Below are 144,179 nucleotides of genomic sequence, written 5' to 3'. Positions count from 1 at the left end.
ATCCCCGCCTCCACTCACTCACACCAGCTCGTTGACGATCACACGTTGACCTGATTGGTACGTGATTTCAAACTGCGTTTTTGAGACTGTCTTTGGTTCACTGCAGTTTTAAGGAGAAAATACTCATACTATTTGTATGCAAATTTTTGGATATCACATTAAGAAACTCTGGATGGAAATGCCGAGATGCGCATAAATTCAAAAATGTGCATAAAAAACGTATGCGCTCACTTGAGACGGATATTTTTTCTTTTTTATCCAGTAAGAAAACGTGCATAAAGTATGATGGAATCACATATACCTAATAAATTCCTCGATACGCATCAAAAATGTGACTTTGGACAATGTGACGGCATAACTGGACCAACCAGCAGACAGATCTAGTTGCATAGCATCTGAAATGTTGTTTTAGTCATTCTCTGAAATGGCTTAGGCAATTATTCCAAATAACTTTGACAACAGACTCAACGCTATGCGATATTCCAATTTTGCGCACAAGTTAAATTCACAACTTTGGATGGAAGCATCGCTAATGAAAACTGGAGTAATGATTCTGAAAAATTCAGCTTTGATCACAAGAATACATTACATTTTAAAATATATTCAAAAAGAAAAGTTATTTTAAATCGTAATGATATTTCACAGTATCACTGTTTTGATGAATTTTTGTTCAAATAAATGCAGCCTTGGTGAGCATAAGAGACTTCTTTCAAAAACATAATAAAAAAACTTGACTGATCCCATGTTTTGAATGATAGTGTATATGCAATGTACTACATTTAGTGCATTTTCTCATGGTGATGTGTGTTGTAGGTGTATCCTCTGTGGCTGTGTCCCTTCATGCTGCCCAATCAGCCGGGAATGGTGCATCCTAAAGGAAATGAAGATGAACTGTATGTTGATATTGGAGCGTATGGGGAGCCCCAAGTCAAACACTTCGAAGCCAAATCATCTACGCGCCAGCTGGAGAAGTTTGTTAGAGAGGTTCATGGGTCAGTTATCACTTTTCACCTTTCCATTAGTTGGCAAAGACTGGCCTAAATTTCAATAACCATGTTTTGAAATTCTGTAAAATTGTAAGTGATAAAAGTCTTTAAAACATTATTGTACCCGGGTATTTTATAACACAGCACTTCCATTTCTAGATTCCAGATGCTGTATGCTGATGTATACATGGAACGACAGGAATTCTGGGAGATGTTCGATGGAACACTGTATCATAAACTCAGAGAGCAGCTCGACTGTAAAGATGCATTTCCTGAAGTATTTGACAAAATCTGCAAGTCTGCAAGACACTGAATCAAAGCAAACCTGAAAGGTGTGACCAGCAAAACAGCCAAATAAACTGTACAACGCTTTTGCTGAAGAACATGAGCGCATTGGGGCAGATACACTTAAAGGGCAAATACTCTTATTTCTTGAAGGAACACCAGCTAAGTTTCAAATTTCAACTCATATGTCTGTATTTGAGACAAAAAAATAAAGGCCCTTATTATTTAATTTTTTTTTAAGTTTAACATGATAAGATTCACTTAAACAATATATGGTGCTTAACAGATCAGTAATTTATGTACATTCAAATGTGAATAAATATAAATTATAAATGAAACTATTTTAGAAAACCTTGACTAATGATCATATGACAAACATTTATTTTACATTATAAGAGCTACTATTGAAGCTATATAGGACTAGAATATATATATATATATATATATATATATATATATATATATATATATATATATATATAATGTTTTCTAAAATAGTTTCATTTATATGTATAGATAATTTTTTTATATATATATAGACAAGCTCGCAATTGCTACTAGAAAAAAATTCAGAATTGTGAGTGAAAAAAATTCCGCAATAACATCTTTTTTTATTTCATGCTGGAAATGAGCTTCCATAATTACCAATGATTATTAAAACAAATGAAATTTAAGAACAAATTCTTTATTTTCCTACATTGTCAATGTTTCCTACCTCACACTAGATGTCTTAATAATATCTAACATACTGATTTATTTTAGAGGTGTGTTGAAAGGGATATTTTATATACTAAAAACATTAAAACGCTTAATATACGCCTGGCACTGTTTGTGAAAGTGTTTAGCATTTGTTTTCGACCCATAATGTACCACTTTGTAATATAAAAAATATATTTGTGTGTATTATGAAAGTTAGTCAGTTATTCAGTTACATAGGTTAGTATTTTGTCTAAAAACATAAGCCATTTTTTTTTTCAAATCTAAATATCATATGTGTGGCCTTCTGAACTTGTTTTTGCCCTTTTATACTGTTCACACAGTATATATTCTGTATTTGTATTTTCAGTGTGCTGGATGTCACATACTTAGCAGTCTCAAAATATCCATTAAAATGAATAATTTAAACCATACAGACTGTCCTGCTGTTCATGTCATTGAATTTTGCTTTGATCAATATAAATGTTCAGTATCTAATAATGGAGCTTCCGCAGAGTTTTTTTCTGGTGCTGATGGCAGTGCTTAATGTATATGGGCTGGGTTGGAGTGGATTTATGCCTGAGGAATATATATATCATATAAAAACTATCATCCATCTGGCCCAAATGAACATTAACTGCTCCCAGTCTCTCCCTGTAACATGATGCCGGCACTTTATGATAATACCTTGTTGAGCAGTCACCTCCATATCATATTAATTAAATATCTTAGCTTCAAGAGAACATTTTTCTTTTTTTGAGAACATTATAATATCCCTCCAGAACTAAACCATCATACAAATCTTCACTAATATCTATAATCAGTCATTAAAATGCACATAAATGATGGAAAACGCTTAAGGAAACACTTCTCCCATGTCTCCCTCTAGTGACTGAATTATACCTTCAAGCCTTTTCTTTAATGGTCCCATATGCCTATAAAACTGCCAGGTGAAATGTTATGGCACAAGCACATTATTTCACAAAATAAGATTTCTTAGATTTCAAATGTGAGGCAATGGATTCAGTGTTCAAAATGAATCAGCATGTACCCACGATTTCTGATCCTTCGGAAATCATTTTAATATGTTGATTTGATGCTCAACAAACATTTATTATTATGTTGAAAACAATTGTGCTATATATATATATTTTTTTTTTTTTGTATTTTTTTTTTAACTGTGATACATTTTTCTGGATTCTTTGATATATACATTATATACATTATACATATACATTATATTATATATACAATATATACATATTTTCAAAGAACAGCATTTATTTGAAATAAAAATCTTTTGTAACATTTTAAAAGTCTTTACTGTCTATTGAATGCATCCTTAGTGAATAAAAGTATTAATTTCTCTCTCTCTCGCTCTCTCTTTTAATCTGACCACAAATGTTTGAATATTGTTTTCACAAAAAAAATTAAGCAGCAAAAACAATTGTTCTCAACATTGATAATAAGAATAAATGTTTCATAGAATCAAAGAATGATTTCTGAAGGATCATGTGACACTGAAGACTGGAGTAATGATGCTGAAAATTCAGCTTTGCCATCATAAATTACATTTTAAAATATATTAAAATAGAAAACAATTCTTTTAAACTGTAATAATATGTCACAATATTAGTTTTTGCTGTATAAATAAATGCAGCCTTGGTGAGCATAAAAAATATATATGTTTCCAAACTTTTAACAGATAGGCCTACTGTATTCGCTAAGCTTGTTGGAATTCAGTTAAAGGGGTGGTTGAATATGATTTAACTTTTCTAACTTTAGTTAGTGTGTAATGTTGCTGTTTGAGCATAAACAACATCTGCAAAGTTACAACACTCAAAGTTCAAAACAAAGGGAGATATTTGCTTTTAAAGAAATTGCTTTTTAAGGACTACAACAAACGGCTGGTAGGGACTACACAACATTCCTCCTGGGTTAGTGACATCACTAACCCTAAAATTTACATAAACACTATTTAACACTATTTATAGATTATCAAGACAGAATATGCAAATCAGTGACTAGAAGATAACTACACAAAAGCTACATAAATTCATCAACTAACCATTCAGAAATGTTTGTCTACGTGTTGTCAGTTCACCTTGAGTCTCTCAATCTTTCTGACTTCGATTTGAACATAAAAGGCTAAAAGTTTTTCAGATTTCCAGTGCATGTTTGTGTGAGGTAAAAGCACAAGCTCTTGAAGCTCCGCCCCTTGTGCCAGGAGCAGCAGCTCATTTGCATTTAAAGGAACAGACACAAAACGGTGCGTTTTTGCTCACCCTCAAAAAGTGACAACTTTAACATGCTATATAAAAATATCTGTGGGGTATTTTGAGCTAAAACTTCACATACACACTCTGGAGACATCAAATACTTATTTTACATCTTGTGAAAAGGGCATTATACCACCCCTTTAAGATATGTACATTTTTCAAGTCTGGCCCAAGGTTTCTTTTCGATTATATATTCACAAATCCACTCACAAATGTTCATGAAGTCCCTGGTGTTTCTGGTTTTGTTCTCCTTTAGTTGCACATGGTAATTGCCCTGAACAATTGTTAATCAAAGCAGTGGGACAAACAGTAAAGAAAGTGCCCAAGAGAGTTATCCTGCCCTTTGCTCATTCACACTCATTACATACAGACCAATGACATGTTGAGCACTAATGAATCCACCAGTTTGAACATGCCCTGTGAAGTGAAGTGACGGAGGGAGTGAATCCTCTGTTTTTTAGCTATAATTAAGGTCTTTATCAGTTATCTGGTCCTTTGTTGAGGTGAATAAGCCCTAAATTCTCAACTGCTGACATATCAAACGTGTTGTCCACATATTTTTCAAAAAGTAATTTGTTTTACTTATTTAAATAACAATAAGATACGTTTTTAAACGTAGGCTACATTTGTAGCCAAATGTTTGTGTGTGCTTAACCATTTTTTTCAGGACAAATACCCAGAAGTGAGCTAAATATGACTAAACATATATATTTTTTTTTTTTTCTATATATCCCATATAGACAGCTAAATGTGTGTATGTACATGTGCAAAACACCTTTTCCTTAATCAAGAATTACCGTAATCAAAAAGCATCCACATAAAGCACGCCCACCAGTATACAAACCACGCCCAACAATAACAAAAACACACAAACCACGCCCAACCGCATACGCAACACGCATAAACCACGCCCACTGGTCTGACTGCCACAGAGTTACTACAGCTGCAGACCGGTTCCTCCTTCACCCTACATTTATGGTGCTCTACCAACCGGCCAACGACGATTTACATAGTGACTGGTGATCGTCCGGTAAGTAGATCGACATCATGGTGAAAGCATGTAGCTGTAATGATATCCAGCCTGTCATAACCCTACAGGTGTAGCTTTCACATGACGCAACAAAAAATACGTGCTGCGAGAGCTTTTCTGGCTTGTACTGTTACGTCGGTGCCAGTTTAAAATATCAATGGATTTGATCTGTTGGAAATAGTCGCGGTGGGAAGCTTTGGAAGTTGTTTGACACCGTGGCTGTGTCTCAACAGCTAGTGAGTCGCCTACATAGACAGTACTTTCGGGCATTATAGATGTCTTATCCGCGTGACCAACCGACATTGCAGTCTAGGTAGGCAGTTCAGCAGCTTTTGAGACACAACCTACATTCTGGACATGGCATTTGTGAATCGGCCTTTGCACAATAAAAGAGCACAAGTAGTGCAGTGCAGTCACGCAGACGGTTCTTAAAGGGACAGTCCACCCAAAAATTAACATTTGTCAATTATTTACCCTCATGTCCTACTTTGTATGACTGCTGTGGAACACAAAACATGTTAGGCAGATTCAGTCACCCTTCACTTTCTTGGCATATTTTTCCATTCAATAGAAGTGAATGATTACTGGGGTTGTCATTCTGGGTTAGGAGGAACAACATGGTGTGGGTGATAAAGTTTTCATTTTAGGGGTGAACAATCCCTTTAATTTGTTAGTCAGTGTACCTGGTATGATTCATATTAGATGGCAGATCTTATTTTAAGAAGGTTTGTTCCATTATGTTATGCCTTGTTACTCATGTGGGTGAAAGGTGAGCGCCTCCACCTCTTTTGTTTATAATGCAGAATGTGTTTTGTAGTGTGCATCACATTAAGTACATGACTTAAGACTTGTACAAGATTAACTCTTACTTAAACTTGATGTATGAATGATTTTTCTGTCACAGTGACAGTGAGTGAGGGAGGTGAAAGACGATAGTTTGCCCGTGACAATGACTACAGACAGAGAGCCTCCTGTCACTGCTAAACTCCTTCACCTCGTGTTTCTCTCCACCTTCTGGGGAATGCAGATATGGGTCACCTTCATATCGGGTAGGTGTGGTCACTGTTTCCCCCCCACCCCATTTATTAATGATATAAAAGGCCACTTAGGTATACTTGAAGAGAGTACCCTTTTATTGCATTTAAAAAAATGTATTTAATTGTAAATAACATGCAGTCAAGTGTCTGAAAAATTTACATTCAGTTCACACTTAAGTATATTCTTTTAAAGGATATTATTTAATGTGTTATAAGTACTCCTTTTTAAAAAAAAGTATGCTAAATGTACTTCCTTTTTCACAAGGGTAATTTTATACATTTATACAAATGTATTCAAATCTAAACAAGGTTTATAATATGCACAGTCCTTAAGGTTGTCTTGATTTTTACTTTTGTTTTGCTCAGGCTTTGTGATGGACAACCATCTAAACCGACACACGTTTGGCTTCATCCAGAGCAGGCTCTTCCCGTTTTACCTGCATATCGGCTCTGCCTGTGCTTTCTTCAACCTCACCATCTTCGCCATGTACCATCCCAGCAACATGCTGGATGACAAAGAGGCCTTCCAGGTAAAATGTTCCCAGATATGTGAAAAGATGTTCCTGAAATAGTTCATCCAAAAATGACGAATGGCCCTCAAATCTGTACGGTTTCCTTTCCTCTTTGGAACATAAAAAGAAGATATTTAATGTTCAAGCTTCAAAAAGGACACAAGATCACCATAAAAGACTTGAGCATGATATTTATTTATGTCTTCTGAAGTCATGTTAAAATTCTGAGTTGGAGACACAGCACATTATTCATTGATAATCTTAATGAGCTGAGAACCGCTGTAATTGAATCCTTGAGTCAGTGAATTGAACTTTAACTGAATCAGTCAGATTCATTAACACATCATTGGTTTTATGAACTGACTCCGCTGATTTATCGACTAAAATCAGAGTCAAAAGAATGAATTGAATCGAGCATCTCATGAATTCGTGAATGTTAAGATTTAAATTGTGACGGAGCCATAAAAGTCGACTCTCATTCAGTACTTTTATGATGCTTTTGCTTCCTTTTTGAATCTCCGGTTGCATGAAAAAGAGCGGCCAGCACATTCTTCAAAATATGCTCTTTTTTGTTAAATGGAAAATAGGAAGTCATACATGTTTGGAATGACATGAGGATGAATAAAAAATTATTTTAAGGTGAACCTTTATGTAAGATGACAGACTCTCTCTTGATTCTACTAGCTTTCTGGTTTCTCCCCAGATCTTCATTTATTTTGTGTGTGTGACTGTGGCGGCAGTGAACGCCCAGTGGTTTGGCCAGATGACCTCGGAAATCATGGCGGACATGCACCTGATTGAGCAGGCCTGTGGATTGGGTCAGGACATCGGACTCTCGTCCAATCGGGAAGCCTACGCCAAGCTCTGCGAGACGGACCCCAAGTATAAAAAGCTGAGCGGTCGGCTGTGGCTGTACCACCTGCTGTCCTCTCTTTGTAACCTCTGCTGTATCGTGTGTAACGGATACAGCCTATATTACCTGGCAGAAAACCTCACCACCCTCTGATGACCTTCCTGCCTTATAGTGGAGTTATACTCCCACAGTGCAATGCAAAACCTTCGGTTAGTGTCTGTGTGACTCCTGCTGCTCTCAGGTACTGGATTACTTCCTGACAAATCTGCTCATTTTATCTTTGTTGTGCTAGTTTTAGCATAGAATATGTATAGAGAATATTTGTTGTAAATGTTATAGATAATGGCTGTGGATATTTCAATTAAAAAGATGTTACACTGCACGCTTGAGGAATGAGGGAAAAGAAATCGACACGTTTTTTTAATATTCTAGAAGTTGTTATGGTTTTCTGAGCAACCTCACTCTATCACAAAAAATATATATTTTATCAAATTATTTGGTTTCTCTGTTTCAACAGCCAGCCTCACCCTTTTCTCCTGGACTAGGTGTGAATGTATCAACATGTTCGCGCACAATCTTTCAGTGCACTTCTACATTTTAACAAGGATGAATATGCTAATTATGCTCTCATCTTAATGTTGAATTAGAGCTTAAATAAAATGCACCCAGCACCAGTTGTACCACAGTATATATATATATATATATATATATATAAAATATGCACTACTTGTTAAACGTTTGGGGTCAGTAAGTAAAAAAAAAAAAAGAAATTAATACTTTAATTCAGCAAGGAAGCACTTGATCAAAAGTTACAGCAAAGACATAAAAATGCTACAAAAGATTTCGATTTAATAAAAAAATGCTGTTCTTTTGAATTTTTTACTCATTAAAGAATCCTGAAAAAATGTATCACGGTTCCCACAAAAATATTATGCAGCACAACTGGTTTCAACATCAATAATAATAATAAATGTTTCTTGAGTAGCAAATTATAAGCATATTAGAATAATTTTTGAAGGATCATGTGACACTGAAGACTGGAGTATTGATGCTGAAAGTTCAGTTTTGTCATCACATGAATAAATTACATTTTAGAAAACAGCTATTTTAATACTATTTCGCAATATTACTGTTTTTCTGTATTTTTGATCAAAGTAATGCAGTCTTGGTGTCAGTTTGGTTCATGAAGTATGTTCAACGTTGAGGCATTGTTTAATTTATATTTGCTGTTAAGAGACATTTACAGATGTAGATGCTCTCTATCTGAAACCATCAAATTGACCTTTGTCATGACAGGTTCAACAGAAACCAGTTTATCTCCTGTTTGACTGCTTTTGCACTCAGTGCCTTTTGCAGGTGTTAAGCAACAGCAAACCGGACTACCTGGGTGTATCTTGACAGTGTTCTTTAGAGGCATTTTTTTGTGAAACACGTGACGTGACTCACTAATGTCTTAGTCAAAATTGTATGTATTCAGATAATAAGCAGCACCATTATTATAATGGCTACACCTTGCTATGGAATGTACTGTAGATTCTGCGTTCAGTCGCTTTACACTTCTGCTGTCTGTCCACCATATTCGTATCAGTTACTGTACAGTGCCTTGCATACTATAGCGATATCTTCCATTTTTCAGTACTGTATGGCAGTTCCCAGTAAGATGCTGGTGAGGCTTTGAGTTTGTCCCTGTAATTAGGGATGGACTATATTTTATCAATGCAAATGAACCGGCAGCTATAACAGTGAACCTGTTAATGATTATATTTAGTGTGTTTAAATTAAGAAGGCTTAAAATATCATCTAGTATATCATGGTCAATGGAATCAAATACAGAATAACTTTGTGCTTATATTGTGTCATTGAAGTTCCATGGATTTTTAGCTGAAGTTTCGTTATTGTCTGGCTATGTAGATGAAGTAGTAGAATAAGAATATTTTTGCATACCCGCCAACTAAAAGGTAACATTCTCAGAATTTGAAGGTTCTCTCAAAGTTAGGAACAAACATTCTTAAGGGCTCCTTCACAGAACGCGTTTTTAGCTTTGGAAAAGTAGTAGAATGGACCCGGGGGAAAAACGCAAGGTCTCGGGACGCGTTTTTTAAAAGTTGAACTGATTTTAACTTGAGCGCCGCGTTTTTGGAACGCCGTGTGCGTGACGCTGCGAGCGCAACCTTCAGTCTAGCGCGCGTTTACATAGAAAAACAATGGAAAAGTAGCGCATTTATAACGGCCCCTTACACTAACATTAATAACATTATATCAAAGTGTCTTGACTTTAATAATGTTCTCAAAACGTTAGAACAAAAACATTATTTATAGAACATTTTTATCTGTTTAGTTGGACTTTGTTTGTTAGGCTACTACTCGTTTTAGTTTTGTTTGTAAAATGAACAAATGGAATGTACCCTTAATGTTCAACCGAGAAAAAGCATTTTTACAAAACTGGACAATTTGAACGTTCAGAGAACATTCAGAAATAACGTTTTTATAGCTTAATGGGAATGTTAGCATGTTAGCAAAACATTCTTAGAACATATTTTTGGGTCTGTCTGAATGAAAGGTAATTTCATTTTATATTGCATCCCTTTATGTAAAGCTGAAATGAGTCTTTTTGGCATCAAACTGCAAAGTTAAAATGTCAAAACATACTGTTTGTTCCATTTGTAATTTGTGCAGAAATCACATGTCACCTAATGAAGATTAATGTCTGAATCTGTGATGAATATAAAGCTGTTGCAGTTACATTGTGTACTGTATGGAAATGGGGTGAATGTTTTTTGTTTGTTTTTTCAAATAAATTAATACAATTGTTTAGATTCTTATGCGCTTTGTTCTCAATCTCAACAGGCCAAAACTGTAGTTAAATTAATACAAATGTTTAGATTCTTATGCGCTTTGTTCTCAATCTCAACAGGCCAAAACTGTAGTCTAAATGTAAAATGTCAAGGAGAGCCTGTACTTGGAGTTAAATATTTTACTGAACTGAAATATTTTCATGTGACTGAAATATTTATGACCATAAGCAGGGCAGTAATTCAGATGAATACAAAAACACATTAACAGATTAATCAAAAACATAGATGTTGGATTTGATATATAGCCTACCAGGGGCCTATGAAGCTGGTTTAAGTGGCTAACCAGGTATGTTTCAGTTTAGTTTGCACCAGCCCTGGGTTTTAGGCACCATGAAAGTGGTTGGGCTTTTAGCAGTGTTCATAACTTGCGTTCCCCGGTTAACCTGGTCAGGGGCGGGTTATGTTCCAGTTCCAGTTCTGAACTTGGACCAATCAGCTGTGAGCAAAGTGACACATGTCTGATGCGATAAAGTCACTCCACCTGTTTTTACTCCAAATTAAAGGTAATAGCAAAAAAAAAATTAAAGACAAAACTGTCTGGCTTTTAGTAGCTCAATGCTTAGATGAATCACATGTCACAAGTTATTATTTGTAGCTCAAGGCTATTTATTACATTATGACATTATTCACAATCACACAACCCTGCACATCATCATAACTCTCATCACTGCCAATATATAAGCACTCACCTCACCCCAGCTCTTGGTCCGACCTCGTTTGTTGTATGTGGAGTTGATCTCCCCGTCTCCAGCGATCTCCCCCTTTGGACTCCTCTACATGCTCACCTCATCCCTGCAACTTTGTTGTTTAATAAAATCACTATTCACCATCCATCTCTCTCTCCTGTGTCTGCTTAACAATAACACTTCTGAGCTGGTGTCAGGTTATATGGGAATGTGCTATCTGTATGATTACTTATGTTTGCAGCTTAACCCATTTGTGCCCAAATTTTTCTGAATGGTTTCATGCATATAATCCTGTTAATAGTATCATATGTGAACATGTTCTGCATTTATTTTCCCCAGGTTTTTTTTTTCTTTCTTGAAAATCATATTTGAATGTGCGGCAACTATAGTTGCCGGTGGGCAAATATGTTGTATGCACCCCTTCAATGTAAAATATGAATAGGAGGAGAACATTTGGCATTTATCTAAAAATAACTGCTTTCAACAGATCAATCTTTATTCATAAACAAATTTATTATGTATAAAAGTCGAAGAACATTTGATGCAGACCAAAAAAAAAATTGCATCTAGCTTATAATCTCTTGAATATGAAAACACAACAAACAACAAATCCATTTGCCTTAACCATTGTGCGCTGTTCAGGGTCTTTTTGACCCACATTTCTGACTTTCATTCATGGGGATAACATGGATAATTTGACATGGTTAAGTGTTTTTAAAAGATTTTTGCCCATCTTTTGGAAAATGCTGTTCTAAAAGTAACAATTTATCACTTTAACCAGTAGATGGCTGCAGAGCACCACTATTTGCTATTTGACTAACTGAAAGACATCTTTTCACAAGTTTTTCCAGTTGTACTCATATCTACATATAATGAAATCACAATTATAATAATAAAAGTTACTTTTTGTCAAAGTTTAGGCACTTTTTGTACTGAAAAAAGTTTTCTGTTTTTCAGTAATGTTATATTATGATTAGAATCAAATGAATTTGATCAATGGACAAAATTCATCCTCAAAATCAGAAACAACACAGAACACACAGACAGAAATGAAGTGGCACACTTTAAATTTGTAGAATTATATGAAAAACATATGTTTGAAATAAATGATAAACTCTAAAAACTCCAACTTTTCTCTTTGTAACATCCTGATCAGGTTTGATTCTAATCATAATGAAACATTATTGAAAAACTGATTTTTTTTCAGTACAAAAACTGCCAAACTTTGACAAAAAGTAACTTTTATTGTTATAATTGTGATTTCATTATATGTAGATATGAATCTAACTGGAAAAACTTGTGAAAAGATGTCTTTTAGTTTGAAACTTTTAGTACTTTTAGAGCTCTGCAGCCATCTACTGGTTAAAGTGATTTTTTTTTTTTTTTTTTTTTACTTTTAAAACTGCATTTTCCAAGATTTGGCCAAAAATCTTACACTAAACCATGTCAAATTATCCATGTTATCCCCATGAATGAAAGTTAGAAATGTGGGTATTTTATAAGGCAAATTTTTTATATATTTTTTTTCTTTTTGGAGAATTTTTCTTTTCTTTTTTGAACATTTTGTGGAGTAAAAATGTCCAAATGTAGAGTAAAAACATTAATAAACTGAGTAAAATTACATTTGTTTAATATATATATATTGTTACAAAATAACATTTTGTTGCCTGGGGTCTCTCAGACCCCAAACAGCCTGACTGTAAACCGCAAACGAACAGCGCACAAGGGTGTTGTGGAAAAAAGTTGTGGAACATAGTGCAGAACAAAGTGCAGCCATAACAGGGCATTGTGTATCAAAAAGTTAAATGAAAATAAATAAATACAAATAAATAGAATGAAGAAAAAAATATATCTATATAGAGATGTCATTTAAAGGGTTAAGTTGTGTTTATGCACAAAACAAGACCAATAAACTTGATTTATTAACCTATTAACACAGTATACCCCATTTTCCCATGATATATGTACTTACAAGGCATTTGCCCACCGGCAACTATAGTTGCCGCTTGGACTTTTGACTAAGTATACAAAAAACTATAGATCTCTTGTAAGATTTGTTTTGTTTGGCTGATTCTAGAGACCTTCATGATTATGTAGATATATATATGTCAACAAAAAATACTTATTAGTAACATGAAAATGACCTTTCTTTGGGAGGGTTTGCCTTCGCCCTGCTTCCTGGAAGTAGGGGTAGGAAGTTGACAGCCTCATGTGACAGGGAGGAAGTGAATACCTTTTTTTTTTTCTTGAAATGCTTTATTTGGTTGTTTGCTTGCATTTCATTGAGAAATAAAACATGGACAACATCTAGAAAAATATTTACAAAAGGAAAATGACAACTATGTACTGCGGCAACTATAGTTGCCGGTGGGCTTAAATGGGTTAACACACAACACATTTTTTTATTATTCATACCACAACAGTAAATAAGTGTTTAACTGTCACCCCCCTTTTTGAGAATAGACATGAAAATGCACTATCCAAACTTAAATGATTGTAATTCAAGAATGCTTTGGAATATAGACTTATGTTTGGTCTTGCCTTAAAGAAGACACTTAGCAGATTGCTGAAGTGAAACTATGAAAAAGTATGAAAAACTAAAACTTATGTAAGTTTAAATTGACTGTAATTCAAATGTACTGTACTTAATTTCTTATTTTATATAAAATATATCATTTACTAAATATTTTTCACTCTAAAATTATTATAAAATCAAAGACATATATCTAACCATAAAGTTGAAGCTCCAATGAAATTTTGTTTAGGGACTGAAACAAAAATAGCCACCGTTTTCTTGATGCATTCTCCTGTAACAAATGGACTACTTCCACAATACTTCCGTGTTCTACTTATTACATCTCGGGAGTTTCCGGTTCAGCATTTAACTCACCTACATACATGAGAACGTAGATTATCACTATGTTTAAAACAATTAATCATGTTCTCTGCGTTAACATGAATTATATTGAACCTGCTGAAATGCTCCTATAAGTATATTTTCTTTCCAACTGTGCATTCTGAATAATAAATAGGCTAAATATAAACCAACTAACCTGCAGCAGTCCACTGCTCTCATTAACAGTGTGTTTTTCTTTTACTGATCATATTTCATACCTGTTGAGTTTACATTTTTAAATTAATTTGACTAATAAAAAGGATTACTTGTGTGCGCTGATGCTTTTATTCCATTTTTATTCCATTTTTATTCCATGCTTTTAAAATAGTTGAATGAATGAATGAATGAATGAATGAATGAATGAATGAATGCGCGGTACATGCCTATAACGATTTTAAATAGGCTAGGCTATTTAATTCATTTTAAACAGTAACGCACACAGCGTAGAGGAGAATGACAGTCAACTTACTAAGCAAGCATTTCAGGCATAAACATGTAAACAGTAAAAAGATTGACAATGAAAAATAACACAATATAAATTAATATATTTAATTAAAATGAATAAATGTTCGTACTGATGTTATTCATCAGGTCTCACACACTTCACACCCTGTGGTGAAATAGCCTATCTTTAACAGCATTGTTTAAAAATGAGTGTCGAAAATTCTCTATAAAATTTTGTAAAGATCTTTCAAAATCAAAGGGATTACAATATGAATCTTTATTAAAAGAAATGACCTGTATTAATTGTCTCTCCAAATGATACAGAGAAAGAAATTCTATACTTGTTAAGAGAACAACTAATTTCATATGGAAAAGGCTAAAGGGGCTTATGTTAGGTCTAGGGCCAAATGCCGGGGGAGAAAAAAACCTCATACTTTTTCAATTTGGAAAAAACTTTTTCTGTTTATTTGTAGTCACAAGACATATGTTTACATCACATTTAGAAAGAATGATCATTTCTACAAATATGTTACCAAAAATACGAACTGATGAGCTTTAGCACTCTCTCCCAATACAGTTATATTTTCAGTCAGAGAAACAGAGGAAGCTCTCGAAAAACCAGAGCTGCTTTATTTCATGACATATGTGGAGCTAAATATGGATATCAGACAGTCCGGTATAAAGAGACGTTAGAGATGGGTGGTATGAACAAAGATCCATATCACGGTATTTTTCAAAATTATACCGGTTTCACGGTAGCCTAGAGCTGGTAAGTCCCGCCCATCCGTAAAACCCCGCTGGACCTCTAGGTTGAAAAATCGTCAATGCAAGTGAATGGGAGAAAATAATTATTTTCTGGTCGTTTGAATTGTGCCATGAATGTGAACATATGTTGTCTGTGAATTTTTTATATAATTTTTCATGTTACGAGTTTGACAGTATATGGTATGATTCTTCGGCAGTTGTGGAAAAGACATAACGTGAAAGACTACATGTCGCTTATGTGACGTCACCCCATAAAGTTGACTTACCCGTGGTTTTCGCCAACCTTAACGATTTTGTCCTCTCCCTGAAAGAAGCATAGACAGTATAAGAAGGGGAAAGAAGGCGGTGAAGTGCACCAAAGACACAGCCATGTTTAGCGGGATCCGTGAGCTAGTGTCCGTGTGCGAGTGGTGGTGACGTTTCAAACGCGTCGAAAGCAGCGAAGAGTTGTAGTCCACAAAGTGCTCTCACACAAAGTCTACCCGTATCAAACTTCTACCCGCTAAATTGTAGCATTCTTTACACGAAAAATTATTTAAAAAATTCACAGACAACATATGTTCACATTCATGGCACAATTCAAACGGGACCAGAAAATAATTATTTTCTCCCATTCACTTGCATTGACGATTTTTCAACCTAGAGGTCCAGTGGGGTTAGCGGAAGGGGCGGGACTTGACGGTATTTTATTTTTTCAAGCATGACTGGGTGTTACCTACAGTCTATGGGTGTTACCACATTTTCTGCTGATTGAGAGAGGAAATACTGCAGTATGACTTAGATTTTTCTCTATTTTTCTGTCATGAGTGAATATTGTAGAAAAATCCACACTAGTGTAAATACAGTTTTGCATAAAATTATGCTATTTACAAAGAGGTGCCAGCAGGAGGCGCTGTAGGCGAACATAAACAGTGGTTTCCCCGGTAACGGCTGTACCATAGACTGTAAAAAATAGGGCTGTACACAAAGCAGCGCGGTGCTGATAAACGCTGCTTTTTCAGGAAAGATAAAGAAAGATTAAATTTAAATAACATCAAAAAATTTTCTAAAGACAGTCAGTTAGAATTCGTATGATATGATTAATTTAAAGTCGGCATGAAACGGAAGTTGCGATCGTCTTTTGTTCCGAAGTGATGTACTTTTCGAACAAGAAAAAAAATGTAGGGTGGGACCATAGACTGTAAACAAGTAATAAAAACTCAGTGAGTGTTTTAGCGCAATTTTCTCACCTCATGGGATCACAACACTAAGAGATAGTAAATCTTTTCCTGGATTTTTTTTGTGCGTTCCCGAGATTAGACCTTCCTTAACATAATGCCGAAAACCCGAAGTCTCTAGGTGGTCTGGTTGAGGAGTAGATAGAAGTGCAAGATTGGTGCGCAGAGACGCACAGAACAGAAATCATGAGTTAACAATCGCAATTTGTCCGGTGGAAAATTGCGCTAAAAATGGACAAAGCGTCTGTGACGTCACCCATAGACTTTCTCAAGAACGGTTTTGAAGCCGTTTATGGGGGGTATGGGCGGCGCCATCTTGGAAAATCTTGGGAAATCCTAACCCCGCCCACCTTATGCCAATCCATATATGGGTAAAGGACGCAGCGCGCGTCACTCAGCTCGCTCTGCTACTCCGGTTATCTCTGTGTATATTTTAGGCAACGAAATATGTTATAAAACACCACACTAACTCTTTTCGTTTTCATTTAAAGAAATCTTAAACATTATAGCCACACAAATGTGGTTCAGGCAACGCGTATTGATTATATTCACTGCACATAACGTTTGCCTATTTATAACAAAACAAAATATAAAACACACCTGCCTCTTTTCGTTTTAAATATAAAATAAAAACATTAAACATTTTAATATGGTCCAGGCAATATGTGCATTTGTACTAAACAACAGATTTTGCAGTAAACAACATTACAGATCATCTTCGTTGTATTAACATTTAAAATGACAAAACTCATCCCAGTCTATTTTTGTTAAATTTCAGTTTTATCATTATTAGCCATTATAAAAGTATAAGTAAAAGGTACAAGAAGCTATACAAATAAAGCAAACAATTCAGTCAAACATCAGCGCTCTAGTCTAACGTTAACCATACAACGGTAAAGTTTTTACTTATAAAGTTATGAAACTTCCCCTCAGCCAAAACGATTGGCCAGGGAACAAATTATAGATTCACGAGACCAAAAATCGCCCGTTAGATATACACAAGACGAATTATATCTCATATTTAACCACTACAGAGACGCCAGAGTCACCGGCAAACATCAGAACGACTAGCCGAGGAAAGGCTGTTCCAGGTGGGGTACATGAGCGCCGAGCGCCCGGTCATCGCTGGATCTCACAACTGGATAAAATTTTCATAAATCTTTATAAATAAACCACAGATTTGAGCTTTAAACAACTACATTCTCGCCTGAAAAACTCTTAAAACTACATTTCATGATACAGAAACAGTAGTATTATATTTCAACTGTGTAAAAAATGGCGCTTCTTATGTTGTCATTCTCCTTGGCGCAGCCTATGCTCGTTATCAGCTGTCAATCAAGCTGTCAATCAAAGTTAACCATGCCCTTATTTGTCATACATTTTATATCTAAATACTATCTAAACTAATGAGTTAGAAAAAAAATTCACCCCCCTCACAGTTGTCAGGCACTCGGAACCTATCGAAAAATACAATAAAAGTTCATGGGACCAACCTGTAAAAACATGAATTTATGCTGTGAAAATGGACATTTTAACATGGGGGCTATGGACATGTGCTCCCTTTTGGGACCTTCCCCTAGCGGATTTTCGATGTATTGCAGTTTTTTGCACTTCCGGGTAGGCTTCATTTTTCCCTATGCATTTTTCAGATTAGAATGTTGCCGCTTGGGTGGGACTTGATTTTGTCCATGGGGAATTGATTGGATGGTTGTGGTGTGCTATTGGTCAGTCTCATATGAATGACAGGTTGTCCCACCCTCACGCCAGTAAACACATCATCAGAGAAGAGATGTTGCTCTAAGAGGGAGGGGAAGTCATTTTGATTAAGGATTACGAGGGCACATAAATTGAAAAAATATATATATATAAATATTATTATGTGCACAGAAAAATTAATCATATAATAAATCTGCAATATTCCATAAGATTTAAAAATGGCTAACTTCGATTTCATGGTGACTTTAAAATAAAATAAAAACATAATGATGAAAGTCCACCCCTAACCCTGTGTAGTGTACAAAATTATACGAATTAGCCACTAATTAGCTAAAATGTAAATTAGTTATGAAATGCCATAAGAGTGTTAGTCATTTATATTAGATTCTCGATCCATCCCTGTATAGCACTGGTATATGGACATGGATATCACAATACAAGCAAACTTACGTTAATAACAACTGCTCGGGCACTAAATTAATTCATTTTCTGCCATTAAAGTGGATAGCAAAGTCTCACACTGGACCCAGTGTTAATTCTGAAGCCAGGATAGAGGGGTTGAGCAAATGCAGTCTGAATTTTGTGGATGAGATTCATTGAGTCTGTGATGCTGTAAAATGCCAAAATCCCTGCCGAGAAATCGACATAAACGCCAACCCTGTGAGCCCACTGCATTTTGGGAACCTTAGTTTCCTTTCCACAGTGCCAGAATATGTAGGTATCCTCAGAGCACACCAGACTCCACGACTGGGCGTTGTGTCCAAATGCACACTGGGTACTCTTTCCTTTCCTGCTAATATCCTCATAGGACACTGCGATGTGCACAGGACCCTTCCCGCTCCACTCGGCCTCGAAGTAACAACGGCCGGTCACGCTCTCTCTGCACAGAACCTGGCTATAGTTATCAAACCTCTCTGGGTGGTCAGGAACGGACAGAGATGTTTTGATGAACGTCACCTCTCCACTCTCTGAGCAAACGCTGAGGTTTCTGTGAGCGGTGTTCAGGTCTAGAGTCAGGGGACCCGAATCTGAAATCCAGAGACACAAGATATGAATTAACTTGACAGTTTCTCTGTTGACGATTGTACTGATTTCTTGTTGCATGTGTGTGAGGGTGTGACTGTGTTACTTACATTCCAAGAACTCCTCCCTGACTTTGGGTTCAGGGGTAGGAATAAATTTGAGGTTTGACACTAACAAGGCAAAATATAATCAGTGCAAGCATTTTTAACATTCATGCTTATTGTACTTCAACTAATTTCAGTTTCTTTTATTATTTATAGTATATGGAATACTTGCATGTATTTACTGAATCCGGTATGAAATAGATACTCACAATTATTCTATAATAAATAGTATGTGAAACACACTTTATAAACATTTCAAACAATACAGTATTGTCGTCAACCTTGTCAACGATTGTCAACCTCTTCAATGACAATGACAATCACATGACAGTCTCATTTAGGATTCAGCTTTCAACTCACTTGTTCTTTTTCATTTTAAATCAATAATTTTTCCATTTAATTTGTAAATAAATAAACACATTATTATTTCATGTTAATTGTTTTAAACAATAGTATGCAACATTGTGCCTGTTGTGTTAAAGGTGCAGTAAGCAATTTCTGAGAAGCACTTGATATTTGAAATCAACCCAAACAAGCACACTCACTTTATTGCTCCGCCCCCAAAATGCACAAACACGTAATGCAAGAGTAGATGTCTCTTTATCATAGCTAAAATGAGCAAAATAATGCTTTGCCAAAAATAAACCGAAAATGACGAACAAATGACAAGGAAAAATTAACACAGTATAAGAGTATATTCAAGCAAGAGTTAGTTGTTGGTCTCCATCAGCAGCAGCAGCTCCAGACAAACAATAACACTCAAAACTATCCTGTTAGCTAACATTACAACAACAGCAGGTTCTGTGAAACTGAAAAACCAATGTTACTCATGTATGAAGCAGAAACAACGTAACCTCTGCATTCTGTTTTCAGGCCTTACCGCCTAGGTCTCCAGCGCTTGAAAGCTTTTCTTATTAAAGGGATAGTTCACCCAAAAATGAAAATTAGCCCATGATTTACTCACCCTGAAGCCACCCTAGGTGTATATGACATTATTCTATCAGACGAATACAATCGGAGTTATATTAAAAAATGTCCTGGCTCTTCCAAGCTTTATAATGGGAGTGAATAGGTATATTTTTTTGGGAGTCCATCAAAGCACATCCATCCATGATAAAAGTGCTCCACGCGTCTCTGGGAGGGGGTTAATAAAGACCTTCTGAAGTGAAACGATACGTTCATGTAAGAAAAATATCCATTTTTAAAACTTTATCGACTAAAATAACTAGCTTCCAGCAGACGGCCGTATGCATCGATTTACGGCAAAATACTAAACCATGAACTTGGCTCACAACGTAATGACGAACGCGGCTGCCCAGCCCTGTTTGTTTTAACCGTAATAGGCATCAAAGCTTACACAACTCCTACATCCTACGTCATACACTTACATTGTCAAGTGTTACTCTTCTGCCACACTTGCGTAGGCCGTATGCCGGAAGCTAGTTATTTTCATCTGATCATAACCCTTCTTTTTCCAGTGATATTCCTCTGACATTTTCTCTTTTGTAATGTCTCTCAGCCATCTCCCTCTTTCTCACTCTCTCTCATCCCCCGTCATGAGTGGACACGCCCCCTACTGCTGATTGGCTATTGTGTTGTGCTGCTCAGTTTGATCCACTTTCAACAGCGTTTCTCAGAAATTGCTTACTGCACCATCCAAGTATTCTATGCAGATATACTGCAGGAACAGTAAGAATAGTATAGTTAGCATGCTATTCCAAACATAATCATTTGACGACTCACCTTTTTTTGATAATTTCTCCATTTTTTTCTGGCATAGATCTTTAATGTCCTGACTCAGAACTGTGAGTTTTCTTGACACCATATCGAAACAGAAGTCTGGATTGGCTAGAACTGCAGGAGAGGTCATCAACTCTGGCAGACTACACAGTGTTTCATAACTCTAAGGAATAGATTTAAATAAACTCTTAGATAGAAATCACAGATGACAAGTACCCAAGTGGTACCCAAAAGCACTGATGTTACCTTGAGGAACTGAGTTTTATCATCAAGGCGTGCAATCGTGTCGTATTCAGCATCTCTCCTCTTGAACTCTGAGATCTCCTGCTCTAGTTTCTCCATAAATCCATGTGCCTCGTCTAATTCCGTCTGCTCCTTCGCTTTGATCATCTCCGTCGTCTCAAAACACAGAGCTTCAATGGACTGAATCAGCTCAGTGAAGATCTTCTCCGTATCCTCCACCGCTGCCTGGGCAGAGCTCTTTTTGACAACATACAGAACCAGAGAAGTGATGAGTCCAAGAGTGCAAAACCTTTCTGCCCATAATGGGTCTCTTACTTATAAGTTGATAACCCACACCATCCCGCTTCTCCATCAGGACTTTCCACGTCCTCCTGGCAGGAATGAACTCACCCTGAGGGACAGTACGGCCTGACTCAGATCCTGTAGCTCCGTCTCGCGCTCCTTTATGACCTGCTGGAATCTCCTCTGTGACTGCTTAAGCTCTTGCTGCAGACCAGAGATGATACACATTACACACATAAAGAAACATTCATATAGCCTGGAAATCCAGACCTAAATCTGAAAGATTAATGGTCTGGCATCGACTAATGAAAATCGGCCAGCTCGAGGGGCGGCACCAAGCATGCATTTGAAAATCTCACTGCATGCAATTGGATAACACTACGACCAATCACAACAAGCCCCATACGCTTAGCTACGAGCGGAGCTAACTTAACTGGTAGATTAGACTCTTGCCGTATACGGTCGGCAAAACAGCAAAAACGCCCTTCTTGCAAAGGAATGATTCGAGCGCCGTCTTCAAACAACTGGTGTTAATCCATAGCCATCTTGCAATGTTTACTAATGACTTTGACGTCACAGCGCTGTCGTCATCTGATTGGCTCGCCTCTGGCCCGCCTATATCAGATAACCCGATGTGATTGGTGCTGCTCGGATACAAGGGCATATTTAATGAGCATCATTACTCGACGCCAGAGTAACTCGCTGAGCAAATTCAACTTGTGCTCTCGCGAGAACTCTGGATTTCCAGGGTAACATTCATACACTCTTAGAAAACAAAAAATGTTCAGTGGGGTTCTATTTTAAATTTTAAAATGACTTAATTTTAATTAAACATTTATGCCACAAAGTTTATTAAGAGGTTATTGAATTTTTTCATAGTGATAAAGTATGTTTTAAATAAATTAAAATAAAATTAATCAATTAAATAGAATAAATCCATAAAATTATGTCATGATGGGATCCCCTAAAAGGGTATATATATAAAGCAACTGACAGAATAGGGTTCTATATATATAGAACCTTTTCTTAAGAGTCTAAAATAACATTTTAGGAACACACCTCTTCTGTGATGAACATGTTTTTAATTTCTGATTAAAATTAATTTTGATATATATTGAGGCATAATATCACAAATCAAAAGATGTCCTTTTATCATATGGAAAAAGCCTAAATATGAGGATGGAACTCTTGATTTTTTTTATTATGGGGGGGGGGGGGGGATTATGTGACACTGAAGACTGGAGTAATGGCTGCTGAAAATTCAGATTTGCCATCACCAGAAAAATATACAATTTACAATATATTCATAGGCAGTTATTTTAATCATTTTCAAAAAATGTTTTACTAAGTATACTTTATCTTTCCTTAAGCTAAATACTTGGTTTTATTTTATCTAACACAATTATATTAATACATTTGAGGATTAGTGTTGAAATATGTTTGAGGGTCAATGTATATTCACTGATCTTGATCAGCTTACTACTGACTTATTCATGAACGTAAATAGAAAAGTTGATCCTCTTATTAGGATAAGTTATTACACAGTTTTAGCATCACATTTAAAGTCAGATGAGAAGTCAGACACACCTCACAGAACATGACGAGGTCCTGCTTTTCTTTTGCAAAGTCTTCATCATTCTTAACTCCAGGTATGGTGTTGGAACGGATTCCAGTATGTCTCAGTCTCTCAACAACTTCAGCAAACAGAGTGTTTTTGTTGAGTGCGGGTCTCGGGGAGAAAGTTTGCCTGCACTGTGGACAGCTGCACAACTTCCTCTGGTTCTTCTGCTCCCAGAAGATCTTAATGCACTCCATGCAGTAGTTGTGTCCACAAGGAATGGTTACGGGGTCTCGCAGGAGTTCCATACAGATGGGACAGCTGAACTGCTCCTGGTTGACAAAAATACCAGCCTCTTCTTCTGCCATAGTTAAAGTAAAAGACACAGACTGTCCACAGCAGCTTTGTGTGTGGAGACAGTATGGCGTTTACTTCAAGTGCCTCCCACTAGTAGTGACTGTATGGGGATTGTAATGGGAGGAGTTCATTGTGTAATGTGTGTCACTGTGTGGTCATGTTTCAGAGGAGTCACAGGCTTTATTAAGTCACTATTAGATCATTGTTGTTGTTGTTTTGAAAATAATATTTCCATCTTTAATTCAAAAAGCACTGATACACAGCTTTAACCACACAAGCAAAGCTTCTGGAAAGATGATCCAGGGATCATGGTGGTTCCAATGCATGTCTGTTCATGTCCACTGATGAATGAGTGCACAGTGACTATGTCTCACAAGATGTTTTCTGGTTTATGTTTGCACTATTTATAGGAAAAAATAAGGGTGTGGATATTTGATAAGTATGCACAGGGTGTGTGTAGCCTATCTATCTATCTATCTATCTATCTATCTATCTATCTATCTATCTATCTATCTATCTATCTATCTATCTATCTATCTATCTATCTGTTTGTCTGTTTGTCTGTCAAAAGGCATTCCTTTTTTAATCAGCTTTAAGGGGTTGGAAAAAATGGTCAAACCGTTTTGAATGCCGAGAAAACAAGCAATTTGTGAATTATAAGGAATAAATAATATATGGGTGATTCTCCAACTAGAAGCACTTTTGGCACTGTGAGTTTATGTAAAATTCACTCTCTTAAAACACTCTTAAAACAATCTTCCTAGCTTCATTCATTTGTCTTCTAACACAATATAACAGTGGGCAGTTTTAGAATTCCATGGATTATTATTATTTTTAACAGTTTTTCTGAAGAGCCATGTCATTTCCACCACTTTTCAATTTATGTATTTTATTACAATATAATATTGTAAAATTGTTATATAAGAGTATCTGTCAACAACATCAGTGGCTACCTAATCATGTAACAAAATAAATCTTAATACTTCATGAACTTAATGCATTTTCATTTAAAGTTGCTAAATGCCACGGGTTGCCACGAGTTGGGATTTTTGCCTACAGCATCTCATTTTTGCTCAGGTCTATGTTTATTATAAGTCACTCACACATATATTGTAAGTAATGAACTATTACTACTTATTTTAAAATACATTTAGATCCACATCATTGGTTATTCTTATTTTTTTTTCTTAAAAACTGTAGTGGTGGAAAGTGGTGGAAATGACGGTTTATGGTGGAAAGATTGTTTCTGTTTATTTTTACTTAAATTGCCAGTCCAAAATATTTTTAACCATGTATTTTATTATTTAACATATATGAGTTGAACAGTATACCTAATAGTTTTAAAAATAATGATTACAAATGATATGCAAATTATATAAACCTGCTCAAAACATTCATATAAATATAGATAAATAAAAATACATTTAGAGTGTACTGGAATGGTGATATATATAGTTCTCAGTCCAAAAGCACAAATATGTCATGAGAACATGCCAAAAGCGCATGGAAGTGGAAATGACATTTTAGCAGTTTTTCTGCAATATTAGCACACCCTCATGTCAGGCTTAGCTACTTTTGGACTTATTATGTTGTTTACTCGTAATAAACATAAATACATTATTTTCATATTTGTTGTACATAATTCAACCGAACTACAGCCAAGGTGGAAATGACGCTGAATAAAAATATTCTGTATAAAAGCTTGACTTACCTTGATTTATTTTCTTGTGCTGAAGAGCACATGTGCCTGAAGTTTCATCTTCAACTAATACGTCCTTTTCACTATTATTTCCATGATTACCAAGTAAATAAAATATTTAAGGTGGATCTATTAAAGTGGATTTTGTTGAGGGAGGTGGAAATGACGGAAAACCTGGGGACAGACGTATTTCATTCCAAAAATAGTTTAAAATTATGATATACATATGGAATTTCGATGGTATGATATTATTTTATTTATCCTTAAGACAAACATGTTAAAAAATATTTTTAAATCGATCCTTTAATAGAATTTTCTAACATTCAAAGAGGGCCAGTCTGGGTTGGGGACAAGCATAAAACTGCAAAATCTGCTAATAAACAGCCATGCAAAAGCATTTTTAAAAGAAAAAAGGGGCAAGATTTGGTGGTTACTGTGATGTTGGAGCATGAACTTCATAATGACAGTTTATTTGTGCACTTGTTTGTTTATTTATTTACAAAAAAAGGCCAGGGACAACAAAAGTGCCTGTAGTTGGAGAATCACCCATATATGGATAACAGATAGGCACATGGGCTTTATACACATCTTTTATAACCAAAATTTTAATATTAAATTCACTTTAACACACCGGGCTATCGATGAAATCACCATCTTTATAATTCAAGCTTCTTTGTGACTGACAATAATATTACTCCACACTAGAGGCCGCTCTCGTCGTCACAACAACCCATCGTCGTCACTACCGGTGAGTTCTTCTCAAAAAAATTAGATTAAAATGGGCGGGGTGTAGCGGCCCAGACGGTCAAGTTAGTACAATGTGTATAAATAATCATTTTCATATTTTAAATCACCACTTTGTAATATCAATTTATTGGCTATTAGTTCCTCAGTGTGATTATTCAGGTGCAAATTATTTTCCAAACCGATGCTGAAGCAGCGCATAGACGCGTGGTAACAGTTACTTTTCTCCGCGTTGGCACGATCGGACCAATAACAGTCGAATGTAATTACTGTGGTAAGGAATTTCTAAAATAATTTTATAGAAATAACTGTGGCGGATTTTTCTGTTTGTTTGTCAGATAACAATCAATGAAATTATCTCGTTTCAATTTTTATATTTCATAGTGTACATGTATCGTTAATAACCAAATAAATGTTCACGAAATTGAATGTGACTCAATGGGCGACTGAGCTTTCTGAGCCACCAAACACCCCTTGGTGGTGATATGATGTGAAAGCTAATAATAACATTTGCCGTCGCGTGGTTCATGTTGTGCGTACAGTTCTGCTTCTGTCTAAAAGCCGATGGCAGCGCACCCGTCCTCCTTTGGCTCAATCAGGGCTCAATACAGAAACTGAGTGGATGTAACAAATACACATTTTATATTCTGCTGAACTCTGTGTGACAGAAGGCAGCGCAACATACGCAGGTAAACCTTTCCCTTCACTCTGTTAGACGAGAGTTGTGCGTTTATGTGGCAAAGCATCAGCATTTATTGCACACTTACTGCTGCTTTGTTGATGTTTGACCCATCAAGTGTTTGTCAAGCTACAAATGAGTTAAACCGTCTTATAGCCTACTTGAACTATTTTGCACTTAAACTTGCAAAAGCACCTCTGCAGAGCAGTGGTCACTTTTATAAGGTCCTTCAAGGTCCACATATGTTTATTAAAGTTTGACCTATTGCACCACCAGAGTTCTGTTCTCTTTTCATATTTCTGTCATCCTGCAATTTGAATTGATACAAAAAGTGATAATTTGGGCAATTTATGTAGTTTATTAGATAAGTGGAAATTATGGCATACTCATAAATATGACATACTAAACTAAGTCATAATTATGAGATTAAAAAGTAAAAATTGTTTTCTGTCACAATTATGACTCAGCATGTCATAATTTAGACTGTCATAATCTTTTAATTAGTATGTTATAATTATGACTTAGAATGTCATAATTTCTACTTTTTAGTGCTGTCAAATCGATTATTCGTGATTAATCACACCTTACATAAAAGTTATATATATATATATATATACACACACACACACACACACACACACACACACACACACACACACACACACACATATTATTTATTTACAAACTTTTATGTTAGATGTGATTAATCGATTTGACAGCACTACATTTTTATTCTCATAATTATGATTTATTTTTTTTTGTGGCAGAAATTGGCTTTTATAGCCATGCGTCTCGTACACGAGGTGATAATTGTAACTTCTTAAAAAATGAATAAGCTTGTGTTGTGTTATTAAGGAAGTCTGCATGTTAAAGCAGTATCATACCGGATATTCAAAGATATTCTCAAGTACTTTATTATTGATTATAACTTATAGATTATAGAACTTATACATTATTTTTATTAACTATAATTGATTAGTTACACATTGTCAAGAACATTAACAGGATGCCTAACAGGATGAACCTTAACATTTTGTATATAAATAATTTCATTCAGACTTGAAATTAAAGCTTGCATTGATTTGGGTGTCAATTTTTTTAAGTTCGGGTGTAATTCAAATAAAATCAATACTTACAGATGTTTGTTGTTGTTTTACATCAATAATACTTCACCTAAAGGATGATGTCATAACATAAAAATAAAGTGATGGAAAGTAAAATTCACTATAAAAGAAAACAAACTAAAACTTTTATCCAATAGAAATAGTTTTATGCTCAGTTGTTTCCTTTATGGTCTTTTAATGTAATTAATTGAATTCATAAAACTTTAACTTTTTAATCAAACTTTTAGAATGTGAACAAATAAAAATTTAACAAGAGGATATTGCATAATCACGGTTGCTGCACAATGGAGGGTTTTTAATATACAGTGCAGGCCAAAAGTTTGGACACATTACTATTTTTAATGTTTTTGAAAGAAGTTTCTTCTGCTCATCAAGCCTGCATTTATTTGATCAAAAATACAGAAAAAAATGTAATATTGTAATATATTATTACAATTTAAAATAATTGGTTTTCAATTTATTATACTTTAAATTATCTGAATTTTTCTGAATTAAGCTGAATTTTCAGGATTATTACTCCAGTCTATCAAATGATCCTTTAGAAATCATTCTAATATGATGATTCATTATCAAAGTTGGAAACAGTTTTGCTGCTTAATATTTTTTCATAACCTGTGATACTTTTTTAGGATACTTTGATGAATAAAAAAAAAGAAAAAGAAAAAAGAAAAGAAAAAAAAAGAAGCAAATGTTTTCAAGATAGAAATCTTTTATAACAACAATATACACTACTGGTCAGTAATTTGGGGTCAGTAATTTTTTTCTTTCTTTTTTTTAAAATAAATCAATAATTTTATTCAGCAAGGATGTGTTAAATTGATAAAAAGTGATAATAAAGAAGATTTATATTAAAAAAACATTTTTTTTTTTTTTTTGAATAAATGCAGTTCTTTTTAACCTTTTATTCATCAAATATATTAGGCAGCAGAACTGTTTCCAACACTCATAATAAATCAGAACATTAGAATGATTTCTAAAGGATCATGTGATTGACTGGATGTCACATGTGACACTGAAGACTGGAGTAATGATCCTGAAAATTCAGCTTTGCATCACCGAAATAAATGATAATTTAAAGTATAATAAATTGAAAACCAATTATTTTAAATTGTAATAATATATCACAATATTAATTTTTTTTCTGTATTTTTGATCAAATAAATGCAGGCTTGATGAGCAGAAGAAACTTCTTTCAAAAACATTAAAAATAGTAATGTGTCCAAACTTTTGGCCTGCACTGTACATGCATACATACACACACGTGTGTATATATATATATATTTCGGTCATCATTTCTTTTAACCAAACCTTTTATTTTGGGTCATACAGAGAAAAAAATCACTTTGTTAGAATATGAATGGAAGAAGGATATCAGTCCAGAATTTCCCATATGGAATTTCCCAACCTGTAAAACTAGTTTTAGGACATGCCTCCTTTTAAGCGAGCAGCTACTTACAGAAAGAGGAAGTGCTGCAATCTCATTCTCTTGTTCTGTGTATCATATCTACTGGTGAGTACATTGCATTTTGGGTTATTTTATAGGTATACTTTTTGATTTTCTAGTGCAGCGTGACATTTAACCCTCAATGATTGTGCGGCAGTTGGCCTGTAGGGGTTTGACCTCTCACCTGTGTGCGGCAGTCAGAATGAACTGGAGATCTCAAAAGATGGCCCGACCAAGCTCAAGTAGGACACTAGCACTTTGAGGAGATTGCTGAAAAGATTTTAATGCCTGTTAATTAATGTTAATGCCTGTGAACTAAATGATTTGCAATTTGTATTTATTTGCAGATTTAACAAAATTTCGTAAGGAGTTTGAGAAAGCAAAGCACATTGCTATCATTACGGGGGCTGGAGTGAGTGCAGAGAGTGGCGTACCAACCTTTAGAGGACAGGGGGGCTACTGGAGGAAATGGCAGGCACAGGTAACACACACACACACACACGTTGGGTACCCATGTTTTATGGGGACTCTCCATAGACATAATGATTTTACACTGTAAAAAACTGTACATTCTATCGCCCTACACTAACCTTACCCCTAAACCTACCCGTTACAGAAAACTTTCTGCATTTTTGCATTTTCAAAAAAAATCCCTTAGTATGATTCATAAGCTGTTTTCCTCATGGGGATCCTTGAGGACAAGGATTTTGGATATTGGCATCTTTGTGGGGATCATTTTGTCCCTATACCATAGGGATTGCCAGGACCACACACACACACACACACACACACACACACAATATTTGCAATGTGTATCTGTAGACAATATAGAAAAAAAGAAGGTTAAAATAGTTCCTCTATTAGCAAGCTGTTTTAGCATATATTAACAAAATCTGACTTATACCAAGTTTTTTTTTTTTGTTTTTTTTTTGCTGAGGGACACTGTTGATATTATAAAGGCAGCTGTATATATTTTTTTATGTAAAAATTCCATTTATACTGTGAGAGTGATATATTAAATTTAATAATATTTAGATAACTAAATAAATTAAATAATAATTAAATAATAATCAATAAATAAATATCATTATACTAAAACAAATTGTTAAAATATCATCTGAAAAATATATTTTTTAAATATTTAAAAAGATTTTAGAAAAAGATTTAGAAAAAAAAAATTACATTTAGTAAATGTAAAAAATAATTCTATGTATAATTATATGCATATTTCAGAGTACACTAACTTTGAAGGCCCTAAAAAGACATTTTCCAATAAATATTATTAATAATAATCTGTATATGTGCCTGAGGCTTGAGTAACAGTGAGTACAAGGAGTAACCAAGCTCTGTTTCACAACATAAGTAAGCCTAAATGCACTTCTCAATAAAGGGATTGGTTGAATCTCATTGAATCTGTGTGAGACTTTAAAAAGCAGTGGAAAAGTTGCAGTAGTAGGGTACCCGTGTATATTCAACTGCATGTCTTCTCTTCAATTTATGCTTCAGTATTATATACAAATGGGCCTGTAAAAGATAGTTTACATGTTGCATTGTAAATAATGACTGTAAACTTTGAATGTCTATTTGACAGATCTAACCAAATCTATCAGGCTTCCTATAACAGAGCACATAAACAGTAACCTACTGTAGTCACAACACATGTACGCAAGTAAACATTAATAATAATAAATAAATAAAAAATTGTGGAGATGGAATGTGTAAATGTTTTTTTTTTTTTTTTTTTTTGGTTTTCCTTTAAAATGACCATCTCTTGGTCTTTCACCTCTCGTTGTCTTTCAGGACTTGGCAACCCCTGAAGCTTTCTCTCGAGATCCTTCTTTAGTGTGGGAATTTTACCATTACAGGCGTGAGGTGGGTCACACATTACTGACTAAATGGCTACCAATATCATAATGGCATTTTTTTTCCTTTCAGTGACCAATTCACTTTAGTAATTATACATTTGATAATGTGGTCAAATAGAAATACTTGGATTAAGTTAATTATTAAATTAGACTTGCTAATATATGCAGGTAATGCGCAGTAAGATGCCGAACCCAGCACACCTGGCTATAGCGGAGTGTGAGTCCCGTCTCAGCCAGCAGGGGCGCTCTGTTGTGATCATCACTCAGAACATCGATGAACTGCACCATCGCGCTGGTTCCAAACACGTCTATGAGATCCACGGTGAGACGACAGCTACTCAAACCAGGCCTGGATCATGTCACCATTATAGTACATTTATTTTTGGCTAAAATCTGATTAACAGAACTGAAAATGATTGGTCATCCATTTGGAGGGTGTCCCATCTTTCTTTCCATACAATCAATCCTTCTAATTTTGGTTCTTCTCTTCAACTGATATCTCTCTCTTTTGTCTATGTCTCTCTAGGTAGTCTATTTAAAACTCGCTGCATGAGCTGTGGAGAAGTCAAAGCCAACCACAAGAGTCCAATCTGCCCTGCTCTGGAGGGGAAAGGGTAGAGCTCACGCAAACACATCACCATTATTTGATCAAATATTTAAACCACAAGAGACTGCACTCTCCTTATATGCTCCTTATTGTCTTTCTTTTTCCAATCCTCAGAGAGCCTGACCCCAAAGCCAAGGATGCCAGAATACCAGTTGAGGACCTGCCCAGGTTTGCGAGCGTGTTTGTAGTTAAAGATAGGATTGGCAATTTCAGAGAGGCTAGCTTTAAAAGCATAAGATCCCACCCTCCCTTCAGAGCGTCTCCAAAGCCACGCCTCCTTCAGAACACATAAATGCGTACAGCGGAGTAGGGCTGTAGTCAACCAAAGAAATGCTTAGTCGACCAAAGTCATGTCCTGCGCAACGATTAGTCGACTAAAAAAAAAAAAAAAGACGCGATGTTTTGACATTTATTAAACATTAATTTAAAAAAAAACCTTTATTAAACAATTGTCATAGAGCATTTATAAAACAACAACGAAAAAAATCAAGAATACTTAAAACTATAATAATAATACAATTCTTTGAAAATTAAGTGATTTTTTTTAACTGCAAAGTGAGGAGCTATAGTGACAGTCACAATCGCGCACCTGACGAGCGATGCCGCGCTGATGGACCATAGACTATAAAAAAAAAGAGTGACTGACATGTAACTGTTATGCACATAAATCACTGTCTCACACACATACTCTCAGAGTAATATTAAGTTACTGCATAATGCATTTTCAACTAGCAGAATAGTACAGAATCACGATACACAGTCTCACTTGTAGCCATGTCTTTTAACTATTATAATATTTCGAAGGGCAAAAATAGGAACTTTTAATTGAGCTCCTCAGCTCCACTCACGCCCCGCCTCTTTGCCCATTTTCTGTTATCCGGGGGTGACGCAAGGCCAAGATGGCGACGGCCGGCTCCGCCCACTTTAGGCTTCAAAAATGCTCTTCAGAAACCTACGGGTGACGTCACGGTCACTACGTCCATATTTTTTTACAGTCTATGGTTTTAACTGAATGAATACAGCAAAACTACCTATATTCCTTACTGAGCGCGAAGCAGCAGTGCAGCCAGCCACAGGTGCGGTTCCCGAGTGTTCTACGTGATGCGCTAAACTGTGGCGCTGTTACAAAATAGCCTAAATTAAAGCATTTAAAGTTGGGGATAAAACATAGGCTAATTATATTTAGAATACAGTAATATATAACTGCTTATAAAGGAATAAATATCAAGGAGTAAATCAATGAAAATTTCTTTATTGGTGAAAAAAAAAAAAATGCGACTGGTCGACCAATGAGAATGTCAGTCGACCAAGACGGCATCGACCGATTAGTCGACTAAACGACTAAAGTTGACAGCCCTACAGCGGAGTCTGCAAAGCTTCACGAGATGAGAGACGGCGTGAAACTACCTCATGTCTCAAAGCACATAACATTACAATAATAATGAACGTAAACAACTTACAGAGCTTTGACTTGTACCACCTGACTGCTGCAGATTTATTTTTGGCGTTGATAGTGTTGAAATAGAAACGCATAAATCTCCAAAAAAACAGCTCCAATAGAACGTCACGGGTTGCCATTTTGTAATTACGGTTATGATATGGCATGAATGTAGCATAAGATTGTTGTTTTGGTTCAAGAGGAACTGTAAATGGCGGCTGCTGTTTGTTTACGGCGCCCGGTGACTGTGCTTCTAAAACTCTTCATAGCCTCATGAAACGTGATGATGACGTGTGATGCTTGCGCGAGCAGGTGCGCGGAGGTATGGAAGTACATATGTTGACAAGCAGGTAGGACATCATATGGTTGGACAGACATATTTGCTCCTAAAACTTTCACAGAAGATATGTACATTAATGAAGATATGTTTGAATATTTAGACCACTTCTATTATTGATTGCTATCAGGATGTGAAGAGTTTCAAACAGTATAATAAAAACTGTTTATTAAAACAAATTGCCTAACCTACTTTTAAATGCAGATCAGTAGAGCGTGATGATAGGTCAGAAATTGCGGCACTTTGTAAAATGTAGCTCTTTTGGGTAAATATTTAATAAACATATAAAACAGCCGTAATTGTTGTTATAATATTTCATACAACTCTTAGACTGCTTCCACTAAAAACTCTTCAGAGTTTCTTTGCCCACTCCTGCCTACAAATCAGGAATTATGTCTTGTGCCGCAATAAATCTAATCAGATACTGGTGTAATGCAAACCTCTGGTTTGCTTTACTGTAAACATATTGTAAGGTTGTTTAATGTAGAGAAGGAGGGATGGAGGCTAGTCATGTAATACGAAATTAGGACTGTTTTGATCCAAGAAACCTCAAAAACATTATAGACTTCAGGGGTAAATTATGTAATGCACACACACGCACGCACGCACACACACACACACATGCATAATAATGTAATCAAGCTTTTGAGACTAGTAACACCTTTTTTCCAACAGTGGGCAGCAGATATCCATGTGTCTATTAATGCTTCAAAGATGTTAGTTTTGCACTTTGTGTTTTTAGGTGTGAAAAGCGTGGCTGTAATGGCTTACTGAGGCCTCATGTGGTTTGGTTCGGAGAGACTTTAGATTCAGATATTCTCACCGCTGTGGAGGAGGAGCTGGAAAAGTGTGATCTCTGCTTAGTGGTGAGTGACCACACATGAATGCATAAAACTGAAATTACTTAGTGAGCTGCATACCCAGAAAGCATTTTTGGGCTTCAAAACTGTGACAGAAGCTATGCTGCAACATTATTCTGCCTTCTATCATACCTTATTTCAAAGAAATCCAAAATTAGCATCTCATTACATGCATTTTTAGTTGACTGAAGACTCCACTGGAATCAATTAGTGGAGATCAGTTATAGTCAGAAATGACGTTAATTTAAGTTTCATGAACTTCCAGTGAGTCATATGTTGATTCAGTTAACTTAATTCAGTGAAGGATTCATCAGACTGATTCAAATCAGTAAAATGAATCAATTAAAGAAGCTGCTCAAATGAGTCATTTGTCCGTGAATCGGACTTTGCTGAGTTTGTTTTTGTGTGCAGTCTTTTTATTTCCTCGCATTCAGTTCTGCAAGTTTTGCAAATCAAGACTGAAAAAATACATTCACAAATCGGGTACATTTTGGGTAAAATGTTTTTTTCCTTACAGGAAACATAATAGAATAGAATATTATATAGAAATCATACTCATAAAATGATTACCGATTAACATATTAGTTTGTTTTAACCAGTATATGGCCCACTTCTATTTGTTAGATGCTGTGATAGTTAAAAGAAGAAGAAGAAGTGTTGTTTATATAGCGCCTTTCCGTAGCTCATGGTCACTTTACATTGTACAATACATTTACAAACCTACACACACATTGCAAACACAAAAGGACACATATAGCCACATTATCCAAAATGCATGTTAAATAGATATGTTTTTAGTCTTGATGGTTGCCACAGATGAGGTATTACGAAGTGTAGGGGGTTAAGTTAGAATGCCGCCTAAGAAGGTAGCTGCCTATTTTTTAGGCTCTAAGAGAGCTCACTAGGTTTTAGAACAGAGCATAAGTGTCTGCCTAAAACATTTACTACACAATCTCATCAGTTCCAAACACAGATGTGTGTTTTTTGACAGCTTTACGTAAATAATTTGTCATCTCCAACTGTATTCTGTGTGCGTCACATTGTTTTCCTGTCTCCAGGTGGGCACCTCCTCCATAGTTTACCCAGCGGCCATGTTCGCTCCTCAGGTGGCGGGTAGAGGAGTGCCTGTAGCTGAATTCAACATGGAGTGCACACCTGCTACTAAGGGCTTTAAGTAAGACACACTATTACACAAACTATCTCTTTACATGAGTCATAGAGATGCCTCTCAGTCAGCCCATTTAAGAGGAAAACGCATAGATGCTCTAGCGCACACAAGCTTTCACATGCGCATGGACTCTAAGTGACACATTTGAGCAAACAATGAACCATTGAAATTGAACACCTGTGTGTGGTTTATTTGAGATGTGTTTCTCACCAACAGATATCACTTTGAGGGTCCTTGTGGCACCACACTGCCTCCCGCCCTGGAGCGGCACGAGAGCGAGGCCATTTAAGGAGAAAGAAGGCATGACCCATCCGTTCATGCCCACTGCGTTTAGCACTTGAGAGCACATGAACAGGGACTGGTTCATGCCTTCATGTGATTGGTTTTCCTATGGCTTGTTTGCACGGCTGTGAAGATTTACAGCAAAATTTGGCCTAAATAATGTCTTTACTTGGCCTATTTGGCAGCATTTTGTGAAAGTTGTGTTATTGGCCGAGGTTCTTCTTAGTAGATTTGTTCCAGTTGAGAAACTTCTGGGTAGATCATTTACAGTGTTCCCACAGTCATGGAAAACCTGGAAAAAAACAGATGATTTTATAATTGTAATTTCCAATCAAGGAAAAGACAAGGAAATTGAACGTCTTGAAAACTTATGGAAAGTTCTATCATGAGTGATTTGTTTTACATGATCCGCTGTAAAATATTGAATCATCTAGAAATAACTGGTTGGAAAAATTATGGAAATTCATTGGTCAAATGTTTTTAGAACCCTGAACATATAGGACTAGAGGCCAGTGAAATGCATTTATTTTAAATGAAATGACCATAAAATAAAGTGTTCAATGGCATATGAGCCTGATGATTGATTATCCTTTAAATTATTTGGTTTGAGTTAGTTTTTCCAGATAAAAATTATGATTGAGATTTAAAATATGATTTAAAAAAGCTGTAGGTTTGCTGTATTTGTTTGTAGACTTGCACAGTTTGTACAATTAAATTTTATGATAATATTTTATGTCTAATATAATATAAATATTTTTATTATGGTTATAATAAAATAAATTACAATATTTTAATTATTATTATTAGTATTGATAAATAAAACCAAATAAAGTAAAATTACTATTGTAATATTTCAGTGTAAGTATTAAAAAAGAATAACATTTTAATAATTTTATTTTACAGTACAGATATCAAAGTCAATAGGCGAGTGTGTGTTTGTTTGTGTGTCTGTTTTAGCACACGCACCCTGTGGCATTGGGTCACCTTGATTCTGTCTAGTCCAATGCCAGATTCCATGATTTCCAGCAGGAAGTCTCTCTCTCACGCTCTCTCTTTCCCTCTCTCTCTCATTGTCATTACTTGTACAACCAAGCAGCAGAAAAGATGCATTTTATTTTACACCTCTTGGTCCAACTAGGGTGTTCTGCTTACCTGTGTATACAAATTCACGCTTGCATGTTAACACAGGACTGTGGAATAATGCTGAGTGAGTCGCTTGACTTATTTGATTTACAAATTTGTGCAACAGAATGCATGTTTGTGTATAAGAAATTGAATGTGTCTTCAGCTACACTGTTTAAAATGCTTTTTTTGTTGGTATTTATATGTGTGAGATTGGTGGGGGGTGGGGGTTACGTCTGTGTTTGTAAATGATAAATGAGTGTGTAGTTTTGAGGTGTGTAACCGATAGTGTGTGTGCATCTGGTCTCCTGGAGAGAGAGGCTCATTAGTTTCTGAGGCGATGAGAGAGGTCTGCTCCAAAAATAACACGCACCATTTCCTGTCCATTAAACCACAATTTCACACCAATCTGAGCTTAACGACGTACGCGCGCGCGCATGCACAATAAATATCTCCCCCGACATACGCTTAGCCTCTAAAATCCTCTGAGACCCAAAACATCAATCCTACACACACATACACGCACGGTCCCATTACATATCGATTTCACACCAATCTGAGCGTCTCCCCAGTCTGGGCTTGTTGGAGGACAGGGATAGGGCGATGCAGGAGGATAAGGATGGACTAATGGATACAAGGACGATGCAAGTGGGAGAGACGTATGGTGTGATATGGCTCTTGTTGTTTTTCTGCATAATTGAACTTTTTCATATTTTGCCTTTTTTTATTATTAATTCCTGGATGATCTAGACAGTTCGCACATCACTGAAAACTGGAAATAACAGGACATTTAAAAATGATCATTTCTAGGCCTAGAAAATCATTAAGTCATTCATATTAATAAATCATTGGAAAGACAATTGAAATCTCTATTGTGAATATTAATTTTATTATTATTATCTACTCCAAAACATTTAATCAGCTAGAAATTCTGAGTGAAGTATAGAATTGTGTGTGTATGTGTGAGAGAGAAGTCTCTGTAACATGGTTTTAAAGTTGGCAAGAAATCACAATTAACCGTTTATTTTCTTAATACGTATTAATTATCTGGTTGTGATTGTTCCATCAATGCATTTTTTTTTTTAAATGACCACATAATCTTTAATAAAAATAACATTACTTACTGTAATATGACAGACTTCTCTGTCGACGTTTGCAAGGTCGCACTGTAGCCAGTTGCATTCAGATCTGTCTCCATTCTGATATGAAATGCTCACAATCCAATCAATTACCAATAATCAATCTATGAAATCAAGTCCCACTCTACATTTTTTTTCTTGTTTGATAATCCGTTTCACTCGGACATATGTATTGGAAGTTAAGTTGGCCACAATTTCCATTTCATGCAAGCTTTAAAAATCCCTGCCAAGTCATCATTAGAGGCTGAAAAAAATCATGGAAATTCCCTGATAAATTAGTGTGGGAACTCTGAATCTAGGTCTGAAGAGCTGTGAAGTTGAACTGAGGAAAAAAAGCAGATGCACTATCAGGCCTCAGAAAGACGTTTTCTTTCAAATAAGACAACCATAAAATATTAAAATAAAGTGTCTGTGGGTTTCAATATATGTGATTAAAAGTTGATGAGTGCAGAGAAGGGTGTAGTCCAGGTTAGGACGAGGTCCGGCAATCACATGTGCTCCCCTCATGGTCTGGCGACTTCTTGATCTCAACTTCCCTTTGACAGGTCCTAGAAGGGAATGTTAGGGGATTCTTACTGCACGCTTTATTTTCCCCTTTTTAATGTTATGTTCCTTTTATTTAAATTAAATGGCTCTCTGAGCCACAAGGGCATCATTAAGGAAGAATGGATCAAATTGAATCTTTATTTATTACTGAACAACAAGGAGCAGTGGGATTTATTTCCATTACTGTCACGTTCTGTGGCCATAACAGTGCAACTTATTACAGGGACTGTCCCCCTGGAGCAACTTGGGGTTAAGTGTCTTGTTCAAGGGCACAACTGTGAAGAGTCATGGGTCTCTTCTAATGGGAATCAAACCAAAAACCTTCCAGGTTATGGCTTGAGCCTTATCCTACTCCAAACCCTTGGTTATCGCAATCTCACAATAACGCTTCACCAGTCTAGAGGCTTTTGGCTATTTGCAGAGATGCCTACTCAGTAGAAGCTTAGCTTTCAGGTTTAGCTAAAGGAAATAGAGACCCAAATGACCTCATGAGTATCCTTAACATCTGTCTTGGACTATTGTCCCCTCAGGCTTCAGTGCTGTCAACATCATCCCTGTGCCGTTGCAGTTACCCATAACTAAGAGCGATCCATTAGTATTCATCTCAGTTTCAGAAACTATTTATATAGCCAATCATGTTATTAGTCACCAGGCATTTATAGATCAAGACGGGTGGTAGGTTAAAAAAAATGGTCGAACTGAGTATCTGTGAGCAAAGTTGGAGGTTTGCTAACAGATACACACCTCCCTGTGTGCCGCAAATGGCAAAACCAAAGTAAACCAGCCAAATACTGACCCCTTATAGAAAATAAAGTTCCCACAAATTTAGATGGGTTGTTCTTTTAGTCGTTAGTGCCCTTGGTGTTAGGTCCGGGGTTTTCAAAGTGGGGGCCGCCAGGGGGCGCCAGCAGCGTGAGCAGCAATGAAGCGGGGGTTTCGGCGGCGAGTTTATTTTTGCTGCGCTGCTGCGATCACGCTCAATTAAAGTGAAAGCACACTTTTGATGGACAAAATAAATATGATTTCACACAAAAAGTGCCTAAAATGCACATAATTTGCATGTCCAGTGTGTTTTAACAGTAGGCTATGTCAAAAAAGAAAATGAAGACTCAAAAATATTTATAGAAAATTTACCCATTTAGGCCTAAACTTGTTTTTATTATTCAGTTTGGGTAAAAGTATATGGTGTTTTATAAAAACATTTTTTATAGAAAATAAATATTTGCGTGTGCTGTAAAGTGGTTAGAAATAATGAAATCGGATTCGGCTAAAATCTGTATCGGCAGGTCAAACTCAATGAAAAATCGGAATCGGCCCAGAAAATTGTACTCGGTGCATGTCTATAATCTTTCTGATTGGCTGGTATCAAACACGATCACATAATCTGATGTTCACCTAGATGTTTTATTTATTTATTTATTTCTACCTTTGCCATAGTATTGTTGATGGGTTCAACAACACATCCTGCAAAAGGGGGGCCTTGGCCAGAACCTAGTGGTATTTGGGGGGCCTTGTCATGGAAAAGTTTGGGAACCCCTGGCCTAGGTCACTGACAACCAAAGGTTGCCCTTCAAAACTATATGGGGAGGCTGCAGACCTGGAGCCAGTAGATATACGCCCCAGGCAGTTTTACGCCCCAGGCAGTTTTACGCCCCTGCTGTTCCTGCTGTTCCAGTAGGGGGATATACTGCGAAATAACACCATTAAATCGACGCTCAAAACTTACACATTAATAACCGTCCCGTTCATAGACTTCGCCCAATTTTGTGTTTTTTGTTAATTTAAATATAAACGTTACAGTGTAGATCTGCACTATGGATTAAAATATCTGTAGTTATTCAGTTGGGCTTCACTCTCTTCACTCAGCCTACAGATGACTGTTTGTTTTATTCAGCCTACAGAAGACTATTTGTTTTTGTGAATTAAAAAATGAATAATACACATAGTTGGATCAGATGACAAGTAATGATATATGACCTGTAGAATAGTTATATATGACCTACTGTAGAATAGTTCATTGAATATTGAATATAGAATATTCACTGTATGTTTTTATATACGGAGACTGAGTGAAATATGTTGTTGTGAATTTATATAAAGTTATAGATATTAACCATATTTAGCCCATTAGACATACAGCACCGTGTAATGGATCCTCGATTAAATATCTGCTGTACTATTCACTATTGGTCATCATACAGCTACAAAACAGTGTCCTACATAGCATTTTATGAAGACAAACACAATTGATCCCTTTTCTGAAATTCCAAGGGCCATTTAGAAGAAAGAGGCAATATTGTTGTTCACAAAAACATTATTTATCAACACCATTTATGAATTATGATGACTCCAGATGACTCCTATGGCTTGCCACTCTTCTTTAACTGTTTTTCTATCCTCCTGTCAAAGTGCTTCTGCTCACCGATAAAAAAAAAAAAAAAAATTAAACATTAAAAAAATTTAAAAAGGACATCCATGGTGAATTTGATCTTGTCAAATTCACAAGCAGCAGGACTCACTGTTAAATTTTGTATAAAATTCCTGAATCCTTAATTTTTTATCACAGTTGCTTTGGTACATTTCTCAGATCACTACTGAAATTCTCATAACTACTTTTGAACAAATTGCCAATGCTTTGGTAAATTCATGCAATTGATTATGAATTGCCTTGCTGCTTCCTAATTTATCAATTCATTTTCCATTAGTGAAATTCTAAATACACCTCTGCAATTCATCAATTCAGGACACATTTACAAAATAAAGTCTTATAGAAATTTATTGAAAACATGCTTGACAGTTTATGACAACTAGTCAACCATTTTGCATTTAATGACTTATGCAAGGAACTAATGCCTAGATGTTTTGAGGAGTATGACAATTCAACAGAGAAATAGTATAATAGGCCTATATTTTGATCAACATGACATAAAGAGTTGATAATGTAGGAAACAGCAGACAGTTGTACATTATCAATTCTTGCATGAATGTACCGAAGCATTTGCAATTTGTATAAAATAATGAGAAATTGCTTTTATGATGTGCACAAGTGACAAGCTCAAGCTGATGTGATTTCAGTTGTGATCTGAGAAATGCACCAAAGCAACTGAGATAAACTATAAGACTTATTGGAGACCCTGCAGAATCACTGTAGACCCCCTAAGAGTCACAGACCACATAAAAGAAAGTGTTACGAGAACACAAACTGCCTTTTTAATTTGAGTTTCATATCTGTGGGTATTTCATTAAATCATTAAAACAAAAATTAAACATTAAAAAAAATTAAAAAGGACATCCATGGTGAATTTGATCTTGTCACAGTGTGTGTGGGTGTGCTGCCCAGAATTTATGTCAGGTGAGTGTGGATTGCATCAATTTGCTCCTGATCTTCAAAGTACAACAATACAGGCACTTGTTGGTGGAACACTTTTGGAAAAAGTGTCAAGACACTTTGATTTCTTTTGGCCACTGATGATGGACTGTGCAGAGAAAATTGAAAATGACATTAAAAACATGTCCATGTATGTCTCTGTAAGTCATTTATTTACTAGAGAAGCTATTGGTTTGGAATGCAGTTAAAAAAAGAGATGGGTGTTTATAGTTTATACAAGTTTAGAGAGAGAGAGAGAGAGATTCATTTTTCTAAGTAGCTAAAGCAAACACACACCTTTATGGGATGCAAGTTAAAGAGAACTTGGTAAAGACAGAGTATGATATATCCTGCATTAAGTGCACACAGCCTACATTTTAGTCCAGATCAGTAAGCTATTTTAAGAAAAATTTATATTTAGATATAAATTAGATAGTTAGATCATCTCATTTATAATAAACAACTCAAACCATAAAGGAGTAAACAGAGTCTTAGCAGAAGAGGCCATCTCACGCAAGATAAAGACAGGCAACAAAAGAAAATTAATTTTGAAAGTGAGTAGAGAAGACTAGGGGCAGCTAAACTTACACGTGGTTAGCTAAATTTAAGCCAGACAGAACATCAACCTGACCGTCCAGAACTTTTTGTCTCTCAAAATAAATTATAGACCCATCCATTGATATATAAATGAATTGATATCTACCTAGCTCTAATAAGATAATCGTTTATAAATAATAAATGTTGTTCATTAGTAAACAACAATAACTTTAGCAGATTATTTAAAGGGTTAGTTCACCCAAAAATGAAAATTATGTCATTAATGACTCACCCTCATGTCGTTCCAAGCCCGTAAGACCTCCGTTCATCTTCGGAACACAGTTTAAGATATTTTAGATTTTGTTCGAGAGATTTCTGTTCCTCCATTGAAAGTCAATGGACGGCATACTGTTCACGTCCAGAAAGGCAATACAGACATCATCAAAGTAGTCCATGTGACATCAGTGGCTCAATCTTAAATTTATCAAGAATACTTTTTGTGCGCAAAAAGTAAACAAAAATAACGACTTTATGCCACTATTCATTTCCTTCTCTCTGTGCCTCAAGTGAGTTCGCGTAGTGTTTCAGCGTAGCGCGTCTGTGTTGTACGTCACACGTAGGCTCACTATTGGCCGACGCTGGTCATGTGTGATGCGTGTGACGTACAACACAGACGCGCTACGCTGAAACACTACGCGAACTCACTCGAGGCACAGAGAGAAGGAAATGAATAGTGGCATAAAGTCGTTATTTTTGTTTACTTTTTGCGCACAAAAAGTATTCTCGTCGCTTAATAAACTTAAGATTGAGCCACTGATGTCACATGGACTACTTTGATGATGTCTGTATTGCCTTTCTGGACGTGAACAGTATGCCGTCCATTGACTTTCAATGGAGGAACAGAAATCTCTCGAACAAAATCTAAAATATCTTAAACTGTGTTCTGAAGATGAACGGAGGTCTTACGGGCTTGGAACGACATGAGGGTGAGTCATTAATGACATAATTTTCATTTTTGGGTGAACTAACCCTTTAATATACCTCAATTTGTGTCGTACTCCTTCAAAATGTTGGCAGTGAAGTGTGTACCCTGATCTAAATGAATGTGATAGGGGTTCCTCAATGGTAAATGAGAAGAGTACAGTAAGCAAGAACAGTTTCCACACATCCAGAAAACTGTGGTGTCCCCTTGGCACTTGTGAAGTCCACTTGGACACTGAAATGGATTTGCAAATATGTGACCCTGGATCACAAAACCAGTCTTATGTTGCACGGGTATATTTGTGGCAATAGCCAACAAAACATTGTATGGGTCAAAATGATAGATTTTTCTTTTATGCCAAAAATTATTAGGATATTAAGTAAAGTTCATGTTTCATGAAGATATTTTGTAAATTTCCCACCTTAAATATATAAAACATTTATTTTTGTGAATGGATGCAGCACTATCGCCAATAGAAATGGACAACTTTTAAGGCGATTTTCTCAATATTTCGATTTTTCTGCACCCTCAGATTCCAGATTTTCAAATAGTTGTATCTTGGCCAAATATTGTCCTATCCTTTTAAAAAATTACACATAAGACTGGTTTTGTGGTCCAGGGTCACATATTTGGAAGCTGTGTCACAGTCTTTATCCATATTTTGTCAGGAAATGTTGCCTAACTGAGTCTGAACCCCCTTTTTTGGGTTGTAGGTTCCCTAAAAGCCCTCTATAAGATCACAAAGTTGTTTTACAATGGAAGCATCAAAAGAGAAGTTGGTGGCCATTTCTTTTTAATGCTAAGTAAGACATACAGGATCATGAGGTCCCAATTATGACTGCCAAGGCTCTGGTCCTTTACAATATTTTTAGAAGTTGCTTTGTGGGGAAGAATTAGTTCTGGATTGAGAGTGGCATAATCAAGGAGAGCTTTGGTATATTCATGACTCTGGGTATATTTTAATTGCAGACCATCTCTGTACACTGGAAGGGCACATTAATGAAGAGTAGTACAACCAGTGGTCTAGAAATTGTCTAACTGAAGCTTCTAGTCTTCTCCATTGGAATCAGTCAGTCTACAGCGTTGTAAGCATTAAGTTGTCCTGTGAGGGGGTGGGAGTGTGTCAACTTCATCAATCTTCTTGGGATGAACCACCTACTGTTCTCACCATGCCTGAACACAGCTAAATATAAAATACCATTTTTAGTTTAAAGTATAAATTCCTGCCCTCATTTCAGCTTGACAGAATGCAATGTTGTTCAAGGCAGGATACAAATTATCAATACTTTCTCAGATTTCAAAGTACGGATGTGAAAACTGATGTGTGGATAAAATCAAGTCTTCAATCTATTAAAGTCTTTAAATATATTAAAGGCCCACTGAAGTGCCTTAAAACACGCATCTTTATTCAATGTGTTGACATAGTTTCCACTGAAACAGGCATGGTGGGACATATCGAATAGCTCCTCCCATGTTTTAAAATAGCCAATAGCGTTTTGTTTATATCAAAGCTCGGCCAGAGCCGCAGAGTTTCCTCCTAATCTTTAACCGTTTCTATTCCTAATCTCCTCCATATTGCTTTAAAATATAGAATTCTGTGCAGAATTCAAATACGTTCAATGAGTTTTCTGATTTGCGCCAACTAGCACATATATGATCCTGCTCTGTGCTATCGTGTCTCTGGACCGGAACAGACAGTTCATGTGACACTAACGTAAAACCAGACTTCATTCGCTCCAATGGAAAGTATATTTACACTGTCTGAATCATTCCCTATCCCCTATATAGTGCACTATGTGCCATTCACCATGTAGAAAATAGTAAATGTGTGAACAAATGACCGATTTTCGGGGTCGGGACATTTCAGATTCTAGAGAGCATTTGATTGGACAGAAAATCTGATGAGAAGCTGAAGTGCAGGGTGATGTAATAAAAATCATTGATCCATATTGGCGGAAGTGAGAGACTAAGGTTTGAATGCTTATATTTTCTAAATGTAAATTTTGGAGCACAATATAACCTTAAGGCTAACATATACATACTAAAAGCCAAAAAACATCAATTTCACGGGGACTTTAAATCTATAAATGTACTTTTAAAAAGACAACCCATGCTTCAAGAAAATTCACTGTTTAGGGAGTAACAGAATGGGCATAAATGGAACTGATTTGGAATAGCTGGAATTCTAACTCACTGTTGTACTGTAATGGAGAATTTCTTTTTTTGAGTTTGGCTTTCACCAAGGGCAGGCTGGTCCATGTGGCTTCTGTGTAATAGCAGGAGGGAGCCTCAACACTTTACTGTGGCTCTCAGCTAGAGGTTGGTGAAACACGCAGTTTTTTGTCAGCCTGGAAATCGAACACATTTCTCACTTAACCTTTTAGTGATGCCATTCTGATGGATTGTAAGGTTCTTTTTTTCAAACGTCAAAGATAAGCACAATAATACATGTATTTAGGAGTGGTGGGATAGTACAAATAATAATAGTTAATACAAACAAAATATAAATATATAGAATACTGAGAAAATATAGACACGGTAAAACAGCCATAATAATTGTATTTATGTAGATGTTTTTGACCACCTAACCTGACCCCTACCCCTTTGTCAATAAAAAACAACATAAATAAAACACATTTTGTTGTAGTAATGACCCCACAAAGATGAATAGGAATATCCACAAGAAACACGCAGGAGAATCACAAGGAGTAAAGATACAGAACCACATAAACATCAACAAGACTGAACAAAGAACCTTGAATGAAGGCTATACACAGAGCAAACAAATCAGTAACTATAGAAACAAAGTGGCACACACCAGGAAACTAGGTCAAATTAATGTGACAGGGAACAGAAGAGAACCAAACCAAACCAAAACACAATGAAACTAAGGGCCGTTTACGCGGCAGCTTTTTATGCTTTTTTTTTTTTTTTTTAGCTTTTAAAGCCGGATTCTAAAAAAAAAAACATACAGTTATCATCTCTGTGTAAACAACAAAGATGCGAATTGTGAAAACGGCAACGTCATGCGCATGTGTATTACGTGATCAGTCTATAGTCGCATAGTGATTCTTTACTAAGTGACATCGCCAACTACTGGCATGGCATGAATAATACAGCGTTTTAATTGTTTCACGGATCCGTGTGAACGGATCGTTTTGACCACATTGTCGTCTGTACGCGAAAGGAAAAACGTTTCCGTTTTTAGTGCATCAGTGTCATGTACATATACCCTAAAACAGAACTATACAGAACATAACCTTTACAGTAAATATATATTCGTCTTCAAACTAAATTATGATAGTTGTGTTGCCTGATTTTATTGCTGATTTGAAATGTATTATGGAAACACACACAGGTTATCAGGAATCTTGAAAGAGGCACTTTATTGTCTGTTCATTTATTTTAATACTGTGAGACTTTTTAGGGGGTTAACACATGTACTCAACAAAAGAGTCTCTCATGACCACTTTGTTCTTAACATAGAGACAGAAAATACTTAAATGTGAAGGAGGTCATTGACCATTAGCATTAAAAAAACTAAGGCAATGACAATCCATAGTCTTTTACCAGCCATAATCCAACACAGTCATAAGAGAGAAGTGAGGTTATGGTTGAAGAAATGAATAGAGCATGTGAAATTTTATCACGGCTCTGGTGGGAAAGGGCAGGTGGTGAGTGGGAGAGAGTGTGGAACTGAGATACAACATTGCTGACATGAAGAAGAGTCATGGTGACTGGAGGGAGTGGGGTGAGGGTGGGGGGCGGGGGGCGTGCTTCTAGTAAAAACAAGGTCAAGATGTTTGGCAGCTTAGTGTTACGTAGCAGAGAACTAATAGACAGAGAAAAGCCAGATGATGTTGGTGAAACTGGATGATTGAGCAGTTTGTTTGCACTTTAGAACTGACAAGTTGAAGGTAGGGTTGTACTGAGTATTTGACGCAACATAAGCAAGTGGGGCATGTCTATTTTTGCACCATTTTTGATCACAGCATATGTGTGAATGTGAATGAGAGCCTGCATATTATATGCCCTCTTGTTCTGCTTAGACAATTAGACTGATCTCACTACTTCTGACATGGTTATATAAAATGAGTAATCTGTTCAGTCAGACAGTCAAATCGCATATCGAGCTGATAGCATAAGCTAATATGTGCAAAGGGTTGGAATTTATTTTGGATATTTTTAGCCTAAATGATCCAAATGTGTCCTGATCTTAGACTAGGGGAGAAAAAAAATGCAACAGCTCATTCAGGCTTAGCAAACTGACAGAGAAACCCAACCCACTGGCAACACTTCCAATGAGCCATGGACAGAGTGTCACCCTTTTTTAAATTTAGAGTTATGTTCTTTATAGATCTGATTTGCAAGTAAATGCATGTCTGGCAAATAGAATAAAGTAGCCAAGATTGCAATAATGACCATGCCACATAATTGCAAGTTTAGATGCCTTGTAATTGCTATATCTTACAATTGCGACTTAATTTTATTGTAATTGTTCATATATTTCTCAGAATTGTGAGTTTGTTTCATAATTGCACCTATGTATCTAGCAAGTACGATTTTAAATCTAAAAATGTGACTTGATATATCGCAAAATCTCGCAACTGCAACTTTATTTATTAATTATTACACAATTGAGACTAAGATTGAGAATTTCTCGCAATATGTTTTGTAATTGCAACTATTTCTCATAATTGTGAATTTGTTTATCAATTGCACTTATATATCTTGCAATTGCGACTTTATTTCTCACAATATGACTATATTTTGCAACTTTATTTTTGGTAATCGCATCTTTATTTCTTGGAATCGCTCATTTATTTCTCTTAATTGTGAATATCGCAATGGTTACTTTATATAACTTAATTGCGACTTTATATCACACAATGTGACTTTCTTATTCGTCTCAAAATCATTATTATTATTTATTTTTAAATATTAATATTGAGGAAACTTCAGCCTACTGTAGAACGCGAACAGTAGAACATGTTTTTCAGCAGAATCTTAAAACTTTAGATTTTCTCATCTCTTTAATGGTTTAGCAGAGGTTACATGTCAAGTGGTCAAGGCCCCTCTAAAGGTCACCCTTGATTTTGCTTTTATGTATCAGCTTCTGTCTCTGAGCATCAAGTGGAAGCACACATACAAACTTATTGATCCCACTTTTGAGCAGGACCTGTGACCCAAATGACCCTCGTTTCTTATTGAATCCAGGTGGCGTGTACTACAAATGTCCTTTGTGTGTATGTCAGAGCTAACGCACTGCTCTATTCACAAACTTGTATTACACATACACAGAATCACACACATGTCTGCTTGGGTTTGTGTGTGTCTCACAGGGCCCTTTGTGGAGATTAAGAGATTTATAAATAGAGAAAAAAGCTTTGCTTAGAGACTCAAATCTCGGAGCCATGCGCGGATTACTGCATCCCTATGGGATTTTGAACCAAAACCCAAGCACACACAGACACACACACACACACATTGACACGAACCCTCGAGCTCAGTACAGAGGCATTCCATATCCACACTTTATTCTGACATTCCAGACCCAAAACCAATTCCACATATTCAGAGTACAGATGGCCTCTCCCTTGCTGACTGCCTTAATCTCTCTCTCTCTCCATCTCACTTCCTCTGATCGTTCTAATCACTCACTCCTTACCACTGTCCTCCTTGTTCACCCGCTTACTATGTGTTTGTAACGTCTTTCCAGCAGTCATAGCTCTTCCGTATATGCAGCCCTGTGCTCTCTTTCTTCCCCTCCCCCAATCTTTCTCCTCTAGACTGTCTCATCCTTTTTATTTGGACTGGATGAGACTGGTTGGTTGGCCAAATCGAGAGACCATCATTCCGGCTAGCAGCTAACATTTAGCTAATTATGCTAATACCCCTTCATCAGTTCGAGAGCCCTGCAGGGAGCACAACGCCGTAGGGAATGCCACAATGCCACTGTAAATACTGCTTATTAGTCTGAGGAAAATAAAATATAAGACTTATTTATTAATGGTGCTTGCTAAGGATAAAATGTTGCCTTTTAACCAGTCTGACATCAATTCCACTTCCATTTTAAACAGTCCTCATGTCTATGAATCAGAATATTATAAAGACTTAAGGCCCCGATATTCTCATGGTGAAGTTCTTTTCGTTCTTCATTTAGGGGTAAAACAAAGTTTGAAATATGTGAAATACTGTCGCGCTTTCCTCTCAATAACAAAATAAACACAACAAAATTAAGAAAACAGCAAAAGCATCTGATCATCATAGCAACGTGGTTATGTTTGTTTGCGCGAGCTCTGCAATTCGGCACTCCAGTAAAGTCACTTCACGTTTATTTATATATCACTTTATTCAATAGATTGCTTAAAATCAATCAGCTTTACCGTATTAAACATGAAAAACTGTCAGTGTCTCGTTTCATCAGAAGTACAACTTCATTTTCTACTATAAAGAGAAATCCACGGACTGAACAGATGAAATGTGCAACCAGAAAAGATTTCCATGTGAAAGAAGGCGGAGCCTCAGCGCACACCTATACCTATTATGTAATCGCCATGGACCAATGGTAGTACAAAGGTGTTTACCAGCCGTAGCAAACTTTTCCGGAAAGTGCGTTTTGGCAAGCTGTTACGAACTCCAAACGAACTTCGTTTTGACCTGATTTAGTTCAAAATGACATCACATCAGTTCGTTTCTCGATTTCCCTTGAAGTATATTGGGGTCTTTAGATGTAGCCTAGAACACACTAGCAACTGTCTATCAGTGGCCTAGAAATCACACAGAACACCCTAGCCTTAGTGGTGTCCTAATATCGCCAAAACCATAGAAACGCTCTAGCAACAACCCAGAACACATGAACAAACCCAAATGCCCTAATAACCACAAAACCTATAGCAACCACCTGAACACTATCAAACATCTATGCCCTAATAACCACCAACACAATAGAAATGCCCTAGAAACCACCCAAAACACACTACCAAACTCATAGTAATGCCCCCAAAAAACACCAAAACCCCAGCAATGCCATAGCAACCACCCATAAATGTTAGCCAGCAGCCATATCACCCTGTAGCCCAAGACTGGTTGCCCACTGAAGCTAAGCAGGGCTGAGCCTGGTTAGTACCTGGATAGGAGACCTCCTGAGAAAAACCAGGTTACTGCTGGAAGAGGTGTTAGTGAGGCCAGCAGGGGTGCTCACCCTGTGGTCTGTGTGGGTCCTAATGCCCCAGTGTAGTGACGGGGACACTATACTGCCAAAAGAGCACCGTCCTTCGGATGAGACGTTAAACCGAGGTCCTGACTCTCTGTGGTCATTAAAAATCCCAGGATGTCCTTCGAAAAAGAGTAGGGGTGTAACCCCGGCATCCTGACCAAATTTGCCCCTTGGCCCCTGTCCATCATGGCCTCCTAATCATCCCCATATACTGATTGGCTTCATCACTGTCTCCTCTCCACCAGTAAGCTGGTGTGTGGTGGGCGTTCTGGCGCAATATGGCTGCCGTCGCATCATCCAAGTGGATGCTGCACATTGGTGGTGGTTGAGGAGATTCCCCCATCTATGTAAAGCGCTTTGAGGTCTCAGAAAAAGCGCTATATAAATGTAACAAATTATTATAATTAGCAACCTATCAATGCCCTAACAACCACACAGAACACACTAACAAACCACTAGCAATGCCCTAACAACAACTAACACCCCAGCAATGCCATAATAATTGCATAGAAACCAAACCGAAATTTGTGAAAATGGTCATGCGTATGCGTGTTCAGTCTATAGGCATCCGCGAGTACTTGACAACCAAAACAACAATGGCTACTGTGTTTGTGCTGCTCAAGATATTGAGTTTATTAACGCTTCTCCAGCAAAGTGTAGATTTACTGCACCACTCCTGTGACCAGCAGAGACACATTATTTACATACGCCAAATTCTAACATTGCCAACTAATTTTAATCCTGACATTGCCAACTACTGGCCTGGCAGCATAATACAGCGCTTTTGGTAGTTTTCGTGGATCCGCGTGAAAGGGGATCGTTTTGACAGCGTAGTCGTATTTACGCAAAACTTTTCCGTTTTTAAGTACATTGTTGTGTAAACATACCCTCAGTCGCTCTTTTTACCTCGTTTTAACAATGTGTACCTATGGAGACTAACAGGACAGCATCTAAACCGAAGTTAGAATCCATCATGGTGGCACTCATCGTTTGCTCATGAAAAAAGTGGATAGTGCAAAATTCCAACACTTTGACAGCAAGTTTTGTCCCATGAAGCACCACTCACATTTTCTTCATATTTGTTTGTTCATGATTAGTCTAGTAGTTAGTTTCACTTATTAAGCCAACACATTTGCTCACTGCAATGAATAACTCTTCAAGCATTAGCACAGTAAAGCTATTCGTAAGGTTAAATTCATAAAAGAAATTGTTTAGACAAAGAGCCCTTTTCACAGATCTTCACCTCAACTGCCCCTTTCATTATCATCTCAGTGATGTGCGACTGCCCTCTCTTATTGAAGATAAACCTGGAGACAACGATTTCTTCCTGCTTGAAGCAACCACTCCATTAGTGTGTCTCCAATCCCAAATCCCACTGCAGACAGGTTTTCACTTGTCTGTGTATTGAAAACCTAAAGGATCTAAGAATCAAATTAATTTCCATTTCTTTGGGGATTACATTTTCCCTCTCCCTCTTTTTCAGTCTTTATTTTTGCCTTTGAGAAAATGCTTTACCAGCATTTGTTCTCCTGTCTGAATTAATTTACTCCCCGGCATGCAGTTGATTCTGAATATAAAAATAAATATGAATGCCATTGTATCTCCAGTCCTTTTTATATGAAGTGTTTGACTCGCAACACTATTGTAAGATTCCCCTCGAATGTTGATATGAGTACAGAAAATGCTGCCAGTAGATATTAGTAGAAGGTTTATAAATAGTTCAGTTGCAGGACTAAAAGGTACAGGCAGTTATCCTGACTATGCCTTTTTATAAATGCTGCTGGCTACCGTTGAGTGTTATGGAGAATAGGTCAGTGAAGAGCTTCAGGCCTGTTAGCATTGCATGCTAATAAATGTGTCAAAATCAACAGCACAAGCAGCTCTACTAGACACTACTGAAATTGCACAGCATGAACACTGCAGGTGATGTTTTAATTTTTTTACTCTCACAGTTAGTGCTATTTATACAGGTAGTGCACATGCTGCCTGTGTTGTTTTGGAAGAAAGAAGTTATGCAAATTGGCACAAATGTGCTCACAAAATTCAAAATGCACACTACTTTTTCTCATCTTGCAGAGTGTTGAGTTGTGGCGGATTAACTACGTTACATTACGTTTATGTAAATCGGTAAGCTACATTGTTGTAGTTTGTGAACAAAATATGTAAAAACACACAAAAGTGAAACTCTTTAGTGAATGTAGTCGTGGTTTCAACTTTAAGCAAGTGTCTGCATATGTCGATTTTTATCCAATATACACAAATAAATACACAAATAAATTTGTTAGATAAAATAAAATATAAATATTAGATGAACATATTAAACTTAAAAACATTGAATTAAACATTAAATGAAAATTAGAAATTAAATAAACTGAAATAAGTTGAAGTACTGAAACTGAAATTACAAAGAAATTAAATCTAAATAACACAAATAAAAATGACAAAAGCTTAAAAATTAAATAAAAACGGAAAATATAAAAATAAAAGCTTATTCAAAATGTAAATAAATACTTTTATAGTATATCAACAATAATATTATAGTATATAAATGATTTATAAAAATAATAAAATAATGTTGGATATCTCCAAATTACTGAAAATTGCCGCAGAATGGCATTTGGTGTCGCACTTCCTCTTGGTGAGTTGCGCTAGTTTCTCATCTACAGGGTGGGCCATTTATATGGATACACCGTAATAACATGGGAATGGTTGGTGATATTAAAGTCCTGTTTGTGGCACATTAGTATATGTGAGGGGGCAAACTCCTCAAGATGGGTGGTGACCATGGTGGCCATTTAGAAGTCGGCCATCTTGGATACAACTTTTGTTTTTTCAATAGGAAGAGGGCCATGTGACACATCAAACTTATTGGTAATGTCACAAGAAAAACAATGGTGTGCTTGGTTTCAACGTAACTTTATTCGTTCATGAGTTATTTACAAGTTTCTGACCACTTATAAAATGTGTTCAATGTGCTGCCCATTGTGTTGGATTGTCAATGCAACCCTGTTCTCCCACTCTTCACACACTGATAGCAACACCGCAGGAGAAATGCCAGCACAGGCATCCAGTATCCGTAGTTTCAGGTGCTGCACATCTCGTATCTTCACACCATAGACAATTGCCTTCAGATGACCCCAAAGATAAAAGTCTAAGGGGGTCAGATCGGGAGACCTTGGGGGCCATTCAACTGGCCCACGACGACCAATCCACTTTCCAGGAAACTGTTCATCTAGGAATGCTCGGACCTGGCACCCATAATGTGGTGGTGCATAATCTTGCTGGAAAAACTCAGGGAACGTGCCAGCTTCAGTGCATAAAGAGGGAAACACATCATCATGTAGCAATTTCAAATATCCAGTGGCCTTGAGGTTTCCATTGATGGGTCATCTGAAGGCAATTGTCTATGGTGTGAAGATACGAGATGTGCAGCACCTGAAACTACGGATACTGGATGCCTGTGCTGGCATTTCTCCTGCGGTGTTGCTATCAGTGTGTGAAGAGTGGGAGAACAGGGTTGCATTGACAATCCAACACAATGGGCAGCACATTGAACACATTTTATAAGTGGTCAGAAACTTGTAAATAACTCATGAACGAATAAAGTTACGTTGAAACCAAGCACACCATTGTTTTTCTTGTGACATTACCAATAAGTTTGATGTGTCACATGGCCCTCTTCCTATTGAAAAAACAAAAGTTGTATCCAAGATGGCCGACTTCTAAATGGCCACCATGGTCACCACCCATCTTGAGGAGTTTGCCCCCTCACATATACTAATGTGCCACAAACAGGACTTTAATATCACCAACCATTCCCATGTTATTACGGTGTATCCATATAAATGGCCCACTCTGTACTTTCACTGAAGATACACAAAGCACTTTACACTTTATTCACACAAAGATAGATGCACCTGCAAGGAGATATACATAGTTACTGATAATCATTAACTTTTAAACAAATAAAATGCATCAATGAGTCAAAGTTCCTGTATTTTATGATGATAAAAACCTTTTTAGCCAATGTTTATAGAGATGGGTGTGTAAAACACAAATATGATCCTCTACCGATAATTGTGTGCCTGCAAAACAGATGCTAGCATAGCCATTTTGTTCCTTTATATACTTGTAAGTTAACTCTGCAATGATAAACTTATACACAGCTTAGATTTCCCATCAAAACAAAATGATGAACCCAATAAAAAACTTTTAATTGGTTATGTCTAGCAATTTGTCTCAAAGTACCCTTTTGAGACTAATGTAAAGTGGAGGTGGAGTACAAGCTGGATGCTAATAAAGAAAAATCATTATAGTGAGTGTACAGTGACTCAGTGTTGAACAAGGGAATTAGCAAACAGCGAATATACAAAGATTAAATCTATTCATCGTCCCCTTGGAAAAGTTGTAGAGTGATAAATCTCCTTGTTGTGTGGGTGGAGTGTTTGCCTTGGCCGTGGCTTGTAGGTGGCTAAAGTGCAAGATTATGGGTTGTGTTTCTAATGTTCACAGCTAGGATTAGCTGGTGTCTCTTGTGGGGCTGCAAACACGTTATAACACAAATCAACACTCACAGTGAAATGTGTCCCTAGAGTACAAACCCACCAGCTCCTTAGTGCTTACATGCATCAAATAAGAGCTTAAGCTAATTCATCCATGGATTTTACTTTCTTTGGATTTCACTTTTCAGCTAGTCAGGCTGGGGGACCAGCCGTCTACCCATGCTGGCTATGTTGGGATACCCTAATAGCCACCAACACCCTAGAAATGCCCTAGCATCCATCCAAAACATACAAACAAAACCCTAGCAATGTCCTAGAAACCACCCAGAAACGCTAGTAACAACATAGTAATTCATTGCAACCGACTATGGCCTAGCAACCACTTGAACATAGTAGAAAACCACTAAGAATTCCCTAATTACCATGATGAACACCCTAGAAATACCCTAGCAACAACTTCAACACACTAGCAAACTCATAGCAATACCCTTACAACCACCAACACCCTAGCAATGCCCCAGAAACCCTAGCAACACCATAGTAATTCATAGCAACTGCCTAGCACACTAGCAAACCACTAACAATGCCCTAATAACCCTAGACCCACAAACCACCCTAGAAATGCCCTAACAACCACTCAAAACATACTACCAAAAACCTAGCAAAAACCCTAACAACTACCAGTACATTAGAAACACCATAGTAACCACTCAAAACACATGGCCAAAGCCCTAGCAAATACCCTAACAACTACAATACATTAGAAACACCCAAGCAACCACTCAAAACACACGACCAAACCCCTAGCAATACCCTAGTGTAAGGGTTCTTCCATTAAATTTTCAGGAGACATTCATGGAGTCAACAAAGTGTAATTTTATTGACTGCAACACTTACTTATTAACAACACTTTGTGCAGAAAAACAAAACAAAACAAACAAAACAAAACACTGACTGATAAATATTGCATCAGTACACAACTGAGTTCTGGGTCTCAGATGTTTCTCAGGGATCCCTCACCCGAACTAACTCAGCCACAGAAAATGAAGCCCTTTTAACAAGCCGGACCAAACCATTCTTATAATTACAGGGGTCTCACAAATTCTCAATTACATCAAACTTAAAGGGGGAAAAAGGAGGAATAGATCTATACACAAACTCAAATAAACAAAATAAAAATCACATTTATCATAAAGCCATAATGAACATACACTTAAACATACACACACAAAACATCTTTTAAACATATTTCAATTAACACACAACCCCCCCCCCCCCCCCCCCCCCCAAAAAAAAACATATTGTCCCAAGAACTACATTTCCCATATTTCCCAACCGAATATGTAAAGGACACCAGGAAATGCCGCGCCCTTTTAATTCCAAGCCTTAGTTCCATGCTGCAGTCATGGACCCCGGCGGAACCACGGGTAAGATGTACACATTTAAACAAACTTAAATAAAATGTTAAACCCATAGCTTGGTTGTGGTCTCATTTACTCACTAGCGTGCACTCTAGAAATAAATGATTAATGGCTTTGTTGCTCTTTGGGTAAATAACATTTAAAGAAACAATTACACAAGAATTTGTAAATAAGCAGACAAAAAAAACATGAATCCCCTAGAACAAACAAAATATCAATATCATTTTCATATTCAAAGTACACTAGAGCCATTCAAATTAAGTGTTCGTTCTGTGTGGCCTTAGCCGTCACACCTAGCTACTACTAATACCTTAGAAACACTCTAGTGACCACCCAAAATGCAATAGCAAACCCCTAGCAATGCCCTAACAACTACCAATACCTTAGAAACACCCTAGTGACCACACAAAACGCATTAGCAATGCCCTAACTACCAATACCTTAGAAACACCCAAGCAACCACTCAAAACACACAACCAAACCCCTAGCAATACCCTAACTACTACTAATACCTTAGAAACACTATAGCGACCACCCAAAACGCAATAGCAATGCCCTAACAACTACCAATACCTTAGAAACACCCTAGCGACCACCCAAAACACATCAGCAATACCCTAACTACCAATACCTTAGAAACACCCTACTAGCAATACCTTGGAAACTCACTAGCGACCACCCAAAACGCACTAGCAAACACCTAGCAATGCCCTAACAACTACCAATATCTTAAAAACACACTTGCGACCACCCAAAACGCAATAGCAAACCCCTAGCAATGCCCTAACAACTACCAATACCTTAGAAACACCCTAGTGACCACACAAAATGCACTAGCAAACCCCTAGCAAACTACAAATACCTTAGAAACACACTTGCGACCACTCAAAACGCATTAGCAAACCCCTAGCAGTGCCCTAACAACTGCTAATACCTTAGAAACACCCTAGCGACCACCCAAAACGTACTAGCAATGCCCTAACAACAACCAATACCTAGGAAACACCCCTGCCATCACCCAAGACGCACTTTCCAACCCCTAGCAATGTCATAATAACCACCAACACCCTAGTAACGCCCTACCAACCACCCAAAACACACTACCAAACCCCTAGCTAATAAAAAATTCCAATAATGAATTAGCTTCCTCAGCTCTTATTTGCAGTGTGGGATCACATCTAGACCAGCTTTAGACCTGCTTAATCCAGCTAAGACCAGCACATCAGCTTAGGCAGGGTTATAAACACAAAATGGCACGTCTTCGCTAGGTAACTCATAAGTTGTGTGTTTATGAGCTTGTGTGCATTTGTTATATAAAGGGCAAAAGCACTGTGTGACTCATTCCAGAATTAGACGTTTTCACCTGAACAGGAAGTGACCCGTGGGAAGTTTCTGGGTCATCTAACCCTTTTATTAAGTTCTTTTTTACATTTTGGAAAACTTGTTCGCTTTAGCGTTTGTGTATATGCAACTTCGCAACACCCACATAATTGTCATATCATAATTGCAGTTTTGGAATTTAAAGTGTATTTTTTTCTCTTTTGGAGTGAGGGGGTGGGGCTTTTTAACAAAAAAGACGCCCACCAAATATCGTGCTCCATAGTACGAGAAAATATTTGCACGTTTACATACATGGTACACTTGCAGCACTTGTGCATATAGGAGGGGCCTGGGGAGCTCCCTTTTTCTGTTACTATGGTAACGCAACCCCTGCCCACCAACCAGGACGTGGAACGGAGGTTCCAAACTGCAAGCTGTCATTGTGTGTGTATCTGTTTTGTACGCGTGTGTATGTATGCCTGTTGTTACTCTCCAAATATAATGCAAGGAGACTGGTGCGTGTAAAGCTGTCTGTTCTCATTTCTCTTCTGTCTCTCTTACTCCAGAGACACACACGCACACAAACACGCACAGCGGAACTCCTTTGGAAGCAGACGATTCTGAGGTGTTCATCTGACTGACTGCTATTCTTAGAGTCTCTCTACTTACAAAGGCCCTGGCAGAGAGGAATACACACAGATGAAAAGGAAAAATGTGTTTGCATATGTGTGTGTGAGTGCGTGTAGGTGTAAGAAATGCGGGGCCGCTGCCACTAGTAGGTTGCTGCACTCAAAGAGAGCGTGTCTGCGTGTACGGGAGAAATTGAGAGAGGGAGCAGGTGAGAGGTAGATCAATAAAAAGCTAATCTGTGAAAACAGGATGGTGTAGAAGCAGGGGACCTCTCTCCCTCTCTTGCTTTCTCTTTTTTTTTTTTTTTGCGTCTTTTCCCACCCCCTTGCTTATTCTGTCCATTTTTAGCTCCTGCTGTGTCTAAGACTGGCACGGTGATACAAGCATTAGCTGAGTCTTACTCTCTCGTAAGAGAGAGCAAAGTGTTGGAACATCTCTGACATGAACGTGCTCTGTCCTTTGTCTAGTCAGGCACAATAAAAATGACAAATGTGATGTAGAAATATTCATACGGCCATGGAAACGTTGGCCTAGAAACATCTGTTCTGCAAAACGGGTAATTGTGGCCTAATCTAAAATGTAATCTATCATATGTTCTATTTGTGGACCTGTCTCTTGAAGGTACATCCTTAATTAAGTGCAATCTACATTCAGTCAAACGACATTGAGATCAGTGATCACACGGTTTTTCCCTTCGATTTTTTTTTGAAAAAGTGCTAAATGAAAGTGCTAAATTTTAATTTAAACGTGTATCAACAAAACCAACATGTGAAAACTACTATTTGGAAAACTTGATCTCCTGAAATAACATTTCACTACCATTCAAAAGTTTGGGGTCTGTAAGATTCTCTCTTATGATATACTTATCCTCACCAAGGCTGTTTATTTGATAAAAAAAAAAATACGGTAAAAACAGTAAAATTGTGAAATATTATTATAATTTAAAATAATTGTTTTCTATTTTAATATATTTTAAAATGCAATTTATTCCTGTGATGGTAAAGCTGAATTTTCAGCATCATTACTCCAGTCTTCAGTGTCACATGATCCTTCAGAAATCATTCTAATATGATTTGGTGCTTAAGAAACATTTCTTATTATCATCAACTTCAGAATTCTTTGATGCGTAGAAAGTGTAAAAAAAAAAAAAAAAAAAAAAAGGCATTTTATTTTAAATAGATTTTTTTAATGTTGTATTTACTGTCACATTTGATTAATTTAATGCAACCTTGATGAATAAAAATAATAATTTTTTTTTTAAAATCTGTCCCCACTTTTGACCAGCAGTGTACATGAAGTGCACTATTGAAATACAACATTTTGAACCTTTTTGAAATAATAATAATAATATTATTTCTAGATTCTTCAAAAAAATTGCCAGTGATTTGTGTCATGCAATAATTTGCAATATCTCATTCAGTCACTTGAATTCACAGGACCAAGAATAATTACAGTTATTGACCCCTTATGTAAAAAACATGTTTTCTAGACCACCCTCAAGACAAAGTTCCTGAATATCCCCCCATATTGACATACATGGAGTAAATGAGGAGAACAGAAAGAGCCAAATGTGCCTGACCTGTTGCTCCCAATCAATAGCTATTTCTCAAAAGCATGTTTTTTGCTCATTTAATTCTGCAAATTAAAAACAGTTTCCTGCTGGTGGTTCACCTTAATGACACTATTCAATTCTGGTCAAAATGTTTTCCATCAGATGCATCTGTGTGAGATGTTGTCGGGGTCAATAAAACTTTGAAAAATCAATCACTCAAACGCCTCTAGCAAACAGTGAGCAACATCAAATCACAATCACAGATCAATCTATAAATCTATGTTAAAATAACAAGTTGAAAGTCAGGTGTAAATAAAGTGGCAGATCTGTTTCTTTAACAAGGAAAGTAAAGCAGTCTAAAATAGATTAGATGACTAAATCAGCCATACCTGATAAGCTGAAAAGGCACAGTAGGGTTTAGATTAAATTCATAATGTTGACAGACTTTTTATGAGGATAAGTGCTGGGACGGCTCTACCAGCCAACAAGGGCATATACTGCATGCTGTGCAATCAAAAGCAGGCCATGCGATCAAGATGCCCCAAAAATACACATGAACTGAAACTGCATTTGAGGAATGGACTAAAATAACTTCTAACTGCCCTGAAGGTTTGAGTGATTGCCACTGAAGGAAGTCTAATGTCATAAATGGTAAGAGGACATCACTTACATGTCTCTCCAAAGCCTGATTAGACGGCAGCCTTTAATTATCGCAATTATGAGATTCATGGTTCCTTCAGAGGTGCTAACGGTTATGTATTGTGATCATTCTGACAGTTACCGTTCTGCTGAGTGCCAGCTCTGCTTATCTGAAATGTACTTACTGAATCTAAACAGCTTCTTCACAATAAATCTGAGGAGCAGCCAGATGGATATAAAGTTACAGATCATACTCACTACAGCACAAGCCGTAGTCATGTTTAATCAAGGGCTCATAAATAATACACGCATGCTCCCTTGCCACTACCCACACACAATTCAGTATTTCAACGTGCGTCTAACCTCATGGTGTTACGGTTTGATTGAATGATGTCTTTTTGATCCCAAGCTACTAAAACAAGATGATTCTGGGTTATTTTTCTGCTTCAGGCGATTCTGAATAGACAGCAGAACTATACTGACACGATTTTGGTACTGCAGCTCCTCCGTTAAAAAAGTTTATTATACTGAGCTCAGAAATTACATCTCGAGCCACTCGGTCGACTGTTCGGGGTGAGTGTAGGATTCCTCAGTGTAAAACAGCATTCGGCAGCTCAGCTTTCTCAAGTGTGGCCATTAGACAGTGGAATAAGTTGCCAACAGAGCTGACCACATGTGTGAATTTTAACACTTTTTCACATCAGGCCAAAAAATGGCTTCTTTTAAAACAAACATGTTCCCATAATGTACTGTAATTGATGTATGTGAGAGTGTATTTGTAAATGAATGCTGAGGAATGAATGAAGTGTTTGATTGTTTTAATGCTGTTTTGGGATAAATGTATTATTAATATGTGCATTTTTTTTATAAGACTTTGTTTGTTGACATCAGCCTGCCCAGGGACTACAGGTGGAAATTAGCACAAGTGCTACAACCTGGTACAATGCATCTCTCCTTTTTAAGTTTAATGTATATTGTGCATTGTCCCTGTTCAAATAAATAAATAAATGAAATTAAATTAAATTAAATTTTGTGATTAAAAAGGCCATTTGAAAACCTGATAACACAAGGAAAACACCTTAACGTGAAATTTTGAAATTGTCGAGCGTGTTACGTGTCATGGTCTTACGTGTTTTTGGGTTATTAAGTGGTATATTTTTTTAATGAAAGCAGAAGTACAAAGGTTTAGACAAAAATTCATGACAGAGAGGGTCATTAAAACAGTGAATGAGAAATGGAAATGCTCCGATCTGCATCTGCTCATACGGTTGTTATTCTGCTTTATTGTGAAAGGCTCATTCAAACCAAGAACAGAAACTATAACGATAACCATAATGATAACTATAGGTGTCCACAGCAGCATTAAGTTTATTTTAAAAAACATGCAGCATATTCTGTAAACATAACTGCAGTGCACACTTTAAAGTCTGAAGCATTTTCATTGGCTTTCAATGTTTTTATCATTCGTCAGTTGGAAAAAAACGCTCTGAAAGTGATTCCAACAATATCTTTTCTATGATTATCGTTGTGGTGTGCACTCTTTGATTTTCTTAGAGTTAGAGCAGTTTTTAAAACTTGTCCTTGCTATCAGAGTGAAAAGGCTTCTCGAAAAAAAAAAGAAAAAAAAGTAGGCCTATGAGCTATTTACGAGCGAACGCAAAGTTTTTGCGAGGGAACACAAAGTTTCTCGGCAGAACGCAAACGTTTTTTTGGGAGGGAACACAAAGTTTCTCGGGGGAACGCAATGCATTTGCAATAGAATGCAAAAGTATTGACACATATTTTTTCCTTCAACTCATATTTTTATCTTCACGGTGTACCTTTAGGAGCTCCGTAAAAAATAATGAAGTTCACGGTTAATTCTTTTATAATAGCCTACATATTCTATAAAAAATAATAATTGTCAACAATTAGATAATTTGAACAAACTAAAAATTATCAACGTTTTTTTACCGACCGTTTTTTAAAAAATTATCGACAATTTTTATTTATGACCGAATTATTTGTTGGCAGAGGTCGCGTAGCTGGGGCTGTGAGTATAGGGTCACTAACGGCGCCCGTAGTCTGCTTCTATGGGTTTAAGGTCCAAGTGGGACTCGAGCGATCACTTGACAGGCCATTTAACAGTCAGCAGCCAAATGAACACAAGCAGATTTTCATGAATGGAGGGTCGGGCACACCTCCTCAACCCCATTGTCCCAACGTAAAAATCCACTTAGGCACCCGGCGGTAATCAATTTAGACGCAGATGCGCGAGAATAAAAGATGAATGCGATCTGTAATCCGCAACACCTGCTCCGCTGCCGGATCGGTAACGGCACTCCAAACAAAGGCTCGAGCTGGAGTTAAAGTGCTTAATTGAAAGGCCACTGATCAGCGTGCTATTTATAGGCGCGCGGCGGGGAGACTCTCCTGGGTTATTTCTGTTTTGATGAGTCGAAAGGAAAACATCATTCGTTTCATACACACGATGGAGCGTCATATAGCCTACATGAAGACTGCCCTACTGCTTGCCGTTTTTCCATTTAAGACGAGCCCTGTCAGAGCTGCTCTGCTGTCTTGTCTTATCTTTTTTTGAGGACTGGGAGACGTGCTTGGTTTCTCAATCGCGGGCTGACATTGCGCATGCGTGATCCGGCCGCGGCGCTGAGATGCAGCTGTGGGATGCGGAGAGGGGAGTCCCGGCTCTGCGTGGTCGATGTTAACCTCTTTCTGGGGCCGAACAAACGCTACGGGTGGTCTGTTCCCTGGAGACCGCCTTGAGGAGGGAGGAGAGAGAGCGCGAGGGAGAGAAAAGAGGAGGCGGGTGCTGTCTGCGCTCGTTACAACAGTCACCAACCTGTGGATGGTGGCGGCGCGTGCTGCGGATTAGATACAGTCTAGCGCTGGGGTCAGTGTGCGCGAGTCCGTCTCGAGGCGCGACAGTTGCCGCCAGGACCGCGACAACAAGTGCTGGACATGCGGTGCTTGTGAAGAAGAGCTCTGGCTGTATGAATGGCCCCGCTATGGAGGAAGTTCCGTTTCCCAGAGTCCGCACGCGGCGGAGGAAAAGTCGCTGCCTGGCCGGTGCGTGTGAGCGCGAGTTTGACTGCAAGGAGCTCGAGACTCTCTTCCAGAAGTACAACCTGAAGCTCGAGCAGAACGCCACGCTCAAAGCGCTGGCCATCCTCATTCTCGCCGCGTCCGCGTTGGCGCTCGTGGAGCTGCTGTCCGCCGGCTCGCGCTTCACCGTGTCCAAGGGCTCGCACCCGGTCCACTGCGTCATCTTCACCTCACTCTTCATCGTCACCAACGTCAAATATCTGCAGGTCACGCAGCTGCAGCAGATCGCGCGACTCGCGCTGCTCTTCAGCTTCACGTTCGCGCTGCTCTGTTGCCCGTTTCCTCTCGCGCTGGGTCACGGGACGCAGGGCGCGCTGGCACCTGATGCACCGAGCACAACACCTGAGCAAGGTGTCTGGCAGCTGATGCTCGTTACGTTTGTTGCCTACTCTCTGCTTCCGGTCAGGACGCTCTTGGCGATTTTGTTCGGTATCCTGGTGGCTGCGTCGCATTTCATCGTGATGGTGACATCGGTTACGGCGCGTAGACCTTTCGTGTGGACACCGGTAAGTTGTGTCATTGAACATTCCATGTTCGTATTTATTTTATTTGGCGTGTCATATATGGTAAAGCACTAGTGATTAAGTGTGCTTGCTGGGGCATGAGGGCTGTGGGCGAACATTGCCGCACGTGCACACAGGTGGCGTGAAGAGCGCGCACCCTGTTTGACTTCAGCACCAACGAGGATGGACAGCTCCTAAAGAAACGAGTCAGTCAGAATGAACTTCTTTTGTGGAAAAATATACCAAACAACAACAACAACAAAAATCATTCAGAAATCAGCAATCATCAGAATCATTCAGGAATAATTTGGTAATTTTAACAAAAAAATGTAAGGTGTGTAAGTTTACAACATAATAATTTGTAGCTAAGCCAACATAAAATTAAGGAATTATCTGATTATATCACGGTGTGTGTTACAGTGTTTTAAACAATTCTCTCAAATTTATCCAGAACAGCTTTTACCATAAAAGTAAAAAAAAAAAAAAAATGTCCATTGTACGTTTTAAATGTTGTTTTACATTTAACACATTAAACATAATTTGGGGTTGGAACTTTTCACACAGACATTTCATACAGACCTTTTCATTTTAGTTGTCGCCTTTTCATGGCTTGAAAGATTTTTCACTTTTGATAATTTATATCAATGTCATAATTTACCCTCATTCCAAAACTGTATGACTTTCTTTCTTCCGTGGAACAATATAATGAGGATATTTTGAGAAATGTGTTTTTATATCCGTATACAGTGGAAGTCAATGGTAACCAAAACTTTTAGGTTACTGACATTCTTCAACATATCTTCTTTTGAAAGTGTGAAAGAATGAAAGTGATACTATGGAACAACATGAGGATGAGTAAATGATGACATAATTTGTGAGCGAACTGTGTTTTCGCTGCATGGGGTCAGATTGATTCAAAACCCAACCTGTGAGGAAACAGTGCAAGTCTCATGATATTAATTTTAATGCATTGATCTTTTATTTATTCTGGCAGACAGACACATTTCAGTTCAACTTGTAACCTCTATGCCACTGATTTACTGAACACCGTGACAGTTTCACATGTCTCACTACATCCTCGCCGGATGCTAAGTGATGTTTGTGACAAACACTCACACAGAAATTGAAGCTTCCGTCATTAAAAACCGAACCTGTGAGAACAGGGACTGGATTTGTTGACCTATTAAGCCTTGATTTCTTTGAAAAGACAGACAGAGTGCTTAAAATCCTATCAAAACGCTCCACCTCTCCACAGCGAAGAGGATCGACATAAACTCATTAAAATCACCTGATCTAAAAATATCAGTGTGCCACTTCACATTAAAACGGCAGCATCTCACAGCATATACAGTATTTCATTATTGCACTCCAAACTTCAAGAACACTTCACATCTAGACACAAGTGTCACCGCTCACATGCTGAGTTAATGAGGTTTTTTTCCACAACCTCTCACTCACTGTCACAGTGTAACCTTGCTGCACATCACGCATTAAAATACAGGACGGTCAGCCGTTTATAAGCTGATTGCAATGGCTCTGATCTTGCAAGACTTTAAAGCATTTTCAGTGATCAATACCCTTTTACCAAGCTGGCCACTTTGTTTATTACCTAATTTATACGGCTTGAAACTTCGCTAAAGATTTGTAGTAATGCCACGGCTTTGTTCTATTCAGCAAATGGCCTTCACTTTCAATTACAAAGGCCTGTTAAAAGAATGCATAGACCAGTTGAGGGGATTCTGGGTAATCTAATTTTCTGTTGCTCTATCAATGAACAATGCAAATCCCTTAATGGGCGCCTGTTTGATGTGTCTCAAAAGCAAGGCAATGGCTGATTCTTTCAGTCACAGTAGCATATCTGCAGAGTTTCTCTGGCTATCTAGCATGGGGGGGTTTGTGTCCGTCTCCGCACTCGAGTTTATCATCTCAGGATGGATTGAAAAAAATGAACTCATCTGTGTCCGTCTTTTCTTCAAGCTACCCCTTGCCCCGTTTTTCTCTTTTGCGCACACACACAGTCGCCAATTGTTGCTTAACAAAACTTGTGTCCGTCTCCGCGCTCGAGTTTATCATCTCAGGACGGATTGAAAAAAATGAACTCACTGCCCCCTCTCTCGGCATATGTGTCCGTCTCGTCTTCAAGCTACTTTCTCTCCTTGCCCTGTTTTTCTCTCTTGTACACACACACACACACACACACACACACACACACACACACACACACACACACACACACACACACACACACACCCCACTCCTAATCACTGAAAGTTCATATTCAGTCGCCAATTGTTGCTTAAATGTCAGAATCCTTCTCCATGGTCCGATAAACAGAGACGGTCTCACAAATCCTGTTATTTTTCTCTCTCTGTGTTTTTGTAGCTGGTAGCAAATGCAGTGTTGCTGGTCGGCGTGAATCTTTCGGGTGTGTTTGTACGAGTCCTTACTGAGCGCACCCAGAGGAAGGCTTTCCTACAGGCCAGAAACTGCATCCAGCAGCGCCTGCAACTAGAGGACGAGAACGAGAAACAGGTCAGACTCGCGCAACACGTGCGTTGGCATACACTCAAACAAGCAGTTGCATGTTTTAGATCAAAATATCAGCTGTTTCAATATCTCCCTCACCCCCTTTTATTCAGAAAGGTTGCAGTAAATTAATCAGAAGTGATACTAAAGGCTTTCACATTTATACAATATTATTGTATTAACAGCAGAACTGTTTTCAGTATTGATAAGAAGAAATGTTTCTTGAGCAGAAAATTCACATGTTATAATGATTTCTGAAGGATCATGTGACACTGAAGATTGTAATGATGCTGAAAATTCAGCTTTACCATCATAGGAATAATTTATATTTTACAATATTTTTGTAAAACAACACTTTTAAATTGCAATAATATTAATAACAATAGCCTAATATACAGAAATTGAATAAATAAATCAAATGGAAGAAAATTTATATAAATAAAACATTGCATAGTCTTTATGGATTAAATATACATTGATTCTTATTAAAGTTATTAATATTATATAGTGAAGAGCAGTGAATGATTCCCTCGTTTTCTTTTGTTGTTTGATTAAGAATAAATGGCAGGTTTATTAGGCTGCATTCACACAAGAGCGGATGCACTGACCTAATACATTGACAAGCATTTGATTACTTTACCAGCTATTATGTTCACTGAAGACATAACTGAATGCGTTTTAAGTTAAAAAGTCCCGAAGATGGATATTTTGTCATTTTTGCGTGTATTTAAACGTTAAAAACGATCCCAGATCGCGCGGACAGAAAGCCGCCTGTTCGAGATGCTTGTGCATGTGACATTACATGATTTGACTTATTTGGATGTTACGTATGGTGACAGCACTTCACTTTAAAGGAAAGAAACGGAAAGCGGCATAATATCAAAATAAAAATCGAAACTAAAACACAGTTCTAAATCATAAATTCTTTAGAGCAAGGGGGCCCCTGGTGGTTCGGGTATAGGGAGGACCGGCACTGGCCACCGTGAGCTCTGTCGGGAGCACCTGCTTCGAAGTGGCTGATGTTAGCACCACGTCAATGCACTTGCCACGATGTGGACAGGGAAATTGAGCTGCCTCCCCAGATCGACTTGAAGCTCCCAGTCCGAAGCCAAGGTGAACAGCCCGGCTGGCGTTCTGGAGCCAGAGCCTGTTCTCGGCCAGGTGAACTGGAGCCTGTTGCGAACCGGCCGCGTGTTTCCACAGACTTGAGGAGCGAACGGTGACGTAACACTACTATGTTTGGTTTACCTGCCTATGACCAGTCAATAAGAAAAAATTGCACATTCCGGTGTTTGCACACTTCTGTTTTGCTGTTCACAGTACCGGGAATGATTCAAGCAAACCGGCAGCTCGCATAAACTGCTGGTACTCTTATCTATCCTTTTTGGAGAGAAACTGAAACCGTTGATTCACTCGCTCTCTCGCACGCTGGGTCTCTCTCGTGTGCATAGTTTTATAATCTAAAGAGAAATGTAGTGCAACGTTATTACATTTCTCAACGAGACAGCAACAGTTTTTCTATGCCTGCTGCTCCCCGGCTCGGTTTGAAACCAGCACATTTTTTTACTGATCTTTCTGGCCCGGAACACCCCTTTTTATGCATTGGAAATGCGCTTAATGGTTCGAGAGCAAACAAAGTCCTGGAACCCACACCGGAATCGTGTCGGTTAGAAAAGGGGTTAATGTGGCTGCTCCCCGACCCTGACAAAGGTGATGTTCCTCCGGTGGCAGCCATGCGTGTTGTTGGCCATGGACTCTGCAATGGACTTTAGAACCTGATCATGCCGCCAGGGCTGTTGGACAGCTGCTTAAGATGTGCTCAAGGGAACCCCTCCTAGGCCACAAAGGACATGCTGGTGAGTTGTTCCTACCCCAGATGTGGAGATTTGCTGGGCTAGGAAGGACATCATAGACCGCTCGGACCAAGAACCTGATCTGCTGGAGATCTGCCGGCTATATATAAATAATTTTCAAACAAGTCTCTCAAGCCGACATTCAGGAATAAATTGGAACACGCAGGAGATCACCAGAGTATAACTCACATCAAAACGTTAATGACATTGACATGGAATACAGAACTGAGGAAACTAAGGACTAAAAACTAGAGAAATCAAGGTAAAACAGTACAGGTGTAGATCTAATTACTAACCAGACTAACTAGGAACACAGACAGACAGGCAAAGGGGGGCCATGGTGAAGACTTGGCTGTCGACTCCAGGAGGACAACTGATGGAGAAGAGGCCGATGGAAGTGGAGCACTAGGCGCAGACAAAGAGCCAGCAAGACCGGCCACACAATGTCCTTGGAGGCTGAGGCAGAACCTCAGTGACGAGCGTCCGGGGTTTTGCCAGGGTGCCAGAAGACTGAGGTGTAGCCGGTGTGACTGAGGACCAAGGCGAAGCCCGACAGAGCCAAAGGGGTGGAGGGACGAAGCTTAGGTGAAGACCCGTAAGTCCATGGTGCAGGCAGAGTGACATCTGACCAAGGTGGAGACGAAAGGACAAGGGAGCCTGGTGGAGCCGTAAGGACGATAGTCCCAGCTGGAGCCGAGGGAGGGCGTAGCCGACAGGTCGGCGGGCCGAAGTGGAGTAACGGGATCGACGGCTGGAGGCGGAGCCAGGGGATCCTTTTTGACTGGGCAGAACTGGAGACCAGAAAACCCGAGGCAAATCCACACAATAGAGTGGTGTCAGAGGAAGAGCAGAGGGGCTAAAGGGCTCTGGGTCCAGAGTGGTGCTGGTGATGTCTTCCTCAGCGGGGCAGATGGTGAATACAGATCCGTTGTTTACAAGCACCCACTCCATGCTGAAAAGTCACCTGTAAATAATATTCTTTTTTTATACAGTATATATAATTAATATATTTTAAAATTCTTCCATGTATCTGACTAGATACAGAGCACCTCTATAAGCCCAATCTTGAAAGAAACAGGACTTTTCTATACTTAGATCAAATTCCTCATTGTATCGGTTAGCATATTTGCGGGATGGACATTTCTGGACAAAACTGCACACACAGCAGATTGTGATGTGAACATTTTCTTGCAGCAGCAACCTACCTTAACAAGCAGATCCACCATCCCACTTTATTTCTCAGTTCTTCCTTTAGCTGTCATTGTGGATTATATCAATGATAAAGTATGTGAATCAAATAGCAACATTGGCATAACTTATCTCCCTCGCCGAGCTCAATTGCAGTGGATAATTACTGAATGATTTATAAATGAAGTGGAGAGGGGCATAAAGATTGAAAGATGCAAAACACACTCATACAAACTAAAGCGGAGAGGACACTTTCCCCTTGTTCCTTAGCGACTGAAATTGGTTATAATTGTTTGCACATGACTCATCCACCTCCTACCCAACAAACTCCCTGAATAGAAGGTAACACCACCCACTCTATACATCACACCAGGCTGTACCACACAACTCTCTCTCTGACACACAAACTCTCACACTCGCTTTATAGATGTGGACCAGTCTCTAATCTTTCCATTCGCACATTCAGATGATCTATCATTTATGTGCACAAAAGTGCACATTCAGCTAGAGTGGCTGATGTATTGATTTCAAAAGTTTGAGAGTTTCTGGGGCAGATGGATAAAATCACGAGGTGAAGAATATTTGATATGTATGTTTTGGATTAAATAAAAAAACTAACCCCCGGTTTCACAGACGAGGCTTAAACCTAGTCCCAGGATAAAATGCATGCATATTATTTCTTAAAGGGGTCATCGGATGCAAAATTTACTTTTACTTATAATTTGCATATAAATGTGCCTTTGCAGTGTGTGGACACAACCACCATACAAGGAAAAAAAAACATTCACTCCTTTTTTTTTAATCCTCAAAAAGCCTGAACATTCTCAATAATCAAGCCGTTTGGATTTTCTGAGTAATATGATGTAATATTGCTCAAGCTCCGCCCACAACCGCTGACGGATTGTCCCGTATTAGCATATTTCCGCCCTCAGTCATTTGTATACTGTCCGCCAAAGCAGCACTTTATGTGTCTTGTGTCAACATGCCCCATGGAAGAGAGGGGTGGGGAGAGCAGTTGCTCATTATCATTTAAAGAGACATGCACCGAAATTGGTCGCTGTGAACAGAACTGTTTTTGAGGAGGTAAAAAGGGTGTTGGTTTACACAACCATTGAGGAATTTTAACCAAAGTATGTTACAAACTTTACATGAAGACCCTAAAGAATCATACCAACTTGTGGAAAATGGGCATCCGATGACCCCTTTAAATACTATAATCACTGAAGGAACAGTTATTTTACTGCATTTTTGGTCAAATAAGTATATACAGCAGTAAAGATATGAAGTATATATACACAGCACAACTTTATAACTTTGTCAACAAGGAATAATCTATATGTTGCAGACTATAATATTCACTGGTTTTAAATTTCACAGTCAACGAAAGAGGCTTAGGCAATTACAGTCATGCTGCTAATTATACAAACTCTCTACACAACTCTCAGCTCAACTTTTGAGTTAAGGCAATTGACAAACCGACCCATTGGGCTTTTAACACCGGTGGCATGGCTCGCTGGGGTTTGCTCATCGAGAAAGCATTTATCACCTGCTTTTAGTAACGCATGGTTTGGCAATGAACTGTATGCGTTTCCACGGAAACTTTCCTTTGCCATGCCAACCAACTCCAAAGCTCAAAACTGTGATCTCTTACAGAGATTGGCCACTTTATAGCTATCAGCGAGCTCATTAGATAAAACGCATACAGATAACAGAAGTGGCCAGTTTTAAACTAACAATAGCATAACGCAATGGCCAGCACAAACATTTTATGTGTTTTTTTTATAGAGATGCTCAATTATGACATCATTTTAAAGGCCAGCCGGAAGGCTATGGCTTCCCTTGGAAATTTCCATGTCTGTGGTTAACATTACTTGATGAGGCTTTAACATTTTGTTCTAAAACAACATCTAGCTAGTTCTGTCGTTACCAATACAATTCAAGGGAACTTGCGACCATAGTTGGCTAGAAGTTTGAAGAAGTTTTAAAAACTTTGGTTTTCAAATGTTTTCCATTTGAAATAGTTAAAAGTTAAAAGTAAAGCTTTAGCACATTGCTAGCATGAATTAGCATGTTGCTAACATGAAGTACCATGCTTTTACACATTACTAGCATAAATTAGCACATTGTTACCATGTTTTAGCACATTGCTAACTTAAATTACATGTTGTGTGTCCAATTTGTCATTTATTGAAAAAAAGAAACGAAAACAAAACTCTTATTGGAGGTATGTTGGAAACACATCCCTCATAAAGTTGGTTGAGTGAATGTCAAAAATCAATTAAAGGTCAGCAATTGTGAACATTTAGAGAGTTTTGATGTGTTTGTCATATTTGGCCACTGCAAAATTCCCACAATTCCATTTGTGTTATTTTATAGTTTTAAGGCTTTATATTATTTTAAAATATTGGAATAGTAGTGATAAAAATGAGTAAATTAATTCTAAACAGTATTATAATAACTTATCCTTTAATTCATATTAAACTTGACTGATGACACTCAAAAAACTCACTATTTATCCCAAAATGTAATGGACATATTCAACAGGAACGCCTCCTAATGAGCCTGCTGCCCAGGAATGTTGCCATGGAGATGAAGGAGGACTTCCTGAAGCCACCAGAAAGAATCTTCCACAAGATATACATCCAACGGCATGACAACGTCAGGTATAGAGGGAACGAGAGCGAGAGAGAGAGAGATTGTTTCAATCAAGCCATTCATGTTGAAAACCCATTCCATGAATGAAAGAGGAGAGCACTACATTTATAATTTTTTTTTTTTTCAGACTAGACCGACAGTGTCAATTCAATTGTACTTAAATTGTGATTGCGAATACTGAATCAGTGAGTCAATAAGAGTCAACAACACTCCACTCACGCGCAGTCGTCTAAGTTCCTGAGTCTGGCTCCCAACCAAAGCTCGCACAGCATGTACGGCGCCTACAGCGCTAGTGCTATCAACTCAAGAGCTGCTCAATTAACCCACGCTGCCCACACACGCAGAGAGATGCAGAGTGAGAGATGGAGCAAGTGCTGGGGGGCAAATTCACACAATAGCACATACACACATATGCCATCCCTAAAGACCTGCTCCAACCAAGCGATTTGGGAGTGAAAGATGATGCATACAAGTAACTTTTCCATGACCCACTAACTGTCTAAAAGATGAGGTTAATGCAGGCCCAGCTCCAGTTTAAGGATGAAAGGTGGGCTGTAACTACGAGCTCTGTAAAAGCTATACGTTAGAACTCTCATTCATCTCTCACTGCCATATTTGCTTAGTTTCGAGGTTTTGAGTCTGTAACCTTAGTCAGAAATGTGATGTAACCAATGAATCTGGAGCCTTTTGTTTATTATAGTTTTGAATTTAGTTTTATTTCAAACTTGTCCTATTAATTTAGTTTTTGATTATAGTTCACTGTGAATGTTAGTTTAATTTTTTTTCAATTTTCAGTGATTGACTTCTCCAATCATTTAGTCCACTTCCAGCCATTTTCCGAATTGTCCAGCCAAATTCCGAATTTCCATTTTTCTTATAATTAACATCTTTCATTTACTTTCGTTTAATTTAGATTTTATCGCAGCATTACATTTTAATGTTAATGAAGGTGTGTTATAAAGTTTGAAATATTTACTATATATTCTGTAATAAGTAATCTAAAGTAAAACTAAAATGAATCTGTGGTAATTCATATTATATATTTTAGTTTATTTTAGTTTTAGTTGAGGTCGGCATGAAATGAAAATGTACCTTTTTTTATTTTCTATAAGCATGTTATTTCATTTTGGACCTTTTTAATCATTAAATGATTTTAATCAAAATTATTAAACTGGATCTTCCGGTGAAACGACAGACTGCTCTCTGGTGACGTATACTGGACTTCTCCAATCATTTAGTCCACTTCCCGCCATTTTCCGAATCCCGCCATTTTCTTACAATCAAGCTCGCGTTCAGATCTGCTTCCATCCAATCAACAACTGATGGATGGAGCCAAGTCCCCGCCCTACATTTTTTCTTTTTTCAAGAATGTTCGTCAAAATGTTTTTATTGTAGATTTGTTACTACTTCCGTTTCATCGCAACTTCAACAAAATTATTTTGACATGCTACATTGACATACTGACATGCTAAATTGATACAACACTGATTAGTTTATTGGACTATACTAACCAGCCAAACCTTGACACCTTAGGTGGGTTAAACTAACTCAATAAATGATTGGGTGAGCCAAATCACCCCCCTGACCCCTGGCCTGGGTGAATCTGACTACAGATTGTAATGTTTTAATGAAAAAAGGCCAACAGACTCAGTAGACGCTGGGTAATTCATATTGCTTTTATAGTCCTGCGCATGTTTCTGATAAAACACAGTTTTCTGGCTTGTCCCTAAGCTATTACAAAGAACAGTGTAAGGTTTGTTGTGAATCACCGTAACCTGTTCCTCTCATTCTGTGCAGCATCCTGTTTGCAGACATTGTTGGGTTTACCAGTCTAGCATCACAGTGCACGGCCCAAGAGCTGGTTAAACTACTGAATGAGCTCTTCGGAAAATTTGATGAGCTCGCTACAGTAAGTAATACTATTGGCATGTATGTGTTGAGAGAAAGGAAGAGATTAACAAATCACAATAGAAAGCTTGAGTCAATGGGCGTATGCTGTACCTTATATGATTGCTCACAGTCTGACGACAATATGCTAAACAGCATTATAATCGTAATCCCCATTAGTGGCCACAGCTTCTCATAGAGTCCCTCTGTACAATTTTCCTCAATCCTCAGAGAGGAAGCATTTGAGTTAGAGCAAAAATAACAATGGACAAAAGACTTCTGACTGAGAAAAATCCAACCTGCATTTACATAAATTACATGTCAAGTGATTTGGTTGAAAAAACACCACTTCCTCTAAAGCAACTTGCCAACTGTAAAATAGCATATACAAACAGGAATACTAGGGTATTGTGGGTGGTTTCTAAGGCATTGCTATGTGGTTGCTAAAGTGTTCTTACGCTACATACAAAATCGAATACTTCCCTACTATATAGTATATGCGAAAAACATTACGCCATCAGAGTAATATGTCCAAATACATAGTATGCAAAAAAACTGTTGGTGGAAAGTACCTGGATGACCTATTTCTTTCACCGAGATTCTGAAGTGCGCATTCGATGGACACTTTACTCTGCCATGAGGCTACGTGAGAGGATTTATGAATGGCAGTGAAGTGACGCAACTAGTTGGTCACGTGACAACATGGCAGATTTATTCATGCTACCCGTAGTCATACTATATAGCAGTGGCGATTGGTAACTTTTTTTTAACTGGGTATGCTGGGTGGCGCTTTGTCAAAAATGCACCTGGTGCAGAAAAGATACGTTGGATAAGTTTATAAGCGAGATGCTCGGGTTCACTCTATACAGGGTGTTAGCTGCTCAGTTGCTTACTCTCATAACACAGAGCAACACAGCTAAAGTATTCCTAATATGTTTGACCTTTTATTGAAAGTAGCCTACATTTACCTGTTGAAGCCTTCACAAGCTTTGAAAAATAACTTAAACGCATAGACTATCGAGTAACAGCCTCGTATAGTTACAGTAGGTCTGATTACAGTAGGTCTGTCTTCGTTAAAAGTAAATTTCCTTATGGAGAAAATGAAATACTATGAAAATAGTTTCAGTTATGACTTTTTTTTCACTTTGTATCAAATAGAATGTGATTTTCGTTGATCGAGATCTGGCAGCAGCATTACATTTTTCCTCTTGGGCGAGCGATTCACGGACAGCTTTCTCTGCGTTTGAAATCCCTCATATGCCAGCAATCCAATGAGAACGTGGGACAATGATGACAATTCATAACAGAGTGTAGGCACCAAAGCTGCTGTGGATCGCTTACCTGAAACCCTCTGTAACTGGTAGATTTGAAGAAAATTTCCGTTGTTTGCCAAATAAATAAATGACAGAGCCCCATATAGAACATACTTTAAAGTATGTTCAAATTAAGTAAGTTTCAGACTAAAGTAAGTTCAAATTCAAATCTAGTAACTACTCAAATAGTATGGGCCCTATTTTAAAAATCTGAAACGCAAGTATCAAGCTCGAAACGCAAGTAACTGTGTGGGCGGGTCTTGGGCGCTGTTGCTATTATACCGGCGGGAGAAATTACTCTTGCGCCCGACGCAAATCTTAAATGGGTTGCTTTGAAGCAGCTTCATTATTTATAGGTGTGGTTTGGGCGTAACGTGAAATAAACCAATCAGAGCGACATCTCACATTCCCTTTAAGAGCAGGCACGCTTTTTCTATAGCGGATTCCTATTATAACGGCAGATTTGCCAGGCGCATGCCAGGAGCGTTTCACAGCCGAGGAGACCGACGTTCTCGTCAGGGCCGTAAAACACAGAGAAGTGACATTGGGGATGGGAGAAACCCACCCAAATTAGCTTCGGTTAAACAGGCGTATAATAATTTGGGTAAATGCGTAAGCTAGATTTATGCCTATTTTTTCACATCTTCATGGACACAACAATGATTTCCCTCGTGTGTTCATATTTTTCCTTGTCATAATGTATGATTTGCAAAAATGAAAACTGCTGCTTCTGTGTAGATGAGAGAATCAAAGTGTATGCGCGTTGTGCACACGCTACATTGATTATGGCCAAGCATGCGCCCTTAAAATAGCATATGAATAACATGCGCAACGCGCCACTGACTTTAGACTAGGTTTTTCCTGGTCAGTGGCGGAAATTGTTTTCTAAACCTGCAAGATAGCATCAGGGAACGTTTGCGACAAAACATGCCTCCTCTTTTCGCTGCACCGCCCCCGGGAGCGCAAGTTCATTCCCTAGTTTACCGACGTGCGTCTGTGGAGGGAAAAGTCCGCTGTGCGCGGGTGCAAAATAGGAATGATACATGCGTCGCTGTACAAAGTCAATTGCGCTGGGTGCAAGATAGGGCCCTATGTGATTTCGGACACACCGTTAGTATTTTTAGCTCTTTGCTATGTTGTTGATAAACTGTTCTGGTTGTTGCTAGGGCATTACTATGTGCCTTCATGCTATACATGGTTGCTTACTTGACTATGACAACACAGCCCACTCCCAAGTCTTTGGCAACATTTTAGATAATTGCTATTAACATGCAATTAGGTCTTCTTGGAAAAAAAATTGTCCTCTAAAAAATGCTTTGTTGTCTCAACCCATGTTTGATTCAAATATGGACAAACCCAACTGTTGGGTTTAAACATTTATTTTAAAAATTTGAACCAATTCTTGGGTTTGTCCATATTTGACCCAAACATGGGTTTAAAAAAATATAATCTTTTAAAGTAATAAAAAAAGCGTTATTGTCTCTTGCCTGTTCTATCATCCACCAGATCACTTAAAAAAGTACAGGGTGTTTCAAATAGATGGACCCAACTGGGTCACCATCTTGTGAACAACTGAGGCTAGAGGCTGTTGGTGCGCTGGGAGAGGTATCTTGCGGCGGCCGTTGAAACTCTATGCCCCGTTCTTTCAAGTGGTGAGGGTTTCATTCATGTGTGGTTTGTGGTTGCAGAGATATAGTGATTTCAAGTCGGGTCAGTCTTGTTGAAACACACTGTATTTGCCCACCTTGTCCTGAACAAACCACATAATTTGAGATGTTATCTGGTATCATTCATGTTCAAAGAATAAACTGTGCAAGACAGGTTACTCACAGAAGTTTGATAGAATGTTAGGGTTTTTTTTCAGATCCCTAACAAAAGTAATCGAGATTCTTTTCCTAGCAAACACCAATAAATATTTCAGCAGCCCCTCACAGTAAATGCTAAATTACCATCCTGACAGCTGTGATTGTGTTTGCACTTTTCAATGGTGCTGCCTGTGATCATACAGAAGTATCTTTGATGTACTGTAAAATACAACTACAACTTTTCCTAGAGGCTTTTGCATTATTTGGATCTTCTTCGTGGATTGTAATTATTTTTCCTCCAATAAGTTTAATGTGCTGGTGTTGAAAGAGATTAGCTCCAAATTTTCACTTTAATAATTTTCCTTTTCTTCAACAATTTCATGGCTCAGTATGGTTTTCTATATCCCCAAGTCAGCTAGTGTAAGTCTTTATTAAATACAGTCTGTTCCAGAGAAAAGTAAGACTTCTGTGACATGTAGCTCTCTGTCACAAAAAAAAAAAAAAAAAAAGGTAGAATCAGGTAAAATTCAGTTTGAAAGTCAGGCAACAGTTGGAAATGATTGGCACAGATGGTGTTTGTGTGTGTTTGTGCTTTTGAGCCCTGTGGTGCCAGATGGTGCATCTCTCATAAAATTGAGCAATTGATCTGTAGAGAGTTCCTTTTTTTCTGTCTTTCTTTTTGTCTCACTCTATTTAGTCTAAAGTGTCTCATTGATTTGTTTAATTAATGTGAATTGTATAATCCTGATTAATGTGAATGGTATAATCTAGGCCTATTTGTATCAGTATCTATAGTTTAAGAACAAATTTGGGTAACACTTTGTTTTAAGGTGACGTAGTTACACGTTACTACATGTACTTACTATTGTAATAACAGTAAATTATGCATAATTACAAGTAACTACCACTAAACCAAATCCTAACCCTAACCGTAACTCTATAATTACATGTAGTTAATTAATATGACTCATTACTTATTTTGACTTAGTACAATGTAACTACATCACACCTAAAATAAAGTGAAACCCAACATTGTGAAGTGGAAATTCCAATTGTGATAAAGCTTCTAAATTCTCAACTCAATTGGAAAAATGAATATAAACTACTCTACTGTTCAAAAGTCCTATGCTCACCATAAGGCTGCATTTATTTGATCAAAAATACAGTAAAACGGTAATATTGTGACATATTACAATTTAAAAAAAATGCTTTTGCAATAGACTTTATCCATTTTAATACAGAAAAATATGTTTGTTAAGGCCCATTCATACCAAGGATGATAACTATAACGATAATTATACATTTTTAATAATCAGTCTAATACAAAAATAGGTAATTCCACATCACATAAACTATAAAGATAACACAGAGGAACGATAATGCTTTTGAAACGATTTTTTAGGTGATGAACGATAAAAACATTGACAGCCAATCAGAAACCTGGCTACTTCAAAGAACTCAAGCATTTAAAAGCAGCGCAAAACTGCAGTACGCAATTATAATAAACAGAATGTTATCATGCATTGGTGTGGACTCTAAAATAGTTATAGTTGAAGTTAAATTTATAGTTCTCAGTCTTGGTGTGAACAGGCCTTTAGACTTAATGCAAGTTCCACATAAAGTGACAAGCACACAAACAGCTTTATATAATAAAAACAAACATAGAAGTGGTATTTTAATAGCCAAATAAACTCTCATCTGCTCATTTCTTAACTGACAAAGCAGGACACTTCCTAATGGTTTGTCTCAGAAGTACCATGATCATACTTTTCTTTACTCATAAATTGTGTAAATACCGTATTTCAGAAACCAGATTCTGTATAACCTGGTATATATGTGATATTTATGAACCGCATCATTGACTTGGTTTCAACTGCACATCCCTTTTATTGGCTCTGTGTGTCTCTGGAAAAACTTCCATCGTGCTTTTGTGTGTCTGATTGGCAGGAAAACCATTGCAGGAGGATTAAGATCTTGGGAGACTGTTATTACTGTGTGTCTGGCCTGACCCAGCCCAAAACGGACCACGCTCACTGCTGTGTGGAGATGGGTCTGGACATGATCGACACCATCACGTGAGTCAGTGTTTGTGGCCAAAATCTCATTTCGTTTTAACATCAGTCACTTGAGCCAACTAGCAGGAGCTACCATCATCTGACAGGCTGTATTTGAAAGCTATAGTGATTTTGTGTGGGAATGTGTGTGTGTGTGCGTGTATGCGAGAGACCTGCTCCACTATATTCATTTCTCTGCTCTGAATTCTAAGGTGGCTTTCGCTGCTGCAGTCTCTTATCACCTCACACAGGTGATAGAATATGCGCACACACAGGCATGCACGGACAAAAACTCTCTCAGAAACACATATCTCTCGCTCTCACACACACACACTTTCGATCTCACATTAGTGTAGATATCCTGCTTTGTGCTGGTAGCAAACAGAAAAGAAATTCCTCCTGCCAAAGCCCCCTCTCTCTCTTCAATCATCAGATCCGGCATTAGAGTGAGGGGTGAGGAGAGAATAAGAAGCTTTTAAAAAAGGGGGGAAAACCTGACTCTAGTTTTCTAGATGGAAATATAGCGTTCAGGGTTCCCACGCTTTTCATCAATTATTTTCTAGGATCTTTTCTATTGTTTGTAATGTTGTTTGTTATGGTGATTATTAGGGGTGTAACGGTAGGCTACACAGAAGTCACGGTTCAGTAGGTTTTGGGGTCACTGGTCAATATGAGTTTGGTACAACAGAAAAAAACAACAATCCTAGGTTTCTTTTCATTTATTTTGAACAGGCAGTAGTGTAAATTACAGTTTGTTTATTACAGACTCCTTTAGTGTATAAAGCACTAAGCAGTAAACAGAATGCACTCTTGCGTAGGTCATATTTTTTTGGAGGGCTGATAAAAAACAGAAGTGATTTGGTCACAATCGGCTGCAAGACTGAAAAGCATCTCTTGCGATTGGCACATCTGGATGATGTCGTCTGCCCACCACCCCCCTCATTATAACAGCGGAAACAGCTGAAAAATTCTCTGTCATTTATAGTAATGCAGCTAAGAGTAAGACATCATTCGAAACTGTAAAGGGTCTATTTTTATTTGTGTACACTCACAATAAAACAAAACATTGTGCTTTTGTAAAATAAAGAAAACAAAGAGGATACTGCTCTCTGCCCTCCCGGTTTCCATTCCATGAAGTTAGTGGAGCGCGTCCCAAAAATCAATCGAAACTCAGTGTATTGGCTACTAGCAAGTTCTTCCATGCCATCTGAATGCTTTTGGGATGGTGCGTAGATCATCTCTTCTTTTTTTTCTGTTGTGGAGGTTAGCTAACAGTGTAGCATTACCTCGCACCCCCTTCTGGACTAAAGTGTGGATTGCTGTGACTGACTGTATTCGTTGTCTGACTTTATGCACCGAACCGCGACGTCCGTACCGTGACTGTTCGCGATAAATACATGTATCGTTACACTCCTAGTGATTTCAGTACATGAGGATTTAAAATCAATTTAAAGGGATACTTCACCTCTGGAAAGATGAATGTGTATTTAAAATAGGTCATTTATGTAGAAGAAATGTGAAGAAATGTTTTAATTTGGAGCTTTCTAGACTGAGAAAAGCCAGAAAATGTATTTTTGGTGTGGATGAAAGACAACAACTCCCAGAATGCACTTGCTTCGCTGCCCTAGGAGGCCACGCCTACCGGTTAGAGAGCGCAGTTGAAAACAACAAGGTTAGGCTACCAGTGAGTCTCCGTGACGAGTCTGCCTGGGATTTCAAGATCGCCCAAAATGTCCGGGATTCGGCTTTTGCTTTCTACAGTCGCCATTCATCATGTTTACTGTGGCGAGCAGGACGAGGCTGACGGCCGCGGGAGAACGGCGCGAGGCCGGTGGCGTCTTTACTGAAACGCGCCGGTCTCGCATCTCTCACGGAGGTGCGGGAATTTTCTTAGCAATGTTAAAACGCACATCAACCGATCACTTGTTTAGCGTTCATGTAAACACTACATTCAGATTCACCAATCGGAATGAATTCAGTTAGATTGAAACAAGAAGTGTGCATGTAAACAATGAATGGCGACCGCAGAAAGCAAAAGCTGAATCCCGGACATTTTGAACGATCTCGCCCGCCGGACAAGTCCGGGAAAAGGAGGATGGTAACCCTACTTACTCAGCTTTCTCCTACTACTCAGCTTTCTTCACAGAACAAGAGCCTGCAAGCTTAGCTTCCAAAGAAAGACGGCTGACTGCGTGTACATTCTGTGAGTGAGATCCCACCCTCTATGGGCGGGTTGAAAACATGCGGAACAGCTCCTCCTACTGGCTGTAGTCTTTAGCCTCTGGCCAGAAAATCCTCCGATGACGCAAAATGACGATTTTTGCGTCATCGGAGGATTTTTTCCAGACAAAAAATACATAAATCTCTCCTCTCAGGGGGATATGAGGGTGGAAAGCACGGTAATTCGAAAATACTACAGGTTTTCTACTAATACAAAGCATAATGCTAAATCCTGAAGTATCCCTTTAATGTCTACTTGTTATAGATCTTATCGTGAATGATTTATCCATGGATATGTTTTATTTCTATTATTATTATTATTATTATTATTTATTTACTATAACTGATGGATAGAACCAAGTCCCTTTTTTTGTCCTTTTGGATAATCCATTTCACTCAGATGTATAGTACGTCACTATAAGGAAGAAAAGTTATTTGGCTTCTTCTGTTTCATCTTTAAAAAACATTAGATTCAGGTTAATCTTTTGATTTGAGTCAAAATTCAGACATTACTATGGATTACAAGCAAGTTTTACTTAAGTAATATTCAGCCAATAAGATATTTTACAGCAGATTATAACTAAAAGTTTACTATTTCCATTACTTTCCTAGTTTCCAGGTCTGGTAATCCCAATTGTACAATTCCTTAATATATCTGCATTTTTGTTGTTTTATTACCCTATTAAATAACACCCACTTAATTAGTTTCTTCAATTGCATCTGTAACCAAAAACATTTGCTCTTTTGTGATGTGTCATCCACACCAGTACGTGTCAGTATAAAGACCACTAAGGTATTAAAAATGCAAAACTTAAACAAAATGTACCTTTTTGTGAATATGTGTGTAATCAGGTCTGTTGCGGAAGCGACCGAGGTGAACCTGAACATGCGTGTGGGTTTGCACACGGGCCGCGTGCTGTGCGGGGTTCTGGGTCTCCGAAAGTGGCAGTATGACGTCTGGTCCAATGACGTCACACTGGCCAACATGATGGAGGCAGGAGGACTGCCTGGGTCAGTCACACACCACATTCATCATAATCAGATATTAAACGATCATACAACATGTAACGTGGAATATCATTCCTATATGAGTAGAAAGATAGTGTGATTTATTTGCCCTTCCCTCAACAGGAAGGTTCACATCACCAAGGCAACGCTGGAATGTCTGAATGGAGATTACGAGGTGGAGCCGGGCCTCGGCCACGAGAGACACGCTTTCCTCAGCAAACACGCCATCGAGACTTTCTTCATCGTACCCTCACACAGACGCAAGGTACAAACACATCATCATTACATCGTAGACAACATGAATAAACTCTTGTAAAGCATTTTACTTCTGTAAGGTGGTGTTTTTCTTGATAATACAAACTGTACTGTAAATAACGTAAGAGGGAAAGTCTTGGTTACTGATGTAAGCGTCGTTCCCTGATGGAGTGAACGGAGACCTTATGTCAAAGTCTGACAAATTGGGTCTCACTTAGGAGACCCAATCAGCTCTGAGTTTAAAAGCAAGGCAATGGAACCCGGAGTGCCGAATGACATGCTGGGTCCCCTGCGAGAAGGACCCGCGCCATAATCTGACAGCTCGACAGCACACGGCATGCTAGAGGAGTGGGAGGTCCGTGGGGACTGGCCCAGCGGAAGCGCTCCCACGGTAACCCTCAAGTCTCCCAAAGTGTTAACCAGATTCAATGCTCTGCTTTGAGCAGAGGCAGAGGGCTGGCTAACAGCAGATGGGACTCACGAAGAAGGAGAGTCACGACTGCAATGCTGACATGGTCATGCTCTCGCAGTGAGAGCATGAACCATCAGCGAACGGCACAATCTCAGCATGCTCGCGGCCCAGACATGTGAGATAGCGATCGTGGCTGTCGGATGAGGACAGGAAATGAACGCATCCAGAAACACACGGACGGAAAGGCATCTTTCAAAAGACGTTCGCCCCCCGTGCTTGATCTTTTAAGGAAGCTTCTTTTGTGCCGAAGCACCAAGGGGGAATCGCTGCACTTATAACTGTGCACTGGCTCAAAGGCGAAACACCACTGAATGTGCTTTCTCTCCAGCAAGAGAGATCTCCTCTTGTTTGCAAGCTCTTTTAGATCAGGAAACGCTCTTTTTGAGGCAATTGGAAGAGAGTGAATGCTGTACGCAACCACTCGGCTCCGAAGCAAAAATCTGAATCAGTGTATGCGTGCTGCCATCTTAAATACCTTATATACAAGCCACATCTTATATATATATATATATATAGTGGCTTGGCATGCAAATTCCACGCGCCAATTCCATTGGCCATTTTTTTCTACAACTCAGAGGTGATTGGGGCTCCCAAGAGAGACCTCATTTGTCAGTCTTCAACATAACGTCAAACATGACTGACAGATAGGGAACTTGATTTTATCCATCAGAATTTGACTGGATTGTGAAAAGTGGATATATCTAAGGCTGTGATGTAATTGGGTAGAATTTTTTTTTTTTTTTGGTTACATTGACATTAAAGAATTAGGAAAAGTAATTTTAGTGGTACAGGAAATGATTGCATTTGATGAACAATTACTGAGAACAAAACTCCATTTAGCTTTTTTAATGCTGTTTTTAAAGAGCCTCGGACAATGATAGACAAATACTTTATTTACATTACAGCCACACTCTTAAAACGAAAGGTTCCAAAAGATTTTCACACCGATGCCATTTTGGTTCACCAAAGAATCTTTTTGCTTCTTAGTGTGAAGAACATTTTAAAAATAGAAAGATATAATTGGACAAACATTTGTTGTGAACATTGAACTTTCTATTCATTAAAGAATCCTAAAAAAATTATCATGGTTTCCACAAAAAGTAGCAACTTTTCAACATTGATAAAAATAAGAAATATTTCTTAAACACCAAATTAGCATATTAGAATGATTTCTGAAGGATCATGTGACACTGAAGACTGGTAATGATGCAAAAAAAAATGACTTTGACATCACAGCAATAAATTACACTTTAAAATAGAAAACAATTATTTTAAATTGTAATAATATTTCACAATATTACAGTTTTACTGTTTTTGATCAAATAAATGCAGCTGTTTAGCATTAGAGACTTTCAAAAACATAAAAAAACCTGACTTTATACACTAGGGGTGTGACGGTTCAAATTACTCACGGTTCGGTTTTTATCACAGTTTTAGGGTCAAGGTATCGGTATGTGCTATGTTCAGGGAAATCTTCTACTGTCAAATAAAAATAAAGAAAATAAGAACAAATAATCAAACTACAAGCAACAGCACAAATAAATTCAATAGAGCAAAAGGTTGCACTTTATTTTACTGTATGTGCACTTACGTGTACTTACAGTCTACTTACCTATAAGTACTGTTTTTACCCAGTTATTGCAATTACTATAATAAGTATATAGTATGTACATGGGGAACTGGACTGTAAAATAAAGTGCTAAAGAGCATAGATACAAATAAAATAGTGCTTTTCAGGTTTTTCAGTTATCTAACAGTAGTTTTCAGGTACAGAAATTGAAGTAATCAATTGAAGTAAACTGCATATAATCTTCACCGTAGAAATTAAATAAAGATCAATCTTTATTACAGTTACAAAAGCTATTCAGTCAAGAGCAGTGAGTGATTTCCTTGTCTTTTGTTGTTTGATTAACAATAAAACACAGACAGCAGAAATATTAGGCTGCTGTCACTTTAGGACAATCCACAGATCAAAAATACTGACAGTGTTGTTTTTGGCTGCCTGTTTTAATTTTAGTTTTAGTCTAGTCTTTGTGTCAAGCTGTCATTTTAGTTTTTATTAGTTTTAGTCACGTTCATACTCTTTTTAGTCTAGTCAAGTTTCAGTCGACTAAAAGTCTGAGCATTTTAGTCTTATTTTAGTCAGAATTATCCATGACTATTTTCGTCTAGTTTTAGTCGACGAAAACTGATGACATTTAGTCTAGATTTAGTCAATGAAAATTGTATTTTAGTCTCTTTTTAGTAATGCAATTCTATTTAACCCAGTCAATATGTACCACTATGGAAAAATAGCAAAAATAGCGAACAGAAAAGTAACACGTCTCATTCGTGGAGGTTGAAATACAAGTTCTTTGTGACATCCAAGATTTATTGTATTAAAATTTAAATGCAAAAGAAAAGGTATGAGAGTTGGCTGTTTTTGTCAATTTTAAGTTTTAATTTAAAATGTTTGCGATTTTAATATAACTACATGGCTAAATATTTTACCACTTAATTGCTTATAAATCTATATAGAAGTAGTGAATTGAATAATACGTTGTTTAAATTGTGCTTAAAAGTGCATTACGTCTATTAAAGAGTGTATATGTGTACAAAGAGAATCACAATGCTGACAAAACTTTTTTTTTAAATAAAAGTAGCTGATAACTTCTGGATTTGAAATAAAAATAGTGAGTATGTGTTTGTGGTACAGCCGTGGATCAGTTACGCACTGCAAACGCAGCATATGTGAAAGCACTATAACGCGTGCTGCTCCTGTGCCGCGCACTGCACACAGAGTATGTGTGAAACGGGCGTCAGACTTAACTTTGTTTGTTGTCGTTTACGCTAACTCACTGTAGCTGCATCTTCTAAATAATGCCGCGAGTGGGGCTTTAGGAAGTGACGTCGCCTGCGTATGCGCAGTGTGACCTGATGCAGCCACTGATCTATATAGAATACATATATATTATAGTCATTATATAGATCAGTGGATGCAGCCCCTGAAGTGAGCCACGGGAAACAGAAATACTGCAAAATAATAATAATGCCACTAAACGAGACGAAATAACGTCATAACATTTCGTCTCGTCTCGTTTTGGTCAACGAAAATGAAGAGACATTTTAGCATAGTTTTTATTTTGTAAACCACATTTAGTCTCGTTTTTATTCGTCAACAATATTGCATTATACAGGTATCATCACATGACCAGCAATTATGTTGCGTCTCGTCTCGTTTTGTCACGTGATAAAGGTTCGTTGATGACGATATTTAGTCATAATTTTCGTTGACAAAAGCAACACTACACGTGCGTTGTCTTTCTCGACTGTTTACGTTCACTTAAGACATTACCTATATGTTTGCTAGGATACTCGACAAGGTGGGCATGTTTGTGTGAATTTGTGTGAAGAAGCCATAATGCGTATACCCATCAAAAGAAACATGGATACATTAGCCTAACTCTGTCTGTCTGTTTTACTTGTTGTTATTTTCAAAATACCATATGCATATCTGAGAGATGAGTACAATGCAATAAAAATGATCACCACAAAACCAGTCACAAGGGTAAATTTTCTGTAATTGAGATTTATACATCATATGAAAGCTGAATAAATAAGCTTTCAAATGATGTATGGTTTGTTAGGATAGGAAAATATTTGGCTGATATACAACTATTTGAAATTCTGGAATCTGAGGGTGCAAAAAAATCGAAACATTGAGAAAATCGCGTTTAATGTTGTGATCTTCATGGAACATGATTTTTACTTAATATCCCAATGATTTTTGGCATAAAAAGAAAAATCGATAATTTTGACCCACACAATGTATTGTTGGCTATTGCCACAAATATACCCGTGTGACTTGTGGTCCAGGGTCACATATGCACAATCAAAAGCCTTACACACATCCTAATCCATCTGGAGTTCAAAAGGATTCATATCACTTTTTTAAGTCACTTCTTTTTTTCAGACGACAGTTACTGCAGCCATTTTCACACATTCAGTTAATCTTTTCTCTTTCCTCATTCCACATTTCTTCCCACCCTCTCTCCCTCTCTCTCTCTCTGCAGATTTTTCCTGGGCTGATCCTATCAGACATAAAGCCAGCAAAAAGGATGAAGTTTAAGACAGTCTGTTACCTACTGGTGCAGCTCATGCACTGCAGAAAGATGTTCAAGGCTGAGATCCCTTTTTCCAACGTCATGACCTGTGAGGATGATGACAAGGTGCGTGATAACTGCATATATCCATCTTAATTTTATAAATTGTAGAACCAGGAGGGCTAGAAGCAGCGGCCCACTTTTTCTCATCAACCAAACTTAATAGACTGATATTAAACAGTTTTATAGTCATAACATTTAATAGTCTGAAGTTTTAACATCTGATATTATTTCAAAGAGTTAAAAGTAACTATTTAAAAAATATATATTATAAGAGAGATGTCTGAATTGAATACCTACCCACTGATCCCTGCCCCGACACCAGCGAAATGAATGAAAATGATTCTTAGTCATACAAATGACTAGGTATGGAGATTGACTGAAGTAATATCTATTTATGCAGATATTTATCACATGGAGTGCATTTACATGTACAACAAAATGCTGATGGCTGCAAAAGTAATCTCTATATTAAAACCAATGAAAGACGGAATGAAAAGAAAACCTTTGAAATCAACTTTGAACATTTTGAAATTCATTTTATTCTAGTTTTGATATCCAAACATAAACAGATTTGGGCATAAAACTTGTTCCGGTGCTGCCAATATATTGTGATTGCTTTGTGTGCAGTCCTCCAATACTTGCAAAGCCAAAATCCCCAAATAACCCTAAATCACCTTTCACACCCACACAAATCACATTCACTCTCACACTCTTTTAATCCAGTCCACTCTCTAATGCCACTCCTTCAGATGTGTGGATGATTGCACACAGATCCAATCACCAGTGCAGATTTACTGTTCTTTGATTGACTGTGTGTGTGTGTGTGCGTGTGTGTGTTTTGACTTGTATCAGTGCATAATTAAACATCTTATCACCATTGCATGTGTGAGAAAATATGCTGAGATGTGTTGAATACCCATCTGTCACCATGTTATGTAGATTTGTGTCTAAATGAGTTTAAAAGTACATGTTGGTTTGCGGTTCTTTCTTTACCTAATAATTATAAAGTGATATTTCACCCAAGAATGAAACTTTTGTCATCATTTACATGTCAATCCAAACCTGCACTGTATATGGGTCAATGACGTGACGGGTCATTTTTTTTGTCCAAAGGCCTTAATAATAATAAAAAAACAAATATATAACATCCAAAGTATGTACAACTTGATCTCTTTTACTGAATCCAAAAGGTTTTAATTATATTTTACTACATATAAAGGTATTTTAAAGATTTTGAAGTGTCAAAAGGTCATTCGGTAAAACCGATATAGTAAATATTTAAATGGAATAATATTGTTTTTAATAACTAAAGGAACTACAATAATACAAATATAAAGCAGATAAGGCTATTTTTTTTACATTTCCCCTTTTCTCCTTTCCCTGTGCAATGTTTTACTTGAATATGTTGGAGTGTTTAGAGTAGTCCAATAAATGATTACATTTATGAGATCAGTGATAATTTTTTTAAATATTTATTCTGTGTTACACACTATATACTATCTCAACATCAAAGTCAAATCAGTTTTTAACTTTCAAATCAGTGGTTAAACCAAATGACTTTTTTGGTGAAATTTTTTCCATCTTGTAAAAAATGACAAAAAACAGTGTTAATTGATTGTACAACACAAAATCTTATTGTTAACACCTAGGTAAACTAAAAAAATGGTTTCAAATATAGTTATATCTCCATTCTATTTTTTTACACTTATAAAAACCTTATTCGCCAATGACCCATATACACAAATAAAGACATTTGAAATATGTTTACGCTGTCAAAAAATGACCATAAAAGTGGTCCATATATGACTCCTGCATTATATTTGAAATCTTCTGAAGTTATATGACAGCTTTGCATAGGCAACAGATCAAAAATTGTGACTATTTATTGAAAATCTTCCCCTTTGCTGAACTGGAATCTGCTATACTGGAATTGAACTGAAATTTTCCCTGGGTTTCCAGAGACGGGCACTGCGAACAGCTTCTGAGAAGCTGCGCGATCGGACGTCATTTTCGGCGGGCCTGGTGCAAAACTCTCCCGGGACCAGAGTGAACCGTTACATTGGTCGTATGCTAGAAGCACGACAGACGGAGTCCGAGACGGCAGACCTCAACTATATAACCCTTACATACAGGAGCAGAGAGAGAGAGCAGAGAGTGAGTACACACAGCTGCATAATGGATAAACATGTAGGTGTGAGCAGTATAGCTGTTACATGGGAGGGTTTGAACCTCTTAAAATAGAATGATTTTTTAAATGATGTGTCTAAGCTAAAATAACATCATATTATATTGTCATATTTTTGTTATAGCTAGTAATCACAATAAAACCACACTGAAAAAAGTCAAAAGTTTAATTTATTTTTTGTGTTTTATATAAGTGTATTAATTACAACAGTTTTTATTTGTTCTTTGTTTTGTATAATACTATTTAAATAGCTGAAAATCAAGTTATTTAAAGGCAAGTTCTATTATGACAACTTACCCCACTATTGGTCCCCATGTGTTCAAGGAAATGAATCAAAAGGTTTTTATTTTTTTATTATTATTATTATTTTAATCCAAGACTTTAAGGAAAGTTACCATTCAAAAGTTTGGAGTTCGGCTATTTACAAAAATGTTTTTTTTTTTTTTTTTTTTGAAGTCTCTTATGCACACCAAAACTGCATGTGTTTGATCAAAAATACAGTAAAAACAGCAATATTGTTTTAAATATTATTACAATTTAAAATAACTATTTTCTATTTAAATATATTTAAAAATGTAATTTATTCCTGTGATGGCAAAGCTGAATTTTCATGTCAACGTCAAGTCCTTAAAATAATTTCTGATCATGTGTTGATTTGCTGCTAAATAAACGTTTCTTATTATCATCAATGTTGAAAGCAGTTATGCTGCTTTTTGTGGAAACCATTATATATTTTTTCTGGATTCTTTGATGAACAGAAAGTTCAAAAGTACAGCATTTATTTGAAACTGAAATCTTTTGCTACATTAAAATGTCTTTACAGTCACCTTTGATCAATTTAATGCAATTCAATGCATTAAAGTATTCATTTATTTATAAAAGTATCGTACTGACCTCAAACTTTTGAATGCATGTGTGTGTCTATGCTATGGAAGCTTGTTTCCGCCACAAAATAAAAAAAATTAAATGATAATTGCGACTTTTTATCTCACAATTGCGAGTTTACATCTCGCAATTCTGACTTTATTTCTCAGAATTGCGAGATACAAAGTCAGAATTGCGTGAAATAAAGTCGCAATTGCATGTTATAAAGTCAGAATTGCGAGATATAAAGTCAGAATTGCGTGAAATAAAGTCACAATTGCGTGTTATAAAGTCAGAATTGCGAGATATACAGTCGCAATTGCGTGTTATAAAGTCAGAATTGCGAGATATAAAGTCATAATTGCGTGAAATAAAGTCACAATTGCGTGTTATAAAGTCATAATTGCGAGATATACAGTCGCAATTGCGTGTTATAAAGTCAGAATTGCGAGATATACAGTCGCAATTGCGTGTTATAAAGTCAGAATTGCGAGATATACAGTCGCAATTGCGTGTTATAAAGTCAGAATTGCGAGATATAAAGTCAGAATTGCGTGAAATAAAGTCACAATTGCGTGTTATAAAGTCAGAATTGCGAGATATACAGTCGCAATTGCGTGTTATAAAGTCAGAATTGCGAGATATAAAGTCATAATTGCGTGAAATAAAGTCACAATTGCGTGTTATAAAGTCATAATTCCGAGATATACAGTCGCAATTGCGTGTTATAAAGTCAGAATTGCGAGATATACAGTCGCAATTGCGTGTTATAAAGTCATAATTGCGAGATATACAGTCGCAATTGCGTGTTATAAAGTCATAATTGCGAGATATAAAGTCAGAATTGCGTGAAATAAAGTCACAATTGCGTGTTATAAAGTCAGAATTGCGAGATATACAGTCGCAATTGCGTGTTATAAAGTCATAATTGCGAGATATACAGTCGCAATTGCGTGTTATAAAGTCAGAATTGCGAGATATAAAGTCAGAATTGCGTGAAATAAAGTCACAATTGCGTGTTATAAAGTCAGAATTGCGAGATATACAGTCGCAATTGCGTGTTATAAAGTCAGAATTGCGAGATATAAAGTCATAATTGCGTGAAATAAAGTCACAATTGCGTGTTATAAAGTCATAATTGCGAGATATACAGTCGCAATTGCGTGTTATAAAGTCAGAATTGCGAGATATACAGTCGCAATTGCGTGTTATAAAGTCAGAATTGCGAGATATACAGTCGCAATTGCGTGTTATAAAGTCAGAATTGCGAGATATAAAGTCAGAATTGCGTGAAATAAAGTCACAATTGCGTGTTATAAAGTCATAATTGCGAGATATACAGTCGCAATTGCGTGTTATAAAGTCATAATTGCGAGATATACAGTCGCAATTGCGTGTTATAAAGTCAGAATTGCGAGATATAAAGTCAGAATTGCGTGAAATAAAGTCACAATTGCGTGTTATAAAGTCAGAATTGCGAGATATACAGTCGCAATTGCGTGTTATAAAGTCAGAATTGCGAGATATACAGTCGCAATTGCGTGTTATAAAGTCAGAATTGCGAGATATAAAGTCAGAATTGCGTGAAATAAAGTCACAATTGCGTGTTATAAAGTCATAATTGCGAGATATACAGTCGCAATTGCGTGTTATAAAGTCAGAATTCTGACTTTTTTTCTCGCAATTGCGACTTTATATCACGCAATTCTGACTTTATAACACGCAATTGCGAGTTTATATCTCGCAATTCTGACATATTTTCTCAGAATTGTGAGATATAAACTCACAATTGTGAGATATAAAGTCCAGTTCTAAGGGGAAAAAAAGATGGACTTTTTTTTTTTTTTTTTTACCTCAGAATAGTTTATCTCACAATTCTGACTATATAACACGCAATTGCGACTTTATATCATGCAATTCTGACTTTATATCTCCCAATTGCATATTATAAAGTCAGAATTGCGTGATGCAAAGTCGCAATTGCGAGAAAAAAAGTCAGAATTCTGACTTTATAACACGCAATTGCGACTTTATTTCACACAATTCTGACTTTATATCTCGCAATTCTGACTTTATAACATGCAATTGCGACTTTATTTCACGCAATTCTGACTTTATAACATGCAATTGCGACTTTATTTCACGCAATTCTGACTTTATAACATGCAATTGCGACTTTATTTCACGCAATTCTGACTTTATTACTCGAAATTCTGAGAAATGAAGTCAGAATTGCGAGATGTAAACTCGCAATTGTGAGATTAAAAAGTCGCAATTATCTCTTAAAATGTTTTATTCTGTGGCGGAAACAAGCTTCCATACTATGCAGAAATAGACTTTTAAAAACCATGTGAAATATTCACTGGAGTGAAAAGTGTGACAACATGCCCCAGCGTCCCAAACACAGCGGTAACCGATCCAGGGCGTTTGGCAGTAGTGACATGGCGAAATGCGATAGAGTTGGAGTGAAGAATTTCCTCAGACACACACGCCGCATCCCCCGCATTGTTCCGTTGTGCTTCGTGACTCCCTGTCTCCTCTCACTTTCAACATCCTCTCTCCCCCTCATCTCTCCCCCTCCTCCTCCTTTCTCACTAGCTCTCTCCATTGCTCTGTTCTCTATTCCTTAGACGCCTGCCCACCCTTACAGAATGGGGGCAACAGTAATGATCTGGGAAAATCTGTCAGACTCACAACATATATTCTCTCTCACACACACTCTCGAGCCTGGTGGCTTTCCCTGCTCTCTCTGGGAGTATAATGACATTGCATCTGTCTCTTGTGAAGAGGGGGATGCTGGCTTTATACTCTAATGAAGCTGACGCTCAAAGCAGTGTGTTGCATTGATCTCTCGCAGGCCGCGCTGGAATGATACAAATACAAGTTTGCTTGTGGCACCTACAAGAGATACAACAAAACATATGTTTACATGAACACACACGTGGACGTTTTTTCAACTTTCAGCTCTTTTATGTATTGATTTTTGTCAAAATTAAATTATTTAAATTGAATACGTTATTAAAATTGTCTCTGGAACTTTTGAATCACATCTTCGTCATTTGTTTTTGCTACTCTTAAAATGCCTTTTATATCGTAAATAATTTAGATTTATTAGTTTTCTTTCATGTCCCAGACTTTCAATCTTAAAACAATCTTTCAAACAAACTTACATTTTTAAAACTAATGAAATGAATGAGTATATATTTAAGAATCTATTGTTTGAAAAATGTCACAGCCAACAATGTTGCCCCTTTATAAATTTTGTTAGATTTAGATATGTGAAGAAAACAGATAAATATAGATAAAAAAAAAACAACGAAATATTTTTATTGTGTCATTTTCAATCAAGCTGTAATTTTGTTAATGTTTCTAAAAATATATATTTAATTGTGTAAATTGTGTGTGTTTGGGATACATGAAATGCAAAATTAGCCTTAGAAAGACAAGAGGTTCACCATTTTATTTAAAACAATTAATTTCATCGTCATTTCCATCACAAAATGAATGGTGATTTTTAATGAGGTTGAAATGACATTTGTGCTTGATGGTTCAGGAAAAACATAGTTTAAAAGACTTTATTTTCTAATACTCAACAGGGCTAAAAGTGCAGATACAGTAGTTGAAGAAACTACAAATTGTCTCTGTCTCTCTCTTTCACACAGTATCAGCAAGTGTATGACGAGGCCTTCATCAGTGCGGTGGTTATCTCGCTTGTCCTCACTTCATTTTTTGCAGTGGTCTATTTTCTCATCATTCCTCAGTATGTAAATGACACATACACACAATACCTGACACGACAACATAACACGCCTTTTCTTTATTTGACACACTAAATTGAATACACGTTTTACATGCTCAGGTCACTGCATCACACAACACACATGCATAATATGTGGGAAACCCCTCTCTTTCCCTCTATCTCTCTTGCTGCAGAGGTCTTCTGGTTGTGATTCTTCTGGTTCTCTGTTTGTGTTTTCACATGGCAAGTGTGATGTACCTTCACATCACTCATGTACAGGTAACACACACACACACACACACACACACACACACACACACACACACACACACACACACACACACACACACACACACACACACACACACACACATGTCTGGTTCACTATCTTTGTGGGGACTCTCCATAGACTTAATGGTTTTTATACAGTACAAACTGTATATTCTGTCCCCTTACACTAACCCTACCCCTAAACCTTCCCATCACAGAAAACTTTCTGCATTTTTACATTTTCAAAAAAATACAATTTAGTATGTTTATTTACCCATTCCCCTCATGGGGACCGCTGGCTGGTCCCCACAATGGAGGTGATCTCAGGTTTTACTATCCTTGTGGGGACATTTGGTTCCCACAATATAATATAAATCAAACGCACACACATACACGCACACACACACACACACACACACACGTTTACTTAGCTATCTAAATGGCAACATTCCATAGACTAAATGGTGTTTATACTGTACAAACTGTATATAATATCCCCTTACACTAACCCTACCCCTAAACCTATGCATCACAGAAAACTTTCTACATTTTTGCATTTTTAAAAAACCTTTAATAACTTTATTTTTTATAGTAGATTTACAAATGAGGATGTCCCTAAAGGGAGGTTTTTGGAGATTTTGTCAGGTTTTGGTCACTTTTGGGTACAAATTTGTCCCTAAAATATAGTTAAGTAGGTACAAACACACACACACACACACACACACACACACACACACACACACACACACACACACACACACACACAGAGCTCGACTCCCTAGCATCACCTAACAAGCATCCAGAACACGCTACAAATACCTATAGCATCCACCCACAGCCACCACTGTGTCATTTTCTTCAGAAAAATGTCAAACTCTAGTTGTTGTGTGTTTTGCTCAGCAGGTTTGCTGATTCCTCTCTCCTGTCTTTGTCTGTCTTCTCAGTGCTCTCCTGACTGTCTGACCCTGCAGATCAGAACAGTTCTGTGTGGGTTTCTGGTTCTGCTGATGTACTCCGTGACCCAGGGGTGTGTGGTGAGTGTGTGTGTGTGTGTGTGTGTGTGTGTGTAGAGTAGAAGAGAGAATGACTGAGGGTGTTGCTTATGACACTGATGCTAAAGATTTTAGTGGGTTGACATGTGATAACACTTTAATTGAAGCCTGTATGTAGGCTATAATTTTAAATAAAACAATATTTTAAACATTATAATAACATTCCTTATGTATTAAAGCCACAATATGTAATATTTTTGGATTAAAATATCCAAAAACCACTAGAACAATATTATATATCTGGTTGACTTGTGTACTTTATCCCAAATGTTTACAACAATGTTTAAATCCAGAGAAATCAGCAATTTCAACCGGTGCCATTGCTTCGCCTTTCAATGACGCATATCCGCATAACCCTCGATTCCCGTTTTACTTCTGTAGAAACCATAGAAACACCAAAGACTCTTTATTGTGTTTTATTAGACAGGAGAGCAACTGTTTGGATCCCTTTCTCGACAGAAAATTACTGTGTTAATCTTATTGTTTGAATCGCTTGTTTGAAAAAGCTTTATTTATAGTAACAGTAATAGCATTTTCTCCACCATACAATACATTTTAAAAATTAATTGCATGCCATTTAGCAGCACAAGTCATCCAGCTTTTATTAAGCTAATTGACGTGAAGGCCAAGTATGGCAACCCATAATCAGAATTTGTCCTCTGAATTTAACCCATCCAAATTAGTGCACACACATTAGGAGCAGTGACTAGTGAACACACACACACACACACACACACACACACACACACACACACACACACACACACACACACACACACACACACACACACACACACACACACACACACACACACACACTGAGCAGTGGGCAGCCATTTACTGCAGTGCCTGGGAGTGATTGATAATATGATATTCTAATATCGATCTGCAATAAGTAACGTTTACATAACTTTCAACACAATTTTAGCATGATTGTTTTGACGAAGTAAAACAGCGCTGCATTACCCCACAATTTTAATTCGCCAGATAAAGTGACCTGTATGAGTAGTAATTCAGCACTTGTGGCTGTTTTATTAGAATAAAATAAAATAATGTAAATTTAAGTGATCAAACGTAACTGTAACAAAGTTCAAGTTCAGGGAAGAAGGAGGCGGACGTTAAACGTAACTTTAATCGTAAAAAGTGGTCGACTGCAGCATAATAACACAGCAAGGTAAAACACCTCGGGTCATCTCGGCTCTCTTCAAATTAACAAATTAGCTTACCCATGAAAATGATTATTGCCTGAGTCCCGTCGGATTGCTTTCCATTGGAGGTGAAGACGACACCTCCCATGAGTAAGCCTTTGTTATTGTTTTGAAAAAATGACCTATAGTGGCAAAACTTACATATTGTGCCTTTAAAGCTTTATACATAAGAAATGTTTTTTATAAAGTTTTAAAATACCCTTTGTAATGCATTTTATCATTGTTGCTACCATTCATTGCAACCGTAATTCGTTGCAACCGAATGAAAGCTTTCTAGTGGGATTAAAGCTTTCCAAATTAAAGCTATCATTTAACTTCCAAACATGCAACATTTCTTTGTAATGTTCTTGTCTTTGTGTGTTTAATTGTGTATGATTTGCTGAACCTGCACAGGTGGGATGTGTACCGTGGTCACTGGTGGGGAATTCCAATGTCTCCATGGTGACAGTCGTCACAGTGAACGGGACTTCCGACGGCTCCGGGGTGTGCAAATACACTCCGTACATATTTTTATCATGTGTGATGGCGTCGCTATCTGTGGCCCTGTACCTTCGTGTATCATCACTACCCAAGATCCTCCTGCTTCTCCTTCTCAACATTCTCCACACTGTCGTCATGGAGACCAGCGGTTATAGGAAGGCCATAGGGTGAGTCAAGCTAAACGAAAAGGTTATAGAAATAGATTTCCCAAACTGGGGGTTGCAAGTTGGTGGAAAGATTCTAAAAATGTAAAATAAAAACTATTGTAATAGTTACTTAAAATCTCAGCAAGTTAAAGTCAATGTTTTTGGTCAAAAGGCTGAATCCCTGAATTATCTGATAACCTGATGGGTATTATTGTGTGTGTGTTTGTGTGTGTGTGTGTGTGTGTGTGTGTGTGTGTGTGTGTGTGTGTGTGTGTGTGTGTGTGTGTGTGTGTGTGTGTGTGTGTGTTTAGAGGAGGATTCTTTCACACACATGGCTATGACCCGGTTCTGGCAATGCTGTTGTTTTCTGGAGCTCTGGTGCTTCACTGCAGACAGCTGGATCTTAAACTCAGACTGGACTACCTCTGGGCCACCCAGGTGAGTGTACCTGTGTGTGTGTGTGTGTGTGTGTGTGTGTGTGTGTGTGTGTGTGTGTGTGTGTGTGTGTGTGTGTGTGTGTGTGTATAACTATCTTTATGAGGACCGGTTTGAGTTTTAGACCAGCAGAGTAAAGGATGTGGAATCCACGTGTACCAGATGTGAGCCCAATCTAGGCCGACACTATGTTGCTGTCTGGGTAGCTATGTTTCCATCACCCTGTTTTTATGTGCATTTTGAAGTATCGCATCAGAAACAAGTGATAGAGACGCAAGAATAATACTTTTTTTTTTAAAAAACGCTCACTTAAGATGGTGCAAAAAACAGTTAATGCGAATAATGGGAGATGGAAACGCATTTTCCGAATAAATTCTGACGTAGCGGACATTAACCCTCTATTGCACGCATTATTAATTAGACATTGTAAAAAATGTTTTGCATGTTTTTATTACTTAACATGAGCTAAATAACAGATATATATAAAAAAAATCTAAAAAAAAGTTTAAAGGGGGGTCGTTGGTAAATTGTTGCCATATGGCAACAATATGCAATCGTGGAAAGTACCATAAAATCCAAAAAAAATTAAAAAAACTAATTTTATTTAAAACAAGACTCAACAAATCCATCTCATACTTAGTGAAATGTTTAAACAAACATTTATACAGTAAAAAGTCTGGTAATAATAACCAGGAACCTGGAACCTGTCTCACTGAAATACACTATTCATTCGTTTCATTTCATTTAGTCATTTTTTTTGCTGTTTCATTTCATTTAATTCTCTTCATGACTTGTGAAAGTCAGTGAAGCAGAGGAAAACTAAACACTTGGAGCACTTGCTTCTTACAATGCCCTTGCATCCTGGCATTTTGCATCTGCCCTTCTCAGATGCATGCAAGGGCCAGTGGTCTGTGCGGTCTCTGCGGACAGGATCTGGCGGGACAAAGCTTTGGGGCCCTCTTTTATTTTTCCCCACCACAACAGCTTGTGAAGGTCTAATGTTTTTACCTTTAAAATATAAGCAAAAGTTGTAAACATAGTCTCAGAGTAGTTTCATGCTATGTAAGTCAATGGGACTCCATTAGGTTGAATGCACCAGGACGTTTCCATATTTGCATATAGTTGCCATATGGCAACAAATGTATTTTAGCATATTACAAAAAACTTATAAAATCAAAACTGAATTTAATGTTAAAAAATTAAAGTTTACTTACCCCAGATACTGATTTAATTTTTTTATTTGATGAAAATTTTCCAAAATTCTGAATAAAAGGCTATCTTCAGGAGCCCCAGACAGTGATGTTTGCATGTCAATGTCCATGAGCAAAAAGGACTGGCAAACAGGATATCCTGGTCATGTGACCTCATAAATTGTATTTTCTTAAAAGTTAAAGCCCCCTTTTCACAACTAACTGTAAAAACATAGATTTTATATCACAGCTTTAAAAAAAAATTAAGATAAAGTAATTGTTGCCATATGGCAACGCTATGCAATAGAGGGTTAAACATACATGAGCAATCAGTTTTACTTTGTTTTCAACAATTTACTGTTTGTTATTAGGTTACCAATACCACCGTCATTCACTCAAACAACTTAATGGAAAAAACGTAATTTTTTTTTTTTTTTTTGCAAACTTTGAAAAGATTTGCTTCACGTTTGGATGGAAACCCAGCTTATGTGTTCAAAGCTTCATACGGATTTTACACAGTTATTCATCACTTTGCTCCTTGTGAACTTAAGTATTTTAGCTCTCTGTAACATATGACACACACACACACACACACACACACACTGGTTTTCAAGTTTTATGGGGACTTCCCATAGACATAATGATACAAACTGTATGGTAACACTTTAGAATACTGTTCCTTCATTAATGAATAATTACACAGGAACAAACGAGTAACGTATTATTAACATTCTAGTAACTACTATTAACTAACAAGAAACTCTGATTAACAAATTAGTAAGTAATAGCGCTCAGATGAATGTAGTAGTTCATTATTAGCTAATCAATAACTACTATTTTTTTCATACCTCCCAGAGAACTACTATCTACAGGTTCATAATTAACATGAATAATGCATAATTTATAATAAAAGGTAATGGTAACCCACTAGTAATGACTCAAGTATTACTACATCATTTTAAAGGAACTACTAATTATTTGGATCAGTATTCTAAAGTGAAAAACATGATAACTACCTAATATTGACTGAAGTCATTGTAAGCTTTTGAGATTTTTGTAAGATTTTGAATAGTAATTCCTTCCAATGGATTTGGTAACACTTTAGTCATTACTAGTGTGTTCCCATGACCTTCACTTTAGAATACTGATCCAAATAATTAGTAGTTCCTTTAGAAGGATGTAGTAACACTTGATTCATTACTATCAAAAACCTTACAAAAGCCTTAAAAGCTTACAATGACTTCAGTCAATATTAGGTTGTTATCATGATCTTCACTTTAGAATACTGATCCAAATTATTATTAGTTCCTTTAGAATGATGTAGTGACACTTGATTCATTACTAATGGGCTACCATTACCTTATATTAAACATTGTGCATTATAAATATTTATTAACCTGTATATAGTAGTTCTTATAGTCTTCAGTGAGGTATGAAAAATAGTAGTTATTGATTAGCTAATAGTGAACTACCACATCCGTCTGAGCGCTATTACTTACTAATTCGTTAATCAGAGTTTCTTGTTAGTTAATAGTAGTTACTAGAGTGTTACTAATGCATTACTCATTTGTTCCTGTGTAGTTATTCATTAATGAAGGAACAGTATTCTAAAGTGTTACCAACTGTATATTTATATCCCCTTACACTAACCATCACAGAAAACTTTCTGCATTTTTACATGCACAAAAAACATCACTTAATATGATTTATAAGCTGTTTTTGGACAATGATTTAAGACATTGCCATTTTTGTGGGGACATTTTGTCCCCATGATGTATGATTTACCAGGCCAGTGTGTATGTGTATGTTTTGTTGCATGTTGTGTGTCTCTGTCATGTTACAGAGAGCTAAAATACTTAAGTTCACAATTTATAAAATTTAGATGAATCATAATTAATTATATATTTTAATTTATTCCTGGGTTGGCAAAGCTACATTTTTAAGCATCATTACATCATTGTGATCCTTCAGAAATCATTCTAATATGCAGATTTTTTTGCTTATTATTATCAGCTGCTTAATATTTTTTGTGGAAACCGTGAAACGGAAAATGAATGACCCCACCTTTGAATGGCAGTGTATATTTTTTAACAGAAAACACTAAAATATAGTGGAATATCTTGATAAGCATCAGTATGATAGACAAGCTACTGCAACATTGCCCCCTGGTGGATTCTCATTTTCAGACTGTAATTCTAAATATTTTATCAATAAACTCTCCAGTGACTGTACAGGTAATACAGCTAGTATGAGTATATGGGTAATTATTAATATTTCTATTTGTGTGTTTCATCCTCAGGCTGCGGAGGAGAGAGATGACATGGAGAGAGTGAAGTTGGACAATAAGAGGATTCTGTTCAACCTTCTGCCTGCACATGTAGCTCAACACTTCCTGCTGTCCAACCCACGAAACATGGTCAGATTTCATTTACAGGTCACAGAGGGTTAAAGGCAACATGAATTGCCATTCCTAGAGTTTTTAAAGGGTTAGTAGACCCAAAAATGATCCCATAGTTTACTCACCCTCAAGCCATCCTAGGTGTATATGATTTTTTTTTTCCTTTCAGCCAAACACAATTAGAGAATAGAGCCTGAGATCAGTTCATCCATCCATCATAAAAGTAATCCATACGACTCCAGGGGGTTAGTAAAGGCCTTCTGACGTTAAGCGATGCGTTTTTGTAAGATAAATATTAATATTTATAACTTTGTAAACTATAATCACTGGCTTCCGTAAGCGGCCGTACGCGAGTCAAGTTTCGGCAACAGAATGACCATGAATTAGAAGTCTAAAATGAGAATTTTTAAAGAGAAATGTTGGAAGAGCTTGAGTTTGTTGCCCAGCCCGGTTTGTTTGAACCGCGAGAGGCGTCTAATCTCACCTAAGCTTACGCTACTCCTACATACATCATGCGTCGGGTCAGAGGTCACTCTTCAGCTGGAACTAGACTAGTGTACGGCCGTTACCGGAAGCTAGTGATTATAGTTTATAAAGTTTATAAAAATGCATCGCTTCGCTTCAGAAGGTCTTTATTAACCCCCTGGAGCCGTTTTTGGGCTTCAAAATAGGTCCGTCTTGAATTCATGCGGTCCTAAAAATGTACTTGGTTGTTGTAATTCCCGGAGTCGCCACTTCATGGCAGTGTTGTTGTGATCCAGCTGCTAATTAGGTGAGAGGTCAGCGTAGATGCTTTGATGATAGCTTGTGTTTTGATCATGTAATTGAGATAACATTATGATTGTGTGTTGTGTAAATGCTCAGCTACTCCATCTGACTTTGTGATCTCACTCACCAGGCTTCATTGTGAGGCCTTATGAACACAATGAATGTGTGATTACACTCCCGTTATGCAGTTTGTTATGTTTTATATGTTTGCTGCATGCTCAACACATGCCACTCGCCTATTTTCCTGTCCAAGATCCTTTCCAAGGAATTGATGCAATCAGACATCCTGAAATCTGTTACGGTTGCTCTAAAGCAAGCATCCTCTCCTGAGCGTGGAATTCTATTGTAAACAGTGGCACGGGGAAGTGAAAATCTTGGGCACACAGTATACACAAAAAGCGCACACAAGATGCAACCATATTATTGCATTCTTTCCACGGGCAAATTATTTCCTTTTATTTAAATTTCGCTTAACCTCAATTTTTTTCTCTTTTTTTTTTTTTTTTTTTTTTTTTTTCTTACTACAACAAAGGCTTGAAAAAGTGTGCATTTGTAGTGTACAACTGTTCCCTGGAGTCACAATTTACATGACAATTTTTCACCCCCTCTTTGACACACTGTTTTGCTTAAGACTTTTATATTATATCCATTAAAATGCTTGGGGTCAGTAAGTTTTTTAATTAATACTTTTATTCAGCAAGGATGCTTTGAATTGGTCAGAAGTGAAATCACTTATACTTTCAAAAAAGATTTCTATTTCAAATAAATGCTGTTCTTTTGAACTTTGTATTCATTAAAGAATCCTGAAAAAAATCATGGTATTAAGCAGCATAACTGTTTTCAACATTGATAATAATAAGAAATGTTTCTTGAGCAGCAGATCAGCATATTAGAATGATTTCTGTAGTATCATGTGACACTGAAGACCGGAGTAATGATGCTGGAAATTCAGCTTTGCATCACAGCAATAATTTTAAATAGCAATAATATTTCACAATATTACTGTTTTTACTGTCAAATAATCAAATAAGAGATTTCTTACAAAATCTTTCCCATCCCAAACTTTGAACAGTAATGTAAAATGGCTAACCTCATATGATTTCAGACTAAAGCATTAACATGACATTTAAAAAGACAAAATATTGCTTTATTCCGACTGGAATCAAACATTCAAAGTGCATGTAAATGCTAATATTAAATTTGTTAAATAAAAATCCACAGTTATCCTAATCTTTTGGCACCATGTTTCTTGTTGACATCCATAAGACACCAAATTGTTGCAATGGTTATGACCAAATCATAATTTTGGGAGGGACTCCTGTAATCCATACATTCATAATGATAATTAAAGGGAGTCACTTCTGCATTTAAATGCGGTTGTCACTCCCAAAACTTTGTAGTGTGTATGTGACTACATGCAGTAGTAAATTAAACTCTTCTATTTCAGAAGACCAAGAAAAATCCCCTTTTTTGTGAATGTTTTAGCGCATAAACCGTTGTGATGCGGTTGTATCTTTGATTTAAGATGGCCAGGTCAATCTGATGTACTCTACTATTCAATATCGAGAGCAAGTTTTGCTTTGACCAAAGTCAGTTTGTCCAGTTCATGGGTGTCGTGACTAATGACTGTAAGCTTACCTTCTCTAAGCGCTGTTATATTCCCAGCTCAGCCTAGATCGGTGGTATCATCCCCTGAGGGTCTCATGTCTTTTTCCTTTCCTGCTCTTTCACTGTTCCAGGACTTGTATTATCAGTCTTACTCTCAGGTGGGCGTCCTGTTCGCCTCCATCCCCAACTTCAATGACTTCTACATTGAGCTGGATGGAAACAACATGGGTGTGGAATGCCTCCGGCTGCTAAACGAGATTATTGCTGACTTTGATGCGGTGAGAATTTCTTGTTTCCCAGTCCGAGAAATGTATGTTTTGGCTCAGTGTGTGAGTTACCTTAATCCCACTCTAGGCTTCATTTATTTCTCCATCACACCATCTCTCTCTCTTTTTCTGTCTGTAGTTGATGGATAAGGAATGCTACAAAGACATTGAGAAGATCAAAACTATTGGCAGTACTTACATGGCTGCGGTCGGACTTGTCCCCACTGAGGGATCCAAGGTACACAAAGTGTGTGTGTGTGTGTGTGTGTGTGTGTGTGTGTGTGTGTGTGTGTGTGTGTGTGTGTGTGTGCATACACAGCAAAAATCTTTTAATTTTCTCAATCAGAATTTTTGCCTTATTTTCCAAGATACAATTACTTGAACTTCAAGTCTTGAAGCAAAAAAAAAAAAAACCTTGGGAAATTAAGGGAATTTGGCCTTTGTGTTTCCTCATATCTATTCTCCTGTGAAACAAGAAGTCATAGCGAGACAATTTCATGTTCCCAGTCACCATGCTAAAAAACGTAAATATGAATGGGAATATGCTTCAGGATCATGTGACACTGAAGACTGGAGTAATGATGCTGAAAATTCAGCTTTGCATCACAGCAATAATTTTAAATAGCAATAATATTTCACAATATTACTGTTCTCTTTCAGTCGACGTGGCGACGTAATTGGGATCACTTCAGGGAGCCCTATCAACTTCGAGTGTCTACACAACGAGCCAATGAACGTTGGCGTGCGTGAATCGCGTCACTCGCCCCCGCCCCGCAACGCGGGTATAAACAGATTTATAAACACATTGTCTTTCACTTCGGAGCCGAGCTTTCATTTGACTTCTGAACCTACAGACTGCTTACTGAGAACGAGAAGACTCTCATTCGTGTTGGTGTGACGGCGCGATCAGCGGTGGCCGCGAGCATTGCAGCTCACAACTGCTGTTTTCACAGCACTGCTGTTTGTGTATTGTGTGTGTGTCGGTATCGGTGGGCGTTTCCCCTGTGTGTTTATTCACACCGCGGCTACCCCTGGGTGCCTCAACATTGAGAGTGTGTTTCTATTTTTTTGTTTTCACTAAAAGAGCAACACAAGCGTGACCCTGCATCTTTTTCAAGATGTCATTCCGCTTGTGCGTTTCTGGATGCCGTCGTTCCCTGGCGCCAGCAGATGGCCACAGTAGTTGCCTCTCGTGTTTGGGCATTCAACACGCTGAGGCAGCTTTTGTGGATAGTTCATGTTCCCATTGCGGGAATATGACTATCTCAGCGCTTAGATCGAGACTCGCTTACCTCAAGGGAGGTGCAGTCCCCTCGCCTATGCCCCGATCTAGTGTTTATTCTGCCCCGCAGAATAGACCTACTTCGGTGCATGACCAGGGTGATCTGAGGATTACCGTGAGGGCTTCCCCGTCGAGACAACCTCCGCGGGCCCCTCACGCCTCACAAGCGCTGTTGCCATTGGAGTCCCTTAGTGAACGTCTTGGTCCTTCTCCAGAATGACCAACCGTTTCCTTTGGGGCTCCAGCTGACAATCAGATGTCGATCGCAGCATCGGATGGGGAGCTTCAGTCCTCTGGAGATGACGACTCGGCTGCGTTACCCCCCTCGGGGCGTGTAGCATTGTCCGAGACCGATCAAGAATGGGCGGCTATGCTTTCCGGGCGCCGCTGCCAAACCAGGAGGCAAGCGACAGTGCAAACGACCCAGAGGTGGATCAAGTTGCTCTTCAGGAGATGGCGAACGCGCCACTCCTTCCCCCCGTGGAGGGCCGGGCGGAGAATCTTTTATTTCCTTTTCTTTTTGTTCCACGGGTCAGTGGTACCCACCTTTTCAAAAAAAGAGCAATTTCTGAAACCTCTGGGCCCCAAGAGGGCGCGCTTGGCGATCAACATGACAGCGCGCCTCACCAAGGCCCGTGTCCAGTCAGTGTTGAACTGCGTGAGCACGCTCAGACGCAGAACAGCGGCACCACTGAAACTTTTTCCGAGGCTCCTGGGGCATATGGCATCTGCAGCCGCGGTTACGCCGCTTGGATTGCTTCATATGAGGCCGCTCCAACACTGGCTCCATGATCGAGTCCCGAGATGGGCGTGGCAGAGCGGCTCGTGCCGGGTCCAAGTGACTCCGCACTGTCGCCAAACTCTCAGCTTGTGGTCGGACCCCTCGTTCCTGCGGGCAGGTATTCCCCTGGAACAAGTGTCCAGGCACTCTGTGGTCTCCAAGGATGCCTCTGCCACCGGCTGGGGGGCCACGTACAACGGGCATGCAGCTTCAGGTCTGTGGACGGGGCCTCAACTGCATTGGCACATCAACTGCCTCGAGTTGTTAGCAGTACGTCTTGCGCTGAGCCGCTTCAAAACGCTGCTACTAGGCAAGCACGTACTGGTCCGTACGGACAGCACTGTGACCGTTGCGTACATCAACCGCCAAGGTGGTCTACGCTCCCACCGCATGTCACAACTCGCCTGCCATCTCCTCCTCTGGAGTCAGAAGCATCTGAGGTCGCTTCGTGCCGTTTACATTCCGGGCCTGCTCAACCGTGCAGGACCTCAGATCAGCTCTTCGTCTGTTACGGAGGCCAGCCGAAGGGAAAGGCTGTCTCCAAGCAGAGGATGGCCCACTGGATAGTGGATGCCATCGCCTTGGCTTACGAAGCCCAAGGCGTGCCCTGCCCCACCCGGGTTGAAAGCCCACTCCACTAGGTGTGTCGCTTCTTCCTGGGCGCTGGCACACGGTGCCTCGCTGACAGACATCTGTAGAGCTGCGGGCTGGGCGACACCTAACACATTCGCTAGGTTTTATAGCCTACGTGTTGAGCCGGTTTCTTCCTCTGTGCTCGTTTCAACTAGCCGGTAACACCGAAGTTCCCGCTCTAGTGTCGGCTTGCTATGCCACTCCCTTCCTCGGAAGGGATACGTGCGCTTTTTGCTCCAGTCGAGTTCCCCACTTGGTGAACCCTGTGAGTTCCTCCGCACCCCTCCGGCAGTCGGACTTTGCAGAGCGTCCGATGCCAGGCCTAGTGCTCGTATGCTAGTGTAACTTGTGCTAGGCTGGGTTCCATATGTGTGATCCCTGCGGCGATCCCATATGTGTATTTTTCCACGACCAGCTCCCTGCGGTGAGCCCGTGTCTTTCCCTTGGCAGAGTCTGCTCTGCCGTCACTGTTCGGTGTAGCCTCCCCTTTCGGGCTGGAGCCACCCCAGTGACATTCCATATGTTGCTCTGCCCCTTCGGCCAGTCCATATGTGTATTCTTCACGTTACCTCCCTTCGGGCAGGATGTGGCTCCGCAGCGTCCTTTCCCCGGAAAGGCACGCTTTCCGAGTGTTATCCAAAGAGTTCCTCTGTGTTGGGGTATAATGGAACAGCAGTTGAACTCCCTCTACGCAGATCTTCCGCCCCAGCCAATTGGGGGTCTGAGAGTCTTGCGTAGGGCGCTGGATGTGGCAGCAACCGTGGCGTTTTCCAAGGGATCCCAATTACGTCGAACGTGAGCGACTGAAAGGGAATGTCTCAGTTACTAATGTAACCCTCGTTCCCTGAAGGAGGGAACGGGAGACGTAACGTCCCGTTGCCACCGTTGCTGACCATCGCTGCATGGCCGTCACAATCTCGGCTCCTCAGCGAAAAACAATGTGTGCGTGCGCCCGCTTCCTGTTTATACCCGTGCTGCGGGGCGGAGGCGCGTGGCGCGATTCACGCACACCAACGTTCATTGGCTCGTTCTGTAGACACTCGAAGTTGATATGGCTCCCTGAAGTGATCCCAATTACGTCGTCACGTCGACGTTACATCTCCCGTTCCCTCCTTCAGGGAATGAGAGTTACATTAGTAACCGAGACGTTTTTACGTTCTTACAAAATCTTTCCCACCCCAAACTTTGAACAGTAATGTAAAATGGCTAACCTTGTATGATTTCAGACTAAAGCATTAACATGACATTTAAAAAGACAAAATATTGCTTTATTCCGACTGGAATCAAACATTCAAAGTGCATGTAAATGCTAATATTACTTTGTTAAACAAAAATCCACAGTTATCCTAATCTTTTGGCACCATGTATCTTGTTGACATCCATAAGACACCAAATTGTTGCTATGGTTATGATCAAATCATAATTTTGGGAGGGACTCCTGTAATCCATACATTCAGAATGATAATTAAAGGGAGTCACTTCTGCATTTAAATGCGGTTGTCACTCCCAAAACTTTGTAGTGTGTATGTCGGACTCGTCCCCATTTGTAGTGTGTATGTGTCAGACTCGTGTGTGTATGTGTGCATACACAGCAAAAATCATTTTCTTAATCAGAATTTTTGCCTTATTTTCCAAGATACAATTACTTGAACTTCAAGTCTTGAAGCAAAAAAAAAAAAAAAACATGGGAAATTAAGGGAATTTGGCCTTTGTGTTTCCTCATATTTATTCTCCTGTGAAACAAGAAGTCATAGCGAGACAATTTCATGTTCCCAGTCACCATGCTAAAAAACGTAAATATGAATGGGAATATGCTTCAGAGATATTTTACTCATAAAATATTCTAGGGGTGCCAATAATTGTGGCCAACGTGTTTTGGGGAAAAACACGTATTTCATAATGTGATTTACCCCCCACTTTCAATCCTTTTACTTCACTATTTTTGTGAATGTTTTGAATGAAAGATCAAACAATGCAGTTTTATTTTTACAGCCATCTTTGATCATATTAACCAGGGATTCCAATAATTCTGACAGCAACTGAATATATTAGATATTTTTTCAGGATTCCTTGATGAATAGAAAGTTCAGAAGAACAGCATTTATTAGAAATATTGTATATTACATACATACTGTGTTTACTGTCACCTTTGATCATTTTGCTTTTACTGACCCCAAACTCAAAGTTTTAATTGTTCTTACCCTTTTAATTTTTTTAAGCATAAATCTAACATAATTTGGTGAGTTTTACACTTAAAAAGAAGGAAAACATTTTTGTTTAATGATTTATTAAAATAGATATATTTTCTGAAAACAAGTCTTATTGGGTGTGTTCAAGATCTTGAAAAGTGAGAGCATCAAGAGAGAACTTGTGTGTGTGTGTGTGTGCGTTTGAGATAATCTCAGATTGTATTTGCGTTTGGACATGAAAGGTGAATATCTTGGTTTGCTACCAGTCAAACCTGTCACTGCTTTGAAAGCAAAACTAACATCAAATGCGAACACACATGCATTTGTTTTTCTATCATAGTGAAGGCTTTCCATTGACTTTGACTGCTATTTTTATTCTGAGCTAATGATATTTTCTCCGAACCCTAAAGCTAACATAAACACACAGCTCCCATTAATTAAAGGAATAGTTCACCCAAAAATAAAAATTCTGTCCCACCAAACCTGTATGACACAAAAGAAGACATTTTGAAGAATGCTTGTAACCAAACAGTTTTAGTGTCCATCGACTTCCACTGTATGGACAAAAACAAACAAACAAAGACTGAGACATTTCTCAAAATATTGTCTTTTAAGTTCCACAGAAAAAATAAAGTCATACAGGTTCTGAACGAGATGAGGGTGAGTAAATGATGATGTAATTTTTGGGTGAACTTTCCCTCAAGATTCTCAGATTGCTGATGTAATGTTTCACCGCAGTCAGAAAAAGTTCTGTCATCATGTATTCACCCTCATGACACTCTAAACCTTTAGGTTGGAGCACATAAACCTACATGGAACACAAAGGATGAAGCGAAAAATGTCCAAGTTTCTCTATTCCATAAACCAAAAGCTCTGAAAATCCCATTTGCACATCGTCATATTCACACTTTTATGAAACACCGGTTAACATAAACATGACATGTGGGATATAAAAGAGTATAAAAACTTTTCGCTGAATTTTGAAAGCTTTATAAATGCTTGTATTTTCAGATCAACACTTCAAAAGTATTTTGAATATCATCCAGTTATCAATAAATTTCTATGGAGTGTTAAATCCACTAGCTTTTCCCTTACACTTGTGAGTTTTGCAAAGGACTTTTACGTGCTTTTCCCAAATCACGGAAGTGACCTCGACGTCCGGGTTAGCAGTAGCATAAGCCATCAGGCAAGTGTTATTTAAATAAACTTGGCTCGAGGTCATGGTGCAAAGGACCCTAGGTTGAAATTACTCCGAACCATCCCTTTAAATATCTCTCTGTTTCGAACACAAAAAGCTATCATATGACTTCCGAAAAGTTGGAAGGAAGGAAGTACTGTAGTATTAACTACTTTTATAGTGCTTTTGTATCCATTTTGGATCTTGATAGCTCCTAGTCACTATTTTTTTATTTTTTGAGTAGCATGAACATTCTGCTGTATGTCTTCTTCTTTGTTGATAAAAGAAAATAACATCACACAGGTGAGTAAATGATGACAGAACTTAAATTTTTGGGGGGTCAAATATTCCCATATTCTGGTTAGAAAATCACCTGACACACTCTCTGTCTTATAACAAGTGTTTAGAGCTGTCAGTATATGAATAATGTGTGTCTGTTCTCCCGCAACAGGTAAAGAAGTCCATTTCTGCACACCTGTGCACAGTGGCTGATTTTGCCATTGAGATGTTTGACGTCCTGGATGCGATCAACTACCAGTCCTACAACGACTTTGTGCTTCGAGTTGGTGAGTGACCTTGTTAGAGCGAGGTGTCAGCCATGTGTTTGTGTGAGTTAGTGTGCGTAAATGAGTGTGTTTTTGTGTATGAGTAGAGGAAATACGTCAGTAAGTGTACACATTGTGCCGGACATCCCGCATCCAGAAGGATGTCCTGAGTGTAACCTATTTTGTAGGGAACAGATTACATGTAACAAACACATAATTGCACTAATGCACAATAATGAACCCTCTACACTACGTACACACTTCATTAAAAAAATGACAAAACATTCTTGTCATGAATTTACACAAGATGCAGATTTTTTCACACGCAGACAGACAACAGAAGTTTAACACAGGGAGCTGGTCGGAAAAGCATACCTGCTACGAATCATTTTTAATGAGAAGGGCAGAAAGATTTTTTAAGCAGCCTGACAAGGCGCATTTGCAAAATATAAAATTGCAGTATATTTCGCAATATACTAATAATGTAGTAAGATATTTTCTGCTGATGTAACCAAGGCCACATGGTCAGTAAAAAATAATAAGATAAAATTATACTATTTATTTGTATAAACATTACTGCTGAAAAAGGGGTAACACTTTATTTTACGGTGCCCTTGATACAGAGTAATTACTTAATTAGGTTAGTAATAGACGTTGTAATAACATGTAACAAAATGTACTTAACATGTAACTAAGTTATGGAACAGCCTATACTTACAGATTGTAATTACACACATGTAATAGGCAGCTACTGTTACACATGTGTAACAAGCCGAGTTGGATAAGGTTTACAGATACACATGAAGTACACTTAAGTACATTCTTGATACACTTTATTTTACGCAGCTTATACCTGTGTAATATTATGTAATTACAATGTAATTAGGAAACTACTGCATGCATTTAAGCTGTGAACTAGTGAGTTAAATCAAACTAAGGCAGAGATGGATAAGGTATGTATACACAAAGTACACTTAAGTACATTCTTGATACACTTTATTTTACGTAGCTTATACCTGTGTAATATTATATAATTACAATGTAATTAGGAAACTACTGCATGCATTTAAGCTGTGAACTAGTGAGTTAAATCAAACTAAGGCAGAGATGGATAAGGTATGTATACACAAAGTACACTTAAGTACATTCTTGATACACTTTATTTTACGCAGCTTATACCTGTGTAATATTATGTAATTACAATGTAATTAGGAAACTACTGCATGCATTTAAGCTGTGAACTAGTGAGTTAAATCAAACTAAGGCAGAGATGGATAAGGTATGTATACACAAAGTACACTTAAGTACATTCTTGATACACTTTATTTTACGTAGCTTATACCTGTGTAATATTATGTAATTAGGAAACTACTGCATGCATTTAAGCTGTGAACTAGTAAGTTAAATCAAACTAAGGCAGAGATGGATAAGGTATGTATACACATGTCCACATACTGTAGTATTAACTACTTTTATAGTGCTTTTGTATCCATTTTGGATCTTGATAGCTCCTGGTCACTATTTTTTTATTTTTTGAGTAGCATGAACATTCTGCTGTATGTCTTCTTCTTTGTTGATAAAAGAAAATAACATCACACAGGTGAGTAAATGATGACAGAACTTAAATTTTTGGGGGGTCAAATATTCCCATATTCTGGTTAGAAAATCACCTGACACACTCTCTGTCTTATAACAAGTGTATAGAGTTGTCAGTATATGAATAATGTGTGTCTGTTCTCCTATTGAACAGACACACTATAGCTGCCTATTACATGTGTGTAATTACAATCTGTAAGTACAGGCTGTTCCATAACTTAGTTACATGTTAAGTACATTTTGTTACATGTTATTACAAAGTCTGTTACTAAGTAATTAAGTAATTACTCTGTATCAAGGGCACCGTAAAATAAAGTGTTACCGAAAAATGTTTTTGGGTCAGTGTGTTTATTTTTAAATAAATTAATATATATATATATATATTTTTTTTTTTTTTTACAGAAAGGCACATTAAATTGATCAAGTGACTGCAAAGACATTTATAATAAAAAAATAAAGATTTATATTTCAAATAAATGCTGTTCTTTTGAACTTTCTATTCATCATAGAATCCTGACAAAAATGCATTACAGTTTCCACAAAAATATTAAAAATAATAAGAAGTGTTTCTTGAGCATCAAATCATATTAGAATGAATTCTGAAGGATAACTGAACACTATGATGCTGAATGAATCACAGGAATATATAACTGTTTTCTATTTTAAAATATTTTAAAATGTTTTCTTTTTTTAAATCATATTTCACAATATTACTGTTTTACAGTATTTTTGATATTGAGATTTTTAAGTTAAATCTGATTACTGATGGATTTGATTCATTGATCAGGCATTAATGTGGGTCCAGTGGTTGCTGGAGTGATCGGGGCTCGCAGGCCTCAGTACGACATCTGGGGAAACACAGTCAACGTCGCCAGCAGAATGGACAGCACTGGAGTTCAGGGCAAAATACAGGTAACACACTGTGACTTACACCGCCCTTACAAAAAAATAAGTGTACTTCAAGTTAATTTTATTAAGTATACTTAAGTAAAGTTCAAGTATATTTTGAAGTATACTTTATGTAGGAAGTATACTAATATTAAAGGGTTAGTTCACCCTAAAAAGTAACTAATGACAGAATGTTTCATTTTTGGGTGAACTAACGTACAATGTACTAGCAGTATACTTGTAAGTGTACTATTTCAGTACTACTTGGGACTATTTTGGCCCACTTATTAGTGTATAAAAGTATACTTTAAGTATACTTGAAGTATAACAGTAGTAAACTTTGAGTACACAACTAGTTTACAACTGTTTTTCGTTTGTACTGCAACTACTACAAGTGAACTTATACTGTAGGTATACTGATAGTTTACTGGTCAAATACTTGTACAAAATGTTTAGTTTATGAAAGTACACTTTGAAGTATACTCTCAGTAAACCACTAATTTAGTAGTTTTACACTGCAAGTATACTTGTACGTTTTCTTTTAAGTGTATAATATCTATTATATATTGTTTTTGCACTTTAAAGCGTAACTCTCGCCAAAATGCAACCTAGGGTCTTTTTGTTAATCTACCCGAGGCAAACTTTCGTGTAAAAGCATAATTAGAATGGAAACGCCACTTTTAAGTTTGACCGTATTTTCGTTTTCGGTCAAATTGCCTTTTGAATGGGAGTGCTTGGGGCACTACTATGATAGCATCAAAATCGCTATTTTTAAAACACTAAGAAGGCTCGACACAACATGAAACTTTGCTCGAAGTATCACCAGGGGCTCTACGCATGAACTTGAGCATTGAGAACATTGTTTGTGTACACAGAGTTTACTAAAAAGAAAGATTTTGAACAACTCACTGTAGCTGTTGTTGTTTCCGGCCGCCGGCATTTTGACAGTCAAAAATAGTCGATCTCCGAATGCATTCTGGCGAGAGTTACGCTTTAAGCAAGCTACTATGTTATTTAGGTATTATTTTTTTATACTTTAAATATACCTTTAACTTTTCTTTAACTCTTCCCCCGCCAGTGTTTTGCTGCTAGCCAACACCAACATTTTTGATAATTTAAAACTTTCATGGCCTACAAAATATTGAGTTGAGTATCTGAACATGCAATTTATCAAAAGAAAGAACAGAGCCTCTGCTTTTAAACAAACAAACAACAACAAAACCATTTATGCTATCTTAATGCATTCGTTTTTTATCAACACTTGAATGTGTGTACGTTTTTTTGTCGTCAAAAACTTAGTCCGGAACGGATTCAGAACGATGATCAAAACACAGATGGAGTAGATCGAGTCCATCAACACCCCTAATGCTTGCACAGTCCTATAGCTCATCCTGGGTCAACATTTTATTTGGTCACTTTAGGCAGTTTTGATTTATATGCTGTTTAATGTTTGACGATCGCGTTATTTTACATTTGCATAAGCAATGCTTTTATCGCTTGTCTCTGCTTCTTCGCCTGTGTTTTGATCCAGAGATTCAACACTCTTTCAGAAGATGCGTAATAGCACCCTCTACTGTATAACAGAGAAAACAAGGATTGCCGGAAATTTCCGTCAGGAAGCATTGTGTCTTAAATGACAGAAAATTCCGTCAATGGCGGGGAAAGAGTTAAGTAGATCTGAAGTAAATTCCTATGTACACTGCCAGTGGACTACACAAAAATGTACATACTCAGAATTAGGAACATATCTGTTTTCTTTATAAATCAAGATTTTTCAAACAATGTACTCTATAAGACTATGGAGAAAAAAGTATTTAATAGGCAAATCAATAAAAAGAGTAACCGCCTACAAGCCAAGTATACTTAGAATACTTAATTATACTTTTATATATCTCGATCAAAAGACTGAGTACAAGTATAGGCCAAAGATACTTTTTTTTGTCAGTATACAGTAGGTCAAGTGTAATTTTAAGTCTATTTCTGAGAAGTACATAAAAAGAAGACTAAAAGTATACTTTCTTATTTTTATTTGAAAAGAAGTACACTAATAGCACACTTGAATAAACTTCTTTTTTGTAAAGGTGAACTAGAACGCCACTCCAAACACATCTGACTTTATTTGCTTCTACATTCCCAGGTGACAGAGGATGTCTTCCGCCTACTCTCCGGTTATTATCACTTCCTGTGTCGCGGCCAGGTCAGCGTGAAGGGCAAAGGTCAAATGCTCACCTACTTTCTGGAGGGCCGAACCCCGCAAGGCATGAACCCCACGCGATCCAAGAATCCAGAGCGTGGTTTGAGCCCCTGCATAAGGACCAAGCTGGGGTCCGCGCCCGCTGTCAGCAGTTACGGTGTGAAAAGTCTCACCGTAGGGCACATTAGCACCCCAAATAACAGCATTCTGTACCTGCCCTCCGTATCCGTCGATGTAGAGATGGAGGTGTGATCGCAAGTAGACGGGTTCGGCGGTGATCAATCGATGCATTAGTAAATCAGAGGTGGGGAGGGAAAGCGGACACAAGGTAGGAAGTGGGATGAAGAACACGGAGAGACGAGACAGTTTTGCACTGAGGAGAGAAACATTCAAACGTGCCAAACTGAGAAAGGCCCTTCCCCTTCACGCAAGTACATAATAAGCATGTATGTCTTTACGTGTGCAAGTATGCGTGTGTTTTATTGAGTCTTCCCCAGACCAACAGGATATCAGGGTCTCCTACACGGGAGCATTGGATCTACTGCAAAGGCAGCTTCACACCAGCCGTGGAGACACGTACCCAGCGTGTGTGTGTGTGTGTGTGTGTGTGTGTGTGTGTGTGTGTGTGTGTGTGTGTGTGTTATCTTGCACCTGAAAATGTCAAGAGATGCCACGGTGATGAATATTTTTAACACGTGAGTGGTAAGGACCAAAAGGTCCAATTCAAAACAGCGCTGTATTTTGTACGTAACTGAGTTAGGCGACGAAGGGAGAAACTTCAAACACGTGTTGGGGTTTTTCAAAAAGACAAAGAAAAAAAAAACAGTTCCTCATATTGAGATTTGCTTTGAATAAATTGTTTACATGAAGAACACGTCACGGGTTTATAGCAAAGTTATTCCCAGCTCTTCGATTTTCAGGCACACGTCTGCGGTTGCAAAGAGAGAGAGAGAGAGAGAGAGAGAACGAGAGAGAAAGAGAGAGAGAGACAGATCGGCATAAATACTAAACAACCGCAGTGAATCAGAGACTGCAATGATTTACTAGCGAATGCTAACGCTTTGATGTCTTGTAATCATTTACAGAAAGTCGGTCGAGTCTGTGACGTGGGTAAATGTTTAACTTTGCGTGGGTTGAATCAGCACAGTTTTCCTGTATGTGATGTGTGTACGCACTTGGTGCTTGGACAAAACATCTGTATGCATTTGCTGATGCCCTTTGCCCTCTGGGATATCCTTTCCAGTAATAACATGACAACAGATCCAACGTGAATTATAATAAGCGTCAAGGGCACAAAATATCGTTTCAATAGCTTCACTGCTTGAGAAGCCAGCACAATCGAAGCTGTGTCATTGTACTGTTCACAAAAAAAACAAAAAAAACAAAAAACAAATTGGCTTACAGTATGAGATAAAATGGCTGGCTTAATATACAGCACATATGTTTCACATATATTTTGTCTGTGGTTTTTCTAAGTGGCACTTAGCTTTCAGATTCTCCTATCAACGGTAGCATCTCTCACTGTGCTTGCGGAATGATCTTTAACACGCGGTTGAACATGCATGATATTTTAGTGCTGGATCTGTCATGTGCTCTGTAGGTCTTAGGTTAAACATCTGGATTTTAGTGCATCTACTGTATTTCAGAGCATGCAAACCTGCTCTCGGTTTCGAAAGCCTCACGAGTCTCATTTCATACGAGTTAAGAAATATCTTTTGATTTACTTTATGTGCTATTACTGTATTACTGTTGATAGATTTCCCATGATGCCTAGGGAATGGCTTCAAGCATGCCGTTCTGCATGTTCCTCTCAGCATGCCGTAATTCTGTCACGTCGCTCTATTTGATAACAGATTTGTGTCTCTAATGCATGCCTACTGCAAAAACAAACCAAGGGTGAAAAGTGTCGAAGATATGTTGCGAAACATGCTTTAGTAGCACTGCATGAGCCCAGAATAATGGCCTTGATGAAACTAACCATCCTTTTTTTTTTTTTTATCCTAATCTTTTTCTGATGGTGTATCCGCTTACCTGTTTCATGCGTGGTGCTGTGGGGAAAGCTTTCTGGGAGTTTTGTAGCATTGGCGCCTTTTCGAGCTCTTAAAGTGACTGCCTTTTTATCCAGGGTCTGTAAGAAAAAGTGTATTTCTTTGAATATGTGCCAACACACAGAGTTACCAACATATCAAACTTGTTCCTTTATAGCACAACTTTGCAACATTGTGTGCATTCGGTTCCGTTTCGAACTGTGCTCTCATATGGACTGATCGAACCACGTGGCGTGGGGCTTAATACAGACTCGCAAAATGAGCTATTACTTTATTTCTACGTTTCATTCATGTTAAGCTACGTATTCAGGAATGCTTTCTCTGATTATACTTTTCGCCGCATTTAGCCTCATTAACCATACAGAATTTTGCATATTTAATAATGTAAAGTAAGGAGCTGTCCATTCGAATTCCATATTTGTAGATTTTTGGTTTTTATTTAATGAATATAAATGCCGAATGCCAAACTGCTTAATGTATCACTGAATATTTCAGATTCTATGATCCAACAAATGTAGCCAAACAGCTAAATGGTTCTATTTGATATGGCTTAATATGATCTATTTTGACTACAGTGGCCTAACTTACTGATGTTATGAACATTAATGACATATTAACTTTAATAATGCATAAAGTGTGCACAGTAAAACCATAGAGTAGATTTTCATGTCGATTAGATATTTTCATATTTGATACGGGTCAACATTATTGTACGTATTAAATATATTGTAGAGTAAACGAAAAGAGTATTTTATCGATGATTTGTAATATTTGTGCTATTTTTGGGGTTGCAATGTATTTATTGAGATGGTTCTATGTGAATGTAAATTTCATATTGAGATCTTTTATACTTGTGTTTGCACTGTTCGGGAATAAAATAACAATGAGAGATGACGTTGGGCTTCTGTGTGTTGTTTGCGACGATCCGTGTTTTCGTGGCCGTGGCCTTGGCCTTGAATAAGGAGACGTCAATCTATGGACTGATTGTGAGAGTGAATGACCTGCGAGTTATGACATTGCAACTGGAGAAAAACAACTGGGGCAAACAAGGAAGTCAATTCGATCATTTGAGTCAATTTGGTCATATTTAATTTAATTTAATTTAATTTAATTTAATTTAAACAATTTTTTTTTTTAAATATATTTGAGAAAACCAGTTTCTTCTCCTCTCCATGCCTTCCTGTCTATTTGTTTGCATTAGATTATGTGCTTGTATATTTGTGTGAAATAAATATCAGTGATTCAGAACATTGAGGCTTTAGGAACTGCCGTAGATCCGGCCTATTGTCCCACTTCTCTTTTCTGCATATTTCCTCAGTTTTCCAACTGAAAGCGATTTCCCATTTACAGGATGTGCCCGTTCCGAAACATTTTGGGGAAAAGGGGAAAACAAAAGAGTCTTATCTAGCTGGCATGTGTAAGCAGCAAATAGACAGGATGTGGCACATCATACTGCCGGAAACCACTGTATGAGAGAAAAACTCATATACACAATCATATCAGGGTGTCAGGATGGATGGACCTTTCAGCATGACACAGAAAGAGAACCACTCTCGTTGCCATAGTTAGTGGTTATTGTGGTCTACCACAAATTATCACTCTTAATTTGCTATAATGTCAACCTCACATTATCCTTCATAGTAAAAAAACAAGCCTCCCCTACCCAACAACAGTGGAAAAATAAAAGTTGCAACAATCTTGACGTGCTATATTTGAATGAATGTGAATGAGATAAAGTTACAGCTGAGAGCAAGATTTCCAGCGAGAAATTACTTTTTGGTCTGTTCTTCACTTAAATCAGAAAACTTGGAAAGTTGTGTTGGCTGCTCTTATGGTGTTTTTGTCATGCTTAGTCAGACTGAAAAGCATGTGACCCCTCCAAAGCAAATTTTGTTTGCTTTAAACTAAAAATCTGTCATTATCTACCCCCCTCATGTCACTCTGACATTTTGTTTCATAGGGCCCTATCTTGCACCCAGCGCAATTGACTTTGTACAGCGACGCATGTATCATTCCTATTTTGCACCCGCGCACAGCGGACTTTTCCCTCCACAGACGCACGTCGGTAAACTAGGAAATACACTTGCGCTCCCCGGGGCGGTTCAGTGCAAAGAGGAGGCGTGTTCCAGCGCAAACGTTCCCTCATGCTATTTTGCAGGTTTAGAAAACAATTCCGCCACTGACCGAAAAAAACTAGTTTAAAGTCAGTGGCGCATTGCGCATGTTATTCAAGTCACATTTTCACAAAGCTGAATTTTCAGCAGTCATTCCTCCAGTCTTCAGTGTCACATGATCCTTTAGAAATCATTCTGATAGGCTGGTTTAATGCTCAAGAAACATTTCTTGTTAGAAATGTTGAAAACAGTTGTGCTGCTACATATTTTTGTGGAAACTGTGATACATTTTTTCAGGCTTATCTGATAAAAAAGTAAAAACAAAGAAACAAAACAACATTCATTTGAAACAAAACTTTTGTCATATTTATAAATAATGTTTACGGTCACTTTTGATTCATTCAATGCATATTTTATTTAATGTATTTTCCAGGATTTGAATGCAAGTCCCTAGAGCTAGATTCCGCGTCCAGGGATCGGGTTGTCTAGGCCCCCGCCTTTGACTGCCGCCCGATCCACTTAGCACCGGCCCCTTACGGTCCCTCCTGCAGGTGGTGGGTCCACGGGAGGGTGGCCCCACGTCGCTCCTTCGGGCTGAGCCCGGCCGGACCCCATGGGGGGAGGCCCGACCACCAGGCGCTCGCATACGAGCCCCAACCCCGGGCCTGGCATACGAGCCCCATCCACAGGGTGGGGCCCCGGCTGCGCCATGCCGGGCGACGTCACGGTCCTCAAATTCATCTGAGATTGTACGTGAGGTTCAGAGATTCCGACTAGAGATAGTTGGGATCACCTCTATGCACGGCTTGGGCTCTGGAACCACACTCCTTGAGAGAGGATGGACTCTTCACCACTCTGGAGTTGCCCATGGTGAGAGGTGGCGGGCTGGTGCCCCCCAGCTCAGCCGCCATGTGTTGGAGTTCACCCCGGTGAACGAGAGGGTCGCTTCCCTGCGCCTTCGGGTCAGGGATAGGTCTTTCACTGTCGTTTGTGCCTACGGGCCAAACGGCAGTGCAGAGTACCCGGCCTTCTTTGAGTCTCTGGGAGGGGTGCTGGAAAGTGCTCCGTCTGGGGACTCCGTCGTTCTACTGGGGGACTTCAACGCCCACGTGGGCAGCGACAGTGACACCTGGAGGGGCGTGATTGGGAGGAACGGCCCCCCTGATCTGAACCCGATTGGTGTTCTGTTATTGGACTTCTGTGCTAGTTACAGCTTGTCCATAATGAACACCATGTTCAAGCATAAGGGTGTCCATCAGTGCACATGGCACCAGGACACCCTAGGCCGGAGGTCGATGATCGACTTTGTGGTTGTTTCATCTGACCTCCGGCCATATGTCTTGGACACTCGGGTGAAGAGAGGGGCGGAGCTGTCAACTGATCACCACCTGGTGGTGAGTTGGATCCGATGGCGGGGGAGGAAGCTGGACAGACTCGGCAGACCCAAACGTACTGTGAGGGTCTGTTGGGAACGTTTGGCCGAATCCCCTGTCAGAGAGATCTTCAACTCCCACCTCCGACAGAGCTTCGACCAGATCCCGAGGGAGTCTGGAGATATTGAGTCCGAGTGGACCATGTTCTCCACCTCCATTGTCAACGCGGCCACTCGGAGCTGTGGCCGTAAGGTCTCCGGTGCCTGTCGAGGCGGCAATCCCCGAACCCGGTGGTGGACACCAGAAGTAAGGGATGCCGTCAAGCTGAAGAAGGAGTCCCATCGGGCCTGGCTGGCTTGTGGGACTCCTGAGGCAGCTGACGGGTACCGACGGGCCAAGCGGACTGCAGCCCGGGTGGTTGTGGAGGCAAAAACTCGGGCCTGGGAGGAGTTCGGTGAGGCCATGGAGAAGGACTATCGGTCGGCCTCGAAGAGATTCTGGCAAACCGTCCGGCCCCTCAGGAGGGGGAAGCAGTGCCCTACCAACGCCGTTTATAGTGGAGGTGGGCAGCTGTTGACCTCGACTGGGGATATCACCGGACGGTGGAAGGAATACTTCGAGGATCTCCTCAATCCCGCCGTCACGTCTTCCATTGAGGAAGCAGAGGCTGAGAGCTCGGAGGCGGACTCGTCCATCACCCAAGCTGAAGTCACCGAGGTAGTCAATAAACTCCTCAGTGGCAAGGCACCGGGGGTGGATGAGATCCGCCCTGAGTACCTCAAGTCTCTGGATGTTGTGGGGCTGTCTTGGCTGGCACGCCTCTGCAGCATCGCGTGGCGGTCGGGGACAGTGCCTTTGGACTGGCAGACCGGGGTGGTGGTCCCTCTTTTTAAGAAGGGGGACCGGAGGGTGTGCTCCAACTATAGGGGGATCACACTTCTCAGCCTCCCCGGGAAAGTCTATGCTAGGGTACTAGAGAGGAGAATCCGGCCGATAGTAGAACCTCGGATTCAGGAGGAACAGTGTGGTTTTCGTCCCGGTCGTGGAACACTGGACCAGCTCTATACCCTCTACAGGGTGCTGGAGGGCTCATGGGAGTTTGCCCAACCAATCCACATGTGCTTTGTGGATTTGGAGAAGGCATTCGACTGTGTTCCTCGCGCCATCTTGTGGAGGGTGCTCTGGGAGTTTGGGGTTCGGGGCCCTTTGCTAAGGGCTATCCGGTCCCTGTACGACCGGAGCAGGAGCTTGGTTCGCATTGCCGGCAGTAAGTCAGACTTGTTCCCGGTGCATGTTGGACTCCGGCAGGGCTGCCCTTTGTCGCCGGTTCTGTTCATAATTTTTATGGACAGAATTTCTAGGCGCAGCCAGGGGCCGGAGGGGGTCAGGTTTGGGGACCACACGATTTCATCTCTGCTCTTTGCGGATGATGTTGTCTTGCTGGCCCCATCAGACCAGGACCTTCAGCATGCACTGGGGCAGTTTGCAGCCGAGTGTGAAGCGGCTGGGATGAGAATCAGCACCTCCAAATCCGAGGCCATGGTTCTCAGTCGGAAAAGGGTGGTTTGCCCGCTTCAGGTTGGTGGAGAGTTCCTGCCTCAAGTGGAGGAGTTCAAGTATCTTGGGGTCTTGTTCACGAGTGAGGGAAGGATGGAACGGGAGATTGACAGACGGATCGATGCAGCTTCTGCAGTAATGCGGTCGCTGTACCGGTCTGTCGTGGTGAAGAAGGAGCTGAGCCGCAAGGCGAAGCTCTCGATTTACCGGTCAATCTACGTTCCTACTCTCACCTATGGTCATGAGCTGTGGGTCATGACCGAAAGGACAAGATCCCGGATACAGGCGGCCGAAATGAGCTTTCTCCGCAGGGTGGCTGGGCGATCCCTTAGAGATAGGGTGAGAAGCTCGGTCACTCGGGAGGAGCTCAGAGTAGAGCCGCTGCTCCTCCACATCGAGAGGGGCCAGCTGAGGTGGCTCGGGCATCTTTTCCGGATGCCTCCTGGACGCCTTCCCGGGAAGGTGTTCCGGGCATGTCCCACCGGGAGGAGACCCCGGGGAAGACCTAGGACACGCTGGAGGGACTATATCTCCCGGCTGGCCTGGGAACGCCTTGGTGTCCCCCTGGAAGAGCTGGAGGAAGTGTCTAGGGAGAGGGAAGTCTGGGCATCCCTGCTTAGACTGCTGCTCCCGCGACCCGGCCCCGGATAAGCGGAAGAAGATGGATGGATGGATGGATGGATGAATGTAAGTCCTCAGGTTACGACTGTAACCATGGTTCCCTGAGAAGGGGAACAAGACACTGCGTCTTGGATTGACGCTATGGGGAAACACCATCAGCGTGACCTGTGTCTAAAGCCAAACACGTCAATTTTATTGGCCGACATCAGTCCATGACGTCACTAGCAAAGCGCCCGTGTATATAAGGCATGTCAACAAGACACAGTGTCTCATTCCCCTTCACAGGGAACCAAGGTTACAGACGCAACCTGAGATGTTCCCTTTCGAAGTGACCCTCGACACTGCGTCTTGGATTGACACTCTGGGGAACAATACCCTGCCTGCCTCATTATGTGTGAATATGCACAAACATAATGGGCATATCATAAATTCACTCTACAGATTATTTAGCCAGAGTCAGGGCGTCAATCAAGGGGTAAATCCAAAAAGACATATAGAGACTGTCTAGTGGTATTACTCCTTAAGCCACTATCTTCCAAGAAAAAGATACCAAAGTTTCTATACTCTTATAACAAGGGAAGTCCCGGCCTTTACAACCTTCCTCCCTCCCTTGTGGGCCAGGCATCAGCCTTATGAGGCCCCAAGAGCAGAGCTCTAAGGAATAAATAGCTCAGATATGTCAGGTTCTTTTGCCTTGACACAGCCCCAAGGAGAATCCGCCAAAGGGAGAATAGTATCAACTATGACCTTGGATATTAGCACTACTTCCAGGGGGAGAGATTATTACAGGGGTTATTATGCTCTACTTAAAAACCCTAATTCACTGGGGGAGAGCAACTAAACCCTGACTTGAATAAATGGACTTCTTCCAGGACCTGCAATAGTTTTGAACATAGGTCAAACTAGAGAGGCCTATGAAGCACCCATACAGAATGGGAGCATACTGTACATCCCTACATCAATACCCAACAGTAGGAGGTAAACCAAGTAGAGATAATCTATAGTGCCCTACATAACTCTGTTTTCCCTGCATCGACACTTAAGAGGGCACTTACTAAACAACATTTCTACTTATACCCTCAAATAAGAGGAGAATATAACTCAACCTTGGAAAAATATACTTCAGGGTATCAGAGAGGAGTAGAAGAGATGCCTTCTTTTAGAGACAATCAACCTCCACCCACTGCTCTGTCCTCAGACATATGCCCAGCCTTCCACCTATCTTTGCCGAAAATGCACCAGCGTACATAAGCAATCAAGCACTGCTCAGCACGCAATATAAAACGGGTGACATGAAGAGCAGTTTCAGAATTCTGTTTTGCCTATCCAAAACATCCAAAACCTTCTCTATTCCTTTGCCAATTCGGCAATGGTTGCTCTCAAACCCTCACTCAGGAAGGGGCCATAAATGATTATGTAGAGGAGCAAGCTGAACCACAGCATTGCTCTAGATTGAAAAGATAGTGGAACACAACCTTTTCAGTGGTTCACGCTCTCTTAACAATGTCCATACTCTGTGCCTATCTTGCAGGCCCATGAAGGCTGACTCCAACCTCAGCATAAGCTGGAGGGTGTGTGTGTGTTTGGGGTTAATTATCCCCACTTCAAATGCCATAAAGCGAGATATCTCCAGGAAGCTGCTGAAAGCATCAAGGATTTTTTTTTCTCCAATCACAGATGCATCTCCATGGCAACTATAGCATCCATTGAACACCATATGCACTGGTTGTGTGGTTTGTGGCATGGATGGCTAGATCTGTGGCTTCTGCAGCTGCCTCAGGAGGCAGATTATTAATTACACCTGCCTCAACTCTCTCTGCATTCAATTCCTCAGAATTGGAGCTCCACTGGAGTGTTTGTCTTACACGTGCATACAAACAAGCATCTTCTGAAGACAAAAGAGCTGATGACCTGTATTACAGGCGCCCTCCTACTGTATATATGCACAGGCACTCAGCTAGGGATGTCATGGACTGTCTTCGGCCAATACAATTGGTGTGTTTGGCACACATGCTTCCGACACTGGTGATGCTGACACCGGTCATCCCCCATAGCGTCAATCCAAGATGCAGTGTTGAGTTTCACTTCGAAAGGGAACTAGAATAACACATTTTATACTTAATTATATTATTAAAAAGTGTTTGTTCTCTTTTTGGCCATGTCTTATCTTCCTAAAACGACAGCACCTGTGCCCATTAATTTTCATTCTGTTTCTACCAGAAAGACTCGGGAGGCAAAATGACGTTGAAAAGAATACATTTATTAACAGCCCAGCAAACTAGTATTGAGTTATAAAGTTCTTTGGCGTAGGCCCCGTACGTAGCTCGCAATCCGAGGGTAACGGAATCTGCATATCCTGCCTGAAGATGAAGGCAGGGGTGCAGCAAACCCCCTGGGAGGTATGGGAAGAGACCATCCTTGTGGTGGTGGGGAGGATGGAGGTGAAAGTTGGCAATCTTTTATACTACGAGTATTAGATAACGATTGGTTAGATGAGAAGGTAATAAGTGACGTAACAATTGAGTCTTCCTGGCAGAACTTTAATGGAAGAGCAGGCAAATTCTCCATGAGTTTTCGTGAGTGTTGAAAGGAAGAAAGAAAGTCATATGGGTTTGAAACAGCAAGAGGGTGATGAAATTATGACATAATATATTTTTTGTGTGTGTGAACCATCCCTGCTGCCACTACGCAGGAGTGAATGCAATGGAATAATCAGCCCTGCCTATTGAACCTATTGTGAGTTAACAAGGAACTTTGCTTCTGGAAAATCTCAAGTCTTTATCCCTTTACCTGCCGTGTAGCTGCAGCAGTGTCAGATCAGGTCTGGGCTTGCTTTTCCAGTGCTCAACCAAACCCATTCCTTTCCTCATCTCTCAAATGATAATCTCTGCCCTCCAGCACATCAGCGCTCACAATGACTTTCGTATGAAGATGCTCTCACTCACTCCTATTTTTCCTCCCATCAAACACCCTGCCAGAACTTGTCTTTTTCCCCTTTTTAACCGTTGGTCCCCTTTTACTGGAAACTGTAAACGGTTCCTGCTAAATGAAGATGTGTGTGTAGACTGTGTACATGCTGATGAGTAAGGCGTAGGAGTGTTTATAACCTGCGGGGAGGAAATGACTCATGACTTTTTTATGGCTGACATACCAAGATAAACAGCAGCGCTAACAGGTCATCAACTTGCACACTTCAAACCCATCTGCTGTTGGGATCACAACTACACAGCTACTTGATTGGATAAGACGCCGTCAGATCCGCGTGGTGCTAATGTTCAATTTCCACTTCAAGTTAGCCAACTGAACAATAATCGTGACAAAACACACAAAGCTTTCAGATGTACAGTACAGTATCTGATAAGGAAGTCCAGCTCCAGAAAAGCAATGGTTTGTGTGCACTGATGATGTGCTATAGTTTGATTTTACGCAACATATGGGGTGCTCTTAACATCATAAAACAAACAAATAAATCATAAAAACTGTCACAGCACTGATTGTGTTAATCAGTGTGCCGATGAATGGCTGTTGAATTCTGAACATGTTCTATGCAAAATACATGGGTTTGATATGTTGATAAATGTTTTACCTAACATAAAAATAACCCAGAGTGAAAAGAAGCAAGTTTTAAAAATGGGAATCTTGACTTCTGGAATGAATTGTACAATTGATAAGATGCATTGTTGAAATATGTGGAATCGATATGCATTTATTGTAGTAAACAATATTTCATTTATGCCCTGTTCAAACTCCAGCTTCAACCAACTTTGTGGAAAATGTAAAGCTTGTCAATAACAAAAAAACCAAAAAACAATATAATCCCAAACTTGCTAGTCTCTTCTGAGAAACAGCTCAATTTAGACTAAGGGGCATTTACACAACACCATTTTCAACTAAAAACTGAATTTTTGGATGTTCATTTACATGACAACAGCATTTTGGGCTAAATAGTTAACCATTCTTTTAAAAAAATATCCACATTTAAAAAAAAAAAAATGTAATGACTTTTTTTTTTTAATTTTTTTTTTTACTTTTACTATTTTTGTTTATTGCTATAATGTTGTTTTGAAAAATCACAAAAATCAAGGTTTTGGACAATTTTGGTAACAGTTGAAAAATAAAACTGCTCATTTAAACATAACTCATATTAGCTCAGCTCATATATGACTAACTTTTTTGAAAGTGAAGCACCACTTTTCACAGACCATTTGTTAAAAAAGGATTTTTTTTTTTTTTTTTTTTTTTCAGGTCTGGTACCCAATTTTCTGAAAAGTTCCTCACATTCCAGTTTGCCCTCAAAAATACAATGAAGCCTTTCGTCAGTGTCTCCTTGATAAAATGTGCAATCTGCATCATCAATCACACTCTCAAACAATGAACTCAGTTGCAAGGATTAACAAGCTCAAACTTGGCAACATGAAAGAGACCAAAATAGCAGCAAAACAGACTCCACCATTCATTTCAGAATATGATGAGTTTGGCACAGCAGGTCACAATGTAATGGGCTTTTGGCAGATTATCATCTAGTTTACTGCCACCAACAAAAAGCATGACTCACTAGTATAATTTAATTTAAGTATTAACTATAAGATGTTTAGTTGTAAGATTTTGCTGAGGCAGGTGATCAGGAATAATCAGAGAACTATGTGGCACAAGAGGTCATTGTCATCTAAATGGAATGTTTATTGTAAATTCAGTAAATATGAGGAAATGTCATTCTTTATACCAAAGTCAGAGCTTGCTAACATGAGGGAGGTATTTTTATGGGTGGGTAAATTGGTGACAAATTCCATGAGCATTAGTAACTCAGTGGTTGTTTGTGGTAGATCTCTCAAACTTTGATTCATAGCCACATTTGTCTACTACAAATACTCACTTGGCCATGTACTACTGTTACAGTTATGGACTTTTATTTTGATATTATGTTCTGTTTCCTCTAGTTCCTGTTTCCCCGCTCTGTTCCTGATTAGGATTTTGTCCCTGTTTGTTTCTGTGATTAATTATCATCAGCTATATCTATTTTGGTTTCTGATTATCCCCTGCATGTATACTCTCTGTTCAGTTTAGTCCTTTGACAGTTTTTGTTTATGTTTGTGGTTGCATTTCCAATGTGTTCCTTTTTAAAAATTATTCTAGTTCATTGATACAGCCACAGTTAATGCCAAACACAAAGAGTTCTGTTGTTACAACCTACCCCACTACTGGGGTGAGTTGTAATACTTAGCTGGGGATAGATGTAAAAATGAGAGGTAATTTGCTGAAATAAGATTTATGCAAGAACTTTATTGAAAAACAAAGAATAATCAGTTTTGAATAATGCGAACAATGTGAAGTGACAAAAACCAATTTTTTTAGGACTTTTAGCACAAAAAAAACTGTTGGCATGTGTGTTTTTGTGAGTGTTCCTGTGTGTACTGTATTCACATTATGGGTTCAGCAATAGCTATGTTGCAATTCACCTATTTTTATGTGAATTTTGTGATATCACATAAAGTAAAAAACACTGGATGGAAATGCCAAGATGCACATAAATTCCAAAAATGTGCACAAAAACACGTTCATGTGCTCATTTGAGGTAGTTCATGTTTTTATCTGATAACATGCGAGTAAACTACGATGGAAACATAAACATCTTTAACCATAAAGATAACCAAACATAACATTATCTTGATGACTAACAAAAAACTCGTGACTTCGCCTTAACAGAGGATGTGACCGGATAACTGGACTCATTGGAATCATCATAAGTTGGTTGTAAGGTTTTTAATGAACTGTTACAACTACCCTCACCCCAAACAGCCATAACATGTGGGTTTGAAGTTAGCATGAATGCAAAGCATCAAATTAAAACGAGAAACAGTTGCTTTAGGTTATGTAAGTCAAATAATTCTATGTACAATACAATTATTGCATGGCAAAAAATAATCTTTTTTTTTTACTTTCTTTCCTAAAAATCTGGGGTTTTTTTGTCATAAAATCTACATTGTTGCTCACAGTCAAATGCCCCTTCTCCTGTGAGCTCAGAAATGTGATGGAAGTGTATAATATTGATGACATACAGCTCTTTTCTGACAGTGTTGCAACTGACGCCATCTTACAACACTTCCCTCTTCAGTCTATGGTTTTTTTTAATGCTTTTAAACAAATATAACCGTAGAAAGTGGTTGTTAAACATAGGAAAGACAGAGATTGAAATCATAGGCTTACACGGATATCACAGATTTCTGAAAAAAACAACAACGTAATGTTCATCAATTCTTCACGTTATACACATCCCTCACACCTTGCATATTTGGCTAATTCAATCATGCCATGCTACTTACCACAGAGTTCCAAAAATTTTACTCAAAAATGGCTGCAGAAAATGCTAAACATCTACATATACAGTAACAGTACATTTCAAAAACTTGGAATCAGCAAGATTTTTTTAGAGAAAGTAATAGTAACTTTCTTTTCATCAAAAACTCCTGAAAAAAAGTATCAAGGTTTCCCCCAAAATATTAAGCAGCACAACTGTTTTCAACATTGATAATAAGAAGAAATGTTTCTTGAGCAGCAAATCAAATTAGAATGATTTCTCAATCAGGCTGATGCTGAAAATTCAGCTTTGCCATCACATGAACAAATTACATTTTTAAATATATTAAAATAGAAAACAGTATTGATGAGCATAAGAGACTTCTTTCATAAACATAAAAAACCCAAAAAATGTTACCAACCCCAAAGTTTTGAATGGAACTGTATATCTGCAGATTATGTTCGTTCTGCGTCATAGAACTTGCATTCCGCAGGAGTGGCACGACTCTGACGTGTCTAGATAATTGTATTGTGCTGCAGGTTATTTCAATTCTGTCAGGTTTATTGAGTAATCTGCAACATGTTAAAGAACTCAAAAGTCAAGCATTACAACATCTCTGGTGTTTGAAAGTGAAGACGCAATCACATGGGTTTGCCCTGCGTGTACTGAAACTCCTGCAAGTGAGAGTGTGTGTGTGTGTGTGTGTGTGTGTGTGTCAGTGCATGTATATAAATGAGTGTCAGATATGCCTGGACTTTACCGTTGGCCAAATAAACACCTCTCGTTTGGCCATTCCCATGCTGGCTGGAGAGACGAGCCAGAGGAAGCCACACACAATGGAGGCCTGCGCATGAGAGCGCATACAAGAAAGTTTTCCCAGACACACTTGCACACACACACACACACAAAATCATTTTGACACTTTGACTTCTATGCATTATGCACACATAACCACAATACACTACATCCAAACCGATAAAGCAGTCAAACGACTGCTGTTCATTTACAGACCACAACAATTTCCACAAGTACATAGTGTACGTAACATAAACCACCAAGGAAGAAGGAAATTCTTCAGGTCCAGAGAGGTAAGAGTCATCCTATATGTGTGTGTACATCTCGGGAATAAAGGCTTGCATGAGAATTGATGGAAATGCACGCTGTGACAGGAGTTCTGGCACCGGGAGTAGCAGCTTCTTTAAACAACAAACATATGTGGTCACACCCTCAATCATCTATGATATTTCTGATCCAAAGTCATGTATTCATAACCAGCAAACATTTCATTCAGCTCTCGGTGGACAATGTGGGTAAAAGGTGGCGCAAATGACAGTGTGTGTGTGTGTGTGTGTGTGTGTGGACACATGAGCTTGTGTAGGTGTCATCTCTTTCATCGGTAACACTTTACAATACTGGTGCATTCACGCTTAACTAATGCACAGATAATCACATGTTAATGTATGACTCATGAAGAACTAAACCATTAATTCATGATTACAGCATCAACAACTAATAAAGAGTCTATATGATTATTAGATTAAGTAATATAATTAATTGTAACTAATTAAATGTGTCATAGTATTAATTTTTTAATAATTAACTAATAGTTTAAATTAATGTGCTAAACTACTAGTTTAAACTACTAGCAACTACAACTGACTTCTAGCCACAGCCTTAAGGCCCTTTCACACAGAATGTTAAACCAGTTCACAAACCATTTTAACATTATTTCTTTCATACATGAACAGAAGGTCTTGGTGAGAATTAGCAGAGGTTTAGATGCTGATGCTTTATTGAAAATACTAACGTTTGTATTTACCATGGTGTTTAGAGTTTGCTTTAGTTGGGCTTTTGGCCCTTGATTTTATAGTTTTTCTCTGGCTGCTGTAACTGAGTTTATAAAGCACATTTTATGGCAAGAAGAAGCCAAGAAGAAATGGATTGGGTGTTTTTGGCTTTGTTGTGATGATGCCATTATCATCATGGACTCATAACTCACACTGATCTCATCCAGTGTCTAATCTTTGGTTATGGCATCCAGCATTGTTTCAATAATCAGTTATTTAGAAGGATAATAAAAACATAGTGCATAATAAAATATGTTGAACTCCTGCATCACTTAGACACACACAGACATCAACAATCAACATATGATCCACAACAATAGTGACAAAAGGTTTAATTTCGCAATGCATGCTGGGTGTCAGCATAGTACAAAACTCCCAGCATGCACTGCAACATGAATAAATTTCGCAATCCATGGGTTGTAGCCTGTTTTGTAATGTTCAGTTTTTATCTTTTTTATAAATAAATAATATATTGTTGAGATTCATATGCTGACCAATTGCTGTTGGAACCCTTGCTGTAGTTTCACAGTGGTGGTAATGTAAAATTTAAGTGTGTTAATGTAACACGTTTGATAAGGGATTAGACACTGGTTGAGATCAGTGAATCAAGACATACATGATGATTACATCATCATCAATACATAACCAGCATTCACTGATCATCAACATATTTAGTTTTTTACAGTAGCAACTGTGCCCTGTAAATTACACATTTAAAGCAAAAAAAAAAAAAAAAAAAAAAGATGATGTAAAAAAGTCAAGGGTCAAGAGCCCAACTAAAGCAAACACTGCTCTTCATAATGATAATTCAAACAAAGCAATTTCTATTAAACATCAATATCTAAACATCTGTTAATTCTCAATAAGAGTTTCTGTAGACGTATGACAGAAATAAAGTCAAACTTGTTAGTGATAAGTGTAATAAAGTGTAATGGCTGGAAGTCATGGCTGTTTCTGCTTCTATTCTCTTTTTTTTCTGTTAATGTTGTGTCTCTTTCCTTCAGTGATTCTTCTTGTTAACAGTAGGTGTTCATGACTAATGCATCAATATTTAATGCAGCTTTCTATTTAACATCTAATGCAACTATCACTTACATATTCACTTAATTATCTCAACTGTAACAATATTAGAGAGACAAGGTCTGGATGCAGTGCAGGGGTTTGTTCAACAGAAAGATACTCAGATAAGACACTTCAAGTATTTCATCATATTAAACTCAGAAACATTCTCAGATAGCCAAGTCAGGCAATGTAGTGCTCGCACTGAGACCATGATTTAAAATGAATATAACAAATAAGTATATCAGAATATAAAAACATAACAAGAGTAGTAACTCAGTCTCTGTGGGGTGTGCTGAAATCAGAAGCAATAAAGTAAACACGTACTTGAATGTTCTTCAGAAACGGTTAAACAATGATACCCAGAACTCAAACCGACATCTCATCACACAGGCAAGTTAGTCCTTCAAATGCATGTAACAGTCTCAGAAACAAAGGGATTCACATTGAAGATACAGGGAAGTAAATCCACAGAGAGTCCAACCAGAGAGAATTTATACACAGCAAAACGGTCAAGGCACAACATACGAGACCAGACCAAGACTAACTGATTAGCAGGTTCTTATATTGCTTGAGCAGGGTGATTAAAGGGATAGTTCACTTTGAAATTAAATTTTGGTATGTTTTAGCTTACCTCAAGGGCATCCAAGATGTAGGTGTCTTTGTTTCCGCAGTAGTTTCAATTTTGATATTTTTAGGTCAAACCATTCTTTTCTGTCAGTCATATAATGCAGGTCTATGGTCACCACCTCAAAGAGCATGCACAGAGAAGTCCAAATTAAACAATTCCCCATCACATTGAGTACACATTGATGGCCTAAGACACGAAACGAGCGGTTTGTGTGAGAGAACGAACAGTATTTATATAGTTTTTACCTCTTGTACACAACCACGTCCAAGTGATCTGAGGGCGCGCGCGCTTCCTGGTCACGTGTGCGCGCGTTCTGGCTTAGTCTGCGCAAGCGCCGGAAAGCGATCTCTCGCGCGTGTACGTCACTCATTGTTTACACAGAGATTTCGGAAGTGTTTCCTTTCACTGTGAAGATCTAAACATATTTAGACGTACAGGAAATCGCAATGGAAGACGATTTCGATATATCAACAGACTAAGAGTACTTGACTACTGAACGCGTGCACACGTCACACACCAGGAAGCACGCGCGCCCTCAGATCACTTGGACGTGGTTGTGTACAAGAGGTAAAAACGATATAAATACAGTTCGTTTTCTCACACAAACCGCTCGTTTCGTGTCTTAGGCCATCACTGTGTACTTATGATGGGGAATTGTTTAATTTGGACTTCTCTGTGCATGCTCTTTGAGGTGGTGACCATAGACCTGCATTATATGACTGACAGACAAGAACGGTTTGACCTAAAATTATCAAAATTGAAACTACTGCGGAAACAAAGACACCTACATCTTGGATGCCCTTGAGGTAAGCTAAAACATACCAAAATTTTATTTCAAAGTGAACTATCCCTTTAAGGTGATAGCATTTAGGTGAGTCCAATCAGGACTCCGGAGAGTGAGAGTGGGAGAATGAGTGCAGCGATGAGGGTGAAACCAGTGCCACCATGACAGCAACACTGAGTCATTGTCATTGTATTTCTTACTCTGTGGACAACTACAGGAGTTTCCTGTGGGGTTGAAAGGATTAAAGGTGTAAGATTAAAAAGACACACCCACAAAATGTATTTTAACAGTAATAAACTGTACATTAAGTTTACGGCAAGCAAACTGTAGAAAAACAGTAGGGTACAACTGGGCTAAAGGCTCCACGGGGTAAAAGCCCAAGTATAGAGGCTTGTTAGACTTTATGCAGCTCTGCGCAGACCGATCGGCGGTTGACTTGAAGCAGTGCATGCTGGTTAGAAATGTTTGTTCGACTTGAGACGGTGCCGACGCCACGTGACTGTGACATATGGCATCAAAGTACCGCAAGAGCGATTCGAGAGCAGCCGGAGAACTCAGCCAGCGCAGCTTCTCAAGAGCGGCTGCACGAGCTCTGATGACGACACAGCTGTTCCACGATTGGCAACGACAACGATCAGGTGTGTTTCGTGTTTATTCTCAGTTCTCACACCTTTAGTTTCGCTAATGCTCACAAATCTTTTTTTTTTTTTTTTTTACAGTACACAGTCTTTTCATGTTGTTGCGATGTTATATTGTGTCATGTTTATCAAAATAAAACTGATAAAAAAACGTAGACCCCACTTCATTGATAGTATAGGCTTATGTTGAACTTTTTTGTACAACCAGACGCTGTATGATGCAGTACATAATTTAAGTATTGCATGAAAATGTCTCTGAAACATCTGTGTATTTGGCAAATATTGCATTTATTTCACTTCAGCTGTAAAGTATGCAAACGCAACGCGAGAGTCACTAACTGGAAGCAGAAAGTGTCTGACTTCACGTCTCTGTTTTCAGAAACGCCCATGCCAAGAAACATTGATAATATGCTACATGTTGCTTTATTTCAAAGACAGTAACTGTGTAGTTGCTGATGCAGAGAAAATCTCTTTCTAGTTAATTCGTTAACTTGACTTTGTTTAATTCAGTAGCTTTTACTTTAAGAAATATTATTTTTTAAATAAGTTCACAGTAATAACATTACTAGCACATTATTAGTTTATAAACTTAAATGCCAGTTGGCCAATTTAAGGCAGTCAGTTTTATGCAAATGAAATGAGTTAACTCGAGTTTTAATGTAGTGTATGGTATCTTTACAGTAACATACTGTAAAGTATAGTACAGTAAAGAACTGTACAATTAACAGAATTTTTTAAAAAACAGTTTTGAAAAATAGTTTTGCCAGTATTTTACCATTAATTTACAGGACAACTTTTTACAGTGCAGACAACTGGAAATTGAAGAGCATGGCTTTGACCAATTGTGTTAACTAATGCATTAATTTACAATATTAGTTAATACATGTGTTATTAGGGATTAATAGATAATGACACATTCAATTCATATTCATATATTACCTAATATATTAAAGCAGTAGTTCACTTTAAAATGAAAATTAGCCCATGATTTACCCACCCTCAAGCCATAGGTGTATATGACTTTCTTCTTTCAGACGAATACAATTGGAGTTATATTAATAAACACCCTGATACTTCCAAGCTTTATAATGGCAGTGAATTGCAACCATTGCAACCATCAGTTTGAAGCTCAAAAAAGAGCATCCATCCATTATATAGGAACTCCACACGGCTCCGGGGGGTTAATAAAGGCCTTCTGAAGCAAAGCGATGAGTTTGTGTAGAAAAATATTCATATTTAAAACTTAGTAAAATAACTTGCTTCCGGCCAAACGAACATACAGATTCGACTTAAGTCTAAGCGCAACTCATGCGAGTAATGCAACGTACTGCTGATATTTACGATATTACGCTGATATTATTTACCATTTGGCCGGAAGCTAGAATTTTACATTGTAGCGTGTTAAATATTAATATTTTTCTTACACAAACTCATCGATTTGCTTCAGACTACGTTTACACGTGGCCGGTTATTTTCATAAACGGACATTTCACCCTCTCCGTTTTCAGAAAAGTGTTTGTTTACACAAACCCGTATGCCGTCAAGAGCATGCCAAACCTGTAGGTGGCAGTGTAACGAGAAGCTCAAGCCCATGTTAGCCAATCAGAATCCCGAAAATATAGGTTGCACCTTTGACGCAGTGCAAGTTCTGTCGCATACTGTGACGTCGACTGCCTAAAACTCTGTTTTTCTCAGTTTACATGCAAATGTGCAAACAGAGTTTTCCAAAATCTTAGTTTTTAGAAAGAATCGTTTTCAGAGGCGAATTGTCCGTTTGCGTGTAAACAAGGGGCACAACTGAAGGGAAATGTCTCAGTTTTTCAAAATAACCATGTACGTGTAAACAGGGTCTCAGAAGGCCTTTTTTAACCCCCAGGTGTCACAGAGTCAGCCACACCGTCACAGCCCCATCACTCAATCACCAGGACCTGCCCACTCGTTCACAATCACCAGAGTACTGACTCGCTGCTCCGTTCTCCTTTCACTCCTTGTCTAGTCTTGTTGCAGTATACACTGCTTTATGTCAGACTCCTTACCAATCTACTCACCTGAGATCGTCTCCTGTCCGTCATCCTGATCCATATCACCCGTCTTTGTGTTCACTCGTCATCTGCATAGAGAATCCACTTCAGTCATTGCCAGCTAAGTCACCATTCTACAAGTCACCATCCTCTCACCATCATTTGGTTCCCGTTTTTCCACCACCACTCTGCGTTTAATAAACACTGTGTGCACCTAAACCTGTCTGTCTCCTCCTGTGTTTATGACACCCGGAGCCATGTGGAGTTCTTTTATAATGGATGGATGCACTTTTTTTGAGCTTCAATCTGGTGGATGCAATCCACTGCCATTATTAAGCTTGGAAGCGCCTGGGTGTTTATTAATATAACTCTGATTGTGTTCGTCTGAAAGAATAAAGAAATATACACCTATGGCTTGAGGGTGAGTAAATCATGGGCTAATTCTCATTTTAAAGTGAAATGAAGCTAGCGCAAGTTCTGCCAGGAAGACTCAATCGTTCGCGTCATTAATTACCTCCTCATCTATCCAATTATATCACTTACTGTAGCTTAAAAGGGCAGCGCTTACACATGTCTGAGTTCGCAGATGCTGTCACTCCAGTACCTCCATCCTCCCCGCCTCCACCAAGATGGGATCTTTCCTCCAACTCCTCTACTCAACCAAGCTGGGTCCTCCCTCTATCAACCCCAACACCATCAGTCAGGCTATCCCTTCCATCCTGAAGACTTCAGATGTCTTTTCCTCCATCCACCCCACCACCACCAGACGGCCCCTTTCCTTACTCCGCCGGGGGGTGAGCGGCGCCCCCGCCTTCGTCTTCAGGCGGGACTCGCAGATTCAGTACCCTCTGAATGCGAGTTATGAACGGGGCCTACGCCAAAGAACCTGATTGCTTGCTGAGCTCCTAAATAAATGTTATTGTTACAGTATTAATTCTCCCGAGTCTTTCTGGTAGAACTACTCTTTTAACTTTAGTTGCTGATGCAGTAATCATTAAGTAATGGTTTAGTTCTTCATGAGTCATACATTAACACATGATTATCTGTGCATTAGTTAAGCATGAATTAAAGCATATTAGTGCACCCATATTGTAAAGTGTTACCCTTTCATCTCAAATTTCAGTTCAGATGGTACAGTGGGAAGCTAAGAGGTCTCTAACTAAACTGAGTGATCTCTTCGTGTGTGTGTGTGTGTGTGTTGCACAGACATCTGAAAGGATTTAAGATGCACTAATCACTATATTATCATCCTTAGCCCTGACTGACCTAAAGAACATTCCACAATCATGCTTTCCAGGAGGAGGAATGGGGAAAAAAAGTGAAATCTTTCCTCATATTACCTTACTTAACCTCTCTGAATGAGCATGGCGTATTTATGGAGGTGCTGTTTATTAAGAATATGGAACAATTTTTAATTCTCAATTATCCTGACCACTGCAACTAAAGAGACAAACACAACAGACTAATTGGATAGATCATGTGCCTCTATATAAAGTACCAATATACTATTCACTGCTTTTTCAAGCTGAAAAGAACACTAGTGGCAGTAAAGCACCAATTACTTTTATTCTGTATCACACAAATCTGAATGCATGGGCAGATTATCAATTAACCCTTAAATGCATGAATGTTTCACCAATCATTGGAAATTGCTGTTCATATTCGGTATTCATATTTTGTGTCAAATGAAGGAGACGTTAAAATTCTGGACACTAAAGTAAAAAGGTGGCCAAAACTAACAAAGTTCGGGAGGAACACATTCAAATAATCTATCCAATCAGCACGAGAGTAGGCTCACTTACGTTTCTCGACAGTTTTCTGCATCCCTCCGCCACCCCGACTCCTCTCTCGGCTGGTTTCTATTAACTTAGAAAGTTTCTATATGGGTTTGGGCTAAATTCCGAGCTCGGAGCCATCTCCTCGGACAGCACTCCAAATACGCATACTCTTTTACTTTATCTGATTATTTGTAAGTGTGAACTCGTGAGTTTAGTTTTGGTGAATTCTGACCAGCAAATTGTGAAGCAACGTGAAGACGTGCAACTAATAGACCAAGTAGACACTGTAAAGTTTCAGGTGGGACAACCGCATTTAAATATGGGATGAATCCCCTAAATTATCGTTACATATGTGTACGGAACACAACTCACTCTCGAAACTCCGATGATTGACAGCTTGGAAACCATAGCAACGTTTTAGCGCCTCGTGTGTGTTTAGGGTCCGTTATTGTCACCAAAGTAATATTACAGCGACTCATTATTTGTAGCAAAATTCGGGTGTAGAATTAGGTTATCACTCCCTATTTTACTGAAATGTGTGTGTAGCCTACACAACGCGATTTAGCACTAAAAGGTGAACTGACAACCGAATTTTAGCTGCAATATGTATGTGGCCATATAAGAGTTAGGGGAGAGTGGGGTAAGATGAGCCCGTTTTTCCTTATGTGGATCTCCGGGCAAGGGAAATTGAGACAGAAGTAGGCTACAATGAATACATCTACTGTTAATTTGGGATGTTGCCATCAACTGAAAATATAAGAATGCACCTATGACAAAGAGCCTTGAAAATATGACCTCAGACAAAAAAAGTGTTCATGTGACTCAGCTTACCCCAGGCTAGGGGTAAGTTGATCCCAGTCAGTGGGTAAATTGAGCCATCTGGGGGTAAATTGACCATCCTATTTTTCATGTTTTAATGCAAGCATAATAATAAAAAAAACTTGCCTCTTTAAAAAAGAAAATCATTTAATAATACACTTACCTTTCCAAACAAAGTAAAAAAAATAAAAAAATAAAGCTACCTCAAACAACCCAAAACAAACCAATTAAAGTTTAATTTTCCCTTTTAAACATTTCTGTTAAGTGAAGGACTGCCAGCATAGTTTTCAGAAGCAAGAAATATGGTTATATGCTGTATTTCTCATGCTGTTAATCAAGTCATGTCCAAACACACACACACACACACACACACACACATAGAAACGTGTTTGGCAGAAAGAACGTCCCTCCAGTGTTTTCAGTTCTAATTTCCAATTTTGTTAAACAGTTTGAACTTCCAGACCTCAGCACAATGAAAATGACTATTGGACATTCCATCCATCAAGGTTGCAGGGAAATATGAGTTGTTGCTCCCTCCTTGCATTTCCTCCAACCTTTTGAGGTTTAGGAAGCTTCTTCAGCACATCATTCAGTGGGACAGATCCCACATTTTCTTTGAATGCAAATGTGGCTTTGTCTTTGTCAGTGCTCCCTCGGATTCTTCTGAGGAATCTTGCATTAATTTCATTGCCCTCAAGGCTCTCAACCAAGCCAATATAATGGTAGCTGTTGCATTTGGTCGCAAAATCCACAATGATAAAGTCACCAACTGACAGATCTGAGATGTCTGGTTCACTACTCTCATCCTGGGAGCTCTCACACTCAGAAGTGTCATCAAGTGGGATGGGAACATCACTCTCCTCAGAGCTGCTGTATACTGGGGTTTTCCTCTGGGTTTATTTCATCTTGGACTTTACCTTGTTCTTTGATGTTGGTTACTTGTTTCCCTTTCAGTTTGTTTTTTCTCTTTTCATGTTCCATTTCTATTGGCTGCTTTTCAGGTGTATCAGTCAGGATACTTGTCTTCACCTGCTTTCTCTTTGTCTGTGCCCTAGGCTGCTGACTTTTGGGTAAGGGTAGAATTTCAGTGGGAGACACATATCCAGGGGAGGTGAGGAGTGAATCTGTCCCACATGTTGAAGAACATGCCTGTGAAGGCAACTCAGCAGAGGTGGAGGTTGTAGCCATGGGTGGATCTTCTTCAGAAGTCTGACACCATGGATGGTTCAAACTCTGCATCAGAGAAAATATATCTGTTGTAAGGAAAAATCCCTGTGGACCTGAATCCAGAAGAGATATTCTGTGGTGTCATTGCCGACATGAAAGCCTCGTTCACACATACAGGGATGTGGTATATGCTAGCTGTTTTGCTTTGGTTAGATCTAATCCAACCATCAAGAGCTCTGTAAATTGTAATAGGTCTTGAATGGACCATAGACACTCTTGTCCAGAGGCTGCAGGCGATGAGATGTGTGGGGTGGAATTGTGAGCATAACAATCCCCTTACTCTTTGCTAAATCCAGTGCCCTCAGTGAAATAGGGGCCTCGTGGTTATCAAGGAGTAGCAGCATTGGATGGTCAGAGGAGCACTTGGTATGCTGAACCAGATGTTCAAGGAACTCAGCAAAGGTGTCTTCATTGATCCAGCCAGATCTGGTGGAAGAACCAATTGATCCTGGAGGTGCTCCTGTAATGAAATCGTCTTTGTATCTAACCCTTGGGAAGATGAACATGGGAGGCACTACATTCCCAGTAGCATTGACTGCACAGACCACAGTCACAAGCTCTCCTCTTTCGGCAGATGTGATGGCCCCCACTTGTTTCTTTCCCTTTTCCGCCACAACTTGTTTTAGTGTCTGCACTGTTGTGACACCTGTTTCATCAACATTGTAAATCACTAGTGCAAAGTGCCCATGCAAAATCAGTTTTTGTGTGTGTTTTTAGTAATTGTTGGTTCGGTGTGTTTGAGTGCTCATTGTTACAATTACACAGCAAAAGTTCAGTGACATTTTTATTTGTGCATGGTAGAAAGCAAATACTGATACTGACATAATGACATAGAATAAATATGGAAAATTTCACTACATGATTGAGGGAGCAGGCTACACAGTGAACTCCGAGAAAACGCTATGCTTGAGCAAACAGTTTGTGAATAGGCTACTACAAATGATGGCCGTTAAAGAGACTGTGAACGCATTGAATAGAATATGTTTAGTTGGTGAATAGCATAGGCTACTATTACACAGTAGCGATAACGTTCAGAATATTCAGAAATAAACAGTGTAGCTGACTTACAGATTCTATTAACATCCACAAATGAATAAGCGCGACGATTCAGGGAGCAGGCTAAAACGCTACGCTTGAGCAAACAGCTTGTTAATAGGCTACTACAAATGATGGCCGTGAATAAAATATAATATTCAGAAGTAAACAGTGTAGCTGACTTAATGAAGTTTTATGTAACAAAGTTCGGGAGGAGCATGTTCAGGTAATCATCCAATCAGCACAAGAAGAAGCCAGTATAAATTAAGCCTTCCCTTATCATGACTAATTCACTCCTGTCTCATGACTAATTTCTCAGCATCCCGCCACCACCCCATCACCTTACTTTCAGCTGGGTCTGATCATAGATACCTATGACCTATACATTTATAGGGGGGAGTACTCTGGGGTCGGGCCGAATTCCGAGCTCGGAGCCCTCCCCCCGGACAGCAAGCCAAATACGCATTATAATATTACATCAGATTTCATTAACATGTGAACTCGTGAAATGTTTAGCTGACAGAGTGTTTATGTCAGAATGTTTATTTTTAAACCACAACCTTCTAAGTGCTTCTTTTTCCGATATATTTAATGATATCTTTTGCATTTCTAATCCAAACAATGGCAATCAAATATAATCAAACTTGGCAATGCACTTACTCATGCCCGTAGCAAGACACCTGTCAAGTTTGAAATGCATCGGACTAACGGTTTGAGAGATATGCGAATAACAGACACACAGACAGACAGACGGACACACAGACAAACAGACGTTTCTGTAATTTATAGATAGATGAGTGAATTTAAACCTATAAAACAAAGACAAGAGCCATGATGAAAAAAATCTTGCCATGATAGCTTTTATGGAATGTGTAATGTATGGTTAACAGTTGTGTAATACTATATTTAAAACAATGTTATGCTTAAAACTTAACTTAACTCCAGTGCATTAAGTTAGGGATAAGTTGAACCACAGGTTCAATTTACCCCACATCATCTGGCTCACTTTAGCCCATAGTCACCATTTTGGTAAAAACGGCCTAGCTTTGCATTTCAGGCTAACCTTTAGCTTAATGATTCACATGGTTTTATTAACAAATCACCAACATGTACCATACACAACTTTAGACCTAGATAAATGTGCTTTGGCACAAGAGCTAGTATACCTGCAATGCAGAAAATTCACTTTAACAAGCTTTTTTGCTTGTTTTTTTGAAAAAAACAACAACAACAACTTACCTCTTGTCCCATGTGCTTCTCCTCTTCACAGCAAAATAGAAATGATGGAGTCCTTCAGAATGTATGGTCACATGACACCAAATGTGCATAGTTGCCTGGGGTTGGGTCAACTTACCCACTGGCTCATCTTACCCCAATCTCCATCTCCTTCTCTCTTTCTTCTCTCAGTTTATTTATCTTGTATATCTTCCCTTCCCAAAGCTGAGCTTTGATTGATACAATCTTTGCAAACTGATTATTTCTGTCGGTCGCTTAAAACTTCTATCTTAAAACAGCTGTTTTGCCTCTTATCTCGCACTGTATGCCCGCGCTGGAATTGGCGCTCGGCTCACGCTTCTGTGAACATAAAGCCTGCCAAGTAACTGTGATTTGATTGGTCATCTGGTCACTCGGTGTTTGAGTGCTGAAGCAGCTCAGATGCTGGAAGGTCGGTTATCGTCACGACTCGCGAACGCGATGTGCGAATCATTGCCACCCTTATAGACGTTGCTCTATTTTAGATATCCATAAATAAGTAATTTCCCCTCCCCGCCATAATCAAAGAAGTGGGTTCTCAAAAATATTGGCAACATGCAATGTTTTTGTAGCAATGCTATGTTTATGATCATGCTTAAAATTACTGTAGGTTATTGTTGACGTAATATTTATGCGTGAGAGAGATTCACACTAATTCAATTTAATAAAGATGCTGACATACATGCTATTCTTGCCATGGAAGTGCAATAACATTAACTTCCTTAGATGAGAAAAAAAAGTTGTTAGTTCAGATTAGTTCTTTTTTTTTCCACAGTAAAAAGCCATGATAGCCTGTATGTATTGATTTCAGTTTGAAACAGTAGCTAACAGCATTAAAAAGACGATTAAAAACTCCTTCGCCCTCTGGCTGCTCAGACATGGTGCTAATCAGTGCTAATTACAAGTTAACAGTTAACAGGTTCTATGTGATTTGATGATTTGAACAACAACATGCTCTGCTCCCGCCTAAAGTGGGATGCGGGCCTAATTTGCATACAGATATCTGCAACATCATTTCACCTAGTCAAAACTCTAATTCAAGATGTAATTACATTTTGACTAGGCAGAATGAAAGTTACAGATATCTCAAATTTCAGACATCTAATCAAAATTCATTTCAAGATATCTATAACTTGATAATAGATTTTGACAACGCCATTTTGACTAGTCATAATTCCAGTTACAGATATCTAAAACGCCTATAGTCAAAACTTAATTTAATATATCTGAAAAGGAACATGTAGATATCTTGAATTGAGGTGAATTAAAGATATCTTGAACTGGAGTTATGACTAGTCAGAATCAATTGTAGATATCTCAAACTGGAATTACATCTACAATTCAGTTGCAGATATCCATAATTCACATAGTGGATATCTGCAACTGAATTGTAGATATCTGTAATGATAAA

The 144,179-nt window shown here is 38.4% G+C and overlaps 5 protein-coding genes across 8 annotated transcripts in view; 4 read left to right on the top strand and 1 right to left on the bottom strand.

Annotated features, from left to right (window-relative positions):
* The window catches only part of dhcr24 (24-dehydrocholesterol reductase), an 8,307-nt gene extending 6,974 nt beyond the window's left edge, over window positions 1–1,333 (top strand). The window contains exons 8-9 of the mRNA XM_079887862.1: window positions 814–992; window positions 1,146–1,333. Coding sequence (XP_079743988.1) covers window positions 814–992; window positions 1,146–1,299 — 333 coding nt within the window. The 3' untranslated portion in view covers window positions 1,300–1,333. The remainder of the gene's footprint in view (window positions 1–813; window positions 993–1,145) is intronic.
* A 3,827-nt stretch (window positions 1,334–5,160) lies between these two features.
* LOC307167900 (transmembrane protein 205) lies at window positions 5,161–8,351 on the top strand. The gene is made up of 4 exons (XM_079887213.1): window positions 5,161–5,276; window positions 6,181–6,325; window positions 6,680–6,843; window positions 7,529–8,351. Exons 2-4 carry the CDS (start codon window positions 6,226–6,228, stop codon window positions 7,829–7,831), a joined length of 567 nt encoding a protein of 188 aa, XP_079743339.1. The 5' UTR covers window positions 5,161–5,276; window positions 6,181–6,225; the 3' UTR covers window positions 7,832–8,351.
* Window positions 8,352–18,193: 9,842 nt separating this feature from the next.
* ftr85 (finTRIM family, member 85) lies at window positions 18,194–23,642 on the bottom strand. The gene is made up of 6 exons (XM_079889088.1): window positions 23,237–23,642; window positions 21,758–21,853; window positions 21,371–21,604; window positions 21,128–21,287; window positions 19,391–19,450; window positions 18,194–19,285 (listed from the first exon to the last, which is right to left on the bottom strand). The coding sequence occupies exons 1-6, from the start codon at window positions 23,573–23,575 to the stop codon at window positions 18,753–18,755; spliced, it is 1,422 nt and encodes a 473-aa protein (XP_079745214.1). The 5' UTR covers window positions 23,576–23,642; the 3' UTR covers window positions 18,194–18,752.
* A 2,461-nt stretch (window positions 23,643–26,103) lies between these two features.
* On the top strand, window positions 26,104–36,396 carry sirt5 (sirtuin 5). Of its 3 annotated transcripts, none has more exons than XM_079889098.1 (10): window positions 26,104–26,696; window positions 29,374–29,496; window positions 29,602–29,735; window positions 31,055–31,126; window positions 31,288–31,441; window positions 31,646–31,733; window positions 31,841–31,894; window positions 34,244–34,367; window positions 35,420–35,535; window positions 35,746–36,396. In XM_079889098.1, exons 2-10 carry the CDS (start codon window positions 29,397–29,399, stop codon window positions 35,816–35,818), a joined length of 915 nt encoding a protein of 304 aa, XP_079745224.1. In that variant the 5' UTR covers window positions 26,104–26,696; window positions 29,374–29,396; the 3' UTR covers window positions 35,819–36,396. The 3 variants fall into 3 exon arrangements, with proteins under 3 accessions (XP_079745224.1, XP_079745225.1, XP_079745223.1); XM_079889099.1 differs by having other exon boundaries at window positions 26,453–26,696; window positions 29,379–29,496; XM_079889097.1 differs by lacking the exon at window positions 26,104–26,696 and adding an exon at window positions 29,254–29,320 and having other exon boundaries at window positions 29,412–29,496.
* A 26,867-nt stretch (window positions 36,397–63,263) lies between these two features.
* Window positions 63,264–118,602, top strand: adcy1a (adenylate cyclase 1a). Of its 2 annotated transcripts, XM_079889079.1 has the most exons (20): window positions 63,269–64,395; window positions 66,775–66,924; window positions 72,504–72,622; window positions 74,412–74,523; window positions 79,567–79,694; window positions 82,746–82,904; window positions 83,025–83,166; window positions 87,681–87,836; window positions 89,733–89,927; window positions 94,485–94,582; window positions 94,756–94,840; window positions 95,776–95,865; window positions 97,485–97,738; window positions 98,029–98,155; window positions 101,642–101,758; window positions 104,248–104,394; window positions 104,522–104,620; window positions 110,896–111,010; window positions 113,373–113,497; window positions 115,611–118,602. In XM_079889079.1, the coding sequence occupies exons 1-20, from the start codon at window positions 63,778–63,780 to the stop codon at window positions 115,917–115,919; spliced, it is 3,345 nt and encodes a 1,114-aa protein (XP_079745205.1). In that variant the 5' UTR covers window positions 63,269–63,777; the 3' UTR covers window positions 115,920–118,602. The 2 variants fall into 2 exon arrangements, with proteins under 2 accessions (XP_079745206.1, XP_079745205.1); XM_079889080.1 differs by lacking the exons at window positions 98,029–98,155; window positions 101,642–101,758; window positions 104,248–104,394; ... (2 more) ...; window positions 113,373–113,497; window positions 115,611–118,602 and having other exon boundaries at window positions 63,264–64,395; window positions 95,776–95,858; window positions 97,485–97,603.
* The last annotated feature ends 25,577 nt before the right edge of the window (window positions 118,603–144,179 follow it).

Source organism: Squalius cephalus (genome assembly GCF_949319135.1).
Source record: "Squalius cephalus genome assembly, chromosome: 12".
Lineage (NCBI taxonomy): Eukaryota > Metazoa > Chordata > Actinopteri > Cypriniformes > Leuciscidae > Squalius > Squalius cephalus.
The sequence above is the reverse complement of the archived record's forward strand: the minus strand, read 5'-3'. Positions and strand labels throughout refer to the sequence as shown.

Excerpts from the sequence above, each read along its gene's own strand:
- LOC307167900 (XM_079887213.1), top strand. The coding sequence starts at position 6,226 with ATGACTACAGACAGAGAGCCTCCTGTCACTGCTAAACTCCTTCACCTC. Across the intron at positions 6,326-6,679 it reads ATGGGTCACCTTCATATCGG|GCTTTGTGATGGACAACCAT; the intron begins GTAGGTGTGGTC and ends TGTTTTGCTCAG. Across the intron at positions 6,844-7,528 it reads ATGACAAAGAGGCCTTCCAG|ATCTTCATTTATTTTGTGTG; the intron begins GTAAAATGTTCC and ends GTTTCTCCCCAG.
- ftr85 (XM_079889088.1), bottom strand. The coding sequence starts at position 23,575 with ATGGCAGAAGAAGAGGCTGGTATTTTTGTCAACCAGGAGCAGTTCAGC. Across the intron at positions 21,605-21,757 it reads AGGCCGTACTGTCCCTCAGG|AGCTCTGCCCAGGCAGCGGT; the intron begins GTGAGTTCATTC and ends GTTGTCAAAAAG. Across the intron at positions 21,288-21,370 it reads ATAAAACTCAGTTCCTCAAG|AGTTATGAAACACTGTGTAG; the intron begins GTAACATCAGTG and ends TCTATTCCTTAG.
- sirt5 (XM_079889098.1), top strand. The coding sequence starts at position 29,397 with ATGATTGTGCGGCAGTTGGCCTGTAGGGGTTTGACCTCTCACCTGTGT. Across the intron at positions 29,497-29,601 it reads GATGGCCCGACCAAGCTCAA|ATTTAACAAAATTTCGTAAG; the intron begins GTAGGACACTAG and ends ATTTATTTGCAG. Across the intron at positions 31,895-34,243 it reads CCAGTTGAGGACCTGCCCAG|GTGTGAAAAGCGTGGCTGTA; the intron begins GTTTGCGAGCGT and ends TTGTGTTTTTAG.
- adcy1a (XM_079889079.1), top strand. The coding sequence starts at position 63,778 with ATGAATGGCCCCGCTATGGAGGAAGTTCCGTTTCCCAGAGTCCGCACG. Across the intron at positions 98,156-101,641 it reads ACTACCTCTGGGCCACCCAG|GCTGCGGAGGAGAGAGATGA; the intron begins GTGAGTGTACCT and ends TTTCATCCTCAG. Across the intron at positions 113,498-115,610 it reads GAGTTCAGGGCAAAATACAG|GTGACAGAGGATGTCTTCCG; the intron begins GTAACACACTGT and ends CTACATTCCCAG.